Here is a 144,179-nt window from a genome sequence, read left to right as displayed (position 1 = left end):
TCAAACGGTAAGCAATCAGAGATGCCTCAGACTTTATGACAGCCTGGTCTCACTAGTAATGCATTTGGTGTATATTAGTTATCAGGCACAGAGGGATGTTGTTTAGGATGCACTTTTGCTCATTATTGACTATAACGTGACAGACAGGAGATAAATGCTTGATGTTAATTAATTCTGTTTTATATTGTGTTTGTGTCTTTAGGACAGTAAACCATCGGTCTCTGAAGAGGTGAAGTACAAAGGTAAGTGACCCACATTTGGTCCCACATTTTAAGGACACACTTATAAATGTCTGAATATGTTTAGAGCAAGTGTCTATTTCTATATCTATTACTGACTGTCTTCTACACTAGATCTAATTTTAGCATTTCAAACAGAATTTATTTTTTGCTTGTTTTATGTTTTTTTTCCTATTATTTTTATGCATCTTAAAATAGACTCCTAGACTATGTATAACATCTCTTGTGTATGCACTTGTGAGCAGAGTGAAAGATGGGGGATGCAGCGATGGCAGAGTTTGGCCCTGCGGCTCCGTACCTCAGGAAGTCGGACATAGAGCGTCTGGAGGCCCAAACTCGCCCCTTTGACATGAAGAAAGAATGTTTCGTTCCTGATGCCGCAGAGGAGTATCTTAAAGCATCTATTGTCAGTCGAGATGGTGATAAAGTCACCTGTGAGACGTCGAAGGGAACGGTAAGTTCAGATTCCTCTACTTTAAAAGACGTGTCGTAATGAGCTCAGTGATGTGTTTAGAATAAGGGCTGGATGATTAAATTAACTATTCAAATTTGTTAACGTGACCCTCTCCATAAAGAGAATGAATAAACAGATCAATTGTATTTACATTGATAAAACAAAATGCACTGACACTATTTTCACTGTCAAAAACTGATGTTTTCCACAGACAGTAACTGTGAAGGAGGCTGATGTTCATCCTCAGAACCCGCCAAAGTTTGATAAAATTGAGGACATGGCGATGTTCACCTTCCTGCACGAGCCCGCTGTGCTGTTTAACCTCAAAGAGCGTTACGCAGCCTGGATGATCTACGTGAGCGAAGTCTTAAAACACTCACACATTCACTTTATCACATATGAGCAGATCTAAACTTGCCGTGGATCTCTTACAGACCTACTCTGGGCTCTTCTGTGTCACTGTGAACCCCTACAAGTGGCTTCCAGTGTACAACCAGGAAGTCGTCATTGCCTACAGAGGAAAGAAGAGAAGTGAAGCTCCTCCTCACATCTTCTCCATCTCTGACAACGCCTACCAGTACATGCTGTCAGGTGCATCTACATGACAGTACAAAACCAGCACAGGCTATTTGTCAGAAACTAGAGAAAATCAATTAAATGTTCATGCATATACCATTTATAATTATCATTTTTGCTTTTACAGACAGAGAAAACCAGTCCATTCTTATCACGTAAGCCTTCGTGTTTTAATTAGAAAGATGTTTTGAGTTTATTTGTTACATTATGAATGAGTTATTAATAGATTTCTAAGACTGGTTTATGTCGACAGTGGAGAATCTGGTGCTGGAAAGACTGTGAACACCAAGAGAGTCATTCAGTACTTCGCCAGCATTGCTGCTGGCAGTGGCAAGAAGGAGACGACTGATAAGAAGGTTAGAAACAAATCCGTGCACTGATATTGATCAGGGATGTAAAGTAACAATTTATTTTAATTACCTAGTTTATACTTTCAGGGTACAATCTTACTTTTACTAGAACTTGTTTCAAGTCCTGTACAAGTACTGTGTGATTTTCGGACCTGTTCACGGTTTGTCTGAAAATAATTAAAACACAAATTCTTTACAACATCAGCTGAAATATTCCCTGTTCTTTTCTTTACCATCGGCAGTATATCTGTCTGTTTTTCTAGGGTACTCTGGAGGATCAAATCATCCAGTGTAATCCTGCTCTGGAGGCTTTTGGAAATGCCAAGACCATCAGAAATGACAACTCGTCTCGCTTTGTGAGTTTTATCTGCCTCTAGTTTCAAAATATTACAGCTCAATGTGCTGCAACTTAAGAAAACACATGCAAACAGAAAAAGTGATGTGATGGGTGACCAAGTATGGTGTCCCATACTCAGAATTGGTGCTCTACATTTAACCCATCCAAGTGCACACACACACACACACACTCACACACAGTGGGCAGCCAGTTTTGCTGAGGCGCCTGAGGAGCAGATTGGGGTTTTAGTGCCTTGCTCAAGGGTCTCACCTCAGCCGTGGTATTTAAGGTGGAAGAGAGTGCTGGTCATTAACTCCCCCCAATTACAATCCCTGCCAAACCTGAGACTTGAACCCATGACCTTTGGGTTACAAGCCCAACTCTATAACCATTAGGCCACCAATACCCCAGCCACCAAAGCAGCAGCAGACTAAGAAAACATCTTCATCAGTTTGACAACACATGTTCAACAAATATTTAAAACACAACCAAATACAGAAAAGCATTGCAAGTAGCTCACACAACAATGGCAATGTTTTAAGGGGTGTGAAACATCATGTACAGTAAGCTGGCTAATTTCCCTTTATAAAAATTAACCATGGTTTTATTATAGTAAAAGTATAGTAACCATGTTTTTTGTTGTATTGGTTACTATTTTATATATCCACAGCTGTACAAATACCATGGTTAAGCTATGGTTAGTGTAGCAAAACCAGGGTTAATTTGTGGTTACCATGGTTAATATTCATAAGGGAAGTTAACAGCTTTCATAACATTTTAAAGTTACAGTAATTGAGTATTTCATCATCTTATTTGTAACTCTGGAGCACAAAAGCAGTCACAGGGGTATATTTTTAGCAATAGCCCCAAAAAAAAGTATGGGCCAAAATTATCAATTTTTCTTTTATGCCAAAAATCATTAGGATATTAAGTTCCATGAAGATATTTTGTAAATTTCCTACCGTAAATATATCAAAACTTAATCTCTGATTAGTAATAAGCATTGCTAGGCGATTTTCTCAGTATTTTGATTTTTTTTGCACCCTCAGATTCCAGATTTTCCATCATAGGAATCATCATATGATCAGGATGTTAAAATAAACAAAAATCTCACCTTTCAGAGTAGACATTGATAAGCATGTCCCTGCCAGGTTTGTCACTTGTTTCGGTGAGTTTGCAGCATGTGTTGTCAAATTGATGAAAAATTGCATGTTTTTTCATTTGCAGTTTGTTGAGCTCGTTGAACACCATAAAATATGCTGATTTGATACAAATAGATTGACATTTAGTTGTTTTTCTTTAACAGGGCAAGTTCATTCGCATTCACTTTGCTGCCAGTGGAAAGCTTGCTTCTGCTGATATTGAGACTTGTAAGAAAAACATTTTCCTATGTAAATCCTTAGCAACATTTCAAAGATGATGGTACGATGCTGATGGTAAGAGCTTAACTTCTACATTTCTACAGATCTGTTAGAGAAATCCCGTGTGACTTTCCAGCTCAAAGCTGAGAGAGACTACCACATCTTCTACCAGATCCTGTCTCAGAGAAAACCAGAACTTCTGGGTAAGCAAAATCACAACTTTGGCAACAAAACTGCAAGTGATGAGATGTAAAGTTGTAAAATATCATTTCATCCTCTCAGAGATGCTGCTGATCACAGCAAACCCATACGATTATGCCTTCATTTCTCAAGGAGAGACGCAAGTGGCCTCTATTGATGATGCTGACGAGCTGATAGCTACAGATGTGCGTTATCCAAAACATCTATAAATCTCATGATACAGACTTCTCAAACTTTGGAAATCAAGTCTGCATAACATTCAATGAAATGCAGTTAATTATTAGAGACATTGTATATTTGTTGCAGGAAGCGTTTGATGTGTTGGGCTTCACCCAAGAGGAGAAGAACAGCATCTACAAGCTGATTGGTGCCATCATGCACTACGGCAACATGAAGTTCAAGCAGAAGCAACGAGAGGAACAGGCAGAGGCTGATGGGACTGAGGGTCAGTATTAGGAGAAAACACTGAAATTATATATATATAATGAATATACAATGATACTTGTTATAAGGTGTGCATGTGTGCCTTACCTGAAATAACCACCTCATTATTAAAATACAAAGTAGTTTTTCAGTACCAAAGCTATTTCATTGCTACAATTTCATAGGCAAGCGCTGACAATGGGTTTCTATACTCTTGAATGTGTGTGTGCCTGTAGACAAATGGAAGATTCATTGACATCAACCATTCTATTCTTATTCTATTCTGGTGAGAACAGATGCTGATAAGTCAGCTTATCTGATGGGCCTGAACTCTGCTGATCTCATCAAGGCTCTGTGCCACCCAAGAGTCAAAGTAGGAAACGAGTGGGTCACCAAGGGACAGAATGTCCAGCAGGTGGAGACTACTTCATGGTTAACATCCCTACACCATTAATATAACCATTAAAAAAACACAAAATTTTCTATATAATTTTAATGTATTATATTGGATAGGTGTACTATGCTATTGGAGCTCTTTCCAAATCTGTGTACGAGAAGATGTTCCTCTGGATGGTTGTGAGAATCAACCAATCCCTGGACACCAAACAGCCTCGTCAGTATTTCATTGGTGTGCTGGACATTGCTGGATTTGAGATCTTTGATGTAAGATTACATCTACTGATTACTGTTATTCAATAACTTCAGTTTTTTGTTACTTTGCCATTGGGAGTATATCTGAATATTTATATAATATTAATATCCCACCTGCAGTTCAACACCTTTGAGCAGCTGTGCATCAACTTCACTAATGAGAAGTTGCAGCAGTTCTTCAACCATCACATGTTTGTGCTGGAGCAAGAGGAATACAAGAAGGAGGGCATTGAGTGGGAGTTCATTGACTTTGGCATGGACTTGCAGGCTTGTATTGATCTCATTGAAAAGGTATGTTTTTAAATTTGAGAGATCTCAGGTATTGGTCCAATAAAGCTGTTCAGATCATTTCATTATTTCATTCTGTTCATTTTAGCCCATGGGTATCATGTCCATCCTTGAAGAGGAGTGCATGTTCCCTAAAGCCAGTGATGCGACATTCAAAGCTAAGCTTTATGACAACCACTTGGGGAAATCAAACAACTTCCAGAAGCCCAGGATTGTCAAGGGTAAACCAGAGGCCCATTTCTCCCTGGTTCACTACGCTGGCACTGTGGACTACAACATCAATAACTGGCTGGTGAAGAACAAGGACCCTCTCAATGAGACGGTTGTTGGCCTCTATCAGAAATCCACCATGAAACTGCTGTCTAACCTGTTTGTTGGATATGCTGGTGCTGACTCAGGTGTGTTGCAGAAAAATGAGAAAGAATTGTAGAAACAAAAGTTATTTTTTTTATTTTTTTGAGATTTTTCATACATATATTTTGTAACACCAGCAGAGGGTGGCGGAGGAGGTGGCAAAGGAAAGGAGAAGAAGAAAAAGGGCTCTTCTTTCCAGACAGTATCTGCCCTTCACAGGGTAACATATAGAGTGCCTTTTATACAGAGTCATAATGAAACTAATCTTTTAGCATGACTTGGTTTCTTAATATCTTAAAACAAGCACAACAACCTAATATATGTATGGGATGGATAATATCTATCCACAGGAGAACTTGAACAAGCTGATGACCAACTTGAGGTCAACTCACCCTCACTTTGTACGCTGCATCATCCCCAATGAGACTAAGACTCCTGGGGCGATGGAGAATCCTCTGGTCATGCACCAGCTGCGCTGTAACGGTGTGCTGGAGGGCATCAGAATCTGCAGAAAGGGATTTCCCAACAGGATCCTGTATGGAGATTTCAAACAACGGTATATTTAATTTTGATTGCAGATTCTCTTAAATGTTTTCATGTTTTTCTTTAATCATCATATATAAAATGCTAACTTGTAGGTAAAATATGTACAGTATATTCAAAATAATTTGATAATAAAGAAAAAAACATCAACAGCATTAATTTATTTAAATTAATACTCTGACTGTGACAGATACCGCATCCTAAACCCTGCTGCTATCCCTGAGGGACAGTTTATTGACAGCAGGAAAGGAGCAGAAAAACTACTGGGATCTCTGGACATTGATCACAACCAGTACAAGTTTGGCCATACTAAGGTATGAACGAACATGTTTAAAAATGGTCTGGATAAAACCGATTTTCACACGATTTGCCACTCTCTTTTCTCATTTGATCAAATATCAAATATTTCTCTGAAGGTGTTCTTCAAGGCTGGTCTGCTGGGTACCCTTGAAGAGATGAGAGATGATCGCCTTGCTCTCATCATTACTGGGATTCAAGCAAGAGCTCGCGGTATTCTCTCAAGAATTGAGTTCCAGAAAATTGTTGAACGCAGGTTAGAAAATCAGACACTTAATAAATTTGAGATTAACAGTATTAATTGGTTTTAAAATATTAATGTGTACCATTATATTGCAGAGATTCTTTGTTGGTGATCCAGTGGAATGTACGTGCCTTCATGGGTGTCAAGAATTGGCCCTGGATGAAGCTGTACTTCAAGATCAAACCACTGCTGAGATCTGCTGAAGCGGAGAAAGAAATGGCCAACATGAAGGAAGAATTCCTGAAGTTGAAGGAGGCTTACGCTAAATCTGAAGCCCGCAGAAAGGAGCTTGAAGAAAAGATGGTTTCTCTTCTCCAAGAGAAGAACGACCTACAACTTCAAGTCCAAGCTGTAAGTTTGTGATTTTAGGAATTCATGAATGAAATGCAACTCAAAATTTTCTTTAATCATACAAAGACATTATCTGTATACAGGAGCAAGACAATCTTTGCGATGCTGAGGAGAGATGTGAGGGCCTGATCAAGAACAAGATCCAGCTTGAGGCTAAAGTCAAAGAAATGACAGAGAGACTGGAAGATGAAGAGGAAATGAATGCTGAGTTGACAGCCAAGAAACGGAAGCTGGAGGATGAATGTTCTGAGCTCAAGAAGGACATTGATGACCTTGAGCTCACTCTGGCCAAAGTGGAGAAAGAGAAACATGCAACTGAGAACAAGGTCTGTTTTCAACTCTGAACATGTTAGAGGTGCAAAAATGGTGCTTTAAGAGTTTCTTGATACAATGGCATAAATCTACAGGTTAAAAACCTGACAGAAGAGATGGCAGCTTTGGATGAGATCATCGCTAAGCTGACCAAGGAGAAGAAAGCTCTGCAGGAGGCCCATCAGCAAACGCTGGATGACCTCCAGAGTGAGGAAGACAAAGTCAACACACTCACTAAAGCCAAAGCCAAGCTGGAGCAACAAGTGGATGATGTGAGTAGTTAATTGACATTTCTGATGTAAATGAACCATGAAATATTTGCTCAATAAAATATTTTGTTTTTGTTGTTCCAGCTTGAAGGTTCCCTGGAACAGGAAAAGAAACTTCGTATGGATCTGGAGAGGGCTAAGAGAAAGCTTGAGGGAGACTTAAAGTTGACCCAAGAGAGTTTGATGGACCTGGAAAATGACAAACAACAACTGGAAGAAAGGATTAAAAAGTGTGTTGTACTTTATCAGTACTATTGTTGTTACTTACATGTTTTCGTAAAAGTTACTGCTACTTAAGAAATGATATATTATTGTAAATGATGTATTGAAATTATGCTGTTAATGGTGCCATGGATATAGCCATTGTTGCTTATATGGTGTTTAAACATAAAACATTCTGAAACACAGGAAAGATTTTGAGATCAGCCAGCTCAGTAGCAAGATAGAAGATGAGCAGGCAATGGCAGCCCAACTACAGAAGAAACTGAAGGAGTTGCAGGTAAACTTGATGATTCTTAAAAATTTGGATAGTTGGACCGTTAGGAATGCTAGCTGTAACGTTGGTTTTCCTCACATTACCAGGCTCGCATTGAAGAGCTGGAGGAGGAGCTGGAGGCTGAGAGAGCTGCTCGTGCCAAAGTTGAGAAACAGAGAGCTGATCTGTCCAGAGAACTGGAGGAGATCAGTGAAAGGCTGGAGGAGGCTGGTGGAGCCACTGCAGCCCAGATTGAGATGAACAAGAAACGTGAAGCTGAGTTCCAGAAGCTGCGTAGAGATCTTGAAGAGGCCACTCTACAACATGAGGCCACCGCTGCTACACTGAGGAAGAAACATGCCGACAGTGTGGCTGATCTGGGAGAACAGATTGACAACCTTCAGAGAGTGAAGCAGAAGCTGGAGAAAGAGAAGAGTGAACTCAGACTGGAACTGGACGATGTGGTCTCCAACATGGAGCAGCTTGTAAAGGCAAAGGTAATAAATTCTTGTCTTCTTATTAACTTCCGGTGTTCCTTAACTTTTTGCAGTAAACTTTTTATTCATCCACTTCAGTTTCATTTATAGCTTCATTACATGTGTATATCTATGCAGGCAAACCTGGAGAAAATGTGCAGGACCCTTGAAGACCAGATGTCAGAATACAGAACAAAATATGAAGAAGGACAACGCAGCATCAATGACTTTACCATGCAAAAAGCTAAGCTACAAACTGAGAATGGTATTTTTTTTAAAGATTATTTTATCATGTATTGTTAGATAAATTCCAAAAATTGCGCATCCTTTCTTTAATGCAATTGTTATACTTATATCTAGGGGAGCTTTCTAGACAGCTGGAAGAAAAGGATTCCTTGGTCTCACAGCTAACAAGAGGCAAGCAGTCCTACACCCAGCAGATTGAGGACCTTAAGAGACAACTAGAGGAGGAAGTCAAGGTATATTTTATTTTTAAATATTTATTACTAACTTGTCCATTGCATTTTTATGCACAGTTAACAGGATATTTTCAACCCTCATAGGCTAAGAATGCCCTGGCCCATGCAGTTCAATCTGCTCGTCATGACTCTGATCTGCTGAGGGAGCAGTTTGAGGAGGAGCAGGAAGCTAAAGCTGAGCTGCAGCGGAGTCTGTCAAAGGCAAACTCTGAGGTGGCTCAGTGGAGAACCAAGTATGAAACTGATGCCATCCAGAGGACTGAGGAGCTGGAGGATGCTAAGTATGAAATAGGAAACACATACAAACCTACAAATACATGTATACTTAGGAAAAATCACTGTAAAGTAATGATTCCCTGGAATATTTTTAGAAAGAAGCTGGCTCAGCGTCTGCAAGATGCAGAAGAAGCTGTGGAAGCCGTCAATGCTAAATGCTCCTCACTGGAGAAGACCAAACACAGGCTGCAGAATGAGATTGAAGATCTCATGGTGGATGTGGAGAGATCCAATGCTGCTGCTGCTGCTCTGGACAAGAAGCAAAGAAACTTTGACAAGGTGAATTAAACACACTTACTCTGTGGATAAATAATCTTTCAGTATTCATCAAGCTCCTATGGTAGCTAATCAAATAATCTATTGAACAAGGTCCTGGCTGAATGGAAGCAGAAATATGAGGAGTCGCAGAGTGAGCTGGAAAGCTCCCAGAAGGAGGCCAGATCTCTGAGCACTGAACTTTTCAAATTGAAGAACTCTTACGAGGAGTCGCTGGATCATCTGGAGACCATAAAGAGAGAAAACAAGAACCTCCAAGGTGAAATTCACTCAAATGTTTCACGTCACATAATTGGAATATTTATCTAGACTTTTTGTGTATTAACCATTATTACCTTGCCTATTAAACAGAGGAGATTGCTGATCTGACTGAACAAATTGGTGAGAGTGGAAAGAACATTCATGAACTAGAGAAAGTTCGTAAGCAGCTGGAGCAGGAGAAAGCTGAAATTCAAGCAGCTTTGGAAGAGGCTGAGGTATATTGATTGTGTAATGTACAATTTCTGTTGCCATTATATACTTGATATTTAAGATGTTGAACATGTAATAGTAACCATACATGCTAAAAGAGAAGTCTTCTTGATTAAAAATTTCTCATTAACTGACAGGGTTCTCTTGAACATGAGGAAGGTAAGATCCTGAGGGCCCAACTAGAGTTTAATCAGATCAAAGCCGATATTGAACGTAAGCTGACTGAGAAAGATGAAGAGATGGAGCAGTCCAAGAGGAACCAGCAGAGAATGGTTGATACTCTGCAGAGCTCACTGGAATCAGAGACTCGCAGCAGGAATGAAGCTCTCAGACTGAAGAAGAAGATGGAGGGAGACCTCAATGAGATGGAGATTCAGCTCAGCCAGGCTAACAGACAGGCATCAGAAGCCCAGAAGCAACTTAAGAGTCTTCATGGACATCTCAAGGTATGTTTTACCAACAATTTGTAAAGCAAAATGAAATATCATAAAGTTCTGCAGTCTATTCATATGAAAAATTTGTCCGTTACAGGATGCCCAAATGCAGCTGGATGACGCTCTGCGTGGTAATGATGATCTCAAAGAGAACATCGCCATCGTGGAGAGACGCAACAATCTGCTGCAGGCTGAACTGGATGAGCTGAGATCTCTGGTGGAACAGACTGAGAGAGGAAGGAAACTGGCTGAGCAGGAACTGCTGGACGTCAGTGAGAGAGTCCAGCTCCTGCATTCTCAGGTATGATACCTCTGTACTAGATAAACACAAGTAAAACCCTCACAATATCATCTAGACACTATATGCATGTAAATATTGTCTATGTCTAGAACACCAGCCTGCTGAATCAGAAGAAGAAGCTGGAGGGAGATAATACTCAGCTTCAGACTGAGGTTGAGGAGGCAGTGCAGGAGTGCAGGAATGCTGAGGAAAAAGCCAAGAAGGCCATCACTGATGCTGCCATGATGGCAGAAGAGCTGAAGAAGGAGCAGGACACCAGCGCTCATCTGGAGCGCATGAAGAAGAACATGGAGCAGACCATCAAGGACCTGCAGCACCGTCTGGATGAAGCTGAGCAGATCGCCATGAAGGGAGGCAAGAAGCAGGTCCAGAAACTGGAAGCCAGGGTAAGCTGCTGAGTTTTTTGTAAACTTTTTCCCCCTGTAATTTAAATACTTATTTTATTTGATTAGCTAACCATCTTGCACATCTCTTAGGTGAGAGAGCTGGAAAATGAGGTGGAGATAGAACAGAGAAAGGCGAGCGAGTCTGTGAAAGGAGTCCGTAAATATGAGAGACGCATCAAAGAGCTCACCTACCAGGTCACTTTCATTGTCATACAAATAAATGGCTTTGTATTCATATCATAAATATAATTTTCACACATTTACTATGTACCATTTTTACAGACTGAGGAAGACCGTAAGAATCTGGCACGTCTTCAGGATCTGGTGGACAAACTCCAGCTGAAGGTCAAGTCCTACAAGAGAGCTGCTGAGGAAGCGGTATGCTTATGATAATTATTTTTATCATTTTTTTATTTATTTTTTCCAAATCTTACAATTTGGAACACCTTAATATAAATTGGTTCATAAAAAATGTTGGTTCATCTGATTTTGGGTCAAAACATTCCAAAACTCTTATCAACCCCAATATATTGTTGTTTAGGAGGAACAGGCCAATTCTAACCTGGGCAAGTTCCGTAAGCTTCAGCATGAGCTGGATGAGGCAGAGGAGAGGGCTGATATTGCTGAGTCTCAGGTCAACAAGCTGAGAGCCAAGAGCCGTGACACTGGATCTAAGGTAACACAATACACAGTCATCAACAGCAAGCTCAATTAAAATTTTGATTGATTTTATTCTGAAATTATGGTGAGAAAAAACTGTTTGCATGATCGAATAGTTAAAATCTATTTGAAGGTTTTTACTACTCAAAGTCAACATTATTATTAAATGCAAACCCATATTTTTTTTAAGTCTTAACACTTGCCTTGCCAAAGTTAGTTTTTAAGGGCTGATGCTAAAAAGTCTAATGAACAGTTCTGCAATTGAAAATAGAAAGCAACAAAATACCTTCAACCAAATATCCTCATTCATGTCTCTTCCTCTCACAGAAAGGGCACGATGAAGAGTGAAGCTCTCGCATCGATCTTTCTAAAAGGCTTGTTCAGTTTGGTTTCATTATCTGTAGTTCTGTAGAATAAAATGAATGTGCAAGTTAAGTCCCTGCTTCTCTGCTATTGTTTTGTTGTTGTTGTTTTTTTAACATGATGCTTTTGCATTTGCCTTCAATACATTGGGTGAATCATACCACTTTAGAGGATTATTAAGACTTACCTTTTGGGGAAAAAATGCTTAAATCAAGCACACAATAAAAAAAAACATATTAAAAAGCTTATGCAAAACTAAAAGCTTGATATTATTATAAAACAGAAAACATGCCTTAAATTAATCCTCAGAATTTTTGTGCTTTTTAACTGAACTTTTTAAGTGATTAAATCTGATTATATAAAGTATGTCACAAGAGGACGTACTGTTTCAGTAATTTATGGTTCTGTTCCATTCACATTCATTGACTGAATGATTGAATTGAAAGCAATGAATAAAAGATCAACTAAAGAAATTTTACCTTTCAATTGGAAAAGCACAACATTCCTCATTTGGAATGTCTCAGGTTAGATTCCTTGCTCACAGTATGTGTGTTTTTAGAAGCTCTAAAGGACAGTAATGACTCAAGTTTAAAGCAGGTTTCACTTACTGATGAAAATGCATGAAGATTTAACAAGATGTGTGAACACAAATACAAATGCTTCAGTTGATTTGCAGCTGATTTCTTACCTTAATCAGGTTCCTTGTGGCCTTGCATCTGAAAATGAAAAACCCCATGGCTTACTTTTAATTACCAAATTAATCCAGATAATTTAGGGCAGAATAATTGTGTGTGTTTGTATGTGCACACTGGGAATTGTATAAGTAATTCAAGGTGATGAGCAGGTCAATGATAGGCAGTTGACTAAAGGTGGAGTCAACCCTGAACAGCTGAGAATGGAGAAGTGAAGGGGAGGAAACCAACTATTCTGCCCCTTGAAATGATACCATATAGGATGTATGTTATTTTAAGGCTTCAATGGGTGAATTGCTTATTGACAGTTTTTACTTTGATGGTGGAAATATGGTGAAGTTGGTTATCTTTACATAATTAATAATGCAATATCTTCAAATGATAACCTTTTATTTGATTTGAAGACAAATGGTGACACATTTTGAACAATTGGAATATATTTTATTGCCATAATTTGAACTTTATTTTATTACCAAAAAAGAGAAAGGAAAAATAAACCCTCATATTTTAAAGCTCTTCTGTCTGTATAAAATATCAGACACCTTGTGACCAGCAGCACATTGTTCTCCCTGTGTTGGACATCAGTAAAGTCAATGCAGCCAACAAGTGTGCCAACATCTATAACTAGATGCTCTTATTTATGTGCATGGAGCACCTGCTTCACGCCAGATCTCAACATGTGGGCCGAGCTGTCCTCAATTGGCCAGAAGCACTCGGGAAGAATTTCACACGGTTATCTTTTTCTGCGTCACAGAAGCCGAGGTAAAGGAATATCTTAGTTTGATTGACTCCAACAGGTTTGGTTAATTGTCCAAAGGTAAAATCCAGTTCATGAACATAAACCAAAGGACTTTCATATACTTTCTTAATGATTTCTCCTGGATATCTGCGATTTGAATTTCGAAACATTTTTAAGCTACATCCAAAAATAGTAACATTTTTTCAGCCCCTTCATTTCCTAAGCGTAACAATTACACTAAAGTGTGACCGTTTGTAAGTCCTTCTCATCCTCACAGGGAGATCTTAGGAAGTGCCTTCAGTGGGTTTCATAATTAACACCCTTCAGACTATTAGACACTATGGCAGCGGGCGAGTTGTTAACACTCATCACACATTTCTTGTTTCTCCTTGTTAGTCTGAGTGTCTTGACCCCAACTTAGCTTGATAGTCTTAAGGTTATAATAGTGCTCAAATGTCACTCTGCTGGAAAGCAGCTTTGCAGTTTGATCCAGCTTATCTGTATCAAGTTATCAGTTTAATGAGATAATATTACAGGTCCCGAACTTGAGTACATATTTGTACATAAAAAAAAAATAATAATATTGAGGAGTGTATATAAAAAAGCAGCGAATGCCTTTTGAACAGAATCCCTACAGAAAGTTCACTTGCTGTCTGTCAATGGATGTAGTTGGGTAGATCATGCAAGCTGTGCCTCTCAATCAAGGAGAGGCACTCAACAGGAATGTCACAGAAATATCTGTATGCTCAAGTGAACTGGGAAGAAGACAAATGCTCCATCACTAGTACAGCACAAACTGAAATATTCACACCAGCTAGACACTGACCTTGACCAGGCCCATCCAATAACTGTTAAACAGATGAGGCCTCTAGTGGAAACCAAAGGAATATTCTGTGCCTATAGAATTAATCTTATCTCTCTAAAGAAGACAACAGTTGAAGAACAAATATGAGATTTGGAGACCGATAACTTTTTGATTTCCAAAAATATTTTTATACAAAATTTTACCCCGGCCATTTGCTTATATTTTGTAATTTGATAAAGGTATCGAAACATTACCCAGAATACCGTTTCACTGTATGTTATGTACATTTAATAAACTATTCATTGGGTTTTTACCAACTAGGTATTAAGGTAAACCGTTTTACACAATCATTTGCGACAAGTTATACTTAAACTCTAAATTTGTAGTGTTCACTGCTTAAAACATTTGAGCGTGAGTAAAATCATTTCTGGTTTATATGATGATACAATTATGTTTCTATCATCCACATTTTGAAACTCAAATGTTATTAACCCTGAGCCTTACATGAAAGACATTCAATCCAACTTTAAACCACCCCCCACTTTTCCCCAGAATACCCAACCCATCCTTCCTAACCAAACTGAGCGAGCAGGTCACTTTGTGTGATGCCAACAACCATATTTAGAGGAACAATTGCATTATAAAAGGAGACATGACACGTTTTCAATTGTGTCATCGTTATCTTTCTTTTCATGCGGTAAGTTGAGAAGAGCGATTCCTCCAAGAAATGAACTTTAACTTTAATTTTCTTTCTTTTGTGTGGAACTAGAGCTTTGAACTATCTGTCTCTGAAGAAGATAAGTGGAAGTAAGTTTTTAGTCCTACTTAAGCTCATGCTTATTTACTTGATAATTTTAAATCATTTACATAATTTGAAAACTGATCATGTCAAATAAAACTAATTTGTAATCCAACAGATCGGTGAAAGATGGGGGATTCCCAGATGGCAGAGTTTGGAGCAGCTGCTCCGTACCTCAGGAAGTCGGACATAGAGCGTCTGGAGGCCCAAACTCGCCCCTTTGACATGAAGAAAGAATGTTTTGTTCCTGATGCTGTAGAGGAGTATCTTAAAGCATCTATTGTCAGTCGAGATGGTGATAAAGTCACCTGTGAGACTTCAAAGGGAACGGTAAGTTTTAATAAGCTTCAGCAATTGTATTGTGAATAATCAAATGGATTTTTAATTAATGTTGTATGATATATGTACATACAGTGCCCTCCAATAGTATTGGGATAGTAATGACAAAATTGCTTTGTTGTGTAGCCAAGACAAAAGATGAATATAAAACAAAATGACAGAATATCATATTTTAGAATTAGCTATTTCAACACATACATTTTTCCAAAAAAAAAAAAAAAAAAGTTTTAAAGTTCATCCCATTATCTGATGTGAGAATACGTATTGGGACAGAAGAACCTAAGGCAGATTATTTAAGATGTTATTTAGTGAGTGAGTCTGTGACTTGTAGACATCACCAGACACTTGATCTTATGCTTTCAAATGCTTTTCTCCAGCCTTTAATGCAGCCAATTCCAACTGTTGATTGTTTTGGGGAGTTTCTGCCTTTCCTCTTCAGCTGGTGAAATTAATGTTCAATAAGATTTAAATCTGGAGATTCACTTTGGCAGTCTAAGACTTTCTATTTCTTAGCCCTGATAAACTCCTTGATGGATTGGCAGTCTGTTTTGGGTCATTGTCCTGAGGCAATATGAAGCACTTTCTGTGGCATTTTCTTGAATATTGACAGCCAAGATGGTTTTGTACCCTTCCAAATTAATTCTGCTACTGTCATCATACATCAAGTCATCATTAATTCCTTTTGTTCCTCTACACTTTTGCTTTACCATCATTTAGATAAAGGTTAATCTTTGTCTCATTGGACCATAAACTCCTTTGCGCTTTTTTGCAAACTCTAATCTTGCCATTATATTTTTGATGCTGGTCAAAGGATTGCATCTTGTTGGGTAGCCTCTGTAATTCTGTGTCCTGCGGACAGTAGATTTGTCAGAGCATCACCCCAGCTTTCTGCAACTTGTTGGTGATTTTTCAGACACGTATTTTAGGGTTAATTTTCAAAGCTTTTTATGATTTGTCTGTCATCAACTGCTGTTGTTTTTCTCAGCCAATAAGGTCCTATTTGGTTGCCGATGTCTCGTGAAACAACTGTTCCAATACTTATGCTCACATCAGATAGGAGATGAAACTCTTAACAGTGCTGATCTTCATAGTTGGTAAAACATCTATGAATCAACCAATAATAAAATGTGACATTCTGTAGTTTTGTCTTATATTCATCTTTTTTTTTTCATATTTACAGATTTCTTGAATCAACAGCAAACCAAATAATTTTGTCTTTTTACTGTCCCAATACTTATTGAGGGCACTGTACATATAAATATAAAGGGTTGATTTAGTTCGAAATAAGTAGTTGGTTAATTAAAGTTGGGGAAATGATATAATATACAATATATATAATATACAATAAATTATAAAAATAGATAATTTATAAAATACAGTGAAAAAACCACAATAATAATGTCACATTTTCTTAAATCGTCTTGAGTTAGTTTTTTATTGAAATTGCACAATCCAATGCATTATATGAAATTATTATTCTTTTAAGCTAGTATGGTTAAATCTGTCTGCTGTACATCATGAAAATGTACAGACACTATGGCACTATTTTCACTGTCAAAAAACTGATGTTCCTTTCCACAGACAGTAACTGTGAAGGAGGCTGATGTTCATCCTCAGAACCCGCCAAAGTTTGATAAAATTGAGGACATGGCGATGTTCACCTTTCTGCACGAGCCCGCTGTGCTGTTTAACCCCAAAGAGCGTTACGCAGCCTGGATGATCTACGTGAGCGAAGTCTTAAAACACTCACATTAACTTTATCACATATGAGCAGATCTAAACTTGCCGTGGATCTCTTACAGACCTACTCTGGGCTCTTCTGTGTCACTGTGAACCCCTACAAGTGGCTTCCAGTGTACAACCAGGAAGTCGTCATTGCCTACAGAGGAAAGAAGAGAAGTGAAGCTCCTCCTCACATCTTCTCCATCTCTGACAACGCCTACCAGTACATGCTGTCAGGTGCATCTACATGACAGTACAAAACCAGCACAGGCTATTTGTCAGAAACTAGAGAAAATCAATTAAATGTTCATGCATATACCATTTATAATTATAATTTTTGCTTTTACAGACAGAGAAAACCAGTCCATTCTTATCACGTAAGCCTTCGTGTTTTAATTAGAAAGATGTTTTGAGTTTATTTGTTACATTTTTATGAATAAATTCTTAATAGATTTCTAAGACTGGTTTATGTTGACAGTGGAGAATCTGGTGCTGGAAAGACTGTGAACACCAAGAGAGTCATTCAGTACTTCGCCAGCATTGCTGCTAGTCCTTCAAAGAAGGAGACCACCGAAAAGAAGGTAAATTGTGGAAATCTGAATTCAAAATGGAGTTGTTGTACTGCTATTTTGTATGATTCCCATTCATCATACACTAACATTTCAAATGTTGTGTTTTCTAAGGTACTCTGGAGGATCAAATCATCCAGTGTAATCCTGCTCTTGAGGCCTTTGGGAATGCCAAGACCATTAGAAATGACAACTCGTCTCGCTTTGTGAGTGGACAACATTTTTTAAGTTAAAAATTATTTTCATTGTTCCCACTGTATTTAAAGACAATATTCCTTTCGAACAGGGCAAGTTTATCAGGATCCACTTTGCTGCCAGTGGCAAGCTAGCATCTGCTGATATTGAGACTTGTAAGAAAGATCTTTGATTATTTACTGGTTTGTCTTTTATTACTCCTACTCTGTGATATGTGTGTATACCCACTTTAGGGACAAATCATATTTTAGGGACAAATTTGTGCCCAGAAATGAGCTATATAGGGCATCTGGGAATGTCTCCATTTGCCTGTCTAAATTTTATTTATTTATTTTTATTTTACCAGGATACTCCCATTAAGATGCAAAATCTCTTCCTCCAGGGAGTCCTGGCCAAAATGGCAGCACAAAAAGTTTCACAATAAAACGAGTTACAAACACAAAACTAACAACATTTAGCCCTGCACTCATGTGATAACAAATCAATATATATTTCAAGCATATACATGCACTTACTTATTAGGCCTGTCAAGCAATTAAAATGTTTTAATCTAATAACAGAATGTGGAGATTAATTTATCTAATTAATGGCAAATTAAACGCACATCAAATTTGGCTGTGAAATTACTTGTGGCCTATAAAAGAAGATAAATTGAGATTTTTTTTGTTCATATAATGGAAGTCAATCGTAACCAAAACAATCAGTTACCAACATTCTTCAAAATTCTTATTTTAGTTCTGCAAAAGAAAAAGTCATACAGGTTTGATTCGTATCGTATTTGACGGAAATAATAACAGAATTTACATTTTTAGGTTAACTACTCTTAAAAATAAAGGTGCTTCATGATGTTCCATATAGAACCTTAACATCTGAAGAACCTTTCTGTTTCACAAAAGATTCTTTGTGGCGAAAGGAGGTTCTTAAGATTATAAAAAGGCAAGAAAGAGATGGTTCTTTAACGTACCTTTTACTGAATGGTGATTGAACCTTTTAAGCACCTTTATTTTTAAAAGTGTATCCCTTTATTTATTAATATGGAAATATGATTTTTTTTATATTAAATTATGCTCTAAATGAAGCACTAAAACTGCTAGTAGGCAGTGGTGAATGGCTCAATGTCTTTGAGTCATTCATTCATTTGATTCATTCAAAAGTAAATGGCTCTCTTTATGAATGGGCCACTGAATCATTGGTTCACTCAATTTGTTAAAAAAGCTGATTCATTAAAAAACAACACACCACTGTGTGTTGCTCGCAGATGCACAAAAGTTCTTCTGTGGCTTTATAGGTAATGAACAAAAACAGACAATATTCTGTCTAAAATAAAATACAATATAAGATTAATTATTGAACTGTTGTATAAAATGAGTATTGCATTTGAATTTGTGCAATTCGGGAAAAACAGCACTGTTGTGATATTGTACTCGCTGCTCGTGTGATATTAATTTTTTGTCTTATATTTAATTCATATGATAGAGTTAAGCAATATCACATGAGCAGGGGCAATTTTGTGGGGACATGTAAGATGTATGATAATTTGTGAATTCTAAATTCTATGAACAGATCTTCTTGAGAAGTCTCGTGTGACTTTCCAGCTCAAGGCTGAGAGAGACTACCACATCTTCTACCAGATCCTGTCTCAGAAGAAACCAGAACTATTAGGTGGGCAAAACTGTGTTAAAACCAAACAGCTATAATTTTGTTCATTACATTTTTAAAATGTACTACAAAAATGTACTAAACATGATGTCTATTTTTTCTTCTCTCTCAGAGATGCTGCTGATCACAACAAACCCTTATGATTATGCTTTCATCTCTCAAGGAGAGACACAAGTGGCCTCTATTAATGATGCTGATGAGCTGATGGCAACAGATGTGTGTTATCTGAAATAACAATGAATTCCATTTAAATCTTGGCTTTATCTTTTTAAGATCAATTTTACTGACAATACTAGAATATGAGGCATCAATCATGCAATGATAAATCTGCTATAGGAAGCATTTGATGTGTTGGGCTTCACCCAAGAGGAGAAGAACAGCATCTACAAGCTGATTGGTGCTGTCATGCACTACGGAAACATGAGGTTCAAGCAGAAGCAACGAGAGGAACAGGCAGAGGCTGATGGGACTGAGGGTCAGTATTAGGAGAAAATGCTAACATGATGCATTGGTTGGATATTGGATTATAGAAGATTTATTAACATCAACCATTTTTATTATTCACAGATGCTGATAAAGCAGCTTATCTGATGGGCCTGAACTCTGCTGATCTCATCAAGGCTCTGTGCCACCCAAGAGTCAAAGTAGGAAATGAGTGGGTCACCAAGGGACAGAATGTCCAGCAGGTGGAGACTACTCTGTGATATCATTAACATACTGTTTAACAATGCAATAAGACTTAACCTTAATTTACTCTATGTATCCCACAAAAAGGTATACTATGCCATTGGTGCTCTGTCAAAGTCAGTGTACGAGAAGATGTTCCTCTGGATGGTTGTGAGAATCAACCAATCCCTGGACACCAAACAGCCTCGTCAGTATTTCATTGGTGTGCTGGACATTGCTGGATTTGAGATCTTTGATGTAAGATTACATCTACTGATTACTGTTATTTAACAACTTCAGTTTTTTGTTACTTTGCCATTGGGAGTATATCTGAATATTTATATAATATTAATATCCCACCTGCAGTTCAACACCTTTGAGCAGCTGTGCATCAACTTCACTAATGAGAAGTTGCAGCAGTTCTTCAACCACCACATGTTTGTGCTGGAGCAAGAGGAATACAAGAAGGAGGGCATTGAGTGGGAGTTCATTGACTTTGGCATGGACTTGCAGGCTTGTATTGATCTCATTGAAAAGGTAAGTTTTGAAATTTGAGAGATCACAGGAATTGGATTAACACTGCTCCACTAATTTGAAACTCCTCTCTCAATTGTTTGCTAGCCCATGGGTATCATGTCCATCCTTGAAGAGGAGTGCATGTTCCCTAAAGCCAGTGATGCGACATTCAAAGCTAAGCTTTATGACAACCATTTGGGGAAATCCAACAATTTCCAGAAGCCCAGGATTGTCAAGGGTAAACCAGAGGCCCATTTCTCCCTGATTCATTACGCTGGCACTGTGGACTACAACATCAATAACTGGCTGGTGAAGAACAAGGACCCTCTCAATTAAACGGTTGTTGGCCTTTATCAGAAATCCACCATGAAACTGCTGTCTAACCTGTTTGCTAATTATGCTGGTGCTGATTCAGGTTTGTTTTGTTGCTTCCAAAGGGAGAAAAAGTCAAGAAAAATAAGGATTTAATGTGAGGTTAATTAAAAAAACAAAATCTTTTTTTCTAAACAGTCACGGAGGGTGGCGGAGGAGGTGGCAAAGGAAAGGAGAAGAAGAAAAAGGGCTCTTCTTTCCAGACAGTATCTGCCCTTCACAGGGTAACATATAGAGTGCCTTTTATACAGAGTCATAATGAAACTAATCTTTTAGCATGACTTGGTTTCTTAATATCTTAAAACAAGGACTACAACCTAAATATATATGGGATGAGTGATGGATAACATCTATCCACAGGAGAACCTGAACAAGCTGATGACCAACTTGAGGTCAACTCACCCTCACTTTGTGCGCCGCATCATCCCCAATGAGACTAAGACTCCTGGGGCGATGGAGAATCCTCTGGTCATGCACCAGCTGCGCTGTAACGGTGTGCTGGAGGGAATCAGAATCTGCAGAAAGGGATTCCCCAACAGGATCCTGTATGGAGATTTCAAGCAGAGGTACATTCACTTATGAATACAAGACATCTAAGTTAGAGGGTGGACACATTTCTACACAATTAATAGATAATATTTTTTTCAGAATTCCTCATTAAATATTGTTTCTTAATCAGTTTACCACAAATACAAAATATTATACAATTACAGATATCGTATACTGAACCCTGCTGCCATCCCAGAGGGTCAATTCATAGACAGCAGGAAAGGAGCTGAGAAGTTATTGGGATCTTTGGATATTGACCATAACCAGTACAAGTTTGGACATACAAAGGTACCCTAATAAAATGTCTTATTCAGTTTATGTTAAAACGTAAATTACAAAATCATAGTAGAATTAAGCAATTTGACATTGCCATGCATAGAATGATTACTTTCATAATGTAAGGCTAAATAAACTGACACTCTTTTTATTCTAAAAGGTGTTCTTCAAGGCTGGTCTTCTAGGTGCTCTTGAAGAGATGCGAGATGACCGTCTTGCTCTCATCATCACAAATATTCAGGCTAGAGCTCGTGGTCTTCTCTCAAGAATCGAGTTCCAGAAGATTGTTGAGCGCAGGTACAGCTTCAGGCTATTCATTTACAGAAGAAAGCCACTTGTAAACTTAATGTGAAATAAATGATAACGTTTGTGTCACATTGCAGAGACAAGGCGTCTCTGCAATGTGACACAAACGTTATCATTTATTGTGATCTACTTGTGATCCAGTGGAACGTACGTGCCTTCATGGGTGTCAAGAATTGGCCCTGGATGAAGCTGTACTTCAAGATCAAACCGCTGCTGAGATCAGCTGAAGCAGAGAAAGAAATGGCCAACATGAAGGAAGAATTCCTGAAGTTGAAGGAGGCTTACGCCAAATCTGAAGCCCGCAGAAAGGAGCTTGAAGAAAAGATGGTTTCTCTTCTCCAAGAGAATGAACAACCTACAACTTCAAGTTCAAGCTGTGAGTTTAAAAGATTTTGATGAGTTTGTGATTGTGTTAATATTAATGACTAATGGTTTTTAAAGATATGAAGATAAAATTATTAGTTTTTTTAAAATCTCTGAATAAACAGGAGCAAGAAAATCTTTGCGATGCTGAGGAGAGATGCGAGGGTCTAAAAACAAGATCCAGCTTGAAGCTAAAGTCAAAGAGCTGACTGAGAGGGTGGAAGATGAAGAAGAAATGAATGCTGAGTTGACAGCCAAGAAACGGAAGCTGGAGGATGAATGTTCTGAGCTCAAGAAGGACATTGATGACCTTGAGCTCACTCTGGCCAAAGTGGAGAAAGAGAAACATGCAACTGAGAACAAGGTCAGTTTTCAACTCTGAACATGTTAGAGATACAAGAGTGGTGTGTTAAGAGTTCCTTGATACAATGACATAATTCTACAGGTCAAAAACCTGACAGAAGAGATGGCAGCTTTGGATGAGATCATCGCTAAGCTGACCAAGGAGAAGAAAGCTCTGCAGGAGGTCCATCAGCAAACGCTGGATGACCTCCAGAGTGAGGAAGACAAAGTCAACACACTCACTAAAGCCAAAGCCAAGCTGGAGAAACAAGTGGATGATGTGAGTAGTTAATTGACATTTCCGATGTAAATGACCTATGAATTATTTGCTAAATTAAATACTATGTTATCGTTGTTCCAGCTTGAAGGTTCCCTGGAACAGGAAAAGAAACTTCGTATGGATCTGGAGAGGGCTAAGAGAAAGCTTGAGGGAGACTTAAAGTTGACCCAAGAGAGTTTGATGGACCTTGAAAATGACAAACAGCAACTGGAAGAAAGGATTAAAAAGTGTGTTTTCCAAAGTATTCAATATATATATATTTTTTTTCTTCATAATACTAATCACATTCTGATATTAATGTAGTTAATGTTTTTCAACACAGGAAGGATTTTGAGATCAGCCAACTTTTAGAATTATGCTTTAAGTTTCTTCAATTTGATTATATATATATATGTGCAGGCAAACTTGGAGAAAATGTGCAGGACCTTTGAAGACCAGATGTCAGAATACAGAACAAAATATGAAGAAGGACAACGCAGAATCAATGACTTTACCATGCTAAAAGCTAAGCTACAAACTGAGAATGGTATTTACTTTAAGATATTATTTTATCATGTATTGTTAGATAAATACCCCAAATCACGCACACTTTCTAGGGGAGCTTTCTAGACAGCTGGAAGAAAAGGATTCCTTGGTCTCACAGCTAACAAGAGGCAAGCAGTCCTACACCCAGCAGATTGAGGACCTTAAGAGACAACTAGAAGAGGAAGTCAAGGTATATTTTATTTTTAAATATTTATTACTAACTTGTCCATTGCATTTTTATGCACAGTTAACAGGATATTTTCAACCCTCATAGGCTAAGAATGCCCTGGCCCATGCAGTTCAATCTGCTCGTCATGACTCTGATCTGCTGAGGGAGCAGTTTGAGGAGGAGCAGGAAGCTAAAGCTGAGCTGCAGCGGAGTCTGTCAAAGGCAAACTCTGAGGTGGCTCAGTGGAGAACCAAGTATGAAACTGATGCCATCCAGAGGACTGAGGAGCTGGAGGATGCAAGGTATGAAATAGGAAACACCTACAAACCTAAATTACTAAAATTACTGTAAAGTAATGATTCCCTGGAATATTTTTAGAAAGAAGCTGGCTCAGCGTCTGCAAGATGCAGAAGAAGCTGTGGAAGCCGTCAATGCTAAATGCTCCTCACTGGAGAAGACCAAACACAGGCTGCAGAATGAGATTGAAGATCTCATGGTGGATGTGGAGAGATCCAATGCTGCTGCTGCTGCTCTGGACAAGAAGCAAAGAAACTTTGACAAGGTGAATTAAACACACTTACTCTGTGGATAAATAATCTTTCAGTATTCATCAAGCTCCTATGGTAGCTAATCAAATAATCTATTGAACAAGGTCCTGGCTGAATGGAAGCAGAAATATGAGGAGTCGCAGAGTGAGCTGGAAAGCTCCCAGAAGGAGGCCAGATCTCTGAGCACTGAACTTTTCAAACTGAAGAACTCTTACGAGGAGTCGCTGGATCATCTGGAGACCATAAAGAGAGAAAACAAGAACCTCCAAGGTAGAGGTCTGCAATCCAGTCATGTCCCAAATGGACTGAGTCCATTCGGGCCGGGCTTGGGCAATTTTTTTTTTTTTTTTACAGATCAGGCTTGGGTCGGACTCGAGCTCATTGATCTTCTCTCCTTTATTTTGCCCATATACACACAGAACACACATAGGCTATTTGTATGAAATATTGTTATATTATAAATGTTATACATAACCTATGCAATAAGCAACGCATATACGCACGCATTAGCATACAAGTGACAGCTGACCATGCAGAGCATCAGAGAGAAGTTGGAGCATGGGTAGTTACTAAAAGCTCCAATACTTCAAGAAAAGCTGCATTTCTGAAGAGTTTTGATTTGATTACCATGGCAAACAGTGAGTCAATTGATCATGTGCGGTGCAGACATATCTGCAAACATATCCTATGACAGCAAAAAATGCATGCAAAAGGCTACAACATGCCGCAAAGCCCTAGCAAAAGTAATTGGGGGGGGGGGGGGTAGTAAGGAGATGTTTGAAATATTTATTAATAAATTTGTGTTTTCTGAGTCCGTGTCGCAAAGATGAAGATGACGATCCTGACCCGCCATCTCCTCATTGGATGCACCTTTAGAGAGAAATGCATAACAGTATATATGGATTATAGAAAATCTGTAAAAAGTTTTCATTTTTGATTTGAATCATTTAGATTAAAAGTAGTAATTTAAAGCTTTCTATAGATAGATATATTTAGCAAGTCTGTGAGGCAAGTATTCGCTGAGTTTCGGTCCTTCATTGTGAAGTGCTCCTAGACGAAATTGAAGAAAGCGCATCCTGTAGGCCAATGTATCCTTTATTTTATAAAAGCACAACATTTTGTTGATATAGTTAGTGCACACAAATAAAAGTAGACCCTTTACAGTTCTGAGTGATGTATTACTCTTGCCTTTATGAGGCAAAAATGTCCTCCATGTCCTGTAAAGCGCTCTTTAGCTCTCTGCACAAACAATTATATATGCGTCTAATGGTGCACATTCATACAAGTTAAACATTTAAACTAACATTGTGATATGCTTGAACTATCTATAGATTTTATTCTGGTCGTTATGATCTCAGAAGGCTAAATTGACCAAACATAGGCTATGATCAACTCACTGTCTGCCTCTGGCCGCTTGGTCGTTACTTTAAAAAATAAAAACTTACATTTAACGAACAAATAATAAAAAAACTAAACTAAATATATTCACTTTGACATTACATACAAAACTGAAGTATTTTAGCTGAAACAGTAGTATAAGCTGATTTGGGGGGGGGGGGGGGGGGGGGAGAAGGCGGGCTCGGGTCAGACTCGGACAATGCCCGGGCTAGGGCCTGAGCGTCTATATTTGAGGCCCGTGCAGGGCTCTACTCCAAGGTGCCCTTGATTTATTCAGTCATCTGAGCATTCACATAAATATCACAGCATTTTAATATTTCTTTTGACATTGTATGCATTAACCTACATTACTTTTCCTTATAAACAGAGGAGATCGCTGATCTCACTGAACAAATTGGTTAGAGTGGAAAGAACATTCATGAACTAGAGAAAGTTCACAAACAACTGGAGCAGGAGAAAGCTGAAATTCAAGCAGCTCTGGAGGAGGCTGAAGTACATATATATATACATATATATATATATATATATATATATATATATATATATGTGTGTGTGTGTGTTTGAACATGCTTTTTAATAACCATGTTAATTGATTTTTAGGGCTCACTTGAGCATGAAGAAGGCAAGATACTTAGAGCTCAGCTGGAGTTCAATCAAGTAAAGCCTGATATTGAACGTAAACTGACTGAGAAAGATGAAGAGATGGAGCAGTCCAAGAGGAACCAGCAGAGAATGGTTGATACTCTGCAGAGCTCACTGGAATCAGAGACTCGCAGCAGGAATGAAGCTCTCAGACTGAAGAAGAAGATGGAGGGAGACCTCAATGAGATGGAGATTCAGCTCAGCCAGGCTAACAGACAGGCATCAGAAGCCCAGAAGCAACTCAAGGGTCTTCATGGACATCTCAAGGTATGATGAATCTTCAACTCAGATTTTAAGACTCTTCAGTGAAATCCAATGTTTTTCGGCCTATTCATTTATAAAACTTCTGCTTCACAGGATGCCCAAATGCAGCTGGATGATGCTCTGCGTGGTAATGATGATCTCAAAGAGAACATCGCCATCGTGGAGAGACGCAACAATCTGCTGCAGGCTGAACTGGATGAGCTGAGATCTCTGGTGGAACAGACTGAGAGAGGAAGGAAACTGGCTGAGCAGGAACTGCTGGACGTCAGTGAGAGAGTCCAGCTCCTGCATTCTCAGGTATGACACCTCTGTACTAGATAAACACAAGTAAAACCCTCACAATATCATCTAGACACTATATGAATGTGAATATTGTCTACGTCTAGAACACCAGCCTGCTGAATCAGAAGAAGAAGCTGGAGGGAGATAATACTCAGCTTCAGACTGAGGTTGAGGAGGCAGTGCAGGAGTGCAGGAATGCTGAGGAAAAAGCCAAGAAGGCTATCACTGATGCTGCCATGATGGCAGAAGAGCTGAAGAAGGAGCAGGACACCAGCGCTCATCTGGAGCGCATGAAGAAGAATATGGAGCAGACCATCAAGGACCTGCAGCACCGTCTGGATGAAGCTGAGCAGATCGCCATGAAGGGAGGCAAGAAGCAGGTCCAGAAACTGGAAGCCAGGGTTAGTTTATCTCCGTTATAAACTCCGTTCTTAATGGTAGAATTTCTATTAAATTTTTTAAAGATGAATATTGTTTTTTTTTTTTATATATATATATATATTTGGATTCAGAGTTGGTGAATTTAAAATAAATTTTAGTTTGGTTAGGTGAGAGAGCTGGAAAATGAGGTGGAGCTGGAACAGAGAAAGGCGAGCGAGTCTGTGAAAGGAGTCCGTAAATATGAGAGACGCATCAAGGAGCTCACCTACCAGGTCACTTACTCTGAAATAATGTATTTTTATTCATGCAAATATGTTATAAAACATCACAAATTGTGATTAAGTAAATTTATGTCTTATGACTAAAAATTCAGACTGAGGAAGACCGTAAGAATCTGGCACGTCTTCAGGATCTGGTGGACAAACTCCAGCTGAAGGTCAAGTCCTACAAGAGAGCTGCTGAGGAAGCGGTATGTTTAAACTAATTTCAGTAAAACTGCATGCATTTCACAAAAAGTAAAGCTCATGCTCATGTTTTAATAAATCGGCATGTCAGAAGAGTTTACTAAATTTAACTTTGGTTGCACAAAATATCTTAATTTAAAAAGACATCATACAAAATTTTCTTTCTAAGCCACATTTATCTTCACCTTTTACTTCAGAAGCTTACATACAGCATGAGTATGATTGCCATGATTTTCTGTTTGGGGGTTGAATCAATTTGAATGGTAATAAAATGAAAATAAAACTGGCTTAATTGCTTGGTAAAGGATTGCTTAAAAATACCTCATTGTGTTTTTCAGGAGGAACAGGCCAATTCTAATCTGACCAAGTTCCGTAAGCTTCAGCATGAGCTGGATGAAGCAGAGGAGAGGGCTGATATTGCTGAGTCTCAGGTCAACAAGATGAGAGCTAAGAGCCGTGACACTGGATCTAAGGTGAGCTTGAATCAGTATACAAATGTTAAATGACTTGATAGATGTTATGAATGCTATAATTGAAAGTATACTTTACAGCAAGCTAAATTTTAATGCAATCATCTGTGTTAAATGTTTTAATAACTTTCCAACAGAAGATGATATGTTTACACAAAAGCCTTGTTAAGCAGAGCTAGTAGCAACTCCTTTGAAAAACCTGTTAGAGCAATGATATTTTGCAAGGAAATATGGAAAATGTATAACTATTTTTTAATAAGACAAATTAACCTTACATCTTTGTCTTTTTTCTTCTTTGAACAGAAAGGACATGATGAGGAATGAAGCTCTCCCGTCTCTCAAAATCTGGTGTGTCTCTTTGAATCCATTAGTCTCCAGATCAATAGAATAAAGAAATGTGCAAATTGAATTTCTGCCATATTGTGTGTTTTTTTTCTTTCTCATCATCACAAGAGTTATAAACTATGTGTGTTTTACAGAACTGAAAAGTGAATTCAAATAGTCCAAATACTTGCTAAAACCTTTTTGATCAGGTATCAGCTGGCTATAAAAAAAAAATTGGCATTGTGTTAAGAGTTGTTAGGTACCCCGTTTCACACAGTTATGAGTATTAATGTGCAAGTAAAAATGTCTGCAATGAAATGCACATCATCATCAGCAGTCAGTCTCCCAAAACGTGAAGTAACATTAACTCAAAGGTTATTAAAAATCATCAGGCCCTTAACACACAGTACATGTAAAAAGTTATAAGTAATATAAAATTTGTAGATAACAAATTATACAGTTGACTTACCTTTTCCAATGGTCCCAAAGAAACAAAAACAAGCAAAAAAGATTTCAGAAGAGTGAACTGTCCAGCACAGATCTACTCAATGTGTAGGAGGGATGTGACAAGTGCCTGTTGTTGCTCAAGGTGATACAGTGCCTGCATCAGATGTGTTGAATAAAGGAGGAGTCAGGGAAGGGAGGGGGGTTACTCAACACTTGAGAGGATGAAGAAAGTGGAAATTTTATCACTTGTCACTTGTGCTATATTAAGAGCTTGACAAAGCTTAACACATCCTATATATGAGTTGAGCCTCTGACGCACATACTGTACTGTTAAACATATTTAGGCAGTAAAGAAGTTTTAAGAATGTTAAGACATGAACATAGAATTAACTGGAGCAAATTTGTGCATTAACGTTGTTGAATGTGAGGTATCCTAAGCTTTTTAAAAGATCAAGGTAGTTAACCCTTGTGCGTCAATTTAAAAAAGTTACACATAGGTTCATAGAGGACAAAAATGTCCATGTCTAAACAATTCGAAGCTTGGGAGTACAGACTAAAGTTTGGTCACATTTTAAAGAAAACTTGACAGATTATTATTGAAGTTAAAAAAGTTGTAAAAACAAAAAAAAAGTACTAAAAAACTTTATATAAAATATATATTTTATAGAACATTTTGAAACCAAAGATTGATAGAAAAATCAAAGAAAAAAATAAAAAAGAAGTTGTGTTCCGAATTTGAGGTTGATATCTAAAAAAAAAAGTGTTTTGGTGCAGTACCAAACTTTAGAGTATAATTCTCTCTCTCGAACATTACATGTCCGCACACACAAACATACAAAGATGTTATTTAGGACACACATACAAACCCACTCTGACATCCATACCAAGATACTTACACACTTACATAGCTGACTCTATAATATGCATAAGCAGAAAACAGGAATCAACAGAGTATTTGCTTTATATGCCAAACTTGAAAAAATGGAACCATCTAGTACAAAAAAAAAATCTATATATATAGTAAGAATTCTAAAGCCTTGACAACATAATGAAAGCCTATTAACAATTCTTGCATAATTTTATAGTTAAATGGTGCTGGGATTAAAATCCACAATTTGAATGGGTTTCAATGGGGACATTTTCATCCTCAAGGTCCTGAGAGGAACTATTTTTTTGTACGTAGTGTAAAATAGATTCATTAAAGGAAATGACGGACAAATATAAAAACTCCAATAGAAATACACACCTGTGCCAAAAGTTATGCAGTTGGCATTGACACAAATTGGCAAAATTATCTATATGACAAATCTGAAAAAAAATAAAAAAGGCCATAAGGTCGCACAAGGGGAAAACCATATGTTAAGTACAGCATTGAAGAGGCATTGTTCTCCCTCAAGGTCATGTAACTTAAGTAGTAAGAGTTCTTGCCAATAATGGACATCTGCAGATGAGACATGTCCTACATACTATGTCTCAAAGCATGATAACACCCTTCCATCACAGGAATTTAACAGGTTATCTTTGTCCTCAAGGCTAAAGTAAAGGAAACAATGCCGTGTAAACAAGACAACTTGAAGGGTATGGCCCCTCGGTCGGCTCTCTGAGGGACACTGACAGCCATCAACCACGCTATGCAAACCAGGTCTCTGAAACATATGGGGGCTATCAGTCAATTTTTCATCATGGGCACATGATGTAGCAGATGCACAATGTATTTAGACCTATACTGGTTAATGTTAATACTTAAAATATCAGCTGCACACTGAACTCATGAGCTTGGTTCTATGGATGCTCCAGTCTATCATGATAATGTTCTGATGATCACGACAATCACAGTGTACAGCTACAGCCACCAGAGGGACTCATTTGGTGATCTATTATACTGAACTGTTAAGAAACCTACAATGGTTTCAAAAAGTTAGACCACTACAAGAGTTTATATTCTTCATTTGTTTTGGTTTTAAATACAAGGGGTGTTATCAGCATAACAATTGTGAATAAAGTTCAGAATTTCTTTGCAGCAGTATTTGAAGTGATTAAACAAAACTTAATGACACTGTTATCCAAAATGATTATCTTGTGCTTCAATTAACACCAAATCTATATACACACACTAAGGAGTCACCTGATCAATGGCACATTTACTGTTGTGACCAAGAAGCAATCTGAAACATTCAGTTTTGTTTCAACTGAATGTGTTACATGTTGAAAATAAAATATTTTTAATCTCTGATTTTCAAATGTAATCTCAGACAAGTATTGTTTTTCTATCACTGAGAAACTATTAAAGTTTTTATTAATCTTCTGAATTATTATTTTGACATTTTCTGCTTTCAATTAGTTTTAATTATTTCTGTTTTTGTCTATATATTTTGTGTTTAGTTTTATTTCAGTTTTAGCTTTAGTAACTTAAGTACATTAAACTAAATGAAAAAAAGTAATGTTGTCTTGAAAACTAGTTGAAATTTAATATTTTATTTAGTTATTTTTTATTTTATTTATGGTTTTAGTTCACAATAATAACCCTGTTTTGAACCCCACTTTATACAGTTTCTCACTGAAACTATAATTAAACTCATCTCTTAGCTCATTTAGAGATCAAATGTTGCATTTATTGAATGTGATGCAGTTCATGGTTTAATAATTACACATAGTATTGCTGTTAATGTTTAATAACATTATAAGTAGCAAAACTAGCTGCATGGTATGAAGCACTAGAAGACACAAAGTCGAGACACAATATATTCCTATGTTGCTCAACAGATGCAGGACCATTCTATTCCCCTGACAAAAGGAAGCTCAGATTACAGAATTCATTAGCCATAAGGTGCCACCGTTTCTTCCATTCTTACTCCTGAGTGCTGATAAAACAGGGTGAGCAGACAGCTGAGAATGAGGCACTGTATACGACGAGGGGCCTAGAATAGATTGCCCAAGTGTTAAGACTAAGTAAGGTGCTTGTTGAGAGGGTGCAGAATAACTGAAAGACGAGAGGTCAAGGCAGGCGCGAAACCACACAAAAGGTCTTGATTGATAGCTCACGCGGCTCCTCTACAAATCAATGCTGTACATTAAGGCTGTTTAGAACAGAGGCTAGTTTGACCTGCTCATCATGTTCTTTCTGTTAAGATGGAATAATTATAACAAACAAGCACCTCTATATTATAGTACCTGCACGACTGCTGTAATGTTTTCAGAATATAATCACTATTCTAAACACACAAATTGCTTTTTGCACCTTACAGAATCCTTTTTTAATGCATTTGTTTTGGGAATCTTTCTCAAATTGGAAGATACTCCAGGAACCAATGGATGAACATAAATTAAGCTGTTGTTATTTGAATGACTGCACACATAATATAATATAGCACACATTTATATAGGTTAGGGCCGGGCGATTTTGCAAAAAAATTAAATTGCGATTTTTTCAGAATGTTTGACCGATTTTCGATTTTTTCAATTTTTAACTATTCAACTTGAAAATGTAACTACAACATATTTCAGTTTACCCTCTAGTTAAAGAAAAATATATTCCAAATGCAGCACAAATTAAAATAGTTAAACAAATCACTAGCTAAACATCTTTGCAGAAAAGATGCAAAAAATACAACTACATATTGCAGAAACTTGTCTTATACAAATATGTTTTCAGAAATTATTTTAGAAAATCTCAAAAGTCAAGGTAATAAAAAATTCTTAAGGTTTTAAAACCGTAGACTTTTAGCAAATGTTCTTTAAAAACAACTTTTAGCCTGTCACCATGATGCAAACATTAAATATAAGACATCGATTACAGTAGTAGTTCTTTACAGGTTTTTTATTTGATTGCACTGCTTTTCTATTGTTTTTTTTTTGTTTGACTGTTGCACTCGTGTCTCGTGCACGAAACATCATTCTAAAAACAATGTGCCCAAGTTAAAAGAAGTTCACTCCCATCTTCTTGGCGTCTAATTTTAACGTTTGGTAATATTTCTGTTCAAAAACTCTTAATTGTAAAAAATAAAATCGTGGCAAAATAATACATTCGAATTAATCTATAAAATCATGGAAAGTTTAAACTAGCATTGTGATATGCTTTCTAAAGTATTTTGTATGTAGATTTTATTTTCAAGTGGTGATGATTTGAGAAGACTAAATTGACCGAACATTGGCTAACTCAATGTCTGCCGCTGGCCATTGGGCATTAGGCGACGTTAAAAACAAAAACTTGAATTTAACAAACAAAAATCTTACGAACCTATTTCTAAATTAACATAATAAAGAAACAAAGGTAAATATAACAACTTTGCCATTAAAAATGAACGGAACTATTTTAATTACTATAACAAGTAGCTGTGTAATGGGGAAAATAGAAAGAGAAAAAAAGACACGGGGGTTTAGTTGGACTTGGGCCGGTAATTCTGATAAGCTGTTGGACAAGGGCCTATGTTTGAGGCCCATTCAGGGTTCTTCTAAGCTTGTCTGGTACCAAACTCAATTTGGTAATCACACGCCAGCTTTATACGTGTTCCCTTTGGACATGACTGAGAGCACAGGAAACTGCCTCATGGAGTGTACCAGTACCAAATGGCTTAAAAAGATGTGCAAGTAAATGATACATTTTTGTGACGATGCAACAATGACCCGATTAGGCAAATTACAATTCTGTCAGCTGTTCTGAAACATGAGCAAAAGTCTTGTATTGCTTCGTGCAGAAGCTCTTTAGTGCAGGCGAGATCCGCCGAAGTGAAGCCGTTTTAAGAGAAGTCGAAGAGAGAAGACGCAGTACAACTGAATCACTTACGCTCTTTTCAATTGACTGATTTGATCTGATAATCTGATTTATTTGCTCACGTAACCTACATTCTATAGGCTATTGAATAAATCTGTGAATACCTATCAGTTGACTGTCAAAAGCTGCGGGAATTAATACAACTTTACGATATATCCTATGCGCAATCCATCACCAAAATTAAAGACCTGATAAAAACAATTTTATTATACAGAGATTTGTGAAATAGATTTCCATGACCTTTCCAAAATTTTCTGGGTTTATTTATTTTTCCAAATTTAAAAAATCTGTTTTAAAATTCCATGACATTTCCAGGTTCTCCGTGACCGTACGAACCCTGAAACATGAAGAAGCAAGGGAGCTGCAGCTGTCTCTGCATTAGGCGAGAACAAAAGGTCGCAAATATCCATTGTTGCCATAACAGCTGTCTACTGACAATTTTACTGTTCCGTGTCAGCCATCTTGCTTGTGAGGCATTGTTACCTTGTCTTTATCCTTGAGCACAAAGATAAACCTGTGAAATTCCTAGTGCATGCCTTTCTCTCTTTGAGGACAGAAAATGATACACAGTTCTAGAAAAGCATCCTAGCGCAGCTGAAGCATCTCATGTATATGACAAGAAATATTTGCACAATCCATGTGAGACAAAACATTGTATAGCCAGCAGACAATTTGTTGGTGTAATCTGCTTCGTATGATTATAATTTGATTTAAAAAAGATTGTGTGAAGCAGGTTTATCTGTGATGCATGTTCTGTCCATAACAAACAAACAAAAACAGATATGTTGTAAACTTTATAATGTGTGATATCTAACATTTAATTATAATGTGATATCTAACACAAAATAACACAAATATAAATAAGATAACAACACAAAATAAAGTAACGCATATGGGACAAAAATAGCACCATTGTGATTTAGATCCTTTCTAATCTATCATGCTACACACCACAGGCTAAACTACTGGGACTGACTGACACAAAGATTTTTTCAGGCTACCAAAAACAGCCACACACACGAGTGACCGGGACCAAATACAGAGAGAGTAAACGTCACAGTCATTGTGCCTCCGCTGATCCGTTTCAGCACAATGTTCATTGCAAGGACTAGGACTTAATTGGATTTTGTCTGGTAAGGAAGTCTTTTATGATCACATTTTTATGCAATATTTTCACTTTGAATCTTGTTTACTGATGGAGCAATATCTGATTGCTGAACTGACATGCTTATGATTAATATCTTTATTTGTACAGGCCCTTCTCAAAAAATTTGCATATTGTGATAAAGTTCATTATTTTCTATAATGTAATGATAAAAATTAAACTTTCATATATTTTAGATTCATTGCACACCAACTGAAATATTTCAGGTCTTTTATTGTTTTAATACTGATGATTTTGGCATACAGCTCATGAAAACCCAAAATTCCTATCTCAAAAAATTAGCATATTTCATCCGACCAATAAAAGAAAAGTGTTTTTAATACAAAAAAAGTCAACCTTCAAATAATTCTGTTCAGTTATGCACTCAATACTTGGTCGGGAATCCTTTTGCAGAAATGACTGCTTCAATGCGGCGTGGCATGGAGGCAATCAGCCTGTGGCACTGCTGAGGTGTTATGGAGGCCCAGGATACTTCGATAGCGGCCTTAAGCTCCTCCAGAGTGTTGGGTCTTGCGTCTCTCAACTTTCTCTTCACAATAACCCACAGGTTCTCTATGGGGTTCAGGTCAGGAGAGTTGGCAGGCCAATTGAGCACAGTAATACCATGGTCAGTAAACCATTTACCAGTGGTTTTGGCACTGTGAGCAGGTGCCAGGTCGTGCTGAAAAACGAAATCTTCATCTCCATAAAGCTTTTCAGCAGATGGAAGCATGAAGTGCTCCAAAATGTCCTGATAGCTAGCTGCATTGACCCTGCCCTTGATAAAACACAGTGGACCAACACCAGCAGCTGACATGGCACCCCAGACCATCACTGACTGTGGGTATTTGACACTGGACTGCAGGCATTTTGGCATTTCCTTCTCCCTAGTCTTCCTCCAGACTCTGGCACCTTGATTTCCGAATGACATGCAAAATTTGCTTTCATCCGAAAAAAGTACTTTGGACCACTCAGCAACAGTCCAGTGCTGCTTCTCTTTGTAGCCCATTTCCTGCACACGCCTGTGCACGGTGGCTCTGGATGTTTCTACTCCAGACTCAGTCCACTGCTTCGTCAGGTCCCCCAAGGTCTGGAATCGGTCCTTCTCCACAATCTTCCTCAGGGTCCGGTCACCTCTTCTCGTTGTGCAGCGTTTTTTGCCACACTTTTTCCTTCCCACAGACTTCCCACTGAGGTGCCTTGATACAGCACTCTGGGAACAGCCTGTTCGTTAAGAAATTTCTTTCTGTGTCTTACCCTCTCGCTTGAGGGTGTCAATGATGGCCTTCTGGTCAGCAGTCTTACCCATGATTGCGGTTTTGAGTAATGAACCAGGCTGGGAGTTTTTAAAAGCCTCAGGAATCTTTTGCAGGTGTTTAGAGTTAATTAGTTGATTCAGATGATTAGGTTAATAGCTCGTTTAGAGAACCTTTTCATGATATGCTAATTTTTTGAGATAGGAATTTTGGGTTTTCATGAGCTGTATGCCAAAATCATCAGTATTAAAACAATAAAAGACCTGAAATATTTCAGTTGGTGTGCAATGAATCTAAAATATATGAAAGTTTAATTTTTATCATTACATTATGGAAAATAATGAACTTATCACAATATGCTAATTTTTTGAGAAGGACCTGTATATGCTTATATAGTGTCTATGTTTATTAGATTACATTTTTAGATATGTTTAATTTGCTGTTTTTAATTGTAAGCAAGTTCAGAGAATCTTGTGATCGTTGCCTCAGTCTGATTGAAAGATGGGGGATGCTTTGATGGAGGAGTTTGGTCCTGCTGCTCCGTTTCTACGGAAGTCAGACAAGGAGCGTCTAGAGGCCCAAACTCGGCCCTTCGACATGAAGAAGGAATGCTTTGTGCCTGATCCTGAGGTTGAGTACGTCAAAGCCTCCGTCACCAGCAGAGACGGTGACAAAGTCACTGTAGACACTGAATTTGGGAAGGTAAGGTCTAATCTCTGTATTGTTTTGTATAACTCTGTATAGTTTTGTAGGTACTCTACATTTACTCCATTATTTTATAAGGTGTCAATGTAGAGTACCTACAAAAGTTCTTTAGATTCGAGGTGGGAAACATCTTTTGTATGTTATCAACAGACAGTAACTGTGAAGGAGGCTGATGTTCATCCTCAGAACCCGCCAAAGTTTGATAAAATTGAGGACATGGCGATGTTCACCTTCCTGCACGAGCCTGCTGTGCTGTTTAACCTCAAAGAGCGTTACGCAGCCTGGATGATCTACGTGAGCGAAGTCTTAAAACACTCACACATTCACTTTATCACATATGAGCAGATCTAAACTTGCTGTGGATCTCTTACAGACCTACTCTGGGCTCTTCTGTGTCACTGTGAACCCCTACAAATGGCTTCCAGTGTACAACCAGGAAGTCGTCATTGCCTACAGAGGAAAGAAACGAACTGAAGCTCCTCCTCACATCTTCTCCATCTCAGACAACGCCTACCAGTACATGCTGTCAGGTGATGATCTGACTTGTACTGTTTTAGTAAAGCAATGTGTATTTAAATTTCAATTGTTGACTTTTGTTGTTTGTTTGTCTATTGTTGTGTTTTCTTCTCACAGACAGAGAAAACCAGTCCGTCCTGATCACGTACGTAATGCATATCACGATGTAGTATAACATTTCTCCTTTCAACAATATTTTCTTGTGCTGAGAATTTTAATGAGCGGTTTCTATTCTAAGTGGAGAATCCGGTGCTGGAAAGACTGTAAACACTAAAAGAGTCATCCAGTACTTTGCCAGCATTGCAGCAGCGACAACCGGCAAGAAGGATCCATCAATGGAGAAAAAGGTGAAATAATTCTCAAAGAATGGCTAATACTGGACAGGCAAATATACTTTCCATATAGCATAGTATACAGAAATAATCACTATATTAATGATGTCTGCATAAGCCAAATATCAGACTCACAAATTAAATGTAAAATGATTTACCATCATGCATTTATTTGTATACAAACAACATTTTTGTTTTCCCTTTTACTTTTCTACTAGATTCTTTTTGGATTTTTATAAAAAAAAATTTCAAGACTACATAAAAAAGTCATAAAATATATGGTTGTTAACTGAAAAGTAAGTATACCCCCCATTTTAATTTAACATAGTTAACACACCTGATTCAGATAAACAGCTCGTTAGAAGAGAGCTCTGTGCATTAACTGTGTTCTGATTGACATGCTCCCTACACACTCCCTGAACAGGGGAAATCCATTGAAGTTTACTTCACTTCAGAACATTAATTCACACACAGACGAAACTTACTAGAGAAGTGTGAACTGTAATTATATACCTCTGTAAATAAATAATATTTAAATTTATGTCTTGCATAATTAAATTCCCTTTGTATGGAACATATACAATATACAATCATGGCGGAATATCTGGTGATAAGTCCACTTCCAAGGGAACTTACAGTCGAACAGAAAAAAACGTTGCACGTGATAAGAGATACATTTAAATTGTGCAGAGCAGGGTAGTTATGTTGAACATTTCTCAAATGGAAGGTTTTGTGTTATCAGGCTAAAGTTAGCATTTCCCAAGATCTCCTAATGCCCCTTTAATACTAAAATTTGATTCTCAGGGTACTCTGGAGGATCAAATCATCCAGTGTAATCCTGCTCTGGAGGCCTTTGGGAATGCCAAGACCATCAGAAATGACAACTCTTCCAGATTTGTAAGTGTTTCACACATTGGTGTTGTTATTGTATATTGGTTTCATAATATGAGCATGTTACGTATTGAAGTCTTGAAATATTTACAGGGTAAATTTATCCGAATCCATTTTGGCGTCAGTGGAAAGTTAGCTTCTGCTGACATTGAGACATGTAAGTATTTGTCTATTATCATTCCAACAAGCACAACACAATGAAGAAATGTGTAACTGTTTTTGATGTTTGTCTATTAATAAATTAATTTAGATCTGCTGGAGAAGTCTCGTGTCACTTATCAGCTCAAGGCTGAGAGAGACTACCATATCTTCTACCAGATCCTGTCTCAGAAGAAACCAGAACTGCTGGGTAAAATTACCCGTCACATCTATTAGGGCTATGTAAATAATGCATCGCGAATCGAGAAATGATTCTGCATTGATTCTGAGATTTTCCCCATGCACTGCTATTCTCTCTTGAATTAATTCTGAACTTAGTTTTTAACAGCAGATGGCAGTACATGCTTTGCTTACTTACTTACTTACATGCTTACTGCTTGCTTCCAATTCCTTACACATGCACCACTAGAATTCAAAATAATCGTTCACAAAGTTCAAAAAGGTTGAAGTGAATTACAAGAGTGTTCACAGTGGGCTGCGAATTCATACATTTTGCATCATAAAAGATGAGATGCAAGTACATTTAACCATTTTCATGACAATGCATAAGCGCACTTCTTTGTGAGCATTGAAGAAGAGTGCGGTTTAAAACTAAGCTCAGACTCGATTCCAGTGAGAATTACAATGCATTCGGAAAATCTCGGAATCGATCTATGAATCGCGATGCATTGATTTATCATCCCAGCCATAATATTAATAAACATTACTGTTTCTAATTAGAAGAAAGTTTTTTTCTGATCTATGTTCGCATTTCTTCTTAGAGATGTTGCTCATCACCAACAACCCCTATGACTACTCCTACATTTCCCAAGGAGAGACACAAGTGGCTTCTATTAATGATGGTGATGAGCTGATGGCCACTGATGTGAGTGTTTCATAAATCATAGATAGTCCATATTACAAAATACCACATTATGCATATTTAGAAGAAATAGTCGACCTAAAACTTTAAATTCTATCATCATTAGCACTTTTGACAGTGTCCTTGATTTCCTTTTTCAGTTATACAAGTTTAATAAAATGACTTGAAGATGCATTAATGATTCTAAAGGAATACTTTTAATGTACTTGCCAAAAAGAAGAATAGTAAGTTTTTGGCATGTACTGTATTCTAACACTCTCTGTATATTTGTTGCAGGAAGCGTTTGATGTGTTGGGCTTCACCCAAGAGGAGAAAAACAGCATCTACAAGCTGATTGGTGCTGTCATGCACTACGGCAACATGAGGTTCAAGCAGAAGCAACGAGAGGAACAGGCAGAGGCTGATGGGACTGAGGGTCAGAGTCACTTGGAATCTCAACTTCATAAAAGACAAAAAAGTCTAAGATATGTTGTATATAGAGTTATAGATCTGTATTTTTTTTTTTTTTACATGTAGATGCTGACAAAGTCGCATATCTGATGGGGCTAAACTCAGCTGACTTGATCAAGGGTTTGTGCCACCCGAGAGTTAAAGTAGGAAATGAGTGGGTCACCAAGGGACAAAATGTGCAGCAGGTTAACAAATGACAAGTATATTCAAATGCCATTACAGGCTTTCCAACATACAAACAAAACCACATCTTTCACATCACTGTAAAACCAAACTGTAGAGGTTTCAGTGAGTCAGATTCAGCAAATGTAATATTTCCTTGTCAGGTGTACTACTCTATTGGTGCTCTGGCAAAGTCAGTGTACGAGAAGATGTTCCTCTGGATGGTTGTGAGAATCAACCAATCCCTGGACACCAAACAGCCTCGTCAGTACTTCATTGGTGTGCTGGACATTGCTGGATTTGAGATCTTTGATGTAAGATTACTTATATCTACTGATTACTGTTATTCAATAACTTCAGTTTTTTAATTTGTCATTGGGAGTATATCTGAATATTAACATATTCCACCTGCAGTTCAACACCTTTGAGCAGCTGTGCATCAACTTCACTAATGAGAAGTTGCAGCAGTTCTTCAATCATCACATGTTTGTGCTGGAGCAAGAGGAATACAAGAAGGAGGGCATTGAGTGGGAGTTCATTGATTTTGGCATGGACTTACAGGCTTGTATTGAGTTAATTGAGAAGGTGGGTAAATATTAATGAATATACTGTGTGTGGGGGGAGGAGTCCTATTTTTTAGTCTTAACTGTTGTAGAAATCTGGCATATTGACTGTCACAATCTACTACTCATTTTAGCCCATGGGTATCATGTCCATCCTTGAAGAGGAGTGCATGTTCCCCAAAGCCAGTGATACAACATTCAAAGCTAAGCTTTATGACAACCACTTGGGCAAAAACCCTAACTTCCAGAAGCCCAGGATTGTCAAGGGTAAACCAGAGGCCCATTTTGCCCTGGTTCACTACGCTGGCACTGTGGACTACAACATTTCAAACTGGCTGGTGAAGAACAAGGACCCTCTCAATGAGACGGTTGTAGGGTTGTTCCAGAAGTCAACTCTTAAGCTGTTGGGTATTTTGTTTGCTAATTATGCAAGTGCTGACTCAGGCAAGTAAACACTGATGTATGATATTAAAATATAATAAGCACTAGTTTACTGTATAAATAGTAACAAACAACAAATATCATATATTCACAGCTGCTGAATCTGGAGGTAAGGGTGGTAAAGGAGGTAGCAAAAAGAAGGGCTCTTCTTTCCAGACAGTGTCAGCCCTCCACAGGGTATGTAAGGTTATTTAATAAATTAACACTGCTTTGTCTCTAATGGTTTTATTGCATGTAAATTCATATCCTCTATGGTCTAATAACAGGAGAACTTGAACAAGCTGATGACCAACTTGAGGTCAACTCACCCTCACTTTGTGCGTTGCCTGATTCCCAATGAGACTAAGACTCCTGGGGCGATGGAGAATCCTCTGGTCATGCACCAGCTGCGCTGTAACGGTGTGCTGGAGGGCATCAGAATCTGCAGAAAGGGCTTCCCCAACAGGATCCTGTATGGAGATTTCAAACAACGGTGAGTTTGAAAGAGCATTTTTTCTTTAGCGTCTTGCAAAATAATTTTATGTTTGACTTCAAGTTATTGCAAATTGCATCAATAACTACAATAATTATAATAATAACATACAATAATTGTTAATGTGTTAGTGTGTGTTAAATTGTATCTTGTGTGTTGTCATTTTTTGAAGGTATCGCATCCTAAATCCTGCAGCTATCCCTGAGGGACAGTTCATTGATAACAAGAAGGGTGCAGAGAAACTTCTGGGTTCTCTAGATATTGATCACAACCAGTACAAATTAGGACACACCAAGGTATTTTAAATTAACTGTAATGTAACTGCCTCTGTTTAATTTTCATCATTGTTGATGCAAAATTCTTTGCTGTTCAGGTGTTTTTTAAAGCTGGACTTCTAGGACAACTTGAGGAGATGCGAGATGACCGTCTTGCACTTATTATTACTGGAATTCAGGCTAGGTCTCGTGGTTTTCTATCAAGAATTGAGTTCCAGAAAATTGTGGAAAGAAGGTTAGTTTTTAGCTCTTCAGACTTAAACGTTTTCACCAACTTACAAAATATAATGCAAGACTGAACATTGTTTTTTTATATCTACAGAGATTCTTTGTTGGTGATCCAGTGGAACGTACGTGCCTTCATGGGTGTCAAGAATTGGCCCTGGATGAAGCTGTACTTCAAGATTAAGCCTCTGCTGAAATCTGCTGAGACTGAGAAAGAAATGGCCAACATGAAGGAAGAATTCACCAAGTTGAAGGAGGCTTTTGCAAAATCTGAATCCCGCAAAAAGGAACTTGAGGAAAAAATGGTTTCTCTTCTCCAAGAGAAGAATGACCTCCAGCTTGCAATGCAGTCTGTAAGTTCACATGTGGCTAATTATTCTGCAATTTTATTTTTTCACAAATGTAAATTATTACTTTTTTTTCTCACTCTGATAGGAGCAAGATAATCTTGCAGATGCTGAGGAGAGATGTGAGGGTCTGATCAAGAGCAAGATCCAGCTTGAAGCCAAAGTCAAAGAGCTGACTGAGAGGGTGGAAGATGAAGAAGAAATGAATGCTGAGTTGACTGCCAAGAAACGGAAGCTGGAGGATGAATGTTCTGAGCTCAAGAAGGACATTGATGACCTTGAGCTCACTCTGGCCAAAGTGGAGAAAGAGAAACATGCAACTGAGAACAAGGTCAGTTTTCAACTCTGAACATGTTAGAGATGCAAGAGTGGTGTGTTAAGAGTTCCTTGATACAATGGCATAATTCTACAGGTCAAAAACCTGACAGAAGAGATGGCAGCTTTGGATGAGATCATCGCTAAGCTGACCAAGGAGAAGAAAGCTCTGCAGGAGGCCCATCAGCAAACGCTGGATGACCTCCAGAGTGAGGAAGACAAAGTCAACACACTCACTAAAGCCAAAGCCAAGCTGGAGCAACAAGTGGACGATGTAAGAGCAAGAAAATATAATTAAAATAATGAGGTTTTGTGGGTAATTACATATTTATTTTTAGTTAAAATTAATTATAATTTATAATTATTTAATTATATTTTGGATGAAAATTAGCTTGAAGGTTCTCTGGAACAAGAAAAGAAAATTCGCATGGATCTTGAGAGAGCTAAAAGAAAGCTTGAGGGTGACTTAAAGTTGACTCAAGAGAATGTGATGGATTTGGAAAACGATAAGCAGCAGATGGAGGAGCGGCTAAAGAAGTAAGATATATATAATAAAATCCAATTTTAAAATAAAAAGATATGGAAATCCATTTTGTGTCATCTTGTTTACCTGGCAGAAAAGACTTTGAAATAAGCCAGCTCAATAGCAAGATTGAAGATGAGCAGGCAATGGCAGCCCAACTTCAGAAGAAACTGAAGGAGCTGCAGGTAAACTTGATTCTTAAAAATTTGGATAGTTGGACCGTTAGGAATGCTAGCTGTAACGTTGGTTTTCCTCACATTACCAGGCTCGCATTGAAGAGCTGGAGGAAGAGCTGGAGGCTGAGAGAGCTGCTCGTGCCAAAGTTGAGAAGCAGAGAGCTGATCTGTCCAGAGAACTGGAGGAGATCAGTGAAAGGCTGGAGGAGGCTGGTGGAGCCACTGCAGCCCAGATTGAGATGAACAAGAAACGTGAAGCTGAGTTCCAGAAGCTGCGTAGAGATCTTGAAGAGGCCACTCTACAACATGAAGCCACCGCTGCTACACTGAGGAAGAAACATGCCGACAGTGTGGCTGATCTGGGAGAACAGATTGACAACCTTCAGAGAGTGAAGCAGAAGCTGGAGAAAGAGAAGAGTGAACTCAGACTGGAACTGGACGATGTGGTCTCCAACATGGAGCAGCTTGTAAAGGCAAAGGTGAGTAAGAGAAATTATGCTAAGAGTCCAAATTATCCATATATTTTGTGTTGTCAGTCAGTGAAAGAAATCAAATATACAATTAATCCTCAAGGCAAACTTGGAGAAAATGTGCAGAACTCTGGAAGACCAGATGAGTGAGTACAGAACCAAAGCTGAGGAAGGCCAGCGTACTATCAATGATTTCACTATGCAAAAAGCCAAGCTGCAAACTGAGAATGGTAAGGTTACAAAATATTGTTATGTTTCCCACTGTTCCATAATGATACTAAAAAACATTTTCTGATATTGGATTTCAGGTGAACTGTCTAGACAGCTAGAGGAAAAAGACTCCCTGGTGTCTCAGCTGACTAGAGGCAAGCAGTCCTACACTCAGCAGATTGAAGATCTCAAGAGACAACTAGAGGAGGAAGTCAAGGTTTTTAAAATCTCCTTCACGGTTGCAATTTTTTAGCTAAAGGTTTAAGCTAGTAGACACAAAAATTCACTCTAACCAAATATTTGTTTGTATTTAGGCTAAGAATGCCCTGGCCCATGCAGTTCAATCTGCTCGTCATGACTCTGATCTGCTGAGGGAGCAGTTTGAGGAGGAGCAGGAAGCCAAAGCTGAGCTGCAGCGGAGTCTGTCAAAGGCAAACTCTGAGGTGGCTCAGTGGAGAACCAAGTATGAAACTGATGCCATCCAGAGGACTGAGGAGCTGGAGGATGCCAAGTATGAAACCAACAATAAATCTGGAAAAAGTTTCGGTCTTTAGTATTGAGACACAAAATATCTTCAACTAAGGTTTGTTCACATTTGAATACAGTTCAATATATTTTGTATTTTGGTTATTTATAAAAGGAAGAAGCTGGCTCAGCGTCTGCAAGATGCAGAAGAAGCTGTGGAAGCCGTCAATGCCAAATGCTCCTCACTGGAGAAGACCAAACACAGGCTGCAGAATGAGATTGAAGATCTCATGGTGGATGTGGAGAGATCCAATGCTGCTGCTGCTGCTCTGGACAAGAAGCAAAGAAACTTTGATAAAGTAAGGGAAATATTAAGTAAATTTTATTTTTACTCAAATTTGCTAAATATAAAATGGCATAACAATATGAAATATTGTTATGTAAAACAACAATAATTTTCAGAAAATGGTCAGTGTTAAATTGATAATTTAAGTTTCTAATATAGATAGGGTTCAGTACCATTCTTTGCAAAAAAAAAAAAAAAACAAAAAAACAAAAACCCCTTCATTAAAATGGCTTTGCTCATATCTAACAATGTTTACTTTATCCAGGTCCTTGCTGAGTGGAAGCAGAAGTATGAGGAATCCCAAACTGAACTGGAAAGTTCCCAGAAAGAAGCCAGATCTCTGAGCACTGAACTCTTTAAATTGAAAAACTCATACGAGGAGTCACTGGACCACCTGGAGAGCATGAAGAGGGAGAACAAGAATCTCCAAGGTAAGAATGGTTTTCCAACTCCAAACCATAAGTTTAATTCCTTGTATTTGTGAAGTCATGGGTTACTTTTAATTCACAGAGGAAATCGCTGACCTCACTGAGCAACTTGGTGAGAGTGGGAAGAATATTCATGAGCTGGAGAAAGTTCGAAAACAACTGGAGCAGGAGAAACAAGAGATACAAACTGCTTTGGAGGAGGCTGAGGTAAACGAAAAACAACAATTTCCCCCAGAAATCATATTTATCTGACAAATATTAAAATTACCTATTTTTCCTTTTCATAGGGTTCCCTTGAACATGAGGAAGGCAAGATACTTAGAGCTCAACTGGAGTTCAATCAAGTAAAGGCTGATATTGAACGTAAGCTGACTGAGAAAGATGAAGAGATGGAGCAGTCCAAGAGGAACCAGCAGAGAATGGTTGATACTCTGCAGAGCTCACTGGAATCAGAGACTCGCAGCAGGAATGAAGCTCTCAGACTGAAGAAGAAGATGGAGGGAGACCTCAATGAGATGGAGATTCAGCTCAGCCAGGCTAACAGACAGGCATCAGAAGCCCAGAAGCAACTCAAGGGTCTTCATGGACATCTCAAGGTATGATGAATCTTCAACTCAGGTTTTAAGACTCTTCAGTGAAATCCAACATCGTTCTTCAGCCTATTCATTTGTAAAACTTCTGCTTCACAGGATGCCCAAATGCAGCTGGATGATGCTCTGCGTGGTAATGATGATCTCAAAGAGAACATCGCCATCGTGGAGAGACGCAACAATCTGCTGCAGGCTGAACTGGATGAGCTGAGATCTCTGGTGGAACAGACTGAGAGAGGAAGGAAACTGGCTGAGCAGGAACTGCTGGACGTCAGTGAGAGAGTCCAGCTCCTGCATTCTCAGGTATGATACCTCTGTACTAGATAAACACAAGTAAAACCCTCACAATATCATCTAGACACTATATGAATGTGAATATTGTCTACGTCTAGAACACCAGCCTGCTGAATCAGAAGAAGAAGCTGGAGGGAGATAATACTCAGCTTCAGACTGAGGTTGAGGAGGCAGTGCAGGAGTGCAGGAATGCTGAGGAAAAAGCCAAGAAGGCTATCACTGATGCTGCCATGATGGCAGAAGAGCTGAAGAAGGAGCAGGACACCAGCGCTCATCTGGAGCGCATGAAGAAGAACATGGAGCAGACCATCAAGGACCTGCAGCACCGTCTGGATGAAGCTGAGCAGATCGCCATGAAGGGAGGCAAGAAGCAGGTCCAGAAACTGGAAGCCAGGGTTAGTTTATCAAACTCCGTTCTTAATGGTAGAATTTCTATTCAATTTTTTAAAAATGAATATTGTTTTTTTTTTTTGTTTTTTTATATTTGGATTCAAAGCTTCAGAGATGGTGAATTTAAAATCAATTTTGGTTTGGTTAGGTGAGAGAGCTGGAAAATGAGGTGGAGCTGGAACAGAGAAAGGCCAGTGACTCTGTCAAGGGGATTCGTAAATATGAGAGACGCATCAAAGAACTCACCTATCAGGTAAAAAAAATATTGCCTAGAGGCATTTTTTGCGTTGGTTTTTTGAGTGTTACTTATTAAATTTATAAAATTCAATAATACAGTATTTAAAGATATAATACACATCCTTACACGTTTTTGCATTGCAGACTGAGGAAGACCGAAAGAATCTGGCTCGCTTGCAGGATCTGGTGGACAAACTACAGCTGAAGGTCAAGTCTTACAAGAGAGCTGCTGAGGAAGCTGTGAGTACTTTCCCCGCAATGGTGCTATCATGATAAGATCATATGCAGTCAATCTATAAACTAATTTGAGTTTCAACAAATTCTATTGTGTGTATTCTGTAGGAAGAACAATCCAATTCTAATCTGACCAAGTTCCGTAAGATTCAGCATGAGCTGGATGAAGCAGAGGAGAGGGCTGATATTGCTGAATCTCAGGTCAACAAGATGAGAGCCAAGAGCCGTGATTCAGGACCCAAGGTAAGAACAAGTCAAAATAAACACAGTTAACTTGATTAGTATAACCTAAATGTGCACTCTTTACTGAATTTGGAGTATAAAACCAATGTATATTGTTGCAACAGCTGAACTTGATGAAATGCATACACACACACACACACACACCCAACCATTTTGAACTGCATTTGGTTATCATTCTTTTCCTTTTTGTTCCCAACAGAAAGGGGCTGATGAGGAGTGAAAATATTACACGGATTGCTGTGATGATCTCTTCTGTAGTTCAGTAGAATAAACCAGACATGCAAATGAATACTTCATTCTCTTTTGTCTTTTTTGACCATTGCAATATTCCAACATGATCCTGTACACAACAGTAAAACCTAAATGTATGTATGTGCTACAGATTAGGATAGTTTGCTTTCAAATCTAAATTAAACTAATCAGGGGGAAAAATTTCAATTGTCCTTTACCCCAGTTTTACCAAACTACTACAAACTACATCATGCAGAATAAGTTATAAACCACTCAACGTTACACATTGTATATTCTGACACAGCTCAGCTTCATAGAGAAAAAAAGGATATTAATGCTTTACCTTTTAACATACACATGGGTCTATTAAAATACCTTCATCAATACAATCAAATAAGAATATTCAGTGAAATTCAGAGAAAATACAAGTACCATATAGCTTAGATACATTCTATTATTCCTCTGTCTTACTGTTTATGGTGAATTATTGTTCTGGATCTGAATGAGTCAAGATAAATTACTGCTAGAAGCATCGTTGAACTAGGCATTTACGGTTTAGCTCAGTAATATAATTTCAAAAGAATCTCTTTCATCACTTAGCTGGCAATATATTTCTAAATCTGAAGTAAACTCCACAATGCTATGAAATAATGAGAGCTGTAGTCAGTGGACACCACTTGAGGGCACCATTGAATCTCTTATGGGGCACGCTTCCTTAAAAGGTGTCCATGTAGGGCAGGGGGGGGCAAGTCGTCACATTTTTGAACATCAATTTATGCATACGTTTGTAATAGGCTTAAAAAAATCTACTGGAAATTTCCACTGTTATCGCCTAAGAAAAAGTTAAACACTGTATCATTTTGTGATACTTTATACAAGGTTTCTGTTAGATAAAATTAACGCATTAACTACCATTGACTAATGATAAAAAACAATTTATTAATTTAGGTTAATGGTAATGCCAGATGTAAATAGTTTTTCATTATTACTATGTCCAGCTTCATAATATACCAATTTAAGTTTATAAAAACGAATAAGTTATTTAAAAAATATATATTTTAAAGTATAAAATATAGAAATTGATAGTTTGAATGCACTGTAAGTCGCTTTGGATAAAAGCGTCTGCTAAATGCATACATTTAATTTAATTTAATATTTATATAAAATATTTAATACATTTTACATGTAGAAATGCTCCACAAGTATTGCTCATTGTTAGTTCATGTAACCCATCGCACTGGTAACTAATGCCTGTAAAAATACAAGAAATAAATGAAATGAACCGCTACCATATATCATGCAGCTGACTTCTGATCATGTCAGTGTTTATTATTTTCACTTATTGAAACATTTATCTAGCTTTACAAGAATAAGTTTCAAAATTTTTAATTTAGGAAATTTGGGAGACACGGTCTACAAATACTTTTATCCTAATTTCTGCTTACACATGCATGACATTTGCATAATAACCCAAACTTTATAGCTACTGAAACATAACCATGTGACAACTTGCCCCACTCCCCCCTAATTACTTAAAAAAACAAACTCTCAGTTACTAACAAAAATGAATATAACCACAAGTTCCACAGATTAATGTCATATTTCACCCCAAAATCAAAGTAAAGACCGAACATATTTTGCCACGCAAACTTAATCAATGGATACATTTTTTTGGATGATTTTTTAATTGAGACGTCATTTGGAAGACGTAAATTAAATTCAGTACAATTATAAATATTTCGATTTTCAATTGTATGTCACAAATGTACTTTAAATAGTAGATATCCTTTCACACGTAACAGCAATGAGAATGAGATTAAGAACTGTGGGTGAAAATAAATATTGTACAGGTCCTAAAGTTAGGCTTTGATTTCTTTATGCAAAACTGTTCTTTTTTCTGTATAGTACAAGCCAGAAATTATTATTATTTTTTTTGGTTTCTTGACATTAACCCTTGAACAATGATAACCAGTGATAAATGGAATGGAAATCTTTGAAAATCTCATAATCTGTCTATTATGAGATACATATCACATTTTATGATCGGGTGTTGGTTTTAGTTTCTTAAAAGGTTTAATTCAACATTCATGAAATATGATTTTATATGACATGATATTACTTTTTAAAACATGCACTGTCAATTGTAACACTGAGCAACTAAAATAAAATAAAAAAGCATTACCTTTGTCTGTGCTTCAGAAGTGTGTTCAGTCTTCTTCGCAAAAACACCAGATGCAACAGGACAAAAGTCATGACAATTTGCATAATGTAAGCAAATGTACTTGTAGATAGATAGATGGATAGATAGATAGATAGATAGATAGATAGATAGATAGATAGATAGATAGATAGATAGATAGATAGATAGATAGGTTTGCATCATGCAATTAGTAATACCTGTATTGTCTGCTTCCATCATACAGCTGGCTTGAGCAAGGGATAACGAAGAAATGACAAGCAACTCAATCAAAGGAGCCAAAGAATCATGGGACGTCCAGTTGGCCACTTGTCAAAGTAAATCAAACAAACAGACCACCCCCAGTCTACATTAATAGCATGCTCAATGGTCACGATGCACAAAGGGTCAAGTCATTGACCTTATGGTGAGCCGAGATGTCAAAGGGGCCTAAACAGCTGAGAATGAACCTCCTCCGTCTCAGGGAAGCGTGTGGATAGGAATGTTCCACCTCGTCATAGCAAGAGACGGAGCTGGCAGCTGAAAGAAAAGAGATAGGATGTTCAGGTTCTCTGGATCTCTTATTAATCCAGAGTGAAGGCCTTAATGAGGCACTCACGCTAACTACTGAAACAGTGTAAGCGACATGCTTGACCCAACAAACTGAGATGGAAACCAGAAATGATCTCTCAACCTCCAAGGACATAGATTGGTGGGTCCAACTGGCTAGTAAGAAACTAATTGGGGCTGTTTTGCAGCTTCAGGAGCTGTACAACTTGCCATAGATGATGGAACCATGAATTCTGTGCTCTTTCACAAAATCCTGAAGGAGAATGTCTGGCTGTCAGTGTGTGACCAACCAGTTATTAGATTGAGGGGGCAATTACTTTCACGTAGTGCCAGGCAGGTTTCAACAGCGTTTTTCCCTTAATAAATGAAATAATTCTTTCAAAAATGCATTTTGTATTTACTCGGGTTATCTTTGTGTAATATTAAAATTAGTTTGATGATCTGAATCATTCAAGTGTGAAAAATATGCAAAAAAAAAAAGTTTGTATCCCATATTTTGACATACACAGCACACAGTTTCTGCAGCTTAAAAACGTCATCTTTCAGGGCTGCTTCATTAACAAAATTAAATAAGTGATTATAAAATCATAAAGGCTATGATTTAATTAAATTATGCACTTTGTGCCTCAGCTGATTATGTGCTGGTGTTTGTATTTGTATCAGTATTGTCATTGTACATTTGTAATATATAAAATAAAATAAAAAAATTCTAACTCTATTTTACAAAAGTAACATTTAAAATAGTATTCCAATTGTAATATTGCAGTAAAATTAGTGTCATATAATATTATATTTCATTTTTATTTAATAATATTTATCTATTAATAATACATATATTGTGTGTGTGTAAATTGCAGTTCAGATCACAAGGAAATTTTATTAAATTTTTAATCAATTGAAATTTTTATCTAAATTGTGATCATTTTAAAATGCAAGAACTCTTAAAACTCTTCCATCCATAGTGAGAACTTTGAGGATACTAAAATAAAAAAATCAAAAGGTGTGCACAATGCTGTGACCTTTAAATCCTAGAGTGTCAATTCAATCCAGCGAACACCATACTAGGGTGCTATGAATGCAATATTCTAGGACCCTGAACAAATGTCTAAAATAACAGAAGTGAATACAATTCGTAAGTATGCATGTTCTAATAAAAATACTTTGATACTGATGTTGTTAAAAGGATCACTTGTTGATCCTAATCCTTATGTTAAAGGATCCCAAGGTTCCAAATAAAAAATGCACCACTTCACACCACAGCATTTGCAGCACAAATAGCAGCTGCTGGAACCTCTCACACTACAGAGGCCCACATCTACAGCTGTCTGAGACCCCTGAAAAATGCAGTACAGTTATCTTTGTCCTCAAGGATACAGAAAAAAACAATGGGACGTCAACAAGAAGTGCAAGAGGTTGAGGTCTAGCGGTACAAGCCATGACAATTGAGCCGTTAGTTCAAACAGCACAAAAGGCCAGCTGTTAGCTGTCTATTGCATCCATCTATAGATAGACTTCAATTTTTTGTCACCTTTTCTTTTAGACCTTCTCTTTACTTAGCTAATATGACTGTCTCAAGCAATGACATTGGAACGTCTACAGTGTGTGCAAAAGTTAAACCTGATATCTCACAAAAAGTATGCAGATGTTACTTTGACAAAAGGGTGATTATGATTAGCCTTGAGCTGACAGTGGTACTTTAGATAAGCGGGACTGATTAGCATCTTATATAAGAGAATAACTTCCCTAAGTAGTCAGCTCTTGAACAAACTTTGAAAATCTCTGCCAGTGCATTGAGCTTTAATATTAATTGGATGCGTCACGTTAGCTCTTTGCAAAAAACAGACAAAAAAAAAAGACAGTAAAAATTGTTGTAGCATACTATGACCGATTCACATTTCTCAGATGTCAAGAGGTGTCCTGCTCTACGAGGAAGGGATCTGAAATAGACTACTGTTCTTGTTAACATGAGACAACGTCGTAAAAGGAGGTCCTAATTAGGATGGTGTTCATGATTCTTTAAACAACAATGTGTGTTCTTTTGTCCTTCCTCTTTAGAGCCTATTGTTAAATCACACTATATATGTCAACCGCCGGTGAACATCCTATGCCATCCAATCATTTTAAGGTTTATTTAGTGGGACAAGGGTGGGGCATCCACAATGTATCACCATTTTGGGATCACTGATTCCCTTTAAAAAGGTAGCATCAACTCTTGAGGGACACAACACACAGGACAACTCAAGGTGAGAGCCTCCAAGCAGAAAGACCAAGAAAGATCGCCTGGACCTCACGATCACTGCTTCTTAAACTGACACAAAAAGATATAACCGTTTTAATTTTGGGGTAATGATAAGAATCACATCATTGTTTCTGAAACAATAATGAGTCTTTTGTTTCATCCTTAGTACACCAGCTCTGCAGTTATAGTGTACAGAGTTTGACAAACAAAAGGTGAGACGTTTAGCATCGCCAAAAAATGTATCTACGGTACTGAAATGCATTTGTTTATCATTTCTGCACCTGTGACAGCAGCTACGTGCTGTTATTGCTTAATCAAAGAAGGACGTAATATTTATAAGGCTGTTTGCTTCTAGGTTTCAGAATGTCTGACGCCGTCATGGCAGAGTTTGGGTCTGCCGCTTCCTTCCTGCGTAAGTCAGAGAAGGAGCGTCTAGAGGCCCAAACTCGTCCCTTCGACATGAAGAAGGAATGCTTTGTGCCTGATCCAGAGGTTGAGTACGTCAAAGCCTCTATCACCAGTAGAGACGGTGACAAAGTCACTGTTGACACTGAATTTGGAAAGGTAATAATGCTTTGTTTATCAGGATCTCACAATAATTAGATTTGCTAAGGCTGGCACCACTTAAAACTTCCTCAGAAAAAGCTTAAAAATGTAACAATTATCTATAGTTTTTTTACAGAGTAGCTGTGAGGACACTTTAATAATCAAATTGAAGGACTTGTTATAATTTCTATTTCAACAGACTCTGACTTTCAAGGAGGCTGATGTTCATCCTCAGAACCCGCCAAAGTTTGATAAAATTGAGGACATGGCGATGTTCACCTTCCTGCACGAGCCTGCTGTGCTGTTTAACCTCAAAGAGCGTTACGCAGCCTGGATGATCTACGTGAGTGATGAATGAGACAGTCTAAATTAATCTACTGCAGTTATTTGCTTGTATAATTGTACTGAACTGATTCATCTGCCTCATTACAGACCTATTCAGGGCTGTTCTGTGTCACTGTGAACCCCTACAAGTGGCTGCCAGTGTACGATGCCTCTGTGGTCAAAGCCTACAGAGGGAAGAAGAGGACTGAAGCTCCTCCTCACATCTTCTCCATCTCTGACAACGCCTACCAGTACATGCTGTCAGGTTAGAAATGCATTTCACATTTACTCAACTAAACAAATTTATACTGTAAAATATACATAAAACTTTTCTCCTTGTGAATTTCATCTAACAGACAGAGAGAACCAGTCTGTCCTGATCACGTAAGTCATTTCAGCCTCACTCTTTTGTGAGATTAAATGTGTTTAAATGATAAAAACGTCTGCCGTTTAAATCCACAGTGGAGAATCCGGAGCTGGAAAGACTGTGAACACCAAAAGAGTCATCCAGTACTTTGCCAGCATTGCTGCTGTATCTGGGAAAAAAGATGCAGCTTCTGAGAAAAAGGTGAACATAGCCACGAAACTACGTGTACTAAAATAAAACCATGAATGTTACTTCATTTTTAAAATGTTATTGTGTTCATTTGAAGATTTTACAAGTTAAATGGTTTGTTTATAGGGTACTCTGGAGGACCAAATCATCCAAGCTAACCCTGCCCTGGAGGCCTTTGGCAATGCCAAGACCATCAGAAATGACAACTCCTCCCGATTCGTAAGTCCTTCCTCATAGTGGAGAAAGCATTGGTGTATAATGCATATAATTAGTATTAAAAAAAATTATGTGCACACTAATGATTTATTTTCTAACTGAACAGGGTAAATTCATCCGAATTCACTTTGGTGTAAGTGGAAAACTGGCTTCTGCAGATGTTGAAACTTGTGAGTATGCTTTATATTATCACGGTTATGACTGGAAAACTATAGTACATACAAATATATTTGACACAGCAATCATTTTGTGAATTTTCCTCATTTAGATCTGCTTGAGAAGTCTCGTGTCACTTATCAGCTCAAGGCTGAGAGAGACTACCACATCTTCTACCAGATCCTGTCTCAGAAGAAACCAGAACTATTAGGTAAAATTTCCTGTCACATCTATTGCATTACTTTTTCTAATTAGAAGAGTAGTTTCTGATCTATGTTCCTATTTCTCCTTAGAGATGTTGCTCATCACCAACAACCCTTATGACTACGCCTACATCTCCCAAGGAGAGACACAAGTGACATCCATTGATGATGCTGAAGAGCTGATTGCCACTGACGTTAGTAACATATCTCTATATCAGAAAAAATATATAAATAAATTAGAACTGTTGTGAAGTGCAACAAAAATGATAATAAAAGTAGACATATTTTTGTTATTTCATGATGCTTTCGAATGGCAGGAAGCGTTTGATGTGTTGGGCTTCACTGCGGATGAAAAAGCAGGCATCTACAAGCTGACTGGTGCTGTCATGCACTACGGCAACATGAAGTTCAAGCAGAAGCAGCGAGAGGAACAGGCAGAGGCTGATGGGACTGAGGGTAAGTGATGTTATACAGTCATTAACACACTGACACTGGTGACTTTTTGAAAAATGGTTCTAAATTAAAAAAAAATAAATAAAAAAAATTCTTTACCAGATGCTGACAAAGTCGCATATCTGATGGGCCTGAACTCTGCTGATCTCATCAAGGGTTTGTGCCACCCGAGAGTTAAAGTAGGAAATGAGTGGGTCACCAAGGGACAGAGTGTCCAACAGGTGAAGAGACTTTACTTGTATATAATGTAAAATGTATAGCTTCGAAATCACGTTACAACAAAAAAACAATATTTTAATCTTTTTTTAAATGTTCTTCCACTCCTTACAGGTGTACTACTCTATTGGTGCTCTGGCAAAGTCAGTGTACGAGAAGATGTTCCTCTGGATGGTTGTGAGAATCAACCAATCCCTGGACACCAAACAGCCTCGTCAGTATTTCATTGGTGTGCTGGACATTGCTGGATTTGAGATCTTTGATGTAAGATTACTTATATCTACTGATTACTGTTATTCAATAACTTCAGTTTTTTGTTACTTTGCCATTGGGAGTATATCTGAATATTTATATAATATTAATATCCCACCTGCAGTTCAACACCTTTGAGCAGCTGTGTATCAACTTCACTAATGAGAAGTTGCAGCAGTTCTTCAACCATCACATGTTTGTGCTGGAGCAAGAGGAATACAAGAAGGAGGGCATTGAGTGGGAGTTCATTGACTTTGGCATGGACTTAGCAGCTTGTATTGAGTTAATTGAGAAGGTGGAGTTATGTGCAGAAACATTAATTATAATTAGAACATTTGTTTTGTGTGTTCTTGCTTTTTCATATTATTTACACTATATTTTTCCCAATATATCTTGTTCTCTGTAGCCTATGGGTATCATGTCCATCCTTGAAGAGGAGTGCATGTTCCCCAAAGCCAGTGATGCGACATTCAAAGCTAAGCTTTATGACAACCACTTGGGTAAGAATCCTACTTTCCAGAAGCCCAGGATTGTCAAGGGTAAACCAGAGGCGCATTTCTCCTTGGTTCACTACGCTGGCACTGTGGACTACAACATTTCAAACTGGCTGGTGAAGAACAAGGACCCTCTCAATGAGACGGTTGTTGGACTCTTCCAAAAGTCTACTGTGAAGCTGCTGTCGTTCCTGTTTGCTGGATATTCTGGGGCAGACTCATGTGTGTACTGACCTTCAGTAAAGCGTATTCAGTTAACTTTTTTTTCTGGGTTTGAACTGTAATGTGACATGCTAAAACACTTTTATTTTACATGTTCTGTTGGTTTCAGCCCAAGATGCCAAGGGAGGTAAAGGAGGTGGCAAAAAGAAGGGTTCGTCTTTCCAGACTGTGTCAGCCCTTCATAGGGTATGGATTATTAAAACAAATGATCAAAACAAAAAATTCAAAATTGCATACCTTACAATGTTATGGTTTGTTTTTCAATCACAGGAGAACTTGAACAAGTTGATGACCAACTTGAGGTCAACTCACCCTCACTTTGTGCGTTGCCTGATTCCCAATGAGACTAAGACTCCTGGGGCGATGGAGAATCCTCTGGTCATGCACCAGCTGCGCTGTAACGGTGTGCTGGAGGGAATCAGAATCTGCAGAAAGGGATTCCCCAACAGGATCCTGTATGGAGATTTCAAGCAGAGGTGAAAAACCTGAAAGAGACACTAAAATTAAGACTGAAATAAACATTTTAATGCACAGGAGGTAAAACTTTGTTACTTTTGTACCTCTTGTTAGATACCGTATTCTGAATCCATCTGCTATCCCCGAGGGTCAGTTCATTGACAACAAGAAAGCTGCTGAGAAACTGCTGGGCTCACTGGACCTTGACCACAGCCAGTACAAGTTAGGACATACTAAGGTATAAAACATTCGAACAAAATGTATCTTCAAACAGTCAATTCACATTATCGTAATGCAGAACGTAAAAGACAACAACAACAAAAAAAAAACCACTGCAAATAAATATTGACATATTTTGTAAAGGTGTTCTTCAAGGCTGGTCTGCTGGGTACCCTTGAAGAGTTGAGAGATGACCGTCTTGCTCTCATCATTACTGGGATTCAAGCAAGAGCTCGCGGTATTCTCTCAAGAATTGAGTTCCAGAAAATTGTTGAACGCAGGTTAGTGTAATTGTAATGTCTCCTTATTATATTGAAGAGGATATCCATCACTTTTGTCTATGTTAATATACACTGAATTACTTTGCAGAGATTCTTTGTTGGTGATCCAGTGGAACGTACGTGCCTTCATGGGTGTCAAGAATTGGCCCTGGATGAAGCTCTACTTCAAGATTAAGCCTCTGCTGAAATCTGCTGAGACTGAAAAAGAAATGGCCAACATGAAGGAAGAATTCACCAAGCTGAAAGAGGCTTATGCAAAATCTGAAGCCCGCAAAAAAGAACTTGAGGAAAAGATGGTTTCTCTTCTCCAAGAAAAGAATGACCTTCAACTTGCAATGCAGTCTGTAAGTCAACATGAAAAAACAAATCCAAAAAACCCCCAGAAAAAACTCTAAATTCTTTCTCTTTTTTCGCTAATAGGAGCAAGACAATCTTTGCGATGCTGAGGAGAGATGTGAGGGTCTGATCAAGAGCAAGATCCAGCTTGAAGCTAAAGTCAAAGAGCTGACTGAGAGACTGGAAGATGAAGAGGAAATGAACGCAGAGTTGGTTGCAAAGAAACGGAAGCTGGAGGATGAATGTTCTGAGCTCAAGAAGGACATTGATGACCTTGAGCTCACTCTGGCCAAAGTAGAGAAAGAGAAACATGCAACTGAGAACAAGGTTAGCGGTTATACCTTTTATGGATTTTTCAGCTTTACACATTTTTGAGTGTTTACTGATCTAATGCTCTTTTACTTAGGTTAAAAATCTCACTGAGGAAATGTCAGCACTTGATGAAATCATTGCTAAGCTGACCAAGGAGAAGAAAGCTCTGCAGGAGGCCCATCAGCAAACGCTGGATGACCTCCAGAGTGAGGAAGACAAAGTCAACACACTCACTAAAGCCAAAGCCAAGCTGGAGCAACAAGTGGATGATGTGAGTACAACAAAACCCCACTCTAAACACCTTTAGTTTGATATCTGTTGTTTTACAAGACAATGTAAATGAATGATTTTTATATAATAAGCTTGAGGGATCCTTGGAGCAAGAAAAGAAGCTGCGCATGGATCTTGAGAGAGTAAAGAGAAAGCTGGAGGGTGATTTAAAATTGACCCAGGAGAGCATTATGGACTTGGAAAATGATAAACAGCAACTGGACGAGAAGCTGAAGAAGTAAGAACATGTCAAATAATTCAAATACATTTGTTGGGGGAAAAGATAGAATTAAATAACTCAAACTTTTTTTTGAATCCCCACATTAAAGGAAGGACTTTGAAATGGCCCAGCTCAACAGCAAAATTGAGGATGAACAAGCTCTTGGTGCCCAGCTCCAGAAGAAACTGAAGGAGCTGCAGGTTTGTTTAAATCAAACAGGGATGAATCATTTAAAAATAACAACTGAAATGTATTGTGATACTTTTTAATACCTTATTTATTCTCAATTTCTAGGCTCGTATTGAAGAGCTTGAGGAGGAGCTGGAGGCTGAGAGAGCTGCTCGTGCCAAAGTTGAGAAGCAGAGAGCTGATCTGTCCAGAGAACTGGAGGAGATCAGTGAAAGGCTGGAGGAGGCTGGTGGAGCCACTGCAGCCCAGATTGAGATGAACAAGAAACGTGAAGCTGAGTTCCAGAAGCTGCGTAGAGATCTTGAAGAGGCCACTCTACAACATGAAGCCACCGCTGCTACACTGAGGAAGAAACATGCCGACAGTGTGGCTGATCTGGGAGAACAGATTGACAACCTTCAGAGAGTGAAGCAGAAGCTGGAGAAAGAGAAGAGTGAAGTGAAGTTAGAGCTTGATGATGTGGTGTCCAACATGGAGCAGATTGTCAAGTCAAAGGTTAGTGGCAACAAATAAGACGCATTACATGAGACTGAAACATAAAATCAATATCACTCACCTTTTTTAAATATATTTTATCAGAGCAACTTGGAGAAAATGTGCAGAACTCTGGAAGACCAGATGAGTGAGTACAGAACCAAAGCTGAGGAAGGCCAGCGTATTATCAATGATTTCACTATGCAAAAAGCCAAGCTGCAAACTGAGAATGGTAAGGTTACAAAATATAGCAATTTTAATTACAATTTTCAGTTAAAAAAAAAAATACATAACTACAAAAAAAACTTTTTTTGCCATTTCAGGTGAACTGTCTAGACAGGTAGAGGAGAAAGACTCCCTGGTGTCTCAGCTGACTAGAGGCAAGCAGTCCTACACTCAACAGATTGAAGATCTCAAGAGACAACTAGAGGAGGAAGTCAAGGTTTGTTTTGCAATCCATTAAGTTTTTCCAGAACCTTTTTGTTACAAAGTATGACACCAGAAACCACATCCAAGCAACTGACTATTTTTTTCTTTCAGGCTAAGAATGCCCTGGCCCATGCAGTTCAATCTGCTCGTCATGACTCTGATCTGCTGAGGGAGCAGTTTGAGGAGGAGCAGGAAGCCAAAGCTGAGCTGCAGCGGAGTCTGTCAAAGGCAAACTCTGAGGTGGCTCAGTGGAGAACCAAGTATGAAACTGATGCCATCCAGAGGACTGAGGAGCTGGAGGATGCCAAGTATGAAATAGGAAACACATACAAACCTACAAATACATGTATACTTAGGAAAAATCACTGTAAAGTAATGATTCCCTGGAATATTTTTAGAAAGAAGCTGGCTCAGCGTCTGCAAGATGCAGAAGAAGCTGTGGAAGCCGTCAATGCTAAATGCTCCTCACTGGAGAAGACCAAACACAGGCTGCAGAATGAGATTGAAGATCTCATGGTGGATGTGGAGAGATCCACTGCTGCTGCTGCTGCTCTGGACAAGAAGCAAAGAAACTTTGACAAGGTAATACAACAAAGGAATGTGAATATTTATAACTTTTGACTTACTTTGATAATTTTATTAGAAATTAAATAAACACTTTAATACATGCCTAACAGGTCCTGGCTGAGTGGAAGCAAAAGTATGAGGAGTCTCAGAGTGAACTAGAAAGTGTCCAGAAAGAGTCTAGATCTCTGAGCACTGAACTTTTCAAACTGAAGAACTCCTATGAAGAGGTCCTGGATCAACTTGAGACCATGAAGAGAGAGAACAAGAACCTCCAAGGTAACTAAATCTTGGTTGCCTGCAGAATCAACAGATGATATCTTCAGCATAATCTTGCTTAACAGTAATTTGTTTCTGCCATAACAGAGGAAATCTCTGACCTCACTGAGCAACTTGGAGAGTCAGGAAAAAACATCCATGAGTTGGAGAAAATTAGAAAGCAGCTGGAGCAGGAAAAGGCAGAGATCCAGACAGCCTTGGAGGAGGCTGAGGTAACACTAAATTATCAGTTCTTTTTTGCTTCACATACTGCTGATTTTGGACAAATTACTTAAAAACTGTTTCACATTGAAAGGGTTCACTTGAACATGAGGAAGGCAAGATACTTAGAGCTCAGCTGGAGTTCAATCAAGTAAAGGCTGATATTGAACGTAAGCTGACTGAGAAAGATGAAGAGATGGAGCAGTCCAAGAGGAACCAGCAGAGAATGGTTGATACTCTGCAGAGCTCACTGGAATCAGAGACTCGCAGCAGGAATGAAGCTCTCAGACTGAAGAAGAAGATGGAGGGAGACCTCAATGAGATGGAGATTCAGCTCAGCCAGGCTAACAGACAGGCATCAGAAGCCCAGAAGCAACTCAAGGGTCTTCATGGACATCTCAAGGTATGATGAATCTTCAACTCAGGTTTTAAGACTCTTCAGTGAAATCCAACATCGTTCTTCAGCCTATTCATTTGTAAAACTTCTGCTTCACAGGATGCCCAAATGCAGCTGGATGATGCTCTGCGTGGTAATGATGATCTCAAAGAGAACATCGCCATCGTGGAGAGACGCAACAATCTGCTGCAGGCTGAACTGGATGAGCTGAGATCTCTGGTGGAACAGACTGAGAGAGGAAGGAAACTGGCTGAGCAGGAACTGCTGGACGTCAGTGAGAGAGTCCAGCTCCTGCATTCTCAGGTATGATACCTCTGTACTAGATAAACACAAGTGAAACCCTCACAATATCATCTAGACACTATATGAATGTGAATATTGTCTACGTCTAGAACACCAGCCTGCTGAATCAGAAGAAGAAGCTGGAGGGAGATAATACTCAGCTTCAGACTGAGGTTGAGGAGGCAGTGCAGGAGTGCAGGAATGCTGAGGAAAAAGCCAAGAAGGCTATCACTGATGCTGCCATGATGGCAGAAGAGCTGAAGAAGGAGCAGGACACCAGCGCTCATCTGGAGCGCATGAAGAAGAACATGGAGCAGACCATCAAGGACCTGCAGCACCGTCTGGATGAAGCTGAGCAGATCGCCATGAAGGGAGGCAAGAAGCAGGTCCAGAAACTGGAAGCCAGGGTAAGCTGAGTTTTTTTTGCAAACTTTTTTTCCTGTAGTTAAAATACTTCTTTTATTTGATTAGCAAACCATCTTGCACATCTCTCACAGGTGAGAGAGCTGGAAAATGAGGTGGAGCTGGAACAGAGAAAGGCGAGCGAGTCTGTGAAAGGAGTCCGTAAATATGAGAGACGCATCAAGGAGCTCACCTACCAGGTCACTTTCTTTGTCATACAAATAAATGCTTTTTTATTCATACCATATAGATGACGATGAAGTCACATTATCTGTTTACAGACTGAGGAAGACCGTAAGAATCTGGCACGTCTTCAGGATCTAGTGGACAAACTCCAGCTGAAGGTCAAGTCCTACAAGAGAGCTGCTGAGGAGGCGGTAAGTAAACAATTTCGTTCCGATATTGAAGTATTGTTGTCTCTGTATTATTCTTAACCATATGCATGTGTAATGGTGTTTTTCAGGAGGAACAGGCGAATGCTAACCTGGGCAAGTTCCGTAAGATTCAGCATGAGCTGGATGAAGCCGAGGAGAGGGCTGATATTGCTGAGTCTCAGGTCAACAAGATGAGAGCTAAGAGCCGTGATTCAGGACCCAAGGTAATTTTTCTGTCCAGTTAAAATATATGATATAGGACACTACTATGATACTTACATTCTCTTTGCTCTCTTATTACAGAAAGGACATGATGAAGAGTAATGCTCCACTATAAAGATTTGTTTTGCTGTGAAACCACATTCATGTACTGGTTCTGATGAAGCAATAAAAACTGCAATTCTGAATTCTTGTGTCTGTGGCTTTGTCTTCCATTTCTGTTTCATCGTTCAGTCTCACCATGTATCTAAAGTGCAAAAGTGGGCATCAAATGTACAAAGAAAAAACAAACAAACATGATGTAAATCTAATAAGTCTGTGGGTACACTATATTGCAGAAAGTATTGGGACACCCCCTTCTTTTGGGGAAGTCGTGGGCTGGTGGTTAGAGAGTCGGACTCCCAATCGAAAGGTTGTGAGTTCGAGTCCCGGGCCGGCAGGAATTGTGGGTGGGGGGAGTGCATGTACAGTTCTCTCTCCACCTTCAATACCACGACTTAGGTGCCCTTGAGCAAGGCATCGAACCCCCAACTGCTCCCCGGGCGCCGCAGCATAAATGGCTGCCCACTGCTCCGGGTGTGTGCTCACAGTGTGTGTGTGTGTGTTCACTGCTCTGTGTGTGCATTTCGGATGGGTTAAATGCAGAGCACAAATTCTGAGTATGGGTCACCATACTTGGCTGAATGTCACGTCACTTTTTAAATGAACAGGTTTGGCTACTTAAGTAATTTCCATGAGTATAAGTCTTAATGTTAAGCTAACTGAGACTTGTTAAAGCACTTGCATATCATTGCTCTTTTGTTGATTTCGATTGCTTCCATTGTCTTCATTTGTAAGTCTCTTTGGATAAAATCATCTGATAAATGACTAAATGTAAATATTCTAGGAAATTGTGTGCTTTTACGTTTATAGAAAAATTTAAGACAGGACCCTTTTCTATTCTAACATGTCAGTGCCTCTGTGTATAAAGCAATAAATCATCGAATCAGTCAGTGTGAAAGAACTTGACTGGTCTGCAGAAAGCAAAGAGTTGAGCCGAAAACTCATCACCAAACACCAATGACTTGTACATATGGGTACAATCATTTGGGACACTTCAAAAACAGTTGCAACAGAAATGGAAATACAATTTAAAAATACATAAATTATGTTTCAATCTCTGTTGCCACAGTTTTGGAAGTTCCTTTACTGTTCTAAAGAAGGGGGTGCCGATATTTTTGTCCATATAGTGTATGTACAAGTCATTGGTGTTTGGTGATGAGTTTTTTGCTTTTAAATTGATAGTTCACCCAAAAATATAAAACAGAACACAAATTAAGATATTTTTAATGCAATCTGACCCTCTCATTGACAGCAATGTAATTAACATGATCAAAGTCCAAAAAAAATAAATATATATATATTTTCATTTTTGGGTTAACTGTCCTTTAAAATGAGATAAGAACGTGGCTTTCTGCAGACCAGTCAAGTTCTTTCACACTGACTGAATCAATAATTTCTTTCTTTAACCTTACTTATACACAGAGTCCAAATTATTGGAAGATACAATTCCCTAGAACATCAGTATATGCTAAAACATTAAGATTTGTACTCATAAAAATAACTATAGAAGTCAAACCTGTTCAATAGAAGGGGGTCCCAATGCTTTTGTCAATATGTCCAATGCTGGCACTACCGGTACAAATGTTGTGGGTTTCATATATTTGAAGTATAACACATTTTACTATGCAAACAGTTTTTCCATAACTGATTACAATGCATTACAATACAATACATTACCTGGCTGACATATTGTACACAAAAATAAGGACAAATTAATACTTACCGTTTTCTACTCTGCAGCTTGATTCAAGATATCCATCTCACCCCTGATGTTGCCACTATTTATTCTGAGCATGTTTGGGTTACTTAAATATCACTATATTTTGTAAATATTGGTATTTCTGGTTGTGTCCCATTATGGTATTGTATCAAAGTGTCCCTTAAAATTTGACATCATAAGCTACAATATTAAAATTTGGCATCATAAGCAACAATAATAATAACAACAACTTACAGGTTTAATTACAAGATATGAACAGACCTAAAAATGACAGTCAGAATAGTCAAACAGACTCATTAAAAAGAATCGGTTCATAATGTTGTTGTTTTCCCCACACAACAAATAGTAACGTTACGTCATAGAGGAAAAACTTGACGCTCTTTTTCATCTGACTTAACATCATAAAAGGTTAAATGTAAAAAGAAAATTATGACCTGATGACTAACTTAGTTAAAAAAACTAATCGTTCAATATTTGAGTTTATATGACTTTTAAGCATTTATTCAAATGACAATAACCTATCAATAACGATATTTGGTTCAATACAGATTGAATACACATTATATTTATGCTGCATCAGATTTAACGTTTCATATAACGTAAAGTTCAGTCGATTTCTTTCGGTAAAATTCACCTCTTTGTGGCTTTAAAATCACTTTGTGAGTTTGTCACCTCATTAAAAATACTATTAGCGTCAATAACATGAAATTAAGCACTTAAATAATAATTTAATCAAGTGAATTTAAAACAAGAAAAGCGTAAAATACCTACATAACGTTGCCTCATCTGGCAATTTTGTCTGCTGTATTTTTCTGAATCAAAATTCGTTAAACTTTAAAAAAAAATCGAAAAATATTGTATGGTTGAACTGGATTTTAACAAACTTTGTACCTTGCATGTTATATCGTCGAAATTAGTCTTTAGAAAGTCGGAGATGAGGAGGAGATGGAGAGTGAGGAGATGGGAGAAAATTCTTTGCCGTTGAAAAAGTTCCCGCCTGGCGGTAGACTGAAGTCTCTCGCGCAGACGGCGGGACAGTTTATATCTGACGTCACGTGATCTCGTGCTGGAAAATTACTAGATAATATTTACGCAACAAAAAGACGTGTACCGAGGTACGGTAGTGAAATAAATCTAAAAAATAAATAAATAAATAAAAAAGGATGGATGAGATGTAGGATTTAATTGTCACATAAGAAAATATGCAAAATATAAACAATAATAATAATTGCAAAACTGCAAAAATATCTACTATCTACTACTCTTAAAAAAAAAAAAAAAAAATTTTTTTTGAAAGGATAGGAGCTAGATTACAAAATATGAAATTAACCAGTATAAAAATCCTTACTTTTTCACCCCCCCCCCCCAAAAAATGATGCCTTAAGTAAATAAATAAGAAAATTAAAATGAATATCCTCCCACTTGTCCAGTTTTTAAGATTTTTCTGAGAATATTGGATCATGATCTTTACATAATATCCTAATGGTTTTTGGCATAAAATAAAAATGTATGACCCATACAATGTATTGTTGTCGATTGCTATAAATCAACCAGCCGACTGCATTTGTGTGGGATGGACACATATTTAATGTTTTGTGCATACATTGTAATTGATCATGTTTCTGCACAGATTTGAGTAATAATTAAATGTTAATAACATAAATATACTATATGTACAGTATTTAATCCCATTTATTAACCCAATGTCTTTGGTGCTGACCTTCAATGATCCAGTTCAACCATACTAATAAGCAAAAATGACTCTAGATAAACATTTTTGCTTCTTTTTTTATTGCTGAAGTGTGTTGAACTGTCTTTCGTGTTCTATTAAACAGATGTGAATTTACTTTCTCTTCAGCCTGCGACTTATTAATGTCGTTTTTGGTGAGAAAGGGCTTTTACATTTACCAAAAAATAGAACTTTTTTATATTAAAAACAAACAAGCAAGCCCTGCCCAGATTGAAAAAGTAACGTAACACATTACTTTCAATAAAAAAAAACTAAGTAACGTAATTAGTTACTTTTTAAGTAACACAACATTGTAATGCATTACTTGTAAAAGTAACTTTCCCCAAAAATGCATGTCTGTGGTGCAAAAAAAAAAAATGATGCAACCAGAAATGCTTTAGGACCAGATATGCACAGTATCATCGCAACACATTTGACATTGTTTACTTCCTTGAAATGGTGTGTAAAATATTTTGCAATATAAAAAAAAACATGTAAACATGTAACAAAAGCGTCTTTTTTTCTTTTTTTTTTGTGAAGCATATAAATACCTATGATCCTGGAGACAAAAAAACATTTGCCTTAATATGTAAAGATCGAACCAAACCAACAGAATGTTTTAAACTTCATTTTATTTAATGTTTAATAATCACATCATAGTTAACAATTAACCACAATAAACACCTCATTCAAATCAAAACAAATAAAATAATGAAATTCAATTTTCATGAAATAAAAACCAAAAAAATAAAACCAAAACCGACAAAACCTTGCAAATGAAGAGTCTGGCAAAAAGCCTGAATGTTCTATTCATATCACCTTATAGAGCTTCTTACTGCATTGGAGAAACCCAATCTACTGCACATTAAAGTCACGTTTCTTTAGTTTCCATGTTACTTTAGGGTTGTACATCTTTATGAGTGTAATTAGGTTCCAGGGCAACATTACTCCCAAAAAAGAAAAACTAAACAAAATCATAAGCATAATAATATTAATAATAACAATAATTGGACCTCTCCTCTCCATGCTTCAACAGGGTGCCCTGGTCCTTTATAGCACAATAAAATCTGTGCAATTGAAACACATTCAATGCAATCCCCCCATTTTATTATGACAGTGTTATACAGAGTATCTTTTTCTTGTAAGACTAAGATTCATAGAAACATAAAGGGTTATTAGAAGTTATTAGAAGACGTTTAGAGGACATGGGCTACATATCAATTCCCATCTGGAAGTGACCCACCTGGCATCATCTGGACATATAAGTGCTACCAAGCTCGCCACAACATTAAACACACGGCGGCCGAAAACATGTGCTTTAATATAGTTCAAAATAATACATTTGTTCTCTGCCTTTTCCATTGAATAAATATGCAGTGCCAAAATTACAATTATAATATGAATAATAGCCGCTAAAGGTGCATAATATCAGCCCTCAGCTTCTTTGATCATTGCAGATGTCTTTGTTATGCCAATATTAAATGCATTCGCAGAGACACTAGTAAATCCATAGGGAAATAACTGTAAATACATGTAAAAAGGCTATATATGATTGTTCTCGGAGTTCATTCAGAGACAGGGAACCGATTCAAATGTGACTGTTTCATAACAAACATTATTACCATAAACAAACAACAACAAAAAAACTTCAGATTTTAGCTTAATATTTATACACTTCTCATTTCCCGAAAAAAAAGACTATAAATAATAATTGTTATTGCCCCAAAAATCATCAATTCGTAAATTCATGCAACCATTTTTTGGCATTTTCCAACAATTCATATAGGTGAATTATTAAAATAATCTTTTAAAATGTGAATACACAATGAAGTTACACTGTCCTACTTGTATTTGTCATCTAAAACTTATTTCCTCTCCAAAACTGGATTTTCTAACAAGGACATGCATTGACAATCAATCGGGTAATATTTCATGATCTGAATGCTTTTCGCTGTCATGCACGATGTAGGTTTCTAAAAGTCCAAATCCGTGCTCTGTCACACTGACAGTCTTATTGCTTTGCATGTTCTGGGATTAAAGAGGTCTGATGGGAATAAGCAATAGATGCAACCGTAATTGTCAAACTCGTAAAAAGAAAAACGCGCTAAAAAATGTCTGTTGGACCTCCGTACCGCCCACAGCTGATGAAGAAAATAACAAAAAGAGAACGGCCACGTCCGCCCACCTCATTATTACACCGAAAGGACACTAAACCAAGCATCTACATGTCAAGCGTGTTATTCTGTGCGACCTCAAAAAGGCTATTTGAAGATAAACTACCGTATAACAGAAAATGCTACGAGAGAAATAAGCTACAGGCTCCACCGTTAAAACCCCACATGAACCTTTCCACTCACATGATCACGCTATAATACCAAGCTTTTACTCTTAATAAAGACCTGCAGAAATCTATGCAATAAGAGAAGAATGCAAACCACCACCAGACTCACTCACAATTTCACTGGTTTCTCATTAAGCAATTATTCACAGTACGTAAAAGGTTTCAGGCTGTGACATTCTGTCTCTGCGTCCCTCCAAAGGCAGGATGTGATCGGTGCCAGGCACAAACTCTATCCTCACGTCCATATAAAAACATACTGTACCTACTGTACATGATGCCAAAACATCAACCGTTCAATGCTAACAGAAACCCCTCGTGCATCAAGTCAGCATCTATTTCCTTCACCTTGAGAAAAAGAAGCACACTTAAGCGTACTTTTAAAAAGACGACTAAGGACATTATACACTTATGCAGTGTCAATTGAATGTAATGTTTTCAGACACTTAATTGCATGATGTTAAATTAATTACATCATTACATGCAATTTCATATTTCTTCTGTGTTTGATGGTTAAACGTATGCAAAACTAATAAAAAATTGTTTAATGTCATGTCTATTGAAAGTTATATGTCATGCATTTAAATACATTTTTAATCACACATTTGTTATGAAGTTGCAGTTGAGTAAAATAAATTAAACCTAAATATCGCAGAGCACGTTACGATTAAATCAAATGTTAATAATCGAGTATTTTACATGTGCTTTAGTTTGTTAGTCAGCACATCAAAATAAGCGTACTTCTTTAAAGATTATTAAAATAATGACTTTCAGATTACAGCAAAGAGTGTTGTTATGAAAGCATACTTTACACTTAAGTGGGCTTTTATTTCAGTATTTATTAAATATAGTTTTGAGGTACACTGCAAGCGCGCTTCTTTTTCCACAACGTCCGGCTCAGACCCTCTTCACGTTCACAAAGCCGTCTGGAGCTGCGTTTGACACTATGAGCGCTGTCTGCTGTGCGTTTACGAGGAGTTTTTATGTCTTATAGGCATTGTAGGAGACGTCATATTGCTTTACAATAACGAGGAAAAGGAAACATCCGCTGGTCACGAAAATAAAACGAAGAGTTAAAAGAAAGCGTTTAACAACACAGTTCAATGCTACAGTATTCACTCAAACACACCATCACGAATAGTTTTAGAGAGAGTCAGAAAGCCTATGTGCTTTAAAGTCAGCTCTACTGGGGGTCAAAGGTGAGGTGATGACAGCCCTGTATAATGAATGAAGCTGCTTTCAAATCAAGCGGGAACGATTGTGCTTACGAGATGAGCGCCAACAAAATCTAGCAGCTCATGTAGGGAGACTGTCCAAGTTAAAGCTGTTATTAGCCATTTTAAGTGTTTATGTTACAGAAAATACTTGATTAGGAATAAAGAGATGTTCAAACAAGACAAACAACTAATAAAAGATGTTGGCCGATCATGGCATGACCTTGAAAATTCAAAAACAAATGCAGAATTGCTTTTTTTTTTTATTATTTTACATGTTGAATACATTAAATGTTGAATTATGTTTTTTTAAGGACGCCACTTTAAAAAATATTGTTTTGTAGTAGTAAATAAAATGCACGTTTAATTAATGTGTTGAATGTAATTGTGAAACTTAGTAGCAATTTCTGAGTGGAAATTGTTTCTACACTCAAAAAAAAAAAAAAAAGGTTTGTGTTAATATCCTGATCAAAGAGCTCTCGGATGTGATCGAGAATATCTTTATCTGTGTTCTGAAGATGAACGAAGATCTTACGGGTTTGGAACGACGTAAGGGTAAATAATTAATGACAGAATTTTCATTTTTGGGTGAACCAACCCTTTAATGCACATCCCTTGCTCTTCATTTAGTTGTTTTGGCACAGAAAAAAAAAACGCTTAAGCACAAACTTCCCATGAGGACTTGAAGACAGCGAGAGATGATGTCCAGATGGATCCAGAGGTGTTTGCAAGTGATGATCAGATGGGCATGAGCAGGTTTGATAATGAATACTAGATTCATGCTCTACCACAAGAGATGTCGCAGGTGTGCGGATGGCTAGGGATGAGTAGCGCGAGTTTAAAGTGTAACAGATTTCACACCCAGACACGTTTACATATGAGCATTTTTTGCTCACATCCTGATGACTGTAGTCTGTACAGCCTCACCAACAGAGAGCACACCAATCATGTGAGTCTTAGCAATGGAAGGAGGCGGGCTTTAGAGAGCAGTGGACCAATGAGAAGACAGAAATCACGTCCGGAGTCCGGTGAGCGAGCTGACGTCGCCCCCTGGCTCCTGGGAGGATGAGAGGATCGGGGTGGTGAGAGAGCGAGGGATGCCGGCGGTCGAGAGGGAGTCGTTGAGCGAGACGCTGCTGCGGAGAAGGTGACGGTCGCCCGAAACGGGCCAGGTGATGATGTCAGCGCCGTGGTCCGTGCGAGAGCGGGCGTTCTCGCGGAAATTTAGCTTGAAAGACTCAATCTACATCAGAGAGTGTGGAGAGAGAGAGAGAGAGAGAGAGAGAGAGACAGGACAGAGGAGGGACAGGACATAAGGAAGGGGAGGAGAGGAAGCGGTCGGGGGGGAAATGAGGAGGACAGAGTGATAGCAAAAAGTCGAGTTAGATGCCTGAAAAATAAGAAGAGGTCAAGACGGTTTGGAGATCAGAAAACTGTGCTTTATAAACATCTGTTCAGCGCAGAGGTCGACCGATTGATCATGTGCACCAATAAAAGACTAACACTACTATGATTAAAGTGAAACGTTCTATTTGTTTTAAACAAACAAATGATTCATTTTTTATTCAATATTTAGATTTTTTTTAAATAAATGAAATGTCATATTCAATTTATTTATTATTTTAATTTTACTAAAAACAAAAAACAAAAAAAAAAACAAGTGCGTTCAATGTTTTTATTCAATATTTTGATCTTACTTGAAAATAAAATTCATACCATGTTTTATTCAAGATTTTGATTAATTTTTTTATATCAATGTCCTAGGATTCAATATTTTGAGTTTAATAAAAAAAAAAAAAAAAAAATTAAAATGTTACATCGATGCCTTTATTCAAATTTGTCTTTTTAAACAATAAAATGTTACAATGTTTTTATTCAATATTTTGACATTCTTAGTAAAGATAAAATGTATATAATTTTTTTATTAAAGACTTTGATCTTGCCAAAAATGTTTCTTTTTAAAATAAGTTTTAAATTGACTTTAAAAATGCCACATTCACGTTTTTATTCCATATTTTGATTTTATCTAAAATGTTATGTATTCTATTTTCATTTAAAACTCTAACATTTTGAATTTAATCCTTAATTCTATATTCAATATTTAAATTTTTTTACAAAAAAAAAAAAAGCTACATTCAATGTTTTTATTCAACATTTTAATAATAAAATCAGACAAATGAATCAGTAATTAGACCACCCCCTCCCATTACACTATTAATCGGTCGACCTCTTGTACAGTGGTAAACCAAACAAAACAGAATATCAAACAATTTGCATAAAATTAAGAGCTAAAAAAAAGCCACAAAGTAATAATGTGTATGAGCTGATGGAGAAGCGAATAATATTGAGCAGTAAATGTGAGGAATGGGTGTGGATGTGGTGATTGAGGGCCTCTCGTCTGACGGGGTTAGTCATGTCGGGTTCCTCGGGCCGGGATACACACAAACTTACTTGTTTCAGGGATGAGTGAGTCCAGACCCTGTGGGTCCCGGAGCTCCTCACTCCTGCAGGGGGCGCCCTCCTTCAGCCCATTCTCCTGGGCAGGGCCTGCTGAGACACCACTAGAGGGAGCCCCGCTGCCCCCAGCAGTCTCCTGGGCCCCCTCAGCCTAGAAACACACAGCAGGGCATCAATACCAGACATGAGGGAGATGGAGATGGACGCTTGAACAACAGAACTCAATCCTTGCATGGTGAAGAAATACGGCTGATATACAGAACCAGTTTAGACATTGGACTCAATTCCTCTTTGATAATCCAAAGTTTTCGGTTTTAAAATAATTCACTTATTTTGAAAATATTTTAATATGATTAATATATAAAGTTAACATATATTATATATATATATATATTATATATATATATATATATATATATATATATATTTTTTTTTTTTTTTTTTTTTTTTGTCCAAATACATTTTTTTTTTTTTTGATCACTACATTACTTTTTTTATTATTATGAAATGAAACTCTACACTGGTACGGTATATCTGTGCAGCGAACAAAGCAAAACTTTACAATCAAAAATCATGACAGAAATGTAATGACTCATAAATTCACCTTCTATTTTTCAATTTAAAAGTATGACGATGAATGGGAATGAATAGAAATCCATGCAAACGGAGACGCGTGCCAATCATATGCACTTAAACTTTTTAAGAATTATGTTCAGAAACAAAAACGTTTTAATAATTCTAAAACTTGAAAAAATATGAACAGAAGCTCACATAAAACAAAAGTTTTCATCCAAAATATAAAACTGCACCATTATTCTGTTAAACATGCTTAATTTAAACTCATTTTATGTTTATTACAGATGTAGCAAAAAGTAGAAAATTCATGCGGTTTCCAAAAGTCTCAGTAAATGTGTGTTAAAGTTTAAAATCAGTGTCATTGACCATAATCACAAATGTGTGTTCAGAGTGGATGGGTGCAAACTAATAATGGGCGGAGCAAGTGGTCATGTGACTGAAATGGATGGCCATAGGCTGAGGGGCAGGTGACATCACTATCACACATCGGCCTGAACCCACGGTTTTTTTTCCAACCAGACAAAAGCCCTTATTCTTGTCTTTAAAATGCCAGAAAAATTCAACTTAAAAAAAAAATGAATACATTGTAAGTGATTTTTTTTTGGGGGGGGGGGGGGGGGCTGGAATGAAAACTGTAAAAACACATGGACTTAAAACACAAAAGCATGAAAATACAATTTAAATGTCATATCAGCATGTTTTAAACTTTCCATGCAAGTGTAATATTACTTACCACTGATTTAAAATAAAACCGCTTTTAAAGGAACATTTCACTAAAAGTAAACAACTTTGAGATATATTAAAGATAGTTAAGCCTCCTGAAAGTCCTCTTTTACAGTAACTGTACAGAACAACATGATTCATTTCACAACCCTATATACTGCTGATTTGCAAAAAATAATAATAATAATATTAAAAATGCATCATTTAAATAACAATCCGCAAAGGAGAGGAAAGTGTAAATTGCTTGTCTAAAGCAAAAACGCTATGAAACGCATCATATTTGGTGATGAAGTGTGACTATTTTGGAAATCAGCGCCTCGGAGAGAAACAAACATGAGGTTTTACTCAGCAGATATGATGCAGGACAAGTTAATTACTCCTTTAAACACTACACAGCTTCTGAATCGTCTAAATGTAGAATAAACTGGGACATCTCAGAGGTTTGTGGTTCTGATCGTCCTTCCAAACTCACCTTAACTTTCCCTCCTCCGGGCTCATGATTGACATTATCCATCGAGCCCACCTTGGGCTGAGCTTTATCCTTAAAGTTGACCTTACGGCTCTCGATCCTGACTTCTCCTCCACCTCCAGAAACACACACAAACTGGTCTAAAAGCTGAGACTTCAGAGCCGTTTAAAAGACCGTTTCTGCTCTCATCATACCTGGTTTGTGTTTGATGTTGGCCTTGGAGCCACACTTTGAGGCCACTTTACTCAAGTCAACCTTCTTGTTGAGAATCTGCACCTGTGAACACACAATCATCCGCTCAAATCGAAGCTCAAAGTGAACCAGAAACTGACCACAAGGTGATTTGAAAACGAGTCAGCGTGAGAGAAGATTATGAACAAACGTCCGGAATCCAATGTAAATGCAGCTCAGCTGCACTCATCCCAGCTCATGAGTGAAGAAAGCATCTCATTGTTGGCTCTGAGAGCATCATGTGGCACAGTGTTTGTCTGAACGACGGCTACACCGCATGCACAAACGTTACTTACGTTCCCTCCTCCAGGAACATGTTTGATATTGTCCTTGGAGCCCAAGCGAGAAGTCACATGACTGTAGTCCAGTTTTTTGGAGACTATCTGAACCTATAACACAGCACGGCGGGCCGGGAGGGACGGGACACCCGGGAGGTTCAGGTTAGAGAGGGAAGACAACAGAGGACACAAGTAGAAGCATCTAGTAGATTCTAGCATCATTGACAGTGAAGACGCCCCGGTGAGTGTGAGTGTGAACACCGTTAGGGCTCTTAAACACACCGTTTCCTCTCGTTTTTAAACTTAGCTAATAAAACCAGCAATGAAACTGATACAAAACAGAAATTTAAATTCAGTGATTGATGCTACAAATGGACATGTGATGCAGGGATGCATCAAATCCTACGCTTCTCAGTGAAAATCTTGCCATTTTTTGAAAATTAATTTCTATGAATAATGCGATGGCATTAGTTTTGTGATTGTTCACTGCTGCACATTTTAAAACCGACAAGGGTTAAGCAATATTATAATTATTTATAATTGTATTATGCAATTTGAGCATCCCGGCCGTGGTGTATAATGTGATGTGGAGCCAAACACTTTATGATAAACAAAGACTAGATGATTACAAACCCAAGGATCTCCAGAAGAAAAGACGGAAAGATTACTAGTTCAACATTTCTTTTTTCATCTGATATCAATATCTGCTGATAAAACGAGCAATCCCAGATCTAGAAGATTTTTTATATAAAATTATAACAATTTTATAAAGTATATTTTCTAACATTTATTTTGAATTATAGTACGAGAAATGTGTATTCTAGGTTTCTTAAGTATTTATTATTAATTATAACAAGTAATTAAATATGTAATAAATATTTGTCATATTTACATATTAAATATATAAAAATTTTAACATTAAAATGTATATAATAAAAACACAAAACTACATAATTTTATTCAGTTCATGTGAAATACTTACAAATTAAATATAAAATAAATAAAAATGCATTTTAAGATTTAAAATATTAAAATATTTTTCTATGAAAAATTACACTAATATTATCTGACATCTTTTTTTAAAGTATATACGAAGACTTCATTTGCAAAAACAGATCTGTTATCAACAACTTTATAATTGTGCATTCCAATAAATATCAATCAAACTGCAGTTTTTTTTTGGATGAAGTAACAGTACAGCTAACTAACACAATAAAAACATAAGATCGCAAAAAAAAACTTGATTTGAGTTATCGGTTTTTGCAAAAGAACTCCACATTATATTTCATTGTACAGTTCTTAATCTATCAGGCTACCACTAAATACACACTGTAATATCAGATCTATACTGTGGGCTATACTGAGAAGAGAAGGGGAGACAGACGTGCAGAAGTGAGTGTGATGGGCGGATGAACTCACTTTGCCCTGGCTGGTCTCTTTGGAGGGCGAGCTCTGAGACACTGAGACCTGCAGGCAGAACAAGCCCAGATACAGCCCTCGAGTCAATCACTCATACGAGCTAAAACCTACTGTAACCTCATACGAAAAGCAGGAACACTTTAGGATCAGAGGAAGAGGCAGGAACAGGGGCGGTGAGTAACGCTCTTCAGTCTCCAATCATGCATGATTCATCTCCATGCTCCCAAACACAAAAGTGTGACCTCGCTTTAAAGCCCGACTTACACAAGACGACGCTCTTGAACTCTTTGTGCTGACAGGAGTGTTAGAGAGCTCAGCCAGGAAAAAGACCAGGATGAACCACAAACACGGGAGGAGGGATGCGATACCAGAAAGTGAAGCTGTGACTTCAGGACGTGAGTGATATAAATAATGCTTGTGAAGACTGGAGCTAGTTTACATATCAACATGAGCAGAACAGACACTCTAAAGAGACGTGAATCATGCTGCTTTTCACTCACAGGACTCGGCTTGCAGAGAGATAGACAAATAAAGACAGAAGAGCTGCGTCCAAAACCAAAGGCAGTGACATTACAGGCAGCAGTGTAGAATATAAAGAATAGTTAATGATTAATGTGCTTATTTTTCTCTAGAAATGCAATTTAAAGCTGGAAAAAGGATATTTATTAATTACAAATTACATGATGTTAACATTTGATTAATAATAAAATAATAATAATAATAATAGTATGAAAGATTTGCGCCGATGCCTCTGGATGATGCCTGTAATGTCACAATTTCTCAGGTTTCGTCATGCAAAAAAAGCCAATGAAGTTTGTTTAAATAATGCTGTTTCTGATCAGGAACTGCTCAAACTGGAACGGAAATAAAAATAAATTAAAGCTAAACAGAATTATAAAACCAATGAAAGAAAGCACACAAATTTGTTGAAACAAAAAATAATAATAATATGTGTATATATATCATCAAATAGTACAATAGTATGTAAATAATTAATATAATAAATAAATTAAACTGCAAAGCATCGCCATTGTATTTTTTCCCTAAGTGTGTAACATACACATGGGTCAAAGACGAAGAAGGGTTTAATCATAAAAACAATACAGTGAGTGTAATACTGCTTTAAATTGTTGTTGTTTCACCCCCCAATTTTTTTTTAAGGTTTTCCGTTTAATTTAATTGTTTTAGTTTTTCCGATCGAAAAACAAATAATATACATTTTCCCCTAATTTACAGAAGACACCCACTAAAATGTCATTCAGTCCAACAATCTCATCAAGCATATTTACATCAAAAATCTATTTATGACGCGTTTAAAAGACTAATTACTTTCACCCCAAGTACTTATTAGCTAGAACTAATTAATTACACTATACTTGGTCAATAAGAATTTTATACTCATTTAAAACAATCAAATTCAACATGCGCCCTTATTCTTTTAGATATTTTAATATGTTGTTTGAATTTTTACTGAATGACAATGTAACAATTTCAACCAAATTTCGCTGTTTTTTATTGTTTATTTTACTCTCATTTAATGTGCTTCCTATGGGACATAAAAATCGCTTTTGTAAATTTCTTTTAACGTCTTTGACCCACATACTACTAAACATGAAAACAGTGTAAAGCTGGAGGACAGACTACAGAACTATGAAGGGTGCATGCATGCGTTACCTTCCCTCCTCCCGGCTGGTGCTTGATGTTGTCTGTGGAGCCGATCTTGGAGCGGATGTTTTTGGTGTCGGGTGCCGGTGTGGAGCCGGAGCTGGGCCGCGCTGTGCTGCGAGTCAATGCGCTGGTGCTGGAGGTGGAGCTGGAGGCGGGTCGAGGAGCGCGGGGAACCGCCGGCTTCTTCTCAGGCCCAGCGGCGGCTGTAGTGCTGCTGGAGACGGGTGTTTTGGTGGATCGCGGGCGAGCAGAGATGCTGCTGCTTGTAGTGGTGGAGGCTTTGAGAGGAGCAGGTTTAGAGCGGGCCGCATCTGAAACCACAGTTTGAGAGAAACCCTTGTTTGGACTGTAGGTGCACCATGTATAAGAGTCGACTCTGAATCATTGAAACAAGTCGTTTTTTTTTATCAAATCCCAAGGCATTTCATGTTAATGTCAATATGAACCATTAGCATATTGCCCGCCCACTTGTTGGTCTTTCTGCACTGGTCTCAATGAACATGCAAATTCATTTCTTTGCCACTAGGTGTCACTTTTGAAGCGGTTTTCCGCTGTAACACAAAACAGCACTGTGTTCACAAACACTGCTTTATCAGACATTACACGCATAATGACATGAAAATAAGACTAATCAGACCAATCACAGCAGATTAGCATCATGCAAAAGAGGGGGTTATCTATGAACAAATCTTTTGGGAGCAATTTTAAGACAACGAAAGTGTTTTTTGACCTTGAACGCATGTCAACCTGTTGTTAAAGACTCCCAAACCAAATTAGGAACCTTTCAGAACCCATAATAGGAGCACTTTAAAATAATCCATGGGACATCAGTGGAGAGTTTGGAGAGCATCACATAGTTAATGTATGAAACGCATGCATGCTAATATGTTGTTTATGTTTAGATCAAAGCGTAAACAATGTAAACGGCGTATCAGCAGAGATCCTTGCTGTCTATGAGAGGGTCGGAGAGCTGTTGGATTTCATCAGAAATGTGAAGATGAACAGATGTCTTATGGGTTTGGAACAACATGAGGGCGAGTAATTAAATGACAGAATTTTCTTTTTTGGGTGAGCTATCTCTTTAAGGGAAATACGTGCCGAAACCTTTAGAAACGGTGTGTGTTTGAGCGATATCTGAATGTTCAGTTCGTAGCACAAAACCCTCTTTATGTGTCAGATTAAAATAATCTCTCTGCACCGCTGCGTTCGGTTCAAAGCTCTGGATTCGGTCGAGCAGCCGAGCTCCGTGTGGGAGATTATCCCAAACTCATTCCTGCTGCGCAATTCACTTCTGGATCTCTAAAAATATCTTTTACGTGTTGCTATTAAGTCACTACACTGAACTGACATAAAAATACCATTCAAAAGTCTGGAATAATTAGGATTTGTATAGTTTTATGCACTCCAAAGTTGTGCTTATTTAATAAAAAATATAGATAAAACAGCAATATTGTGAAATCTAACCTTTAAATATTTGAATATATTTTCAAATGTACTTTATTCCTGTGATGCAAAACTGAATTTCCAGCAACCATAAATAAACTGTTTATTTGATTTAGAATAAATATTTTTCAATGATATATATATATATAATTATTTCTACAATTTAAGTTAATTGTTCTATTTTAATATATTTTATTTATGTGATGCAAAGTTAAATTTTCATCAGCCAAAATAAACATACAAAATAAAGGTCATTTAAATGGAATACAATTGTATATTTTGTATTAATTTAATAAAAATATTTTAATTGTTCATTCACATTATTATTATTATTAATAATAATAATAATAATAAATATTTGTGTTCTATTTGAATACATTTTAAAATGTAATTTATTCATTGGATGCAAAGCTGAATTTTCAGCAGCAATTAATAAACATATTACTGAATAAAAGTACTTTTTACTGAATAAAAGCATTTATATATGTGACCCTGGAGCACAAAAGTGTACATTTTTTTTCAAAATTGAGATTAATGCATCATCTGAAAGCTGAATAAGTAATCTTTCCATTGATGTATGGTTTGTTAGGAAGACAATATTTGTTGAAAATCTGGAATCTGAGGGTGCAAAAAAATCTAAATAGAGGAAAATCTTCTTTAAAAGTTATCAAAGTTCTTAGCAATGCATATTACTAACCAAATATTACATTTTTATGTATTTACGGTAGGAAATTGACAAAATATCTTCATGGAACATGATCTTTACTTAATATCCTAATGATATTTGGCATAAAAGGACAATTTATAATATTGACTTATACAATGTATTGTTGGCTATTGCTACAAATATACCCTAGAGACTTATGCTCCAGGGTCACATGTATAATATACATTAATTTCCTTCAACATATAGTGTTAGAAGTGATTCGGTGTTTGTTGTACCTGTAGTTTTCAGTGTGCTTGGTTTCTTTTCATCTCCTGGTTTGCTCTCAGTCTTTGCAACTAAACACAAAATCAGAAATGCATAATGTGAATATTGATCAATCAGCTCAAATGCAGTGGCTCCTCTTTAAATGCATCATGTCTGACCGGGGCGTCGTGCAGCAGGAGCGCTGGCGGCGGGGCGTGCTGCGCTCGCAGGTTTGTCTGCAGCGGGTCGAGCCGGAGCCACAGCAGTCTTTGGCACAGACGGCCGTTTCTCTGTGACCGTCTGTCGGAGGAGAAGACTCAAGGTCAATTAGGGATTCTCTGTAGTAAAAACCCATCATAATCAAAAATCTAATTGCATTTTGTGTATGTTATTGTTAATCTAATCCCTGATCGCACATATTAACCTTCATTTAATGTCAATAGTTAAACACTGACTTTAGTCAGAAGTGTAGTTCAACAGATGGCCACTAGAGGGAAGACTTGTGTCAGACTTGAAAAAAAAAAAGTTTAATCATTTTTTTTTTTTTCATGGCCTTTCCAAATGGTTCATGCCTGGAATAAAACATTTTATAGATGCTGCAGTGAGCAATTTCTAACTCCAGCTTCCTAGAAAAATTTATAACAAATGCTTATGACTTTATGAGCTCGAACATTATCAAAATTCATAAATCATTACTTTTATTCAGCAAAGATGTATTAAATTGATAAGGTATCAGTACAGACACTTGTTACCAAAGATTTCCATTTCAAACAAAAGCTGTTCTTTTTAACTTTCTATTCATCTGTGAATCCTGAAAAACTAAAAGCATCACCGTTTCCTCAAAAAAAGCATATTAGAGTGATTTCTGACCAATCACTGAAATGATGAAAATTCAGCTTTGATAAGATAAATAAATTATATTTTAACATACATTCACAAAGAAAACTGATATTTTAAATTGCAATACTATTTCACAATTTTACTGATTTTTTAAATCAAATACATGCAGCCTTGTTGACCTCTTTTGCACCGTGGAGTAGTTTAAACAACAGTAAAGCTTTAAAACACGTGTTGATGTGGTCAAGCATGGACAGCACACACAAACAGAGCATCCACGCGGAGATGAGCGCTGGATGGAGTCGCTTCCACCTCTGGAAGAAGATTGGGACGTCTTCAGCAGACGGATGGAGACTCACCTTGGGCTTGACCTCTCTGGTGACTGTGCTGGACGCAGTGGAGGGTCGTGTGGGCGCTGTAGAGGGCCGTTTGGTGCCAGCGGCTGGGGCAGGAGCTTTGGGCACTGGGGCTTTTTGTCTGAGGGGGGCGGGTGCACTGGTGGTTGAGGTAGGGGTGGAGCGCTTGGGCGGGGCTGTAGCGCTGGAGGCGGAGCTCGGCCGGGGCTTGGCGGAGCTAAGTTTGGTTGCACTGGCGACAGGCTGCATGGATGGACAGCAAACCCAACAGATGGATGGCAAACGATGAACAAAAAACAGAATATGGACAAATGATAACGGCAGCGACATGAGCAGAGCAGGCCAATAAAAGCACAAGATCAGATCCAGTCCAAATTATAGTTTACTCTGTTTACTAGATGGTCATGTAGGGATGGGAACCGGGAGTCATTTCCTGATTTCAGTTCCTGGATGCTAATAAACTCATTTCTGAGCCACTAAAGGACCAAAATGAAAATGTATCTTAGTTTTAGTTAATAACAAAAAAAAGGTCATTGAAAAACCTTTAACAAAATATAAATATTAGGTCGCCTTTGCAACCATGTGTAATAAGAATATATTTATTTATTGTTTATATATAAGGATTAAAATAAGTAACTTGAAAAACAAATAAATAAGGAGTGATATTAAAAAATAACATGACACAGCAAAAACAACTTAAAAAAATAACAATAATTAAATTAATATATGTATATATGTATATGTGTGTGTGTGTGTGAGATATATATATATAAAAGTACACAAATAAAACTTTTGACTCACAATCTTCAACCCTAAATAAATGACTAATTGGAAATAAGTAAAAATTAAAACTGAACTCAAATTAAAACGGTGGGGGGGGGGACAAAAAGAGTATTATAAACAAATAAAATTACAAAACATAAAATTACTACAAAATTAAAAAATATAAATAGAACAGCTAATTGAATATATAAACTAAACTATAATAGCACATAATTCTGAATGCACTGTAAGTCGCTTTGGATAAAAGTGTCTGCTAAATGCATACATTTAATTTAATTTTTAATTCATACTAAAATGGTGTTGGTGTCAGGTTCTCGATTCCCAACCCTACATTAGTGATAAATGAGTTTTGGTTTGGTTTTGGGATCAATATGCTTCAAGAACCGAATCAAACTCATTAGCAGAAGCAGAAGCTAAAGCAGGAGACAACAGAACGTCTTCACTAACCTTGCTCTTCTTCTCAGGACTAGTCAGGTCTTTTCCAGGAGCACCGTTGCTCACCACAGACTTGGGTTTAGCAGCTGGTTTTTTGGCTTTCTCGTCCTTCTCAGCTTTGGCAGGTTTCTTGTCAGCCGGCTCAGTCTTTTCTGTTTTCTGTTCTACTTTCTCCTTTTGGGTCTCGTCTTGTTCGGTCTTCTGTTCTGCTTTCTCCTTCTCCACTTCCTTCACCGGTTCTTCTTTGTTCTTCTGTTCATCTACTTTCAGATCGGATTTGTTCTCCTTGACTTTCGTTTCCTCTTTGTTCTTCTCTACTTTCACTTCTTTTTCAGTCTTCAGCTCAATCTTTTCCACCGGCTCAATCTTCTCTTTCTCCATCTCTGGAGAGGAATCAATCTTTTCTGCCGTCTCGATTTTATCGGTGATCTTATCAGTCTCATCTTTAGTATCTTTCTCAACTTTCACTGGCGTTTCTACTTTGTGTGCTATTTCATCCTTGTCCTCCTTCTCTGATTTATCCACGTCTTTGATTTTGTCCACAGCTTCGGTGTTTTCTCCTTTGGTTGTGTGGACAGTTTTGTCTTTCTCCTCCACCGTTTCCATTTTCTGATCTTTGTCCGTCTTGCTGACAACATTAAAGTCATCGAACTTCTGGACGGTGTTTATTTTGTTCACCTCCGGCTTGTTCTTCTCAGAGTTTTCTGGTAGGAAGAAACGGGTTGAACAGTTGAAAACAGATTAATATATAAAAAACGTTGTCATGGCCAAGATGTTTCAATGGTTTAGTCAAAGCCAAACCAATGACAAAAGACAAACCAAGATGCCTTATAAATTACAGATGCATTTTTGTATAAATTGATTGAAGTGCCACAATTTGGGTCACAATCAAATTAAAACAATAAATATATGTGTATATGGCATTCTAAAGTGGAGATCTGAGTCCACTTTAGTCCATGTATAAAGCTTAAAAGCTTAAAGACTAAAGAAGAGCGCTGTTCTGAGGCTAAAGAGACGCTGTTTTGAGTTTGGCCGGAGTACATGTGTAATAAATCTTACAGTCGGCTCTCTGATCACTTCACGTTCAATGGCAGATCCATTACAAAGACTGTTCGTTTCTTTGAGAAGCCTGAGTCCTTGAGATGAAGGAGAAAAGCTAAAGCTGCAGACTAACAAAACCATTCACCATTAGATGCTATAATCTGAACATCAGTGTGATGTTCGTTCACTCAAAAGATGCATCTGATAATATTTTTCTTTTGCATATGGAAGCTGAGATACTGCATCCTGTATTAAAACGAATCTGTCATCACGGAGAGTGGATTTCAGCTATTTGTAAGAAATATCTATGCATTGAGTCGACTTCAAACTCTTGCACTGAGCTGACTGATTTCCACACGGCTCAGGTGCATGTATAATAACATCGACAGGAGTTTCACAGCGACACAGAAAAGCAGATGAGAAACTGCTGAGAACATGTCAGAGAGAAATACAGAACGAAGAAATCAGTCTATAAATGTGAAGACGCCTGCAAAACAGACAGATAGTAGCCTGACGGGACTCGTTTTTTGTTTACAGATGTACTTTGAGAAGCAACCTCAAGAAAGAAAGATAGAGAAAATACCTGGAGTTTTCGTTTGTCCTTTGATAAACCAAATCCTTCTGGGATTGTAGATTACGTATTTTTCACAATGCTTCCCATTTACTTTGATGTTTCTGAATAGGATAACTGACGCAAAGTGTCTCAAATTCAATTTCATTATGGATTTAGACCTTTTTCTTGCCAGCTTTTTGGATAATAAAACAATCGGGAGTTCAAGAACTGCTGTCGTCTTTGTTAAATACTAAAAAATAACTGTAAAAGCAAGACTTGTCATGCATGCAGATCACATGATCGTCGGAAACGCCCACCTCAAGACTCCAAATCAACCCCAAATATTACAAGAAATTACAAACATCCTGCATTAATAACTAGCACTAGTGTGCAACAAACATCAATCCATGACTCATCATCATTAGCACTAATCCACACTTTATATCATCTGCACCCGCGTTTCCATTTATCAAAACCATTGCACCAGTGATTTTATCTTTTGTTTGCTTCCCCTTGAGGCAGGAAACAGGTTTCAATCAGACATTCGCTTCAATGCATTTTCACTATCTGTCAACCAGCCAGAAGAAATCTGAGGGATTAAACTAGATTACAATTTCAACATCACTAAAAATGCGGTGCAGGTTGATGAGAGTTTCTGACCTGGATTTGCTGGGGGCAGGTTTTACTCTAGGAAATCAGGACAGAAATGACTTGCGCTGTCGGCTGGAGCGGGTAATGAGCATGCGTTGGCAGTGGCGTGATAGTGGCATACACACAGAACAGAGACACTACATAAATCACATACTTCTGACAGGGCTACCATCAGAAAGACGCAGTCGGGACTCAGGTCTCATCATACCGACTCGATAAACCCAATTATATGCAGGTTTTCATGAAGAACCTTTTTTGCATCAATGCACAACAGGTTCTTCATACTGGAAAAGGTTACATTTTATTCCAAAAGAACCATTTTTTATTAGTGTGAAGAATGTTAAAGGTGTAAGCTTTATTTTTAACACTATAAATAAAATGAAAAAAATATTTATTTTAGGAATTTTTCATTAAAGGTTCTCTGAGAAACCCAAAATAAATCTTACATGGCTTCACTGCTAAAAAAATAAGCCTTTTAAGAGCCTTTTTTTTAAAGAATGAAATACATCAGCACATACTTTCCAAACCTTAATTTCTTTGTTCCTATGAAAAATTATGAAATGCTTCTTTCGGTGTCTCAACATATTGGCTCAATAAATCCAATTTCATACACATATACGTTCTTAAAAATAAATGTTCCTCACTGGCACCCATGGTACCATGAATAATATTTACTATCAATGCATAAAAGCTGTTTTAGACTGGAAAAATGTTCCATTCATTTCCAAAACCTTTTTTTTCCCCCATGCATGTTAATAGTTTTTAACGGAACCATGGATGCCAAAACAGAACCATTATTTTTAAGAGTGCAAAAAAAAAAAACATGTTTTTTCAATGGTGTCAATGCAAAAACCATTGAAATGTGCTTTCCAAAACCTTAATATCTTTGTTTCTAAGAATGATTATGCCATGCTTCTCTCGATCACATCGCTCACCAATAAAACCCGGTCTGTATCCTACAGCTCAAAACTGACTCTTGCTTTGCCATCACCTACCCTCAAACGACTCGGCAATCGTGTCGATTTTGTCTCCAGCGTTGTTGCAAGTCCCATTAAGGGCACGTGTTGTCACTGGCACGGGTAGAACGACTCCTTGGTCCTTGTCAATGAATGGTCCCTCCAGCAGGTCATCCACGGGCGAGAGGAGAAAGCTGCTTTGGTCTTTGCGTGTAGGGAAAGAGGGCAAATGTAGTTTGATATCGTTCTGTACGTCGTTTCGAGTGGTTGATAGTGTTGGTGGCGGGGTTGGAGGTTGATCGTCAGCTACGGTTAGAGAGCGTTTCATAGCCCCTGCATGCTGGCGACGAGGTCCTCCGATAGGCGAAGGCAACTTGTCAAGAACGTCTCCACCGGGATACTTATCCGGGAGCTCGAGACTGGCAGGTACGGAAAGGTGCGAACACTCGGACATCGCTCGCCTCATCGCCTTCCTCTGTTGCTCGGCTCTTCTCATTAAGCAAGGCTCAAGTTCTTCCTCTTCTTCGCTTTCATGCGACGAGCCTTCAGCCTTCGTCCGCTTGTCTTTGCTCTCCAGGTTACTATCGTTGTCCACGCCAATGACACAGTAGTTTGGAGGGGTTGGTGTCCTGAGACTCTGTTCCAGCAGCAATCCGGAGAACAGAGTCGGTTTCGAGGGTTCGAGAGGCGACAGACCTTCTTTGTGACCCGCAGGTGATTCCAGAAGCATCATGTCATTGTTGTCTGCAGTGCAAGCCGAGAATCTTCCAGGAGACGCAGCCGACGGAGACGAGGACGAGAAGCTTTCTGGACTGTCCCCGGTGCTACCGAAAGACACGCTTGTAGGAACAGCTCCTCGTCCGGAGACATTGAGCTCAGAAGGAGACTCGTAGAAGCATAGCTTGTCTTCATCCGTCATCCCCGCTCCCCGAAGGCCACCTCCGAAACTCGGCGGTGCCCCGAGGTCTCCGTGCTGCCAGTCCCATCCCGGAGGGGTGGCTGATGTGGACATGGATGGGACTTTACATAGCTCACTATATTCTGAGAACGGAGACGCCGGTTGTTGGTTCGAGAGAGAGGACATGCTTCTGTTCCCCTGTCTCTGCTTCTGGTTTGGGTGTTTTTGTGTCTTAGTCCTTTTCCTGTGTTGAAGTGTAACTGTCTCGTAACCTCACAAGCTAACCTTTTCTGCTGCTTCTACACCCAACAGCAGACTAAGCAGCAGAGAGATCTGGCTGGAAGCGTCTCTCTCTCTCTCTCTCTCTCTCTCTCTCTCTCTCTCTCTCTCTCTATCAGCCAGCCTTTTGCCATGGCAGGAATCACATGCCTAGTAAAGTGGCTGTTGATTCGCTGCTCCCTCCAAAACCGGCTCCCTCCTTCCTTTCTGCCTCTCTCGTTTTCTCCACGTTGTCCTCTCTGCATCCATCTTTTCTTCCCTCCTCTCTCTGATAGTGACACACTACTATCATCCCTGAGGCTACATGCATGCAGAATGAGGAAGGGTTTAATGAGCATTCATTTGCACACACAGTTTCAGAGAGTGTGCACATCTATCACATAATCAGTCTGGAAATTTCCAGACATACAGACTATATCAGGTTTAGATTATCGGAGGCACAGATTTGCATATAGACGATACGCCTAAACAATGAGTTTATTGTTTTCCTCTTACATGCAGTTTTTAATCTTCACCTGTTGTCCGTGTTGATTTATACTCTTAGATGTCTCTAAATATGTGATGTTCAAATCTTAATGAATAATTGTCTTTGTTGTTGCATTTCCGTGCCTGTGCATGACTCATCAGAAAGACAACATCATTCCTCACTGTCAGAAATAAATGCGCAAAATAACAGAAAAAGTCATGGCAGCTGTCTAAAATACAAGGCAATGCCATTTAAAATTTACTAATTGTAAGCAAGAATAATATTGCGTCCAGAACATTCCACCAAAGTACTGAAGAAGTGATACAAGCTCTTCTCATGCTTTGGCCATTCAAAGATGTCACTATTCAACATAGATTAAATGTGTGAACAGCTTGGAAAGTTGTCATGAATATTTCAACACTCAGCACACCTTCAATGCGTTGTTAACGCAAGTGGACAAAGTGTCCATCAGGTTACATAAGCACAGTCACTTCTGAGCCTATTTTCCTCCATCAGCAACTGTTGTTTCAGTAGAACATACATCCCACCAGCCTCGAGATCATGACCCGCGAATGAACCGCCTTACACAAGAACTCGAGATGACAAGAATCAGATGATGATTTAAGTTGAAGGGCGTCTTCAAACACATTCAACAAATGAAAAATGATGCTACTTCATTAAATCGCTTCATCAACTTCCCATCCTCATCCCATTTCCATCTTTTTAACCAACCAAAAGCTGTTGCAATGTTATGCTTGCTTTATTAAGACCCTGTTAGAAGAATCCCTGGATTCACTCAAGCAGAAACTATTTTCGTCATGCATTTATCTCACTGACTTGCACAGTTCAGAGGTGCTTCATGTCTGTGTGGCTCACTGAGCGCCCGTCCACTGAACGCGTCAAATCAATCCCACGTCCCAATGTGAGTGTGTCCAGGCCGTCAGGGACAGAGACACCGTAGGGATGATCTCATCTGACCCCAGTTTGAGACCCACCGGCCCCGTTACACAAGCACAACTGAAAGACGCCTGTCTGGTATTGAACTCACACTGAACTAGGACGGGTCGGCACTGTGTGCTAAATCTGCCATCAATTATGAATGGAAAGAACCGCTTGCATCCCCCTTTAAAATATAAAAGAAACGAATAAACAAAACAAAGTTTGCATAGTGACATGAGTAGAAAAAATAAGTCACGATATTCAGAATTTGGGTTGCAAAAAACAAACAAGAAATGTTTTTAATGTATTAAAAATTTCACTGAAGCAAAAATGACCTCAAATATTACAAGTTATTTTTGCTGTTGCACTGTGTATTTGACAGTAAGAGAATGTTGCATCACTAATTAATTATTATTATTTAATATTTAAGAAATAAAATACAAATAAATAAAGGAAAGCCTTTCTAAAAATGACTTTAAACCACATAAATGTGTCTTTGACCAGTTGGAAAACAAATGGGGATGGAGACAAAAAAATGAATAAAATAAAATCAATACATAAAAAATAAAAAAATAAATAATAATAATGCATAAAAAAAATATATATATGAGTTTGATGTAATAAATAAATAAATAAAATGTCTGAAAAATAAAATGTAAACAACTTTAAATTAGATATGATGACTGAATGAATAAACAAGTAAACAAATAAAGTAAATAAGTCAAGTTAATAAATAAATAAATGTAGTGTTCAAACAAAAAAATATAAAAGATTTTTACTTAAATAAATGAGTGAGTGAATTAGGGCTGTGTGATTAATCGAAATCGAAATAAAATCGCGATTTGAGTGCACGATTTCGAAATCGCTTTATAGCATGATTTTCCGCAGCCCTGACCTCCCGCAGTATGTTATCTGAACCAATCAGGACTGGGCATATGCCTAACTCCAACTAACTTACAATAACGCGCTCTCGTTGCTGCCTCTGAACCGCATACACAACTTACTGCATACGCACTGCAGACGGAGTACGTGTGAACCTTGGGCAATAAATATATTGGGCAAAACATATAACACCTGAGGCACCGCTACAGTGAGCTTTATGACCAATGGCAAAAATAAATAAATAAATAACCTTCCCTGAACACAGGTTTTATTTATTTTTATTTTTTATAATTTTTTTGCCATATGTCTAGATTTTATTTGACATCTTAGTGAATATTTTGACTTAAGTCTGTTATAGAGACATGTTACAACTTTTTGATAATTCAAATGTATACTGAATGCATTTATGACTGTAAAGCATGCCTGTGTGTGTCAAAATCGTGATTAAAATCGAAATCGCAAAATTTATCAAAAAAATTGTGATGGTTTTTTTTGTCCATATCGCACAGCCCTAGAGTGAATGAATGTTCATCAAGTCAAAACTAATAAATAAATAAACTCATTGATTGAATACAAATCCAATCTTTTTAGATTTTCTGTTTTCTGAAAAGATTTGAGAAGTATTGAATCAAAACAGATTTGAGATGGATGTTTCAAATAAATAAATAGAAGTAAAATAAATAAAACATTTGCTGCCAGCTTGAACAAAGTCATCAAACAGAAATGAGTGCCAGCAGCTTCCAGTGCCAACATACATCCTGACCTACATGTACAGTACATACAGTCTCTTGGCTGACCTACATGTTGGGTTATGTAGCATAAGGCTCGAAGCGACTTACTGATGACAAACGCCAAACACAGATTTGAACGGACAGCAGAATCACAAATAAAGTTTGCTGAAGCATGCAGACTTTAATTACACTACAAGATATTCTTCTAGTAACTGATGTTAGGAATGAGATCCTGAAGCAGCAGCAGAACCAGGGATATAAAAAGAGCAGTTGGAGGTTTACTGCAGCGGCTGAACACATTCATCAATGTCAGAACAGAAACACACAGGTGGTCCAAAAGAGATGAAGCTGCGAGAACATAAAGCCAACAACCATCTACCCAGATGCTATTTTAAGCGCATCATCCCTCCTCCTAAGAGCCAACATCGTTTCCTTGGTACCCCTGCATCCTTAGGTCTCCCGAGCAACTGCCTCCCGTCGCCATGGCAACAGGAGCATCGTCTCCTAAAGAACGCCGGCATCCAGAAATACAGCACGAGTGAGGTCAAGCAATGCTGAGTGGGATTATGGGAAAGGCCAGAGGACCAGTGTTATTTTACCCTCACTGATATACTATAAGAGTTTTTGTTAATATTTTGAATTAGTTTTCAAACCATTCTCCTGTTTTCATTGTAATTGTAGATCAAGTTTTAGTGTTTTTTTGTTGTTGTTGTTGTGTTTTTGTTGTTTTTATTCATTTTAGTTTTTTAAATATCTATAAAGTTAAGTTTAAATTTAGTTATAGTTATTTTATTACTTCAAAATAAACTAAACAAAAATGCCAAAATGTTTTTTTTTTAAGAATAAATGATATACTATTATATATCGTTAATATTTTAATATTTTGAAGCAGATTTTATTGGCACCTTTTAGCTTTAATTGCAATTTTAGATCAAGTTTTAGTTTTTTTTGGTTGTTTTTGTTATTTTTACTAATTTTAGTATTGTAAAAGTTTATAAAGTAATTAAGTTTTAATTTTTAATTAGTTATTTTATTACTTCAAATTAAACTAAACGAAAATGCCAAAATGTTTTTTTTTTATGAATCCCTGATATACTACCGTATATTGTTAATATTTTTGTTTATATTTTGAAGCAGATTTTATTTGCACCTTTAAGTTTTTATTGCAATTTTAGTTCAAGTTTTAGTATTTTTATTGTGTTGTAATCTTTATTAAATCATTGTATTAAATATTTTGAATTAGATTTTGTTCGTTTATTACATTTAATAATTTTGTTCTGTGTTTGTCATTTTTATCATTTATAGCTTTATTTATTTTTCATTTTAAATAGTTTGTTTATTAATTTCTTTTTATTTTAGTATTTTAACACAAACTGAATGAAAATGAGAAGTGACTTTTTTATTGGTTTTTTGTTTATTATTTATTTAATGGTTTTAGTGATAAATAACCCTGCTGAGCCCCAAACCAGCTTTATTCCAGCTGTAAATTCCATCACTAACAGTGAATTAACGTGTCTTGCCGTAAGCACTAATCACTTCAGCGGTTACCCGATCCACTACCGCTGTGCCAATCGAACCATTCTCTGAGTCGGAGACAGAAATAGAAATAGGCTCTTTTAGTTCAGTCAGATCAATTCTGTCACCAGCTCTGAGACTCACAGGGCTTTACAATCAGCAAACACACATTAGGAGAGCTGCTCTTTCTCTGTCCCTGCCAGCGTGATGATGAAGCTAACTTCACACCACGTGCTGAATGCTCAGATCTTCAATCGTCTGAAGGGGAGACAGATCAATTCAGCTGCAGTCTTTTACACAACATTTTCAGCATCAACTGAAGCATCGCTCAACCTGAGCTGTCGAATCGTTCAATGCTGCTATTTATATTCTGCAAAGAAACATCACTAAGCATCAATCATTCTTACTACTGTACAACATTGTGTGCTGCCTACCATTTAAATGCACATGAAATGTGCCAAAGAGGTGATTTACTGCTCAAGAAACATTTCTGGTTCTTATCAATTTTGAAAACAGTTGTGCTGCACGATAATTTTGTGGAAACTGATGCATTTTTATTTTTTCAACGGAAATCTTTTGCAACATCATAAATGTCTTTGTCAATGTGCCACTGCTGAATAAAAGCATTAATTTCTTAAAGAAAATAAAACTTAAAATCTAATTTAGAAATATACAATCCCAGAATGCACTGCAAAACCACTCAAAGATCTCAGAGAGAGAGAAATATTGATTAAAAAAACTTATGCATTCAACAGCAAAAAAGTGCAAGTTTAAAAAATAGTTTACCATTTACAAAAATGTATTTTTTTATAAAATGTAGATGCTAAAATGCACTAGATTGAAGCTTTAAAGGAAGATCAACTCTGCATTCAAACTTATTTTAACACAATACATGTTTCTGGAAGTAATTTCAACAGAACTAGCAAAAAATAAAGGAGGAAATGAACAAATCACTGCATAAACATGTCAGACTAAAAGGAGTTCAGAGCTGGGATTAGGTTTTTTTTTTTTTTTTGGTTAAATGTTAATCGGTCAGAGTTTCCTGCATCGATGAGCAGACGCTAATTATTCTGCTGATCGCAGCCTGTTCGCTTTTCTCCAACCGCCTACTGAAGTTACAGCAACTGTTGAAGAAACCGTCCCCAGGCTGCCTCATTTACATATTTCCATGATTAAGATACATTTGTGAAAATAGAGATGAATATTAGCAGTGATGCTGAGCAAAGTACATCTTATGACAAAAGCCACACTTATGGCCACTTTCTCAGCATGTGTCCTTGCTACCATGGAAACATCAGCATCTTTGCTGTTGCCATGGAAACTGCATCCTCCCTGGACGCAGTCTGTGTTTACAACAGTCGATGCGTTGACCTTTAAGACTCCATCACTCTGCTGCTTTCAAACGCTGACGCAGGACCTTTGACCCTCTGACTCCATCTGAATCCAGTGACGCAGAGCAACAATGGGGTAAATGTTCGTTTCATCGTGGTTAAATAATACTCATTCTGAGCACATACACACTTGAACACTGTCGAAATTGGAACCGTGCCAAGAATAGACACTGAATAGCACACATCGCCAACGCTAATGATGCCACCTTACAAACAACTTCTGCAAAAAAATGTGCCGTCATTAAAAACATACTATTTTTTTATCAAGGATGCATTAAATTGATCAAAAGTGACATACAATGACTTTACAATGCTTTACAACTTCTGCAATGTTCCAAGATTTCTATTTCAAACAAATGCTTTTCTTTTGAACTCTGTTCTGATCTGTGAATCCAGAAAAACAAAATGTATCACATTTTCCACAAAAATATTGTGCAGCAAAACTTTGTTCAACATTGATAATCAGAAATGTTTCTTGAGCAGTGAATCATCATATTATTCTGATTTCTGAAGATCATGTGAGACTGAAGACTGGAGGAATGATGCTGAAAATACAGCTGTGCATCACAGAAATAGAAAATTCAAATAAATGCAGCCTTGGTGGACAAGAGAGACTTCTTTCACCCTAAGCTTTTGAACAGTACAAATATGTAGACGTACTTCAATTAATTCAATTTGGTTCAGGTCTGCAATGATCCACCAGTACAGTTCAGCAGCCAGCAGCAATATCTCCAGATCATCTAGTGCTACATTATTTATTTTTCCTGACACCTGACAGTCACAAAAATGATGCTGTGAAAAATGATCTGTCCTTTACCGCAATCACACTGCACCACAACACCAACAACATCCAAAAAAAGACATGTGCTGGAGACCCGGGAGCTTTCACACTGCATCTCTGTCAAACATCGACTCGAGAAGGTGTTTTCTGCCAAGAGGCTGGTGGGCCTGTACGCCCGTCTTTCCCTGTCTTCACCCTGTGAAGGATCTCAGCAGGGTTTACTTATGTAAGATCCTCCCTGTTGAATCCTGCACTGACACTCACAACCTCAGGAAACCTCTGGCCTCTAAAAACACACACATAGCATCTGCTTCCAGACACCAGCACTCAAATCTATTGGCCTGTTTTAGTGCTTTTACTATGTATGACACAGATATGAAAACACACACAACCTTGCATTACAAACACACTATCCAAACAGACAGATGGAGTACAACCAAATTTAACAATACTGAATGTTTTTCCATTGCATTTCAACTCTAATGCAATATTGAATATTTGCCACACTTGGAGCATTTTCCTCTCTTTTAGTGTAGGATACTGAGAATCGCACATTAAAGGAGAAGAATGTTGCAGTAAACACTAAATGGATTCTTCTGACTGTCCATTTCTAACTTACCAACTGGACAAAAAACTAACAAAAATACAAAAAACAAAAAAAACTCAGAAACAGAAGTAGACTTTATGATGCATAAGACATCTGTACGATGTATATGCACATAAGAAATAAAATAAAACACATTAAACCTCAAGAAATTCTGACTAGAATTCATCTTTCAATTAAAAAAAAAAGAGCAATGAAAAACTGTGAACTGGATAAATGAAAATAAACCGAACACCTCTCTTGAGAGTTATCTGAGAGCAAGCTGTATGTGAACAGCAATTCAATGTGCTGTAATTAGGTCAGTGTGAGTAAAGAGCTGGTTAAAGTCATAAAGCTAAAGTTAAAGAATAAAAAAAATAACCGACACAATCAATAGGATAACACACAATAGCACTGCTCCATAATACCAGTTTAAAAACCCAAATGAATCTCAATTAAATGTAAACTAGCATCAAAAACACCAAATCACAGAGAAACAACGAACCTCAAGTGTTTTCCCATCAGAAGCATCTGAGCTGAGTCACTAAGCATCTGTATGTGTGTTAACACTCCTACATTCATAACAACACATGCTACTCAAAGTCACAATCAATGTCTCTGGCCATCACCAGCGGCTCGCAGACTCACAAGAGCACAAGCACACAAAAGACATCATGACACAAAACAATCAGCATCATTCAGAGATGCTCACAGGATGTACTCACTCAGAAATCTTACTAGAACATTAAAGATGTGCGTCCAAGCAATTGATGGATTGCACATGCATTTTTACACATTACATGCATTTAAGCATTTATATTATTTGAAATAAAGTAAAATAAAAATATTCACTGAAAATCAAATTAAATATGTAACTGAAATAAACTTTAAGAAATAAAATTAAAGCTAATTAGGAATGTTTAATAAATTATACGATTAATAAGTAACTATGACAAATGCACAAAATTACTAAAATTTTAACTAAAATTGGTCATTCATAATACAATGATCACAAGAAATATGATCCATATGATGTATAACTTAAATGTATTTTCTAGAAGTGCTGAAAATTCTGTTTAGTCACTAAATTACTCAAACATTTACCGTGGTAACAAACACCAAATGGAGTTTTACTGCAGGCAACACAACATGGATTAATAGAATTCACTCTAAACTGATATTTGACACTGAGCTCACACGGTTTCCTTATTTTCATCTCATGAGCTCACAGTACCACACACACACTTTACGGTACACGGTCATTAATTTGCATGTTGGGAAGTCTGACACCGAATGCTGATGTTCTGTCTCCTGGAGTGTATAAGTAGCTCCCTCAGTGACAGAGTCCCTCCCCACTGGAGAAAGAGCTGAAAATTACAAAGAACTAAAAGAGACAGCTGTGTCAGACACGCTCAAACACACACACTATCTATAATAATGGCGCTACACACAGAATCTAAAACCAGAAGTCAGCCATTCTCAGATACTACACTGTTTCTACAGTTGCGTAGCTTACATTGTGCTTATTACATGAAAGCACATTTCCAGCCCAATTTACTTCCACAATGTCATGCATTTCAAAGTGAAGCACACTTTTTTGATTTCAAACAATTGTGAAGTGTCAATAGGAACTGAATAGCATAAAAAAAAGTACTCAAAGTAAACTAAAGTCAATTGTTTTATTTCAAGTTGAGTTAAATAGCTTAAAACTAAACATCCTGCCCTTTTCCGATACCTTTTTACAGATGGCACTCGTGAAACTAGTTTATAATTAATTTGAACGGAAATGCTTTACTGAAAACAAGCTAGTAAATTGTTTATAGAGCTACAAGGACTTTCTATATTCCCTTAATTTGGATTTAAGACTTGTCAACATTTGAAGTGGATCACAACCTTTCACCATAGTTTTCATTGTCCTAAAACCAAAATGCATTCCTGTCTTGGGACAACTTTCATGACCTTTTTTGCTCTGCTGTAGTTAATTTCCATTGCAAACTACTTTGAAGAGGCATTCAGACTCTGACAATGATTATAATCACTGCATGTCGCCAACTGCACCCACTAGCATTTCACAATCTGCTCTCTTATTGGTTGTAGCATCATTACAAATTTGCATAGAGCTAAACTCTTGCATCACCAACCCTCTCAACCACTCAAATTGCCTCAAATAACCAACTTTCACAATCAAATAAGGACCTTTAGGAGCTCTGAAGTAGTCATGAGACTACTACAGCAATAAAAGATATGTAGGAAGTATTCATAAAGTATAGGAAGTTATGAATGAAAGAGGTTACACAATGCAATCACAATAGACATCATAAAGAGAAAGCAATAACAAAAGAAATATTGACTTACCTAATTGGTGTGTCGCAACAGATGATGTCGGGGAACATGGAGGAGAAAAAAGAAAGAAAAAATATCACTTTCAACTCTAGTGAACTTTGTATACATTCATAAAGTGATAAGGGTGGTTCATATTCACTCTAAAAGTGCTAGAAGAGAAATATGAAGGGGTGGTGGGAAACCGAGAGAAGAAGATTGTCACTGTTAGTTGTCACCAGTGCTAGTATAAGAAACTAATCACAACAGCAGAGATGCAAAATTGCGAGGGAACAACAACGCCTCGTCGACAAACTGCAAACCAAAGCGTTTGGATTAGTAGTGTACACCCTGGATCACAAGGTTAAAGGGGAGGGGAAGGGGGAGTCTTGCTTGTTTACACAGTTGTTGATTCATTGTAGAAGAAACACCCAATCAAAACCAAGCCAGCTCACTTTGAGCGAACCCTGACCATTGCTTCCAGCTGATAGGTGTTGTGTTAGTTATTGCGGTGCACATTTTAAATCACTCAAGCTCAGGCTTGGAATCCACTCAGCCATGCATTACGTGGATCCACTTCCCAAACATCCACAACAAACCTTCCAAAGTGAAGATCGCTCCTGCTTTGAGCTCCCGAGGTTCTGCAAAACTAGGGAAGAACGGTGGAGCGGCCGGATTTAGTCCGGAATTCTGGGGAGATGGCAACTTTGCTTCAGGGGAGGTTGGACTCTTTGATGAGGATGAGCCGGGCTTCTTGCCTTGTTTGGATTTGGGTTCCTTTGGGACTTTGCTCTTGGGCGAAGGCAGAGGTGCAGGAACCGGGGTCTCAAAGGCAACACCTTCAAGATCAAAGGGTTGACTGTGGTTATTAAGAGACCACACAGGTCCAGATGGAGAAAACGGTGGTGCCGAGATCAGTGCTTCCATTGGGGGTACAAAACAAGTGCTTCCAGGGGTGGACGCCTGGGGTTCCTTTAATGGTGAATCTTGGGTGGTGTAGGTTTGATCTTGTCCAAAGATTGCTTCCTCAAAGGTCGCACAAGGAGAGACGAAAGGCTGAGTGTCGCTGAGATTGCAAGCAAGAGAATCGTGTGTTTCCATGAGGATATCTTGGAATCCAGATGACATGGACAAGGGGTGCTGGGGGGATAAATCGGGGGCTCGTCCGGGAGACTTTGGAGAGGGCATTGCAGGTTCAACATGTGTTGAGGGTGGTGGGGAAGTGGCCGTGAGGGATAGAAGATCTTGGGTAAGAGACATAGGAATGAGATTCTCATCGGTGAAGTCCTCAGGAAGCGACACAAGTCCACTGTCAACTTCAAGGGGTGATTGGGAGAAATCAGTTGCGAACTCCTGTGGCATGCAAGCCGAAGCAGGGACAAAGGGCTCTGCATGGATCGCCCATTCCTCGGGAATCTTCTTACGGCTTTTTGGCTTCTTGACTCTCCCCCCAAAGTGACCGCCATCTTCCCACCCACCGTCTCGGTCCCGTTCCTTGCGTGGGGATTGCTGGTGGGGGCTGTCAGATAAAGCACTTTCGCCCTGCACATCCGTGGGGAAGTCGTACACCTCATCCCTGGGTCTCCGCTTTTTCTTCTTCTTCTCCTTCTTACGGTCAGATCCTTCACCTTCCCTTTCCTCTACATCTCCTGCCCCACTATCTCTTGGGGACCACTGAGGGTCGGCCGTGACATGTGGGCTGCTCTCTACTAAAGGACCGGCATGGCGACTAATAACGGTGGAAACGCTGGGCGTGAAGGGCAGGTCAGATGGAATGCCGGCCTCATCGGACCAGTGGTCACCAAAGACACCTCGTATGCAAAGAAGAATTGAAATTAGAACAGCACTAACTCCCTTTTATGCTCTCTCACACATTTCCTAACTTATCAATCACCACATTTGCTAAATCTTACAATCAAAATCAAACAATTATGAACATATTTTAAGATGTTAACCAATGTGTACATGTAGCACAAAATAGAGAACAGTAAAAGCATGCATTATTATTATTATTTTAGTTTTAGAAATGGATAGTTGCAGCCTTGGATGCTCACTGGGCAATATTTCAATTATACTGCAATATAGTAAAAACTATTACATGAAACATCTTGTAAAGGTTTAATTTCTATAATGAAGAAGTTAATTTAGAGATATGCTTGACAAGAATTTGAAATTTCATTGCATTTCTCAAAATTAAGGTTGAAATGAGGGGTTACATGACATAAACCGTAACTGAAGAACAATCTTGAAGCATGTAAACAGTACTAAAACAAACTTTCATGAACTGCAAAAAAAAAAAAACATTCTTCATAGGAATGTGGTCTAATTTTTCATTAAAAGTATACAAGAAAAATCTACTTAAATATTAGACTTCAAGAGAATGAATCTTGAATACGGATGTACTTTGGTTTACTGTACAAGCAGATTTTTAGTTTTCAAGTAAAAAAAAGTAAAAATGACAAAACAGACATTCAAGACAGACTATGAAACAAGTCTTATTAATGGAAGAAAGTCATTGTCTCTTACATTTCTGCAGAAGATTTGCATGAAACAGACTGGGCAATTGATGTCAAGCATAATTCATTTGTTTACAAGGTCTAGTCCTCTATCCGAAATAACGAGCAGATGATTTGTGGGGATTTAATTTTCACAGGAACAAAGTAATGCAGGATGATTTTTCGTATAATAAATGGCAAGCCTGACTGACCCACATATCTTTGTCCTAAAACAGGAAATGTTCCCAACTTTGACAAACGCTGTGGCGAGGTTCTTTTAAAGGTATAATCAAACGTTCAAGAAACATTAATAGCACTTTCATTCAGAGTTACCTGGTATTTAATAATGTTCCTAGCACAAAAACTTTATTTTTACGTTGTTCATCAAAAAAAAAAAATTCTGAAACATTTTCGTTGGATATGTACCGTTTTTTTAAATGTTACTTGTTTAAAAATGTATACAGAACATTTAAAAGAGACATTTTCATAATGTTTGAAAAATCTTAAAACTAGTGCTGTCAAACGATTAATCGTATCCAAAATAAAAGCTTTTCTTTAAATAATATATGTGTGTGCATTGTCTATATTTATTATGTATATAAATACACCCACATGCAGCATATATTTAGAAAATATTTACTTGTATGTACATGTATATATTTATAGAAGTGCTGTCAAGCAATTAATCGCATTCAAAATAAGTTTTTGTTTGCATAATATATGTGTGTGTGCTGTGTATATTTATTATGTATATATAAAGACATACACATACAGTATATATTCTGAAAATATTTACATGACATGTATATATTTATATTCATATAATTTATATTGTATATAAATATATTTAATATACAAACGTAACATGCTTTTTCTAAAATATACACATGCATGGCAGCATATATATATATATATATATACACATAACATATGTGTGTGTGTGTTGTGTATATTTATTATGTAAACAAAAGCTTTTATTATGGATGTGATTAATTGCGATTAATCGTTTGACCGCACTAATATACAGTCAATTTATATCAGATATAAATATTTAATATATAAATGAAACATGTAATGTAATACATGAATGTGTGTGTATTCATGTATAATAAATATATACAACACACACACACACACACACGTCTATGTGTGTGTGAGAGAGAACTAAAACTTTTATTTTGGATGCGATTAATCGCGATTAATCATTTGTCAGCACTACTTAAAATAATGTGAATGTAGTAGAACGTTTCTTTAATGTTTGCATTACCAAAATACATTTTTAAAACATTTTTATGTTTTAAACTTGCAGAGATCATGTAGAAACAACATTTTGATAACCGAAAGGGAACATTAGCACTTAGAACGTAGAATATTTCTGTTAGCTGGGATAGTCTGTAACATGAAGCATGTTGTTCCTGACAATCTGTCCTGATATGACACGCTCAGATAAATCACACAGACGGATCTGTGCTCTTCAGAACGATGGGGGTGAACTTTGCACTTTGTGAGAGTGCAATGTATTATGGGACACACTCCATCTGTGACTGTTAATGAGATAGTTCACTCAAAAAAGAAAGTCTTGTCATCATTTACTCACCTTCAAATTGTTCCAAACCTGAACGAGTTCTTTTTTGGTCTATTGAACACAAAAAAATATATATTTCGAAGGATACTGGTAACCCAACAGTTAGTAGCCATTGACATGATGATGTCAACATTAATTTCCATCTGGGTGAGTGAACTAGAGCTGAAACAACGAATCGATTTAATCGATTAAAATCGATTATTAAAATAGTTGTCAACTAATTTAGTCATCGATTCGTTGCTAAATAACTTATCTGCCGTTAGCGGCTTATTTCGTGCATATTTCAAATCTGCGGTGACCAAAGTGTGGCAGTAATGAGCCACCGGAGGTTTTACTCAGCCAGTACAGCAGGAGAAGTAGCGAATAGCCAATAGCTGGCCTCGTTTTATGTCACGTGCTTCCCGAACAGCGTCTCTGCAGCATTCAGCAGGATGTGGGAGTACTTTATTTTGAGCCTTCAAAAAAGAAGAAAGCCTTCAAAATACAAGAACTAAATAATCAGCTTCATCCTTTCCTGTAACAACGTTAAAATCTCAGTCAAGATGAAGGAACAGGTGATCATAGCTGTATATGGATTTCCATTTTGAAATAAATTTAGTAGCAGAGCTACTGCAAGCAATTTTAGAGCTGCAAATCCATTTATCCTTTGCTGAAATTTCCGCGTCTTCAAGGAGAGAGCACGTCATGGTTGCTTAGCAAAGGCAGACGCCTCAGGGGCGCAACTGCACGAGCGCTTTGGAAAGGAGGAGAAAGCGGTGCGCCTAGCGTTTTCCACGCGTTTTTAGGAGCGATTTGTGAACGGCCCCTAAGACTTTTATTTGTGCAGATTCTCCAGTACAATGTTGTTTGCAAATGTTTAGTTGTAAAAGCTGATAACATTGCTTTTTAACAGTTAACATTTAAAGCTTTACAAACATGTTCTGTGATCAGTTTGTCGTTTACCATTTCATAATTCAGTCGTGCAGCCTAATTATGACTGAATGAGAGAGGTAAATGTTTAAAGATATTTGAAATGCACTTTTTTTTCTAAGTATTCACTGCTCTTTTTCACACAGCAGGTTTTTTGTGTGTGTCCGATTTTTTTTTTCTGGACAACCTTCTGATGGATTTTACTTTAAATTGTGAGTTCCATTCAGGTTTCATGCCATTGGCACTTTATTCGAAGGATTGTTTACAATTTCACAGCATAAGCTATAAAGCTGTTTCCCAGTAAATAATAAAATACAACGCACTGCAATCTTATTCTGTTTTATCCTTATTCTTCGTGAAAATATGTTCTGAAAGATTCCTTAATAAGCTTTGTTCAGGATGTTAAACTACTTTAGGAGCTCTAAGGACTGCCATGGTGAAAACATTATTTTAAATCTCCTTGTGAAATTTGCTAGAGTATGGGTCAGTGTTTTGATTGCAGAAGAGTTCGACAAAGGATTACTAACACAATAAAACAACTCCAGGTATATTTTTGATGAGGATATGACAATGCAGAATGGTTAAAATCTCTTAAAAATCTATGCTGAATGATAAAGACCCTTTATTAATAATTTACTTGGGGGGGAAAAAATGGAAAAAAACTAAAATATAAGTACATAAACCGATTAATCGTAAAAATAATCGACAGATTAATCGATTATCAAAATAATCGTTAGTTGCAGCCCTAGATTAAACGATCAGGCACTGGATAACTGACTCGTGCTTGAGTTAATATGAGGTCTGACCCTCTATTTGTTAGGTGTGTAACACACTGTTTTGCACACCAACAACCAGCCCTGAGCATCAAACGAGGCAGAATCTGGTTCTTGAGCTTGATATAAACCAGTGGCATGACTCTGGGTCTCAGCTGCACTGTACTAACCCCATACAGCTGTGGAGGCCTAAAGGCCCCTGGGATACCAGAGTGGATAGATTTGACTGGTTTGGACAACTAATAACGTAACTCAGGCTAGCACTCATTATAATGCCCCCCAGCGGACAGCCTAAGCTTTAATTACTGATAGATTAGATATTTGCTCCACAGGGGCTCCTGTAGGAATCCCATAATCCCTGATACAAAACACATGGGAAGTACATGAGCGAAAGCATTACATATTAAGGAGATGAACAGTATTAGAAGAGAATTATATGCAATAAGACTTTATTGCTAAAGATAAATTCTGAGACCATAATGCACATGGAGTGTATGTAATATTGACATACGCTCCACATCATAATGGTCTTGTGCAGATCTTCGTTCTGTACCTGCAGGTGTGTCCCGTGGGCTCTTGGGTGTCGTGGCTGCCAGGGGTTCAGCTGCTATTTTGGGGGCTTCGGTGGCTTGAGCAGCTGGACTCATAGGTTTCTCATGCACTTCAGTCAAACCAGACCGAACCAAACTTTCTGTCTGGAAAGGAGCAGCACCTGTGATCACCGCCGTCATTACACTGGGCTCAGACAAACCTATGAGTCCAAAGACATTCAGAGAGAAGTCAAATACATGACATATTTATTTTATTATACCAAGTGTTTGTGACTGTTCAAGATTCATTTTTAGAATGAATCATTAAAATAATGCATTATTATGATTATTATTATAAATAACACTGCTGGTGCTACTACTTCTACTAAATTATTATAATTAGTATTAGTGGAAGTACTAGGATTCACAATATTAACATTACATTTATTAATGTTTATTAAAACAATAAATAAAAAAATAAAATAAAAAAAGATTCTACAGCAGAAGATTCTACAGTATGTAAGGTGTTTAATACAGTTAATAAATACGATAAAAATATTAGTTATAATAATTATTATTAAGTATTACAATGGTTAACTTATAACATTATTTGTTAAAATTAATTAAAATAATTTATGAAGTATTAATAAATAAATAACTGAAGATTTCACAGTATTAAGCACATGACATTAATTAAATAGATTATTAAATATTAATAAACACTTGGCAACCTACCTGACAAAAATGCAAGAAGCCTCTACTTAATTGTCGTTAAGAAACAATCTAACAATGCAAAAACAATTTAATGGTCTAAAAAAAAAAAAAACCTTAAGGCTTTAAGTAAAATGTATTTTGTGAAATACGATCTCATCAGCTGAGATGCTTCTATGATATATGCATGAAATATAAAGATTGCACACATGCATGTTTCCGTTTGGCAGAAAGCGAGCGAGTCTGTAACAGGTGCTGCATCTGAGCTGAATTCTGATGTGAGCGTGACTCATCACCTCCCAAGAGCCCCTTCAAACCAGCGCCATCCTCAGCCATTGTCTTCCCTGAGAGAAACAGGCCTGTTCATTTACCCTGCTAATGAATTCACGCTCGTTCTCATTACTAGCATTACTACTAATGCGGCCCATTAGAGTGCAGAATAAAAGCTCTGGGTTACATCAAATCAAATCTTTATTCATCAGCACACGACCAGAGAGATGCTGGAGCTCTGGTCTGTGACTTTCTACGAGATGTTACCACAGACTTAAACCTTCCCCAACATCGATAACTAACATATCTACTGTAGATAGATGTGTATCGCATTAAAAACCGGAATCACAGGAGGAGATGATGTGAGATCTGCATTAAACGAGGTCAGGGGTAATTAGGGGTGTTGTTTAGCTGGACAAACACTTTTAGTAAATCTAATTAACAGCCGGAGAAAGATTCAACAAGATGACACTGGACAAATATAAGTGTGTGATTAACGAGCCTCAAGCAGCAAGCACTGGAAATCAGTTTAATTGCATTAGAATAATGATTTTATCTATATACAGCCCAAAATTAAATGACTAAAGATGTAGTCAAAATTACTGTGTAATTTTATAAGTATATATATATATATATATATATATATATATATATAAGTATATATATATATATATATATATATATATATATATATATATATATATATATATATATATATATAATTATAATTTTTTACATATATATTTTTATTATATTTTATTATATTTTTATAATTTTAATTTTTTAATTATAATTTTTTTAATTATACACTGTAGTTTATTGTAATATATTAAACTGTGATATTTTATATTATACATTTTGCAGTATTTCATATTTAAATGTATTCATGTATTTTCCCCCCCATATGAATTTTTTATTTTATTGCTTTTATCAAATTTAAAGTTAATTAAATTTAGTTTGAAACAACTAAAAGTCAGTTATTTGACAAAAAATACAATAAAAACAGATATATTGTGAAATATTATTTCAATTTCAAATCACTGATTTTTATTTGAATATATAGTATTCATGGATCATATATATATATATATATCTCGATATATAATGAATTATTAATATAAATTGCTAATAATTATTAGTAATACAATAGTTGGATTTATTAGTAGTTATGATTATTAATTTGATATTAAAATAAAAATATACTACTACTACTACTACTAATAATAAATAATAATAGAAATATGATAATTACTGCAGGATTACTACTAAAACTATCACTACCACAGCTAAATTAATTAAACTTTTTATAAAATATTTAATAATGAATAAAAGATTTTGAAGATTCTACAGTATTGAATAAATTATTAATACATAATAACAATAACAATAATTAGCTGTAATAGAGTAGTAGTTGGATATATTATTAATTATTATGATTATCAATTTGTTATTATACAAATATTTATTTTTTTATAAAATATAAAAATCACATACATTTATATACTACTACTACTACTAATAATAACAAAAATATATGATCATTACTGCAAATATTACTGCTAAAACTATCAAAATTAAATTTGAAATGAAATATAGCTTGCACTGCACACTATAATTGGAGGTGGAGTGATGTCAGAGATCAGGTGATGTAGGTTCAGAGGTCACCTGTGAAGGCTGCAATCGGGCTGCTGTCCATCATCTGTGGAGCGCTGGACTGTGAGCTCCACTGATCAGGAAAAGCAGACGCTGAGTCTAGAGAGAGACGATCAACAACAGAGCGTGCGCTGCATTTCAATGAGAAGTGACCAGTGTTTTCTGAGAGGCTTTACTGAGACGAAACAAGCAGCCGGTTATTACTAGTCAAAGAAACAAACAGATGTAAATGTTCACTTGACATTTAAATCAAAGAAACACTCGGTCAGTGTTTGAGCTCCTGTGATTCACCTGCTGGACCAGAAAAACAGAGTATCCTAGTTTCAGAATATAATTGGAGTAAGAAACTGTCTCCGTCTGTTCACTGTTAATCTGACGCATATTGTGCACTAAACCGGAAAACTTGTTCTCCATCTGGCTAATGTTGGCTGACTTTACACAACTTCTGTGACTAACAACAAAATCATACTAAAGATACAACAAAACAGTTCTGAGGAAGAACTTCAGGCCGGATTTACAGGAGCATTTATTCATTTAGAAGACACTTTTATCAAGAGCAACTTACAAAGCATTCCTCCTAAAGGAAGTGCTCAGAGCTTTATATCATCAAATCCTTGAAAGATGCCTTGAGTTTAGTTTTTCAGCTTTTACATTTACATTTATGCATTTAGCAGACGCTTTTATCCAAAGCGACTTACAGTGCATTCAGGCTATACATATACATACATATATATATATATATATATCAAATTTTAAAAATATAAAGCATGCATTAAAAGACAAAAGAAATAAAATGTTTAGAAATAAATTTGAATCTGATTGCATCTATATTTTCTTTAGCTGTAGGTCTTTCTAGTGTTTTCCATCCTGGTCTGTTATTGCCACTGAATCTATTACAGAAGAAACCCCTGCATCTAAACGACATCAACACACAGCAAACTGTGTCTAAGTGGTCAGTTCTGGACTACAGTCATCTGCATCGTGGACTCAATCTTCAAGTGTACGTCACAACTCTGGTAAAGCTTTATTTACTACACAGATAAACTCACCTGATAGTAAGTGTGTCCCAAACGTCTGCTGCTCAGTCTGAAGAGACGTCTCTCTTTGTGGCATCAGTGGATTCACGGCGCCTGTAACACAGACATGAAATCATTTTTCCGTTCTGATGGCACACTACGATCCATGCCTTCAACATATCAAACAGTCAGCATGCTATCCCCATGCACACTAGAGTTAACACACAGTTAAAGTGCAGAGACGTGTCTGTGTCTGGCACACTGTGAACTCATGGTCCCGTCTGTGTGGGGAACCTCCAGACTCAATCCTGATCCGAAGTGGCGGTTCTGGATGGGAACGCCTCCCACAAACCCCTCTGGCGGATCCTCAGACGAGCGGCTGACGCTGAAACGACTCGACAGGACCGAAGCCGAAGTGGAACCCAAACAGAGCAGTGTTTGGACCGGTCCTGGGGGTCAGAGACGGGTTCAGCTCGGTCTACACTCAATCTCACCCACAGACAGTACAAGCCTCGTTAACAGTGCCAAATAAACGAGCCAATGCATCTGGACACAGAATCAGACGGACAGCTTCTTTGCAAAAGTGAAAATGCATCCAAAAATCATCATTTACTGAACCTTAAGTTCCTGTATTTCATTGAAAACCTGCTGCAATTCAGCTGATTCTCATTTTTGTCAATGTGCAACACTCCTAGTCTTCTACGGACAGACTTAAGCTGTTATTTCCTGGAAAACTGCGTTAATTTGATTAAAAGTATAATGCTACAATACATTTCCATTTCAAATAAATGCTGTTCTTTTTCATTTCCATTTAATCGTGCATCCTGAAAAACAAAATGCTATTTATTTTAGCAGCACAACTGTGTTCAACATTGATAATAATCAGAAATGTTTCTTGAGCAGCAGATCAGCATATTAGAATGATTTCTGAAGACTGGGGGAATGAGGAATAAGTAACATTTGACAATGTATTCACATGGGAAATAATATTTGTTACTGTATTTCAGCTTTGGTGAGCAGAAGAAACATTTATGCAGTATTTCTGATGCCACTGAAGATGTGTTTTGGTAGGTTATGGCGAGCTATGACCCATCACCAGGCTGTCCGCAGGCGTCCGTGATGAGGCTGAGCATGCTGGGAAATCAACAACTGGCGGGAATCGAGAGAGCAAAAGAGGAAAAGATGCCAAAAAATCATGGCTGTCTAGCCCAAAACTGTCACGTCCTGTTTAGTTCTCCTCGCTGATGAAGGCTGCTCGACTTTGAGGAGTGCAGTTAACTTACTAACACATCAAACACGCTCAACGATTATTAGCAATTATTTCAACTAAATGTGTATGGACCACAGGAAATTGATTGCCACTGAATGCACTTCCACAGGAAGCTCAACAGGAATATGAATTATTCTGGTAGTCATTCTTCCGTTACACATGTATTTAGTTTAGTTTTGACATGGTTCAAATTATTCTCCATGATAATGAACAGCATGTGGGCCATAGACAGAAAGTTGAAATATCCCAGAACATTATTATTAATTAATTATACATTTTTAATGTACTTATTTATTATAAATAATAATAAGAAAATCTGCTTGGTAATTAAAAATCATTACATAGTGGTAAAAATGAAATTCTTACATATACATATTTATTTATTTATTTTTTAATAATAATAATCATCACCATATGTAAACAAACATATAACCCAATTTATAGATTAATAAAATTATTTATTTTTTTTAAATGTCATGATTAACAATCAGTATTTATTATTACTATTACTACTACTACTATTATTATTATTATTATTATAATTATTATTATTAACGGTTTACTGGTTGTGTCCTCAGAACGCTGAGTGATTTATCCAAATCTGATCCAAATCTTTATTTGTGTGTTTGTTTATTTTCGATGTCGTTAGTCTTACCCCCAGAATCTCTCTGATATATATTTTTGTGGACAGCGATTCTGTCTCTTTTTCTGGTTTTGGTGTGTGTGCCTCCAAACGTCCCATAGGCCGCACAGACCCCGTCTATTTTTACGTCTTTGCCAATGAGGACGCCGTCAGCGCACTGAAACACTGGCCGAGCAGACGATCCACATCTCGTGACACGTCTGCCAGAGGAAGCAGAGCACTGACACGGAGTCTGGGTGAACCTCTATCCACCGCATCCTATTTATAATCGTCTCAATCATTTACTCACAGAGCTGAGAAATGATTTAATACAGCAGGACTGTGGCCACCAATTAGGAGTCTTCCAGGATGTATAATACTCAAGAGTTGAACAGAGCGAGGTCTAGAGAGGACAGAAAGAAGAAGACGGGGAGTGGGTGACCTCAGTCTGACCCCGCAGACGCTCCTCAGGATTACAGCGCTTGTGCAATGATTTAAAACACATCCCAAATCTGCAAAAGCACCTCTGCAGACGGGGATTATGGGAAACAGCTTCTTCATCAGAGGAGAAACACCCTCAAAACTGACCTCAGCTCAGATTAGACTCGAGGAAGACAAGTAAAGCTGAATTAAGAGACGAGGACGTATTACTGCAACCACTGACTAAAACTCTCACCTACAGACATTATACAACAGCATTAGATCACTCATAACATTCATTTACAACTTTTTTGAGAGAAAAAAAAATTCACTTTAATGGTTATCAGCTCTCTGTAAAAAAAAAAAAAAAAAAATATATATATATATATATATATATATATATTTTATATTTTATGTATACATGAATAATATTATATTTCTAATATAAATCATTATACAAACATAATTGCATATGTTTAATAAAATGCAAAAATAAATATGTATAAAAAAATCCAAACTTTCAGGTCATTAAGAAATGACACATTTTTGATAAATGGTTCCACTAAAATAATAATAATAACAACAAAACATTCACATATTAGTCTAAATTAATAATGCAAATATATATATATATATATATATATATATATACATACACACACACACACACAGTAAATACCAGCTTTTACTAAACTTTTTTTGTGGGTTTTTGTTTTTGAAGAATAAATTAATTTTATTTATCCAGGATGCATGAAACTTATTTTAAAAAAAGGGACAGTAAAGACATTTATATATGTTGCAAAAGATCTCTAGTTCAAATAAATGCTGTTCTTTTGAACCGTCTATTCATCTGTGAATCCTGCAAAATAAAATGCATCACGGTTTCCACAAAAATATTACCTGTGTTCAACATTGACAATAATGAGCAGCAAATCATCATATTAGACTGATTTCTGACTGGAGTAATGATGCTGAAACATATTTAAAGGATAAATATATCATGCATAGAAATATACTGACTGCTGTCAGCATTACGTTAAGAACTAATGCGTGATTGGTCGTGCAGTGGGCACATCTGGATGAGAGATGGACTCCCGTCCTCTGGAGGATCAGGGACACAACGGCTCCAGATCGAGCACATCTGCTGCGGGCCGTCCAGTCCTAAAACAGACTGAAGTAGGCCACGCTGACCCATATAGAGCTCCCGCAGGAGCCACTGCTGCAGAAACACACGCTCCTCACTGAGCTAGAGCTCAGGACAGCAGTGAGAGTCGACCCAAACAACGATGACTTCCTCCTTCTGGGAAAGAGTTCTGGGTGAGCTATCCCTTTAACACACAGCCAGATGTGACCCTGGACCACAAACCAGACTTAAGTGTCAATCTTTTGAAACTGAGATTGATGCATCATCTGAAAGCGGATTAAATCATCTTTCCATTGATGTGTGAATATTGGGAAAATCTGGAGTCCGAGGGAGCAAAAACATCGAAATATTGAGAAAATCATCTTTAAAGTTGTTCAAATTAATTCTTAGCGATGCAAAGCTAATCACAAATTCAGTTTTGATATATTTACGGTTGGAAATTTACAAAATATCTTCATGGAACATGATCTTTACTTAATATCCTAATGATTTTGGGCATAAAAGAGAAATTGATAATTTTGACCCATACATTGTATTGTTGTCTATTGCTACAAATATACCCCAGAGACTCAAGACCAGGGTCACATTTGTGAATTGTTGTCCAAAAAGTCTTACATCGTGACTCAAAACATCATAAAACGAGTTCATCCAAACGTCGAATCAGAATAACCAGATCTCAAGGACAGACTGAAACACTCGATACAAACTTTATTAACTGAGTGGACACTAGAAACATCTAGACATACAGCAGACAGCATGTGTGTGAAGCCTCTCTTGGTTTCTGGTTAAACACTCAAAGTTAAATGAGATCGGCTTTAAATGCAATTTCAATCAATCCATCTCTAAAGCCCCAAACGAAGTTGCAAAGTGTTTCAGCTGCATAGAAATATTCATATTCCATTTACATTTAAAGACAAAGATGGGGGGGGGAATGACATATACAGATTAAATAAATAATACAACCTTTATAAATGCACTTATGCAAGCCAAAACATCGTATGAATATGATGCATGAGATAAACACGTTATTTTCAGTTCTTTTAATAAAAGACCATGTAAGACCGTTTAGTGTAGGTTTCAGTTAGACAGACAAATCAATCAATCATTATAAACACATGCACGTGTTAAAAACACACATACAGTTGAGAGAAAGAGAGCTGCATGAAGGAAACACACGAGTGCAGAGTCAGACCTGAAATAAACTAAACCGCACAACCATCTAATGGCTTTCATTTATATTTAGCTATAATGCTACCTGCTCTATAGATATAAATATCATCTGTGTATCCCATGCACGCTTGCATCTGCGTATCTGGCCTTTGACACACATCTGTGAGTGTGTGTGTGTGTGATGAACTCTGGCAGCTGAGGTCTGAAAGTGAGCATTAACATGGCCAGACAGGAGGACAGGGAAGTGTACATATGCATATCAAATTCAGCAATAAACACACACACACACGTCTCTTTGGGCGACTGCTGGATGACGATAAACAAAGCTGTTTGCATCAGAACTAACACGACACACTGATGGTGCATGTTTACAGGTGATCAAGTGATTTCACCAGCAATAAAGTCTCTCTAGCACAAGACCAGGCTTAAAGTAAGCATGAAACTACATTCACAAGCCTGTTTACTTCCACAGTGTGATGCATTCTGGGCTGAAACAGAAGTCAGATTCAGCCAGTGTTGCGGTACTACCAATACTCTTACTATTTTCAGTTAGTTTTTTCATTTCCCAATTTTTTCTTTATCTTCAATGTTTTTTGATATATATATATATATATATATACACACACACACATACATTTTTAAAATTTGGTTATTTTAGTAGATACGATTAAACCTAATTAAAATATACAATTTAGCAACTGCTTTAAATAATAAGAAAATAATAATATTTAAAATATAATTTTTTTATATTTCATTTAAAAGTTCAGTTGTTTTATAACTGAAATAAAATATTTACAAAAAAAATATATTTCAATATTATTTTATCCTAGTAACAATTTTTTTTGTATGGTTTACTATAATAACCTTGGACAGAGCCGCATGCTCTCTATTTGATATTATTGCTATAACATTTAATCACATGTTCCTTACTGACACTTTAGCAGCCTGAAACAATGAATAACTAATGAGGAATTGAGAGGAAATAATAATAATATTAATAATATGCTCTAATAAACCATTCACAAGTCATTTAATTGGCTTTTCATGTTGACTTTAATTGGTGAAATGTGTTTGTATGAGCAAGAAGAGAAGCCTCACAGTAAGACAGTAAACGGATCGAGCGAGTGTGTGTGTGTGTGTGTGTGTGACCGCGGCCTGTCATCACCAGATAGATCATCTCTCTCTCTGAGCTACCGTTCCCTCAGAAGATCCCGTTTCCTCCGGTGGTGTGTGTTTGGAGCGTCCCGCGGCCGCTGATGCTGCTGTACAGTGCGTCTGTGATGACTTTGCCGAAGAGGAAGAGGAAAAAGTCTTTAAATGAGAAGCTGGAGTGTGTCTGACAACCAGAAAGTGTTCCAAAGCCTAGTGAGCGGCCTACATAGTCAGCATTTTAAATCATAGTATGCTCCTCACAGAAAATGACTGATCTATAAAGTCAGGTGACATGATTTTTTTTTAGTTAAAGATTAATTGTAAGGCAGCATCGTGGACAGGAAATCCCAGAATGCATTGCAATAAAATAGCAAGTGCATGCAAAATATGAATTAAAAATATTTTATGTTTGTGTTCTGAATGTCATATTAAATGTATGCTTTATGCATATAAAAAATTATATTTAGCAATATTTTAAATGTTTATGTACCTTGTGCTGCTTATATTATTCGAAAAGATGCATATTTTACATAGTATTTTTAATAGTAGTGATAGTAGTAGTGATTACAGCCTAAATTTGTCAGGAATGAAAGGCAGGCTAACTGTGGTGAATATTTCAATCTGAACCCAGATTTGATCAAAAAAAAAAAAACCTAACCCTAGTTGCTGAACATGTCCCATGTAAACAGCCCCTTAAAAGGCAGCAGCCTACGTAGACAGCAGCTCACTAGGGTTTGGAATCAGGGTTTTCTCCGTCTCCAAACACATCCATCCTTAAGCAGGTGGTGTCAGGAACAGGTTTTCCAGAAGGTTCAGCAGCGTGAGCGAGAGCAGACGAAGAGGCATCGAGACGCAGCCACGAGCAGAAGATCTAGTCGTCTGAAGCGAGACACAAACACGACGCAGGGCAGAAACACACAGCAGACGGGAAGAGAACAACACACACACTGGTTAGTACTTCACACCTGTCAATCAATCTGTCTGTCGCATGCAGCATGCACGGCCCCGCCCACAAATACGCAAATAAATAAATAAATGAAGGCATGCTTAAAAACCGCTCTATTCCCTGGACATCTGCTTCGGCTGCAGCTCACAGATCTATATTCTCTGCCCTACTTACTTCCTGCAAGAACAGCAAAGAGAAACTTTCCATAATCATGATTGGTGGAGACGCAGAGCTCATGCAGGAGATCATTCCAGCACAACAGCGCCATCTGAAGGACGCTCATCAAAACACATCATGCTTTAAATGAGTGTTGCCTTCAAGATCATTAGTGGACTTCTTATTTTCATTATGCATTAAATGCTTTATAAAATCAATGATGCACTTTTGTCTTTTTGCATAAAGCAGTACAGTGAAATCACAGATTAGATGGTCACTTTGTGAGCTGCAGTGACGAAGGTTTTTTAGTGCATCAGCATGCGATGACCGTCAGACTCGCCCCGTCTGAAGCATTTCACTCTTGTGTGCTGAGAGCTGAGCGTGAATTATTACTGTCATATGAGTGTGTGAGAAGAGACACAAACACTGAACCCACAAGAGCAAAAAGCACTGATGCTTTGGGCTGAAATTATGACACCGGACTCGGGAGACGAAATGCACGGTCATGGCAGAGAAATATAAAGTGATGGATAATAATACGACATGGGTTAGTGGAAAAAAAACTAAAAAAACACAATTACTAGCCATTTATTACTAATCAAGACCTCATTCAAAAGGGGTGGGGAAGCCCTTAAAGATGGATTTTAATTAATATAATTAATGGAAACTAAGACTAAAACTAAAGCCATTGCTTTAAATAAAAATAAAATAAAATATAAACAACTCATTTTAATTCAGTTTAATTTGATACACTGAAATATTCAAAATAAAAAGGTATATAGACATTAAAATTAAATGTAAATATATATATATATATATACACATATAAAAAAATGACAAAAACCAAACAAAATTACTAAACCTTAAAAATAAATGTATAGTAAAATAATTAATAGTAAAAATAAAATAAAAAATAAAACTATGATAGTATCACAATTACACTAAAATAACACTGCCTTACAAATCCATTAAAAAGGAAAATATCAACCGTTTAAATCTGTAAAAAAAAAATTGAATTCCATGTGGGTTTTTGTGTGTTTTCAGTATAATGTTTTTTTAAAAAAAAATACATATTTTACCAAAATTTTGTGTTAAAAACAATCAGGGTTATGTATTGAGAACCAGTTCTGATTTTATTTAAAATATTAACAGAAACTATAAAAGTATCTCACTTATATTAAAGGTAAAAACTACAGCTGGATTCCTGTGGACTGAACAAAATCAGTGTGTGTAAACGAGAGCAACGGATTTCTAGGTATATGGATACATTGATGTATTTGACGTGCATTAATGAACATATTTGACAACATCAACTCCATTTGAGTGACCATGCACCCTCACAATCTAAACTCGTAAGCATCAACAAACAGGAAACCAACATAATCCTAAAGAGTCTGGCGAAGTCAAATCCCGCAGACAGACATCATGTGACGGAGGATGAAAGAGGTGCTATTTAATGCACTGCTAACGGGATAAACATGCAATTACAAAGTAAACTAAAACCTTGCTAAAGGAAGGTTTTAGTCTCCTAAACGCCCACTGAGACGAGTGGCTTCCCGTCCAACCGAAACAAATGATCCCAACTGAAAATAAGCATGAAAGAAAACATGCAAACCAAGGTATGACTCAAATAATGGAGCGACACCCGAAACCAAACTGGGGCGATGAGAAAATCTAAAGCGTCTCTTACCAGGGTTTTGAGCCCCTTGGACTTCCTGCTGTACTGTCTCGACTACTGTACTCGGATCTGCTCACACACACACACACACACACTCCACAATTAGAGGCGTTTGAATAAGAAATCCTCAAAAGCCAAAGGGAGATTCCTGACAAACACACAGTTTGCTCAATGCAAACAAACTCTTGGAAATCAATCAGACAGACGCCCACAAAGATTCACACGGGCCAATATAAACCAGAGAAACCACAGTAACATTCAGTGAACATCACAGGAGGAGACTCAAACAGGGGAGATCAGTTTGCAACTTAAAAAAAAAAAAATTGTAAAAAGAGATGCTGTACAACTGCTATTATAAAAAAGGTAATGCATTAGAATCAAAATATATGATGCAATGCAACAATTTAAAATTAAATGCAAAAACATGCAATGCAATAAACGTATAATTAAAAATGCAATGCGATGCAAGAAAATAAAGCATGTTAGTAATAGATTAGCAGTATGCATTACACGCCTGGTGTTTTCGCTGGGTAACCTGAGCAGACTCACCCTTCCCGTCATTGTCCAGCAGTGGGACGAAGTTGGTCTTGTCAACCGTCTCTCCGACCTGATCGTCGAAGGTCTCGCCCTCCAGCGTGGCCATAAAATCCCTCTCCACCATCTTCTCCATGTCAGGCTGAGGAACGCTGTCGGTCAGAGCATCGGTCAAGCTCAGATCCGCCATGACTCTTACTGCCACACAAAGACAACCAGAAGAAAACATGCAGATCACAATCATAAGAACTACATATGCTCATTAATATTCTGTCATTTATACACCGCAGCAAAAACACTTTCTATGATGATGATGTCATACATTATGATGCAATCTCTTGAAATCAACCGTGAGATGTTGAATTATGTCGTCAGAAAGGACTACTCGTTTGATCATCTAACAAGCTCATTATCAGAAGCAATCAAAGCAGGAGATTAAAAAACTAAATCATCTTGAGGGTGAAACCAGCCCAAAAGAACTCATTTCCTTCTTTAAATTTTTTTTTTTTAAAGCCTGTGATCCATTTGTGGCGTCTCTCTGCTGATAATCATAATTTGTGTCTTCCTGTGTTGTGTAATCTCAAGACTTTGCGTCTGTGTTTTACTAAATCACAGAGATTAAAGATGTGGCAGCGGTGTAACGCAGAAGGATTACAGCTGTGGGACAGACACACACACACACACACACACACACACACACACAGATTAAACAGAGCTATCCTGAAGCATCAGTTCAACATGCTTAGCTGAGAATAATTTCTCTCTCTTTAAAATGTAAATGCACTCAGTTCATAATAAATCAATAAATCAAATAAAATTATAATAATATTTAATTTAATTATAGATTAAAAGTAACAATAATAATAAAAAATAGAAAATTGTAATTTACTAAAATTTTAAATAATTTTTTTAAACAATTTTTAAAATAATAATAAAATAGATAATACAATTAAGTGCACTGCTAAATAATAATAATAGGAATATAACATTTTTTATATAAAAATAAACTACTACTAAAAAAAAAATAATAAAATGTTTTTTAATATAACAAATTAAATATAAAAATAAACTACTACAAAAATAATAAAATAATAATAAAAAAAAATTGAATATAGCAAAAAATGTAAAGTAATAATAATACAATAAAATAATTAAATGCAAAAAAAAAAAAGAAAAAAAAATTGGTCATTAATCTTGAGCTGAGTCATATGTAGCTGTTAAATCCTGTGTGGCGTCCTCTGGTGGTGAGGAGGACAGAACGTTCCAGAGGAAGAGAGGGGCTTTCAGACAGGAAGTGGGTAGCGGCAGCTACTTCAAATGAGCTGAACTTCCTGTCTGCACTCAAGCATGCAATTTGATTTAAGTCTTTCATGAGATCATTACATCTACTGTGGTGAGGTGACATCATAAATTATTTTTAATAAAATACAAATAAACGGAAAAAGTAAACCAAATTATACAAAAAAAAAAAATTACATGAAAAATTATAAAATGAACAACTGAATTAAAATAAACTAATAAACTCCATTGATTTAAAAAAATGCCATTAATGACCAATTTATTCATATTACTGTTGCTTTATGCTTTAAAAAGTCATGCATTATAGTAATCTGACCACAACTAATGGGTGTTTTTAGCTATGACACAAATGTTTTTCACTGTTCCTTGCTTCAGTTGCACATGAGCTGGATTCTACAGGATCTGAGCTAACTACCTAATCATTCATATTAATCATTCATATATAACATTAGTTCACTGCTATAGCTATGACATCACTTCAGGAAAGACCGGCTCTTACCTGGACCACTTTCACCAGGTGACTATCTCTGTCTCCAGAAATGAACCTGTTTGGAGTTAGCATCCCTTTCTTATAAATACATAATGCAAATGTTTTGTTGTTGTTGTTGTGTCTCGTTTATTATTTTGTTATTAATCTAAAAACACACCAGGGTTACTTTAAGTATTAAGACACTACTACATCCATCTACTAACACTAAAACACTACATTTTTGATAATTATTCAGCTTTTATAGGCCTGCTTATGTTTTAATTTGAAAGTTTTCAGTAATTTGTTTTGTCGTTTTTATTTATTCATTTTAATATGTCTATGTAGGGTTTCTTCATTTTAATTTCAGTATGAGTTACTAATATGAAAAAAAAAACCTTTAGAAGAAAATGTTTACATACATTCATATACATATGTGTATGTGAGATCCCTGAAATGTTGGTTTCAGGTCAGTCTTCAGTCATTATTGGCTTTATATTGTCTATTATATGTCCTCATTTATTTAGTGAAGTAGATGTGTTTGTTCTCAGGTCGTGTGAGGCCTTTGACACCGTTAAGCCTGTGTAATCTACTGCTCCCCACACACACACACACACACACACACACACACACACAGGTATGCTGCTCACACACACGCCATAATCTTCTGCACACATGAGTTGCTGAGATTGAATCGAGGGTGTGTCAGAAATCCAAACAAATATTATCTGATCTTATTACACACACACACACACACACACAACGACATGAATCAAGAACTAGAGATTCATAAAACAAATCTCACCACACAGAGAAATATGATTCAACATCTCCATAATTATTTGATTTCCATTAATGCTATGAATTTAATTTTAAAACAGTTTTACAGAACATTTCTTATTTGTTAGTTTTACTTGAAGATTTGAAAGAAAATAATATTAAAACAAATAAATAAAAGAACAATAATAAAAAATATAAACAACACGTATCAAAATTATGAGAACTATGAAAATAAGTAAAAAATCAACTTAAATCGTTGTTTAAATGACAAACAGCAAAAAAAAAAAAAAAATACAATTAAAATAAAAGATGAAGCAACTCTGAACAACTACTACCAGATTTCATGGCTTTATTCATGACTAGAAACAACTGAAACAATTATGAATAAATAGCAAAACCATGTATGGACAGCAAACAATTGTGAATATTATAAATAGGTTTATACATTTACCTGGCCTCACTTTATTAAAAATCTTTCCATAAGAATAAAGCAAGAAGTCTTTCTATCGAGTAAAGCTAAAAATATAAGAAAAAGTACACAAAAGAAACTTCTGAATAAAAACATTGTTAAATATCTTTGCTTGTTATCATTTAAAGCAGCTTTTTATATTAATGACCTGCTTGTGCTGTGGTCCAAAACGCTTGTTTCTGTATTCTGACCTCTCTAACACACAGAACCCGGATCAAACACACACACACACACCTATTCACTCTCTATGCAGCAGCTAACACAACACCTACAGTTTAGCGAGGTCAGTTTCTTTCAGTATTTTTGGGACACAGTCAGACCGTGCCTGACTTTTCCGTGCAACAAATGATCAATAACTCAACAACAACCATCATCTCTAACTTCAATTCCTCTCAGTCTGGTTCAGTTTCCTTCACTAACTTCTGCTTTTTTTCTGCTGATGCTTACATGTGCTAATATGAACCACTGACAGCATGATGGAAAGCAGCCCGAAACATGTGCTACTGTCATGTTCAGAGAGAATCCTGCTGAGTTAGTTACACTCTCAACGTCTTCATGGGTCAAAGACGAGACACTGTACGAACCAGTGTTTTATGACTGCAAACCTCATGTGTCTGGCTGAATAACAACATGCATAACATGCATATGCAATAAGAGAGTGCACTTGTGATGCACTGGACTGTGTGTGTGTGTGTGTGTGTGTGTGTGTGTGTGTGTGTGTGTGTGTGTGTGTGTGTGTGTGTGAGATCCTCCCAACATTCCAAAGATGCCTGGAATTCTCTGGTGTGACACTGCAGCAGATTTAGAGAAGGACTGGACTGTGACTCTCTCTCACACACCACACACACACGTTTGTTTTTGTGTAAAGTGTGTGCATCCCATAGGTGTAATGGTTTTTATTCTGTACAAACTGTATATTCTATGGCCCTCCACCAACTCTACACCTAACCCTGACCCTCACCAGAAACTTTGTGCATTTTTACTTTCTCAAAAAAACACATTCTGTATGATTTATAAGTGTTTTGAAAAATGGGGACATGGGTTATGTCCTCATAAGTCACCCTCTCCTTGTAATAGCTGTGTCATACCCATGTCATTATACACACACACACACACACACACACACACTCGGTCTCTGTGCATTCACCTTGCTCTGGGTCATCTCCTGACCTTTAACCAGCTTCAGTCAATGATCAACACATCTGAACTGCTCTAGTGACTGTGGCTCACTTCACACAGCGGTGAGAAAATCAGACAATAACTCACTCAAGTCAGAAGTGCCTAGAAACCTTCTAAACCGTAGCTAAATATCTGTAACACAACAGCAATATGACAATAAAAATTATTTCTTTAATGTTATATCAATAACTACATTTATATTTGATAATAATAAAAAATAAAACAATCATATTAATCATCATCAGCATCATCCAAAAATGTAACAATAATTTATAATATTTATGCAATTACAATAAAATATTAAATATGATTATATATTGATAATAATAATAAATAATTAATAAAAAGTATTACTAATAAGAACAATTTGCATCAACATTATTAAAACAACAGCAATTATAACAATTATATATATTAACAATAATTAATTGTATTACTATACATAAAATAATATAAAATTATATGGATAATAAATATTAAAGGTCCCGTTCTTCGTGATCCCATGTTTCAAACTTTAGTTAGTGTGTAATGTTGTTGTTAGAGTATAAATAATATCTGTAAAATTCTAAAGCTCAGAGTTCAATGCCAAGCGAGATATTTTATTTAACAGAATTCACCTACAACGAACGACTCGTTTGGACTACATCCCTCTACTTCCTGCAGTAATGACATCACTAACACAGTTTTTTGACTAACCTCCGCCCACATGAATACACAAACAGGGGGCGTGGTCTTTTTGCGCTCCAACGGAGAAGAGGAAGAGCTGCGTTTGTGTTTGTCGCCAATCATCTTTGTTTGGGCTTCCCAGGGACGCTGTACTTGGAGATTAATGGTTACAATTTATGTTTAACTCGGTTCCCGAAAATTATAATCCACATGTAGAACTATGTGCAGCACATTTTGCTGAGGACAGCTTGCTCAATCACAATCAGTTTGATTGTGAGAGAGAGAGAGAGACAGAGGGAGAGAGAGAGAGAGAGAGACAGAGGGAGAGAGGGAGAGAGAGAGATAGACAGAGGGAGAGAGAGAGAGATAGACAGAGGGAGAGAGAGAGAGAGAGACAGAGGGAGAGAGAGAGAGAGAGACAGAGGGAGAGAGAGAGAGAGAGCGCACGCGAGACAGAGAGAGAGCGAGAGAGAGAGAGCGAGAGAGAGAGAGAGCACGCGAGACAGAGAGAGAGAGAGAGAGAGAGAGAGAGAGAGAGAGAGAGAGAGAGAGAGCACGAGACAAAGGGAGAGAGAGACAGAGGGAGAGAGCGAGAGAGAGAGAAACAGAGGGAGAGAGCGAGAGAGAGAAAGAGAGAGACAGAGGGAGAGAGCGAGAGAGAGAGAGAGAGAGAGAGAGAGAGACCACACGCTCACCGTCTTCAAACATCACAAGCGCTGTCTTGCTCTCTCTCCCTCGCGCATATTAATCAATTGACACGATGGTGTCGATGTTTAAATCATTTAAAATGAGAATGTAAGTGTCCTCACCCCATTTTTGTTTGTAAGAAAAAATTTGATTAGATTTCATATCGCAATATATATCTCAGAAAAATAAAATATCGCAATGCCATTTTTTCCCAATATCGTGCAGCCCTAATTTGTTTACACTTTTTTTTTAATGTCAATGTCACCTTTATTTATATAGTGCTTTAAACAAAATACATTGCGTCAAAGCAACTGAACAACATTCATTAGGAAAACAGTGTCAATAATGCAAAAATGATAGTTAAAGGCAGTTCATCATTGGATTCATTTATGTCATCTCTGTTCAGTTAAATAGTGTCTGTGCATTTATTTGCAATCAAGTCAACGATATCGCTGTAGATGAAGTGTTCCCAACTAAGCAAGCCAGAGGCGACAGCGGCAAGGAACCGAAACTCCATCGGTGACAGAATGGAGAAAAAAACCTTGGGAGAAACCAGGCTCAGTTGGGGGGCCAGTTCTCCTCTGACCAGACCAAACCAGTAGTTCAATTCCAGGCTGCAGCAAAGTCAGATTGTGCAGAAGAATCATCTGTTTCCTGTGGTTTTGTCCTGGTGCTCCTCTTTTTAAAATACTTTTTTTAAATACTTTTTAATAAAATATATATAAAATAAAAGAAGAATAAGAAATAAAATACTGCTGCAAAGTTTTCCACTAAATAAAATACTCTCAGTCTCAAACCAATATCATATAATAAAATATAATGAAAAATATAAATAAATAACTATGATTACAGTGCAGCATTACCAATCCCAGCTTGTAGGTCTGCTCATATTTAAAAAATATATATAACTTTTCCAAAGTGTAAAGTGCAGCATGAACAGTTTCAGTTGTGAGACCTGCTCAGATTTCGTTATTGCGTTGGACCGATCGGAATTAAGAGCAAAGGTCTGTTTAAATGCCGACGTGAGCTGCGTTTGAATTACAATCGTTTTTTTCCTAGTTGTAGTGATGTTCAAACTCATAGTGATGCCTTTTGAAAACCTTAGGCCGGTGATACACTGGCATATTGCACCTGTCAAACATCGTCTATTTTGCCATCAATGCCGTTGACGGTGTCCTTTATCAGTAGGCTTTATATTTATGCTCAACATGAAGTATAGATATTGTTGTTGTGAAGACAAGAGCCTGGTCTGTCGGCGGTCTCCCTCTATGTCATATTACAGTAGCAGCAGCGCCAGCGCCGCGTCAGGCACGGTTCTGGTGTGTAAAGACACAGAAAACGCGAAGCAGCCGTCACCCAACTGACACAGAAACGCCACGCTCACGCCACGCAGCAGTGTGTCACCGGCCTTAGAATCAGCTGCAGGGCGGGATTTGCGCTGAACGCGGAGACTTCCGCCACTTAATATGTTCGTTTGGAAACATGAAAATGTGCCTATGTTCCGCACACAAAATATTGCATTCGGTCATTCGGTACAGACGTGCACCGTACCGAAAGCTCTGTACCGTAATGGTCCGGTACGAATACACGTACCGTTACTACCCTACGATATACAGATAGGTGAATTGCGTGAAAAATACTGTTTTTTTTACACGCAAAACATGAACATGTTATATTGCACACTGTAAACACACTCAAAGCTTCAAAAAAAAAAAAAAAAAAAAACGGGACCTTTAATATTAATAGCAACAATTTGCATCACTGAACAACAAAAACAACAATACATTTGTAATCATTATTATTATTATTATTAACTTTTTTTATTATTATTATTAGTAATAGTGCATTTTTAAATATAATTTAGTATTTACTATTATAATTATACCAATTTTCCAGTGTTATTACCAATAATTTAATTCTAAACTAAAACTTAATTAAAACTATTACAATTATTTTGCACACACACACAAATCAACTTTGAGAATTCATTCTCCATGAAAAAGTCTTTCTGTCTGTGAACGGTTGTTGTCAAATGCACATAAAGCTCTTAATATGCACTTAATAACACAGGTTTGCACATGTAAGATATTTCACCATGGCTTTGGACGTGGCTCATCAAATCTAATTCATTATTATCACATAAACTTGGGGAAATCCTAACATGCTCTTATTACTGCTGGAGACTTCCCCTTTAACGATATTAGACACAAACGCTGTCCGTTTCATGAAAACACACGGCCAGGCCCTGAAACACAACACTGTCACACTCTTTACAGAGCCAGTCGGTGTAAAAATAAAACCAGTTCTCCCTCTTGACCTCACGTTTCTCATCTACACACGTGTGTTTGTGTCCACAGATCTGTGCTGCATCTGTTCAGCAGATTCAAGAGCTCATCAAATCATCATCTAAAGAAATATAATATACAGAAGAACGGGGAGGGTTGAGTCGAGGTGTGTCTCCTCTGCAGACGGAGCTGATGAGATACAACGAGGGACAAATTAGAGAGCGCTAATTCAATAACAGTCATTCTGTCATGCGCTTCAGTCTCAAGTGAACATTAGTATGAACTGCAACAGCTATTAGCATAATCATGCATTTAGTTTCTGACCAGATGTGCATATGGAAGAAGGCACACATGCATGCGGTCTCCTTCATAGGGTCACATCATGAGCTAACGACGAGCTGTCCGTGTGTTTCCAGCCACACATGGCCTGAGAAACAAGCAATTCAGAAGCAATTTACAATTCACAGATTTCTACATTCTACAACATGCGTTGATATTTCTTTGTAATCATTTGTGAAATCTACAAGAAGTTTCTGAGCGAAAAACTGTTTTAATACCATTTAGCTTAATTATTATTCAGTTGTAAACAAAGATTATATAACCAAGTTTTACAATAATAATATCACCTTTCTTGTAAAAATAAAGTTTTGCAAATAACTGCATGCTTTATGTAATGTTACTTTGCACTTATTTCTAATTATCTGTGAATTTTACTAGTAATAATTAGTTTTTATAAATTATTTTTTTTAAGTTGTAAATATAAAACCTACTATAGTAATATTAATACTGTTATAAGGAAACACCCATTTATTGTTTTTTATTGTTTATTTCAAGAACATTGCAATAAGTTTTACAAGAAAATACTATTTCTGTCTTTCTACTTAATTCGATATTACGCTGCATTCCTTTGTAATTATTTGTAAAATTTGCAAAAAACATTATTGTTTTTTTTTTAATTTGTAAATATAACGTATGGTTTACAAGACAAATACTATTTCATTAATGCATGCACTTACACACGTTTTCTTTCAGTGTACCCACAATCCCTTGCATTTAAACACTCATATCATGCTGTTATTTTATGTTATTATTTTTTATTGTGGACGTGCTTAACGACTCGTTTCATCTTTGGCGTGGTCTGACAGGTTCGTCTGGTGGGAAGGTGAAAGTAAAGCGGTGATCAGTGAGTTTTTTGATGCAATGATAAACACACAGTTCACTCTCCAAAGGAATATGAATAAGCTTAGTTTGAGACACTAAATACCAGATATTAGGGCTGTCACTTTTGTGAAAAAATCATTTTCGATTTAAGACATAAGTGTTCGTTGAATTGATTGGAAAATCGATTTTCCATGTCTAAAAAAAAAAAAAAAAGTCGTTTCCTTTTTCAACGTCAAATAACGGACGAACGTAAAGAGAGCGCTGGAAACGCACGAGTCAGCAATATTTCTTATTAATTGGCATGAAGTGCAGAATAACAAACAGCAACAGGAGTGCAACAGTCTCGAAAAAACACGTCTTTACATTGACTTAACATTGAAATCATTGGTGCCAGACGCTCTATTCGCGTTTGGTGTGAACGCAGCATAAAGAGGTCGCTATTGACGTCACTGGGTCTTATAGGCGCGTAAAATTGCTGGTATTTTCTGTCTAGCTTTCGCAAGGTACTGCACTTTCGGAATTCTTTATTTTCTTTTTCTATTTGTTCGTGAGTTTTGTTACATCTATATTTTTTTATTGTTTTAATTATTTTAAAATTAATAGTGTAAATATTTGGTTAAAATTGATTCCCTATTTTCATTTTCGAAACTTTTTTTGGTTGGTCCGATCGATTGTGCAATTGATTTTCGAACTAAAAGTGACAGCCCTACCAGATTTACACAAACTGCTCATTTTACACAATCATCAGATGAGTCCTTTCTGTCGAAACAGTTGGAATAAACAGCAGAAAATGACCAGGGTCTGTTCACAACAAACACTTAGAGTTAAGACAACCTTGCGTTATAATTGTGAGGGTATTATCACTAAGGTTTTTCTTAAATTAAGGGGTTTGTTGCAACCGGTTGCAGACTTTGTGGTGACAGACCAAGTAAAAAAAGTTTGCATTAAATGACTGTTGCATTGAACGGTTCTCATTAACTTCAGTCTGAAAGCTGAATTAAATCTGGATGCTAGCATTCCTCATTTCTCTGCACTCAGTCATGTTTTCTGTTCATTGGTCTCAAATCTCTCTCTTGATAATGGTGATTTTGGCGATTTCCCAGCAGATGATTGTGCGTAAAGCTCTGAGATCGTCAGAGATTACAGATCACCAGGGTCTTCATGTGCACTAATCTATCACATTGATTCAACGGGACGCTACGGGGCAAACACAATCCAGAACATTCAGCTGATAAACTCCACATAAATGTGCACAAAAAAGCATGCACTTGCACAATTATTAGATTCATCCACAGAAGGAGAATAAGGATGCATCCACAAAAAAAAAAAAAAAAAAAAATACGATTTTTGTTTTATGTCCAAATATGCTCATATAATTAACAGAATTGTGAATAAATACAGTACAATCTTACTGTTTTCGAGAAAAAAATCCAAACTAATATCATTATATTATTTATCATTAAAATTAGAAATGTAGAACACAAAGTTCTGGTTAATACACATAAGTATCTAGTTAATACTTATAAAATATACAAACAAAAGCATAAAGAAATAATAAAAATAAAGCCTGCTATTATGTGGCTTGAATATATAGGGGGACAAAAAAATAAACAAACAATATTTGTTGAAGCTTAAATGGTAACACAGACAAAAAGAAAATAAATTGACATGGAACAATACACTAAAAAATAAATAACCAATTAATTAATTAATATAAATTAATATATGTATATATATAATATATATATATATATATATATATTAATTAATATAAATTAATATATGTATATATATAATATATATATATATATATATATATATATATATATATATATATATATATACACACACACACAACTTTATATTAAATTCAGAAAATGCTTGTGAATTTCACAATTACAAAGAAAAAGCAAGTAACATTAATTTAACATGACATTTTCATGTGAATTTTTTTAAAACATACTCCAATGCATACTCCAAAAAGAAACACATTTTGTATTAATTAATTTATTTTATTTGTACGGAGTTAAGGAAAACTAAAAGGACTAACCAGTGTTCCAACATTCAGACAAAAATATAATATAATAACCACCAGTTTCGATCATTTGAAATGCTGGATAATGCTGGTGAAGTGAGCCGTGTGTTTCTGGGCTGTCAGAAAAACACTTTACTAATACATTATTCATGAGACGCTCCTTAGCTCCACCCATAATGCCATGGAAACAAAGAACCACACCAACAGCTGAAGATAAAACCACAAAGAAATGCGAGAAACTGAGCCAAATGAGCATCTATTAGGACACTTACAACTTCTGCTCACCAACACTGCAATCTGGATTGATTCCTTTAATACAAAGCTGAATTTTCATCAGTCTCAGTGTCACATGACTCGTCAGAAATCATTTCAATGTGTTTTTAACATATAAGCATTAGCGAGAACCACACAGTTTGCATAATGACATGCTGGCGGATCAATCTCTCCAATTACATACACGCCAACACCCATTGACTCGGATTCTCTCTCTCTAAATCCGTCAGGAAGAGTGGGGGTGGTTTTATGACTCAGCGATCCTCACACACACACACACACATGTCCTCAGGCTGTTTTATTTACACCTTCACTGGAGCAGAAGTCTCTCAGAAAACTATCAAATCACTGAACGACGATCTCTTCCTCGTAAACAATCTGACACACACACACACACACACACACACACAAAAGAAGCTCCAACAACTGTATCTCATATCAAAAAAATCCTCCTTTCACTTCCTCTTGTAGGTTACGAGCATGACACAGTTTATGAGCTATATCAGTGTGTAGATGATAAAAGCTAATGCTGAACTGCACATGAATCACGCAGAGAAGCATTAAGTTCAAAGAGTCCAGCTGGCTGACCGAATAACTGACCAGACTGCATGGAATTAAAGCGAAAACATTCAAGTCATTCATTCATAAACAATGCATATTCATTCATAAAGCTCACCTGTGAAGGGTAACTCAATGTTGGCTGATCTCTCGACTCACTTAAATGACAAACGGCCTGCGCTCTGTTACATGACAACATTACTATGAGGTCGCATTAGTTAATGCATTGACTAAGATTAAGAAATAATAAGAAATACGTTTGTTGCAGCATGCATTAATCTTTGTTAGCAAAATTAAAAATACAGCTGCTACATTAAGAGGTACATGGTACATTAAGAGAATAAAAAAACGTGCTGAAAATGAGCTCAACCTCAGGCCATCCAAGATTTTTAACAATGGATGCTCTGCAGTGAATGGGTGCCGTCAGAATGAGAGTCCAAACAGCTGATAAAAACATTACAATAATCCAAACCACCTCATTCTGACGGCACCCATTCACTGCAAGAGGATGCAAGTGATGTGATGCTTCTTTTCTCCAAATCTGATGAAGAAATAAACTCATCTACATCTAAAAAATACTAATTAGATGCCTGAGAAACATCTGTATGTCTAAAGCCTTCAGCGTGTTTTATTTAAGGCACAACTTAAAACATGATGAGCAAAAAGACAAAGTTTACTAAGTCATGGGTCACAGGTCTGTTCTGGTTGGGCTGCAGACAGAAGAGGAAATCGATGCTAAATTAAGACAATCAATTGTCGATTACTTCCTTGAAATTGTAACTGCGATTATTAATCATCAGAATTTACACCCGATGTTTATGCCATTGTTTGATGCAACTGCATGCCATATTTTTAGATGAAAATACACCAGCTGAAAAGACTCTAACTGGCAAACATTTAATACTTTTCTATTGTATTAAGCCTCAAATGTCAACTATTAATACATCGGATTGAGTTCTTCTTTAAATTATACAAAAGTAAAAATATGAATGGTATTAAATGTTATACTAAAGCTAAAATTAAAACAATGGAAAAACCCTTTAGATAACATGTCGGGGGGAAAAACACATCTTATGCAAGCAGAATAACATTAGTGGACTTCGAACGAATAATTGCCGCTTTGTATGATTACGTAATTGTGGCAAACATAATTGTAATTGCGATTAATTGATGGTTCAGATTTAGTTTTTTTTTTTTCAATAATAAGTCCTTAACATCTTTCTACTCTGAATATTATGACAAAGCATAAAAAAACTCCATGTTAAAGTAAAAAAAAAAAGACGTTTATCTGGGTATCTATAAAAAGTGTTGCAGAACCGCAATAATTTAGCTGAATGCATGACAAGGAAGACAACATCAATAAAACAAAGGCAGTAACTGAAGACATAAATGCATTGCACAAAGCAGTTGACAGGTTTTTGGCACAAACGGCATGCCATACAAATATGAAGAGCATTAGACTAAACATGTGAGCATGTATAAATGTAGGTTATGTTAGTGTGTGTGTGTGTGTGTGTGTGTGTGTGTGTGTGTGTGTGTGTGTGTGTGTGTGTGTCTTCTGTAATCCTCTGATGCTTGGGTCACATCTTAATCCTCATCAGGATGAATCATATACGATTCGGTTTAAACACACAACAAACTCCAGAGAAAGATGAATTCTGACAAGCTGATGGACAAAAAGCGGTTCTTATCTCATCTGATCGCTTTACGAAATCAAGGACAACTTTACTAACAAGTACACAACGCCCAGGTCACACACAAAATCAAAAACAACAGCTTCATGATTGAACTGATCTGAAATCAGCAGCAGAGTAACATGATCTTAATCAATCAATCTGATCAGAATTGACGTTATGTCACTCAAATCAACGCAATCAGGAATTTTAACACACTTAAGTTTCACAAGAGGGTTAACCTGTCAAACAAGCTGCTCAGAAACTCAGACAAATAAATAAATACTAACATACAGAGAGAGACAGACAAATAAATAAATTAGTAGACAGTTCAGTCTCCAGTGTCACTGACCCGCGCGCACGCGCAAACCGCCCTCAGCGCGCACAAACTCCCGCGGCACTCTTCCTACGGATCAACTTAATCACAAACTCGATTTAACATACTTTAATAAGTTTATTCTCACCGTTTCCGTTGATTTCAGAGAGTTTTTCGTGCGTGTGTCGGTGTCGCGGCCTCACGCTGATCCGCCCTGCGCTCTTCACTGACCGCACACACACGTCCCCGCCCTCTGACACTCTCAGCCAATCGTAGGGCAGAAACGGCAGACGGACAGCCATGTCATCCAATCACGGCGCGGACGGAGTGTCTCCGCGTCTCATGACGCATATCCAACTGGCGCACTTTTGATAGACACGCGGCGCGTGCAATCAGTGAGTTTGACTCCTTATATGGGCCAACGGCGAGCCAATGAAAATAAACACAACACAAACCTTACTTTCACTCCATAAGACTAGATAAGACTAGGCACCTAGCCTAGGCTGGTTTTAGCTGGTTTTTGACTGGTTCAGATGGTTTTAGCTGCCTTTTTGCTGAATTAGATGGGTTAAGCTGATTTTAAATGATCTCTAGCTGTTTTTTATTATTATTGAATCAGTTGGTTTTAGCTTGTGTTTAGCACAGACTGTATAAAAGCTTGGACGTAGTGTCCCTGACGTCATCCATAGGTTTACGAAGAGAGTTTTTGAAGCCAAAAGTAGGCGGAGTCGACCGTCGCCATCATCGTACGTCACTCCCGGATAATCGAAAATGGGCAAAGAGGCGGGAGCTGGCTGCTGAAACCACGCCCACGTAGCTAAATGGTAGCGCAATCCACCTGCCACTCAAGTGGCCACGCCCTTAATTAATGGAAAACTGTAAGGCTTAATACAATTTAAACCATGAGTTATAACCCCCCCGCCCCCCACAGTTATATATATATAAGTACAAAATTAGCTATATAGACCAAAATACATATTTTTTAAACATGCTAGAAACATATTAATAACTAGCTAATCATGATAAAAACATGTTAGCAACATGCTAGTCATGCTAGAAACAACAAGTTTTTTTTCTGATAGACTCTGTATTGAGTTGAAAACATTCAAACTTTAATCTTTAAACCTATTTTAAACTTTAAAGTTTGCCTGTTAACTGACTATATTACAAACACATAACTCCTAAATAACTGAATAAGATTCACCTATATAATACAATTTAATATAATATTACTTTTTAAAGTTACATTTGGTCTTGAAATATTAATTTGAAAACTACAAAACCCACCAGATTTATATATTAACATTGTTTGCATAACTAAACAATAAGCAGGGGCTCGTTCTTCGTACGTCGCTAACTCAGTTAGCTGGATTTGATTGTTGACGATTTGGCGTGATCTTGGACTGTTTGGTTCTTCGAAGCTCATCCCGGACTTGCTGTCTTAGCAACAGGTGCGCAATCTTAAACCTGCTCGCGAGCAGGCTTATTTCATGTAAACAGGATTAGACTGCGGCTCATAAACGGAGATGATACGGGAAGTCCAGCGCGATAGTGCACTTTCTGAGATATATATATTTATATATAATTTTTTTTTTTCGTGACTCTTGAGATTGTCGTTTACATTATTAATTTGTTGGAAAGGCACATTTATTTTCGACTTGTCGGAGTCGGGCTTTAACTACAGAACAAACTGTACCCTAAGATTATTTGCGAGTGGCTCTTTCCTTTATAGCCTACTATTGGAGATGCGGAGAACTTGATGGAAAGTGCTGTCTGTCGTGCCATTCGGAGTTTGCCTGATGCTTTTAGGTTTAAAAAACAGTTTTAGTTTTTTTTGGTGACATTTCCAAGCCACTTTAGACCCAAAGTTGTAAACCAGTTTTTTAAGCAGTTTTTTATTTATTTATTTATTAGGCGACTATACTATTTATTAGACTATTTAAATATTTTTTTAATGAAGATCATGCAATCATGGCCATGCTGATTACAGTATATGTCACTCAGGCTTATGCTAGACCATAGACTGCCATCAAGGCCTCAATGAAGGGGATTATGTGAACAGAAAGGGGGTTCACAATGTAAATGTGCAGCCCAATTACTATTGTGATTCTTAATATTCCAGATTAATAATATTATATCAAATAAAAAAAGGCAGTTGACAAATCTTCCATATCACAAATGTGAAAGCAAATGGCCAGGATCTGTGCATGACTTAAGAATTTGCAGAGATTCACATTTATGCACATTATTTGAAAAGTGGTAAGGAAAGTTCCACAATTAAATATCAAGCTATATTACACTTATGCTGATCCTAACAGAACTGCATTATTTCATAGGTGATTATGACATGTTCCTGCCTGGAGACAGGTGTTTTATGACCCCATGCCCTGACCCAAACCAGTTGCAGCTCCAGGACAAGGGCACACAATGAGATTAACTTTGGCTATCTAAAGGGAAGATTTCAGTGTCTGAAAAGTCTGAGGGTTGCACACCTGACAGGGCCTGTGACATTGTTGCATGTGCCATATTACACAACACTGCCAAAAAAACACTTTTCATTAAATGTTTAATAAAAGAAAAAATATGCTTAGTTCCTTGAGTTTTATTTCAATTGTTCTTTGTAAAGAAAAGCCAGTGGTCAAGTGCCTGCAACAAGAGATATTAGACACATGCCTCATGCAACAAATAAAAAGGAAAAGTTGGCTATACACTGCCCACCTGTAGGCCTATGTCTCCTCTGTCTGTGCAGACTATTCTGTAGGCCTTTCTGCAACTTATACTGCAGCCATAAAGCATACAAGTATAAATTAAGTAAAGTTATTATGCACTTGCAGGTAGGCTAGTTCCTCCATATGACAGTTATCTGAGAGGGTTTATTCACTGTCCAGTGCAATGGAAACAAATAGACATTACAAAGTCTTATACTTTCTTTCCTTTGGAAAGTTAGAAAATGTCCACTTAAGTTAACAAGTGTTGGTGTATTATGTAAAAGTGCACAAAAGAGGAAAACACAATGTCATTACAATGAACTACACTTGGGAAAAATGTGATCAATAACTCTTTTTGAACTCTTCTTCAATAAATAGTTTTACATTAACATAAGTTTATCAGTTTTCACTTTCACAAGTCAAAGCAATTCATCATTATTCAAGATTTAACAGTTGAAATGACTATACAGCCTTAATTTAATGCAGCAAAATATTTTACAGTGTAGGCTACTAAGATCTTTTCTATTTTTTCAGCCTTTTTCTTGGTTGCTATTATAAACAGACAACCATTTATTTAACAGTGCCTTTTATAGAAGAGAAGAGACTATAATATAACAAAAAAATACCATGTAGAATATTTTGTACTTCACTTTTATTTGTTCCCATGTTCTAGTGTGGTGACTCTGACATTACAATGAACAAAATAATTATGCAATTATTAAAATACAAAAATATAGGCTAATAAGTGATAAAAAAACATATAACATGGCCACTTCTAACGGATTTAAATTGTCTGCTACTTTTTGCCAGCCCTCTCTCCTGGCATTTGCAGACTTTGAGGTGTTCCCTGGCGTTTTGATTAAACATTAAAATTCTGAATAAACTTCGACTATCTTGCTCTGCTGAGGAGAAAAACTGTGCGCGCTCTTTGGCCACGCTGAGCAGCCAATAGCAGCGTTGCTGATCAATGTTTCTACTATCGATACATATCCCCTTTTAAGCCAGCGCGTGAACGCGCAGTTATCTCAGATAACTCAATCCAGCAATACTAATCATAAACAACAGGTGTGTTCGAAGAACTCAATTAGCCGGATTATGATTAGCACGATGAAATCATCTTGGATGTGTCATTTGATCTCGGATGTAATAAGCAACGTACGAAGAACGAGCCCCTGATCACTGCCTGAAGAAAGTGAAACAGCTGCTGAGATGTTCTCGGAGGGTTAATGTCGCCATCTAGTGGCCAAGACAAACTCATCTCAAAGATTCTCAAGCCTGAATCTTAGTTTGCTATCTGTTATATGGTTTAATGTGAGTCTCTATAAATAAAAAGTTGTTTAATAATGTATTTGGTGTATGATTATCTGCACAAAGATGAGAGAATAATCCACTTGATTATTAAAACGATTGCATCTGTCTGTTTAAAAGATGCATTTTAATAACCGCAGATCTATCTATCTATCCTCCAATTTGGACTCCCACAGCATTAAAATAAAATAAATAAAAAATGTAGTTGAATTTAATTTCAAATTAAATCTCAAATATAGATATTGTTTTAAAAAGATCAGGTGGAAAGGTGCATATTGTTACTCTTAATCATAATAACCAAATTAATGGTTGATGTTTATAAAAGTTTCCCTAGAATAATTATAAATTATAAAATAAAAACACAAATTTCAGTTGTTTTCAAAGAATTTTATTGAAATAAATATTTTTCAGCTTTATAAAGTCAACCGTTTATTATAATGCTAGCACACAATCAAGACTTTCTGAAGTCTGTCCGATCTCATCAGCTCATTTCAGCATGATTCCTGACCTCAGTGACGTCACAGCAGCGTCCAGAGTCACGAGTCCATCCCTCCACACGCTGGAAGAACATGACATGAGTCTCAGTGAGCTGGAAGTACAGTGCTTCAGTCCACATTCTGTGAAAGAGCCGCAGAAGATCCGCAGTGCAGCATGCAGATAAAATGTGCACAAGTTCAATCTGTCTTTGTTTTTACCTTTATATATATATATCTATATATATATTATAATAACAGATATACTTCATTATTAACAGAGATATTCACTTTCGTTTTTAAAAAAAGAAAGAAAAAAGGTCAAACTGATTTAATTTCCTCTACAGCATTTCTCTTTTTTATTCGTTTTCTGCATTTCGAAGCATGCCAAGGAAATGCGATTCTGCATAGTGTCGGCTATAGGGATGCCAAGAATTCAGATTTTTTACAAGACTTCCATATGTACAGCAAAACTGGGAAGGAGAAAAACAGCAATCCAGTGTAAACGAATAACCAAAATAAATAAAACTGAAAAATATGTACATAGAAGATTAACTGGTAAAGCCTGTTTAATAGTATAACTGCATGGATCTGGATCCGGTTTTATGTGATTTGTGACTAAATTTGACAGCACATATAACCCTTGGCTTCAAATCCCTGTAAATAAACGTCAAGAGAGCAGAGATCCTCCACTTTAGTAAGAGAGATGGTGTAAAGTGCACAGCGGTACACACAAATCCCATTCAGCAGGACAGATCATCATCCAGTGATGTGGAGAATAATCAAAGAACGAAACACAATGATCTCGTTATATAACCTCCATTAATGACTGTAATTACATTAGGATCAAGCAGGCTGCTTTTCTGACACGGATCAAGAGCAAACCTGGATCACTAACAAACAACCAAACAAACTAAAACTAGTCAGAGATTCCTACAACTAAACAACAAAATACTAGATCCATGTGAAGGGGGGAGCTCACAAAAAAAAGTGTTTTGAAATTCTGTAAAAAAAAAAAAGAGAGAGAATAATATGTCCTAAAAAACGCCAATGAAAAAAAATATATATATATTCGAGAAAAATATGTCCTAAAGAATTCCGTAAAAAAAAAAAAAACTGATTCTATGATCCTTAAATAAATAAATAATTTTTATAAATAGATAGATAGATAGATAGATAGATAGATAGATTTTATTTATTTTAGAATCAGATTTTTCTTTTTTTCCAAAGTTTCTTTCTATTGTGAACAAAACTAAACATACATTTCTAAATATGTATTCATTAAAGCAGTATTTGTTGGCATTAATTTATGATGGTTAAAAAAAAAAATGAAAATCATAACTGAGAATAATACAAACTATTAAAAGTCCTAAAAACTGACTTTGTTGTCTTTATGCCAGTATATCGTTTCGTCGCTTTGCTTTTGATATAGGGGGTAAAATTTGACCTGATGTGTGATTGTGAGATTCACCCGTATGTATATGATGGTTAAAAGACAGAATTATAGACAGTAATAATATGAATTACAAATATGAACTAGATAAACATGTGCAAACTCCTGCACTGATCAAAGTAAACGTGAGGATTGTTAATTAAAACAGTTCTTTCTGTAGATCAGACGCGGTGAAATCGACCGTCCTTGCGTTCAGTTTACCAGTTTAATTCAAATTAGATATCAATAAATCATAAATCACGATTCAAACCCTCTAAATTCAAGCCTAGAGGCAGAACGATAGATCGTGGTCATGATTCACGTACGGATGCCGATGCACAACACGGTCTCATGCTAACATGTCTTCCTTCCTCGAGAAAGTTTATAGTTAATATTATAGTCATTTAAATATAATAATGGTAAGTCTGATATGAAATAAATGGCTGAATATTAAAAGTGTTTATTATCGCATGCTTAAGAGCTCGTATGAAGTTTATTTTTTCATTGGTCCACACTTTTTCAATGGAAAACCAAAAACAATTCATCGTCAAGTTCGAGAGCTCGTAAATGTGCCTAATAATATTTAATAATCACGTGACTGTGGCTGTAGGCCGTAAACACCACAGACGATAAGGAAAAACTAACGAAGAACATTTGGTCCAACCCAATCTTTAATATTTGGTTTCGTTTGTGGTTTAAAGGATTCGGTATTGCTAAAGCTAACGTGTGCTATAACTACAAAAATCACGTTGAGTTGGAAGAAAAGCTGGAAAAGGAACGAACGGAAGCCAAGCGGGACGTGACACACCATCAACTCTTTGCATATTGTTCATTCAGTGTCATAACGCATGATATGCTTCATCAGTAAAAACCCGCCAATCAACTCATCCAGCCAATCCAGTGTCCTCGGGCGGGGCCTGAGGCTCCGCCTCCTTCCTCAAAAGCAATGACAGGACAGACACACAGGTTATTATTATTAGAAGGGGTTTCTTCTGTTAGGCCAGCTAACACTAACGAGTTCACTCAGTTCTGGAAGCGCCGCAGACGTGAAGAGAAAGATTGAGAGAGTCTGGAAAATTCAGTGCAAGACATAATGGCTACTTGAAATGAGTAAGAATCATCATTAATCGTTTAGGGATATCCAATACTGGACTACTGAAACCGCCTCCAGTGGATCTGTGACCCTCCGCAGTGCAGGACCAGAGGCAGGTTTGTGTCCGGTGTGTTGTCCTCTGGTCTGGCGCTGGTCTCTCTAGCTCTCGGGGTCCGAGCCGTGTGTCTGTGGCGTCTGTGATGAGCTCAGTGATGTGTGCGGCTCCTGTAGAGAGAAGCGTCGGTGGATGTCGGGGTCGGCCTCCAGCTCCAGTCGGGCCCCGAGGCTGGAGAATTCGGGTCGAGGAGCGGCGCTGACCGCTGGATGGAGCTCCAAGGAGCTGCTGAGAAACTCACAGGACTGGAGGAGAAAACAGAGCAGAGTGTTCATACATCACTCCACAAATAGAATCAAAGATCAAATAAAAAACATATAACTTCATAAAAATATTACAATAAATGAGAATACTGATTAGAATATTTATAATATTATTAGGGCTGCAACTAACGATTATTTTGATGATCGATTAATCTGTCGATTATTTTTACGATTGATCGATTAATCGGTTTATGTACTTATATTTTAGTTTTTTCCATTTTTTCCCCAAGTAAATTATTAATAAATGGTCTTTATCATTCAGCATAGATTTTTAAGAGATTTTAACCATTCTGCACTGTCATATCCTCATCAAAAATATACCTGGAGTTGTTTTATTGTGTTAGTAATCCTTTGTCGAACTCTTCTGCAATCAGAACACTGACCCATACTCAAATTTCACAAGTAGATTTCAAATAATGTTTTCACCATGGCAGTCCTTAGAGCTCCTAAAGTAGTTTAACATCCTGAACAAAGCTTATTAAGGAATCTTTCAGAACATATTTTCACGAACAATAAGGATAAAACAGAATAAGATTGCAGTGCGTTGTATTTTATTATTTACTGGGAAACAGCTTTATAGCTTTTGCTGTGAAATTGTAAACAATCCTTCGAATAAAGTGCTAATGGCATGAAACCTGAATGGAACTCACAATTTAAAGTAAAATCCATCAGAAGGTTGTCCAGAAAAAAAAAATCGGACACACACAAAAAACCTGCTGTGTGAAAAAGAGCAGTGAATACTTAGAAAAAAAAAGTGCATTTCAAATATCTTTAAACATTTACCTCTCTCATTCAGTCATAATTAGGCTGCACGACTGAATTATGAAATGGTAAACGACAAACTGATCACAGAACATGTTTGTAAAGCTTTAAATGTTAACTGTTAAAAAGCAATGTTATCAGCTTTTACGACTAAACATTTGCAAACAACATTGTACTGGAGAATCTGCACAAATAAAAGTCTTAGGGGCCGTTCACAAATCGCTCCTAAAAACGCGTGGAAAACGCTAGGCGCACCGCTTTCTCCTCCTTTCCAAAGCGCTCGTGCAGTTGCGCCCCTGAGGCGTCTGCCTTTGCTAAGCAACCATGACGTGCTCTCTCCTTGAAGACGCGGAAATTTCAGCAAAGGATAAATGGATTTGCAGCTCAAAAATCGCTTGCAGTAGCTCTGCTACTAAGTTTATTTCAAAATGGAAATCCATATACAGCTATGATCACCTGTTCCTTCATCTTGACTGAGATTTTAACGTTGTTACAGGAAAGGATGAAGCTGATTGGTTAGTTCTTGTCACATGACCCGCGATGCGCTTGCAGCATTCTGAAAAGTTTAAATGTTTTTAACTCGACGCGGTGCGGTGTTGGAAATAACGAACTAGAGCGCGCAAAAGACGCGATATGTGAACGTCCCCTTAAACAGTTCAGTAGTGCAGAGTTTACAGGTTAATCTTCTTTTTTGAAGGCTCAAAGTTAAGTACTCCCACATCACGCTGAATGCTGCAGAGACGCTGTTCGGGAAGCACGTGACATAAAACGAGGCCAGCTATTGGCTGTTCGCTACTTCTCCTGCTGTACTGGCTGAGTAAAACCTCCGGTGGCTCATTACTGCCACACTTTGGTCACCGCAGATTTGAAATATGCACGAAATAAGCCGCTAACGGCAGATAAGTTATTTAGCAACGAATCGATGACTAAATTAGTTGACAACTATTTTAATAATCGATTTTTATCGATTAAATCGATTCGTTGTTTCAGCTCTAAATATTATGTATATTTTAATTAAAGATTCATTTAATATGAAATATATATTTATAATTTAATATGAAATAATATTATATTTTAATTCTATATATTGCGCGCACACACACACACAAACCCAAACACACAGATATAAAATGCAATAAATAAATAAATATTTAATCTAAATTATATACCAATTAATTTAAATGTTTTTTGCTTATTTCAAAAATGTATTAAAGGTCCTTATCAGGTGGTAGAAAACTGTGAGTAGTAAACTATATATATATATATATATATTTATATATTAGTTCTGTCAAATGATTAATCGCTTCTAAAATAAAAGTTTTTGTTTACATTAATATATGTATACATACTGTATATTTATTATGTATATATAAATACACACATACAGGTTATATTTAGAAAATATTGACATATATATATATATATATAATATTACATATAAATATACTTAATATATGAACATACATTTTTGTTCAAATATATACATGCATGTGTTTGTATTTATATTAATATAGACAATACATATACATATATTTTGTAAACAAAAACATTAATTTTGGATGTGATTAATCGTGATGAATCATTTGACAGCACTAATATATATATATAGTATTTGTGTGTGTCTTAATAATTTAAAATGAATATATTACTATATATTAAAAAAATTGTATTGTTAACACATACTTTATAATGTGCATATTATACACAGACATATGTTATAAAATAAATTAGATATATTTTGAAAATGCCAATAAAAAATACATTCATTAATTATCATTTTAATCATTTGGCCATGAGATGGTAGCACCTCCTGATGGACTGAATAGAAATTGACTAGTTAACGGTTCAGAAGTAAAATAATGAATGCAATGGACTTTTTTGTTGGATAATATGCGAATGTATTCTCTGAAATTGATCAAGCGTGCTGTGAGCAGTAAGTATGATCATGTGTTACCTGTGAGAGAGACGCAGGTGTTCTGGACTCCAGCGGCATGACGGGCTGCACGAGGATCTCGGGGAACATGGACGTCTGCGGTGGAGAGGAAACACTGCTGTAGGACGGAGGAACCAGCATCATCTGCCTCTGCAGCAGCTGCATGATCGCACCGATGTCCGTCGACATGCGACTCTCCAGTCTGAACACACACAGGTTATTCAGAAAACAGATATGATTTGCAATGCACTTCATTCCTCTACTCATAGGTGGCGCTTGTGAATCTGGTTTAGTGATTGAGACAGCAGGTTGAGAGCACACATGTGTTCTGACTGCACTGAGACCTGTTGAGCTGTTTCTGCAGCAGCTCCAGTCTGCCCTCCATCTGGCTGCGCTGCTGGCGGCTGATGCTGCGCAGGGGGGTGCTGGGATACATGGAGGGCGACGGGAGACTGCAGCGGGGCACCTCCTGATACTGCCTCCCCCGACTGTCACCCCAAAAACTGAAGATATTAGACACACCTGAGAATGCACCTGAGGCACACACACACACACACACACACACACACACACACACTCATTAAGACCACATACACCATGATTTATAACATTTATATTTCTAAGAAATATATTAATGCATAGTATAGCCATAATTATAGATTTTTTTATTTGATGATTGTTTCACTTATTATTATAATAATTTTTTACAATTTATTTTTATTTGAGCTTTTATTTTATTTTATTTTATATGATATGATATTATATTGTTTGATGTGTTGCCCTTTGCTGTCATCTTGATCAGGACACTCTTGCTAAATATTATATTAATATTTAAATGTTATCTCAGTTGAGTTTTTTATTTCGAAAAATAAAGTTAAACAAAATGCATAAAAAAAAACAACATTATGTCAATCAAGTCTGGGTGAAAATGTTACAAAATAAAGTAGTAAATTGCAATCACAAAAAAATGAATGAATGAATGAATGATATAATGCTAATAAAAAACCTAATATTCAACATCATATTAAGTAAAAACATTTTTTTATTGTAACACTATTATGAAAATATTTTTATATAGTTTTATATTATATGTTATGTCATAAAACTTTAAATTCTGAATATTTCTAATATTATTATTTCAATGATTTGACCTCTTTTAAATTCTTCTTTTTTATACTATAGACATTTCCTGCTGTCACTCTGTCTGTCACCTGAAAGGGCGTTGCACGTGTTTCCTGTTTTGGGATCGCCCTCTCCCTCAGTCACATCCATGAGCGTGGTGGGAGGGGTGGGGCATGTGTGCACAGGCTCCTCCCCCTCATCGCCGCTGGAGTTGCGAGGCTCCTCCCACCCCGGTTTGAGTTCGTTCTTGTTACTAGCTGCTTGTTTTCTGCCTCTCCGGACGGGTTTCTGATTCTTCTTGATCTCTCCAGCATCAGCATCATCTGGAGAAACAAACACGAGATGAATATGCATCAACAGCACATGCAAAACAGCTCCTCTGTCTGTAGATATATCATCTGTAAATAGCATTTACAAATATCAAATGACGGAATGTATGATAATAAATCCAGACTGAACATCAGTTATCAGGAAAACCTTTTTCTGTCCGTCGTCGGAATGAAAGTTTTCTCCTCCGCAGTTTGTTGAAGCCGGCGCAGTCTGAATCATCGCTGCTGGGAGATCCGGGAATCATGTTTGTCTGTAAGTGAACATGCACACCTCTGTGAATTCTGTGTTTGTGCTCCATTCATTTGTAAGATTCTGTGTATCTTTAATCAGATGCACAGTGAAAGCTCTTCACGGTGAGCATGACTCACGTCTCTGAGGTTAAAGGTGATCTCCAGGTTGCTCCAGAAGTGGTCGGAGAACTCCGGGTACATGTCCAGGACCTCCAGCACGTCGTCTCTGTGGATCTTGTGCAGGTCGCAGTACGTCAGCGCCCTCACGTCTGCGTTGGATTTCCCGGGCCGTGCGTACAGGTTGATGGGTTCACCAAATATATCATTCTTCCCTAAGAAGCACACAAGATCAGCGTCAGACACATCTACAATCTACTTATCTACACATCTACTTATTCGGTCATATTTCATCATTTGTGTGCAGGAAGACTAGTGGTCTAATTGTAAGCCCCTCTAGCAAATGTAAACACTGCAACTGCAAAATTTGACTGATTAACCTTTTTTATTCCATAGTATTTTACTTTTACATTACAGTAAAAGCAACATGCTGCTAAGAATTTAGTTTATCCTTAATGCACCTACAGTTTAATTTATCTATGTTGGTGCATTTTAATACTTAAGATTTTTAGGCATTGAATTTAATTTGTTCACTTATTCATTCAGCTGTGTTTTTATTTTATTTGATTTATTTATCATTTATTTTGTATGATATGTACAGGACAGGAAACAGTGTACCAGCAATTTTGTTTACGCTTGTGCATTTTAATGCTTTACTTTTATGCATTAAATTATGTATGTATATATATATATATATATGTGTGTGTGTGTGTGTGTGTGTGTGTGTGTTTTTTAATCATTACCTCCTTTTAAAAAAAAAAAAATATTTTTCTTTTGATGATACACATGATACTAAATAAATACTATAAATAAATAAAATAAATACAACATATTTTGCTATGACTTCAGAAGACTTGGACTGCTGCCCATGAGCTATAAGAACTATTTTAATAGCTTTACATTTACATTTAATCATTTAGCAGACGCTTTTATCCAAAGCGACTTACAAATGAGAACAATAGAAGCAGTCAGGTCAACAAGAGAACAACAACAGTATACAAGTGCCATGACAAGTCTCAGTTAGTCTAGTATAGAACGCATAGGTAGGTTTTTTTTTTTTTTTTTTTTTTTTATAAAAAGACAAGAAAAGGAAAAGTGCTAGTGTTAGTTGGTTAAGTGCAGGCGAAAAAGATGAGTCTTTAGCTGTTTCTTGAAAATGAGTAAAGACGAATTGAGATTGGGAGGTCATTCCACCAGCTGGCCACAGTCCAGGAAAAGGTCCTTGAGAGTGATTTTGAACTTCTTTGGGATGGCACCACATGGCGTCGATCACTTGCAGAGCGCAAACTTCTGGAGGGCACATAAGATTTAACCAATGAGTTTAGGTAAGTTGGTGCCGTGCCAGTGGTCGCCTTGTAGGCTAGCATCAGTACCTTGAATTTGATGCGAGCAGCTACTGGTAGCCAGTGTAACCTGATGAGGAGAGGAGTAACGTGAGCTTTTTTCGGCTCATTGAAGACAACCCTCGCTGCTGCATTCTGGATCAATTGCAGAGGCTTGACAGTACATGCAGGAAGAGCCAGGAGAGCATTACAATAGTCCAGTCTGGAGAGAACAAGAGCTTGGGTTTGAAGAAGTTGGGTTGCTTGCTCTGACAGGAAGGGTCTAATCTTCCTAATGTTGTATAAGGCAAACCTGCAGGACCGGGTAGTTGTAGCAATGTGGTCTGTGAAGCTTAACTGATGATCCATCACAACTCCTAGGTTTCTGGCTGTCCTCGAAGGAGTAATGGTTGATGAGCCCAGCTGTATAGAGAAGTTGTGATGAAGCAATGGGTTAGCTGGAATCACCAGGAGTTCTGTCTTCGTAAGGTTAAGCTGAAGGTGATGGTCATTCATCCAGCTAGAGATGTCACTCAGACAGGCTGAAATGCGAGCAGCTACCGTCGGGTCTACTTTGCATTCCAGCTAGCGCACCATCGGAGAGGGCTTTCAGTATTTGCGGTCGCATACTGGAGCAGAGACGGATTAAACTGAAGCTCTCAACAGAGAACGACATGATATTCCTGCATGGGCACAAGTAGTCGTTTTTTTTAGTCAATTCAGTTTATTTTTATTTATTTATTTAGCTTAATATTTAAAATTGGTCTATTTTGTTATTGAGGAATAAGGATATTTTTTGTTAAATGTTTGAATGAATTGCTCAGGCCCCATAAGCTAGCCTACTTTTCCTTTGAAACTGAAATAAATCCAGGTTTATTATTATTATATAATTTATTAGGCTATATAGCCTTATTGTTATAGGTATATATTTTTTATTTACATTTCTTACTTTTTTTTTTTACTGTATTTATATGTTCTAAGTGCCTTGTTCATGTTCATACTTTTAATTAAACGCAAATAAAACTAAACATTTGTTTATTTTCCGTTTCTTTTTAAATTTATATTCAACAGGGGAGCAAGTGAAAAAATAAGAGTAGCAGGCAGAATATGCAATGTATTAAAAAAAAAAAAAAAAAAAAAAAAACTACTATACGTTTACCCGTGGGATTTTGCGGGCGGGAGCGGGACGAAACTTGATTGTTTGCGGCCGGGAGTGGGAGAAAATAACATATTTTTGCGGGAGCGGGACGGAAAAATCCCTCCCGCGCAGGTCTCTACTCCCGGCAACGTCGTGGTAAGTTTGAGTGCACGGGCAGCGGCTCTATGACCGGAGTCTGGTGCTGCGTTACAGGCAGGTTTTAGCTCGCAAGTCACTATTTCAAACCACGACTAACGACTTTGTACCGTTCCAAGCAAGTCACGCCAAACTTTCTGAGCACAAGGACATTTAGCTAGATTATTAATTTTATTGCAACGTTACATTGTCCTAAAATCTATTTTTCAACGTGTACCACTTGCATATACACTGCATCCGTAGGCAGTATTATCCGTAGGCGCTGTTGTTTCGCGTGCTGTGTGACGTCAGAACTCGGAGTACATCGATCTAGTACGAGTTCACGGGTGGGAAGTCACGGGTTTGACTGCCGTTCCAGTGCACTTTCACAGGTTTAAGGTTGGAAAAACACGGGTCACGGGTTGCCTGGAACGCGACATAAATCATAACGAGCAAGCACTTTCTTACCGCTGCTGGCATACAGTAGCTTCCTCGAGCAAATCATGCAGAAACAAGCCCCGGGCTCTCTCAGTTTCTTGCACCAACTGCCAAAAAGCGCCATTTATTTTTGAGTCCTTTATCTATTGCTAGGAGTCTAGGACATCATCCCAAGGCTTCATAAACTTACGCTACATTTTTGTTTTCTCCGACAACGCTAACGTGACATTGACGTATGAGCGTCAATCATCCTGTGTTGCAAGGACACGCCCTTCTCTGCTTCTGATAGGTTTGTAACGTTAGTTAAAGCTGCGTTCCTCTCATATGATTGGTATAAGAAATAAATTGGCTCGAAAATATTAAACTGCATCTGCAGGCTCTCAAATATTATATTATTATTTTTTTCCTCACGGCCACGCGCCGGAGATCCGGCACGGTGCCGGAATACTTTAAGCCCTGCATCTGCTTTTGTTTTCCAACAAGAAGAAATGCAGTCATGCAGGATA

The 144,179-nt window shown here is 37.2% G+C and overlaps 5 protein-coding genes, 1 long non-coding RNA gene and 1 pseudogene across 21 annotated transcripts in view; 4 read left to right on the top strand and 3 right to left on the bottom strand.

The window, feature by feature from the left end:
• Nucleotides 1–11,919, top strand: part of LOC132116444 (myosin-7) — an 11,937-nt gene extending 18 nt beyond the window's left edge. The window contains exons 1-39 of the mRNA XM_059525268.1: nt 1–7; nt 203–242; nt 485–693; nt 905–1,048; nt 1,128–1,284; nt 1,397–1,424; nt 1,523–1,625; nt 1,883–1,975; nt 3,263–3,326; nt 3,422–3,520; nt 3,600–3,703; nt 3,825–3,963; nt 4,238–4,356; nt 4,455–4,604; nt 4,713–4,883; nt 4,969–5,278; nt 5,372–5,454; nt 5,585–5,790; nt 5,968–6,091; nt 6,194–6,330; nt 6,414–6,669; nt 6,753–6,995; nt 7,077–7,253; nt 7,335–7,480; nt 7,659–7,749; nt 7,833–8,222; nt 8,340–8,466; nt 8,562–8,680; nt 8,765–8,961; nt 9,052–9,235; nt 9,326–9,491; nt 9,584–9,708; nt 9,841–10,149; nt 10,235–10,438; nt 10,528–10,824; nt 10,915–11,019; nt 11,107–11,202; nt 11,366–11,500; nt 11,812–11,919. The exon at nt 1–7 is cut by the window's left edge and continues 18 nt beyond it. Coding sequence (XP_059381251.1) covers nt 493–693; nt 905–1,048; nt 1,128–1,284; nt 1,397–1,424; nt 1,523–1,625; nt 1,883–1,975; nt 3,263–3,326; nt 3,422–3,520; nt 3,600–3,703; nt 3,825–3,963; nt 4,238–4,356; nt 4,455–4,604; nt 4,713–4,883; nt 4,969–5,278; nt 5,372–5,454; nt 5,585–5,790; nt 5,968–6,091; nt 6,194–6,330; nt 6,414–6,669; nt 6,753–6,995; nt 7,077–7,253; nt 7,335–7,480; nt 7,659–7,749; nt 7,833–8,222; nt 8,340–8,466; nt 8,562–8,680; nt 8,765–8,961; nt 9,052–9,235; nt 9,326–9,491; nt 9,584–9,708; nt 9,841–10,149; nt 10,235–10,438; nt 10,528–10,824; nt 10,915–11,019; nt 11,107–11,202; nt 11,366–11,500; nt 11,812–11,832 — 5,820 coding nt within the window. The 5' untranslated portion in view covers nt 1–7; nt 203–242; nt 485–492 and the 3' untranslated portion in view covers nt 11,833–11,919. The remainder of the gene's footprint in view (nt 8–202; nt 243–484; nt 694–904; nt 1,049–1,127; nt 1,285–1,396; nt 1,425–1,522; nt 1,626–1,882; nt 1,976–3,262; nt 3,327–3,421; nt 3,521–3,599; nt 3,704–3,824; nt 3,964–4,237; nt 4,357–4,454; nt 4,605–4,712; nt 4,884–4,968; nt 5,279–5,371; nt 5,455–5,584; nt 5,791–5,967; nt 6,092–6,193; nt 6,331–6,413; nt 6,670–6,752; nt 6,996–7,076; nt 7,254–7,334; nt 7,481–7,658; nt 7,750–7,832; nt 8,223–8,339; nt 8,467–8,561; nt 8,681–8,764; nt 8,962–9,051; nt 9,236–9,325; nt 9,492–9,583; nt 9,709–9,840; nt 10,150–10,234; nt 10,439–10,527; nt 10,825–10,914; nt 11,020–11,106; nt 11,203–11,365; nt 11,501–11,811) is intronic.
• The window catches only part of LOC132116446 (uncharacterized), an 18,742-nt gene extending 6,363 nt beyond the window's left edge, over nt 1–12,379 (bottom strand). The window contains exons 1-4 of one of the 2 annotated variants that reach the window (XR_009425638.1): nt 12,327–12,379; nt 11,771–11,890; nt 11,387–11,495; nt 5,633–5,767 (exon numbers count right to left, since the gene is read on the bottom strand). This is a non-coding gene — a long non-coding RNA (uncharacterized LOC132116446). Of the gene's footprint in view, nt 1–5,632; nt 5,768–11,386; nt 11,496–11,770; nt 11,922–12,326 lie in introns of those variants that run through there. The other variant, XR_009425637.1, reaches the window with a different exon arrangement.
• A 2,598-nt stretch (nt 12,380–14,977) lies between these two features.
• On the top strand, nt 14,978–28,588 carry LOC132115835 (myosin-7-like; annotated as a pseudogene).
• A 6,246-nt stretch (nt 28,589–34,834) lies between these two features.
• Nucleotides 34,835–62,388, top strand: LOC132116442 (myosin-7-like). Of its 3 annotated transcripts, XM_059525267.1 has the most exons (38): nt 34,835–34,854; nt 36,611–36,823; nt 36,977–37,120; nt 37,200–37,356; nt 37,460–37,487; nt 37,581–37,689; nt 38,479–38,571; nt 38,659–38,722; nt 38,816–38,914; nt 39,486–39,589; nt 39,863–40,001; nt 40,103–40,221; nt 40,363–40,512; nt 40,613–40,783; nt 40,896–41,205; nt 41,297–41,379; nt 41,469–41,674; nt 41,847–41,970; nt 42,048–42,184; nt 42,272–42,527; nt 42,610–42,852; nt 42,934–43,110; nt 43,228–43,373; nt 43,454–43,544; nt 43,625–44,014; nt 44,109–44,235; nt 44,314–44,432; nt 44,530–44,726; nt 44,856–45,039; nt 45,292–45,457; nt 45,537–45,661; nt 45,742–46,050; nt 46,144–46,347; nt 46,437–46,733; nt 46,877–46,981; nt 47,110–47,205; nt 47,308–47,442; nt 47,642–47,731. In XM_059525267.1, exons 2-38 carry the CDS (start codon nt 36,623–36,625, stop codon nt 47,660–47,662), a joined length of 5,826 nt encoding a protein of 1,941 aa, XP_059381250.1. In that variant the 5' UTR covers nt 34,835–34,854; nt 36,611–36,622; the 3' UTR covers nt 47,663–47,731. The 3 variants fall into 3 exon arrangements, with proteins under 3 accessions (XP_059381250.1, XP_059381249.1, XP_059381248.1); XM_059525266.1 differs by lacking the exons at nt 34,835–34,854; nt 47,642–47,731 and adding an exon at nt 62,285–62,388 and having other exon boundaries at nt 36,580–36,823; XM_059525265.1 differs by lacking the exon at nt 34,835–34,854 and having other exon boundaries at nt 36,580–36,823.
• smyhc1 (slow myosin heavy chain 1) lies at nt 52,750–62,388 on the top strand. The gene is made up of 38 exons (XM_059525269.1): nt 52,750–52,867; nt 53,013–53,222; nt 53,404–53,547; nt 53,637–53,793; nt 53,885–53,912; nt 53,991–54,096; nt 54,211–54,303; nt 54,407–54,470; nt 54,569–54,667; nt 54,750–54,853; nt 54,977–55,115; nt 55,215–55,333; nt 55,443–55,592; nt 55,705–55,875; nt 55,987–56,296; nt 56,406–56,482; nt 56,567–56,772; nt 56,867–56,990; nt 57,116–57,252; nt 57,341–57,596; nt 57,673–57,915; nt 57,995–58,171; nt 58,263–58,408; nt 58,500–58,590; nt 58,685–59,074; nt 59,159–59,285; nt 59,377–59,495; nt 59,594–59,790; nt 59,881–60,064; nt 60,160–60,325; nt 60,413–60,537; nt 60,621–60,929; nt 61,023–61,226; nt 61,316–61,612; nt 61,703–61,807; nt 61,889–61,984; nt 62,071–62,205; nt 62,285–62,388. The coding sequence occupies exons 2-38, from the start codon at nt 53,022–53,024 to the stop codon at nt 62,303–62,305; spliced, it is 5,817 nt and encodes a 1,938-aa protein (XP_059381252.1). The 5' UTR covers nt 52,750–52,867; nt 53,013–53,021; the 3' UTR covers nt 62,306–62,388.
• Nucleotides 62,389–69,958: 7,570 nt separating this feature from the next.
• LOC132116440 (microtubule-associated protein 4) lies at nt 69,959–129,142 on the bottom strand. 13 transcript variants are annotated; one of them, XM_059525250.1, is made up of 18 exons: nt 128,903–129,135; nt 114,923–115,107; nt 114,386–114,442; nt 105,849–105,929; nt 104,812–104,898; nt 102,189–102,386; nt 96,473–97,684; nt 81,901–82,592; nt 80,674–80,913; nt 79,657–79,777; nt 79,510–79,569; nt 77,131–77,435; nt 75,457–75,504; nt 74,056–74,148; nt 73,723–73,804; nt 73,532–73,644; nt 71,755–71,911; nt 69,959–70,693 (listed from the first exon to the last, which is right to left on the bottom strand). In XM_059525250.1, exons 2-18 carry the CDS (start codon nt 115,095–115,097, stop codon nt 70,686–70,688), a joined length of 3,729 nt encoding a protein of 1,242 aa, XP_059381233.1. In that variant the 5' UTR covers nt 115,098–115,107; nt 128,903–129,135; the 3' UTR covers nt 69,959–70,685. The 13 variants fall into 13 exon arrangements, with proteins under 13 accessions (XP_059381233.1, XP_059381234.1, XP_059381236.1 ...); XM_059525251.1 differs by having other exon boundaries at nt 114,923–115,101; XM_059525253.1 differs by having other exon boundaries at nt 114,386–114,430; nt 128,903–129,134.
• A 5,334-nt stretch (nt 129,143–134,476) lies between these two features.
• Nucleotides 134,477–144,179, bottom strand: part of kcnh2b (potassium voltage-gated channel, subfamily H (eag-related), member 2b) — a 181,516-nt gene continuing 171,813 nt past the window's right edge. Inside the window, exons 10-15 of the mRNA XM_059525264.1 lie at nt 140,662–140,855; nt 140,441–140,543; nt 140,053–140,286; nt 139,186–139,375; nt 138,863–139,043; nt 134,477–136,128 (exon numbers count right to left, since the gene is read on the bottom strand). Coding sequence (XP_059381247.1) covers nt 135,928–136,128; nt 138,863–139,043; nt 139,186–139,375; nt 140,053–140,286; nt 140,441–140,543; nt 140,662–140,855 — 1,103 coding nt within the window. The 3' untranslated portion in view covers nt 134,477–135,927. The remainder of the gene's footprint in view (nt 136,129–138,862; nt 139,044–139,185; nt 139,376–140,052; nt 140,287–140,440; nt 140,544–140,661; nt 140,856–144,179) is intronic.

This window comes from Carassius carassius, chromosome 35 (assembly GCF_963082965.1).
Source record: "Carassius carassius chromosome 35, fCarCar2.1, whole genome shotgun sequence".
NCBI lineage: Eukaryota > Metazoa > Chordata > Actinopteri > Cypriniformes > Cyprinidae > Carassius > Carassius carassius.
This window is presented reverse-complemented; position numbering and strand designations above follow the sequence as displayed.

Bases quoted from the DNA above. Each gene is read 5' to 3' on its own strand.
- LOC132116442 (XM_059525266.1), top strand. From the start codon at position 36,623: ATGGGGGATGCTTTGATGGAGGAGTTTGGTCCTGCTGCTCCGTTTCTA. The intron at 37,690-38,478 runs GTGAAATAATTC...TTTGATTCTCAG, and splicing joins ATCCATCAATGGAGAAAAAG to GGTACTCTGGAGGATCAAAT. The intron at 44,727-44,855 runs GTATGAAACCAA...TATTTATAAAAG, and splicing joins GAGGAGCTGGAGGATGCCAA to GAAGAAGCTGGCTCAGCGTC.
- smyhc1 (XM_059525269.1), top strand. From the start codon at position 53,022: ATGTCTGACGCCGTCATGGCAGAGTTTGGGTCTGCCGCTTCCTTCCTG. The intron at 55,334-55,442 runs GTGAAGAGACTT...CACTCCTTACAG, and splicing joins AGGGACAGAGTGTCCAACAG to GTGTACTACTCTATTGGTGC. The intron at 56,483-56,566 runs GTATGGATTATT...TTTCAATCACAG, and splicing joins CTGTGTCAGCCCTTCATAGG to GAGAACTTGAACAAGTTGAT.
- LOC132116440 (XM_059525250.1), bottom strand. From the start codon at position 115,097: ATGGCGGATCTGAGCTTGACCGATGCTCTGACCGACAGCGTTCCTCAG. The intron at 80,914-81,900 runs GTTAGTGAAGAC...CCATCCATGCAG, and splicing joins GTCCTGAGAAGAAGAGCAAG to CCTGTCGCCAGTGCAACCAA. The intron at 79,778-80,673 runs GTGAGTCTCCAT...CTCCTCCGACAG, and splicing joins CCAGAGAGGTCAAGCCCAAG to ACGGTCACAGAGAAACGGCC.